We start from the raw sequence: 109,535 nt of genomic DNA on the forward strand, positions 1-109,535 counted from the left end.
CAAATGTGTCACCCTCCCCCGTGTCCCCAGTGGGAGCCCGGCCTTCGGGGTGTCCCCGGGGACCCCAGGGTGACAACAGTCTCCCGGCAACCGCCCACTGCTGCTCCCGGCGGTGTCCCCAGAGTCCTCGGCTGGGGATATCCCTGGGCTCTGCCAGGCATCCTGTCCCCTCGTGTCCTCCGGTGTCCCCAGGCTGTGACGGTGCTCCCAGGACCGGGATATGGATCCCTCGTTCCCCCCGTGTCCCCTCCTGTCTCCTCGCAGTCCCAGGAACTCCTGTCTATCCCGAGGCTGTTGCCCACCCTCTCCCACTCTATCCCTGTGCCCCCCAGGCCCAGAATATGAGTCCTTGTGGTCCCTCGTGTCCTCTTTCCGGGCTCTACCCCTTGCCCGGCGTGTCCCCCTGCCCGGGTTGTTCTCTTGCCCGGGATGTCCCCCTTGCCGGGATGTCCCCTTTCCCGGGACGTCCCCCTTCCCGGGAAGTCTTTTCCAGTCAAGTCCCTCTGCCTGGGATGTCCCCTTTTCCGGGGTGTTCCCCTTTCCAAGCATGTCCCTCTGCCCGGGATGTCCCTCTGCTCGGGGTGTCACCTTTCCCGGGGTGTTCCCCTTCCCGGAATGTCCCGCTGCCGGGCGTGTCCCCTCTTCACGGGTGTCCCCTTGCCTCTGTGACACCGCCGTGGCTTCCTGCTGTCGCCGCCCTCGCCACGCTGTCCCTGCTTCCCGCCCCTCCCGGGGCTGGGATCCCCTGACCGAGGGGACAGGAGGGACACGGGGACAGCCCCGCCGGCCCGGCGCTGAACTGAGTCCTCCGAGCCCGCAGGGGGCGCCACCCGCGCCGGTGCCGCCTCTGGACGGGCGCGCGGGGCGGGGCGGCGCGCGGGCGGCCATGGCGGACACCGAGAAGCTCAACCTCGACTCCATCATCAGCCGCCTCCTGGAGGGTGAGCGGCCTCCGCCGGCCCCCCGCGCCCCGGGATACCCCTCCTCCGCTCGGGGAATCCCCCGGGGCCGGCCCGGGCCGTGCCCCTACCCCGCGGGGGGGTCCCCGGCCTGGGCCTGGCGGGGGCGGGTTAGGCCGCGGTGGTTTGGGGGGGTCAGGGCTGGGAAGTGTTTTGGGGGGGATCCCCATGGGATCTGGGGAGCTGGAGATGAGTCCGGAGGACGTGGAGGATATGGGGGGGATCCCGAAGGGGTCTGTGCCCCGCGGGAGGGGGCTGGAGGACTTGGGGGATCCCCAAAGGGTGTGTACCCCGCGGAGGGGGGGGACTGGAGGGTCTTGGGGTGCCCCGAAGGGTCTGGGGGCTGGAGCTGAGCCTGGAGGGCGTGGAGGATATGGGGAGGGGGGCTGGGGCAGGTAGAGCAGCGGTTTCTGGGGCGCTGCTGGGGTCCCGCAGCACTTTGGGGTCCCTGATCCTGTTCTTTGTGCTGGGACCAGTCCAAGGGTCGCGGCCGGGGAAGAACGTGCAGCTGACGGAGAACGAGATCCGCGGGCTGTGCCTCAAATCCCGGGAGATCTTCCTGAGCCAGCCCATCCTGCTGGAGCTGGAGGCACCCCTCAAGATCTGCGGTGAGGCCCGGAGAGCTGCCGGGCAGCGCTGGGGTGGCGTGGGGGGCTGCGGGGTGCCACTCATAGCCTGTGTCCTCCCCGCAGGCGACATCCACGGGCAGTACTACGACCTGCTGAGGCTCTTCGAGTACGGGGGCTTCCCCCCTGAGAGCAATTACCTGTTTTTGGGGGACTACGTGGACCGGGGCAAGCAGTCGCTGGAGACCATCTGCCTGCTGCTCGCCTACAAGATCAAGTACCCCGAGAACTTCTTCCTGCTGCGGGGCAACCATGAGTGTGCCAGCATCAACCGCATCTATGGCTTCTATGACGAGTGTGAGTGCCCGGGCTGTGCCCCCTAAAACCCCGCTGCCATCCCTGGGCTCCCGGTGTTGTCCCAGTGCTGTCCCACCCTGACCCCACTGGTGAGCTCCTTCCCTCCCTGCCATATGTTCCCCTGTGTCCTCTGCCCTTCTGTGTCCTCCTGCCCACCCCCACACCCCCACGCTGTCCCCAAGGACACCCCCAAGTCCCCTTTGTGCCCTGCAGGCAAGCGACGATACAACATCAAGCTCTGGAAGACCTTCACCGACTGCTTCAATTGTTTGCCCATCGCCGCCATTGTGGATGAGAAGATCTTCTGCTGCCACGGAGGTGGGAATGGCCCTTCCCAGGGATTCGGGAGGGCTGGAGGAGGAGTGGGATCTCCGTGCTGAGCTCTGGGGGTGCCACTTTCCCGCAGGGCTGTCCCCAGACCTGCAGTCGATGGAGCAGATCCGGCGGATCATGCGGCCCACGGATGTCCCGGATCAGGGGCTGCTCTGTGACCTGCTCTGGTCCGACCCCGACAAGGACGTGCAGGGCTGGGGGGAGAACGACCGTGGGGTCTCCTTCACCTTCGGGGCCGAGGTGGTGGCCAAATTCCTGCACAAGCACGACCTGGACCTCATCTGCCGGGCGCACCAGGTACCACCGGGACCCCCCAAATACCGGGGACACCTGGGGGGGGGGGGTTGGGTCTCCAGTGAGTGTCATGTGGTTCCACCCCAACTGTTTCCCTGTTAAGGGTGGTGGGTGCTCCAGGAGTGTGTGGGTTGGAATTCTGGGGGTGTTTGCTCTGGGATTTGGGGATTTACGTCAGCATTTGGGTGTTCACCCCGGGATTTGGGTATTTGCTCCGGGGGGGATGAATAGTCACCCCTGGATGTGCCTGTTCCTCCCAGAGGCTGGATAATCACTCTGGAGGTGGATATTTGCCCTGCGGCAGTGGGTGTTTGTCCCGAGATGTGGCCTCAGGGAAGGGAGGTTCACCCTGGCAGAGGGCGTTGGATATTTGGCCTGGGGGACTGGGAATTGGCCAGGCAAGGTGGATACTGGCCATGGCGGGGGGAGGAGGGGGGGAGTGGATATTTGCCAACTCCGTGCCCCCTCCAGGTGGTGGAGGACGGCTACGAGTTCTTTGCCAAGCGCCAGCTCGTCACCCTCTTCTCGGCCCCCAACTACTGCGGCGAGTTCGACAACGCCGGCGCCATGATGAGCGTGGACGAGACGCTCATGTGCTCCTTCCAGGTGAGCCCAGGCAGGGGGAACACCCCCAATTCCTGCTGGGAGGGCTACAGGGAGTTCTGCCCTCCATGGCAGCAGGGAGCTGGGGTGGCAGCTCACTGATTTCTTTCCCCCTTCCTGCCCCTCCCCCCCAGATTTTGAAGCCGGCCGACAAGAACAAGGGCAAATACGGGCAGTTCAGCGGGCTGAACCCCGCCGGGCGCCCCGTCACCCCTCCCCGGAACTCTGCCAAAGCCAAGAAATGAGCTGGGAGCTGCCTCTGTGCTGCCCACGCCCCCCTGCCCCCGCATCAGGTCGCTTTTCTTTCGACTCGTTTTTTTATTTGTAGGATCCTGCCCCCCCCCCGCCACGCTCCACCAAAGCAAATCCAGGCCCAGGGCAGGGAGTGCCGGGGCGAGGGGGGAGCCCGGAGCCCAGAGCCCAGCCCTGGGGTGGCAGCGGAGGGGGGGGCAGGAGGACTTTTTGAGGAATAAACTTGTAATGGGTCACTGGGGGGTGCCTGTGCTGGTGGTTGGATGGGTGCTGGGGGTGGCAGTGACTCGGGGCTCAGCATTCTCCATCGCTGTCCTCTGCCAGCACCTCCTGGGTGGTGGCCGGGCTGGGCCTTCCCAGTGTCATCACCGAGCCAAAAAACAGGGAGCGAAACTGTGGGGAGAAACAGGGGGGTCAGGAGGAAGCCGTGCCCACCCCCTGCCCCCAGGTACACCCATCCCAAACCTTCTTGTGCGGGGGGGTCCCTGGCACAGCTCCTTCCTCCTCCTCCTCCTCCTCGGGGTCACTCTCGGCTGGCCGGGGGGTGCACAGGGGCAAGCTGGGGCTGGGGGGCCCCCCTGAGCCCCCCTCGCTGGTTTCCATGGCAGCCATGTAGGACTCCAGGTCGTCAGCGAAGTCGTCTGACGGGATGGGCAGGTGGGACACGCTGAGGGGGACAGAGCAGGATCGGGAATGTTCACTCTGGGCCCTGCTGATGGCAGCTGGAGGGCTCATCTGGGACTTACCCGTTGGTCGAAGGGGACTGGGAGTTGCTTTTCAGGTCGGAGAGGGTGGCCAGCACCAGGTGAACCTCTAGCACAGTGTCATCCAGGGTGAAGACCACCGGCCTGGGGACACAGAGGGGCTGAGGGGGTGCCAGGGACAGGGCTGGCATGGGGTGAGGACGTGGTGACCGCTCCTACCTGCCAGGCTCATCAAAGTGGATGGTGAGGGGCAGGTTGGAGGCCTCGGCAAAGCTCAGCAGCGACTGGGGACAAAGGGGAGGGTGAGGGGGACAAAGGGGGGGGGTAGTGACACAGGGCTGTGGAGCTTGGGTGGGGACTCACTCGGAATTCCCTGAGGCAGAAAGTGATGTGGGAGCCCGGGGCCACGGTCACCGACTGGAACTCGTCCTCAGCCAGCCACAGCTCCGTCACCATCGTCTTGCTCGGCTCTGCAGGGGAAAATGGGGTGGGTGGGGGGCTGAAGGGCACCCCAAGGTGGGGAAGGGGCCCCTTAACCCTGCAGGACTCACCTGCCTCATCCTCCACATAGTTCCGCAGGCTGATTTTGCCACCGGGGCCAGTCCCCAGTGTCACCTCAGCCAGCGTCGGGGGAAAGTGGACCACGGCCTCTGCCAGCACCCTGAGGGGCACAGGAAGGGGGCTGAGCACCCCAAACACCCCAAATCCTGCATGGACAGCAGGGGTCCCTCCTTCCATCCACCCTCATCCCGCCCTGCACACGGCAGTGCCACCCCTGTGGTGTCCCCCCTCACCGTGCCGGGGCGCAGAGGCAGCTGGCGCAGCGCTGGGTGTCGAACACAGCCTGGAGCCGCTCGCACTCCTGGAAGGCCAGGTTGTGTGTCTTGGTGACACCTGGCAGGGGGGACAGCAGCTCAGCGGGGCAGGATGCGGTGCCAGCGTGCCACCCCTGGGCCATGTCCCCGCCAGCACTCACCGTACTTGCAGTGGAGCTGCAGGACCAGGCGGCTGGCACGGGGCTTCAGCAGGATGAGGCATTTCCCCACCGACTTCTCCAGTGTGGGCAGTGAGCGGAAGACACCCAGGAAGGACTGTGGGCAGGGGATGGATATGGGGACTGTCACCTGCCTGGGTCCCCCTGGAAGAACGGGGAGCTCTGAGGGGGCCCAGACACTGCACCTTCATGTGGACTTTGCATCGGAAGAGCTCCGTGTCGGGCCCGGCGCTGCCCGGCTCGTACAGTTGGAAGAAGAGGGGCGCGAAGAGGAAGGAGGCGAAGGCGGAGCGGGAGGAGTTGACGGCACGGAGGGACAGCTGGGGACACAGCCACAGTGTTGGCACGGCCTGCAGGGATGGAGGGGGGCACAAGTGCCCCCCAGCTCCTACCCAGCTCCCCCGACGCTGCGTACCCCGTTCTCGGTGGGCTCCAGGTAGAGCTCGTCGCCGATGCGGGACAGCGAGTGCACAGCTCGGCCGAGGACTGGGAAGGAGAGGGTGTGGGGGTGAGGCAGGGCCCCCCGGGCGTGCCGCACCCCCCGAGCCCCCAGGCCTCGCTCACCTTTGACGTTGCCGCCGGCGATGACACATTTCATGGCACCGGCACCGGCAGCGGGCGGGCACGTGGGGGCTTCGCGCCCGCCGCCCCCGGCCCCCGCCCCCTCAGAGAGGCCACGCCCCTTCCCGCAGACCACGCCCCTCACGGAGCCCGCGGGTTAAGCCGCGCCCTCCACTTGGTTCTGGTCGAGCCTCGCCGCCCCCCCCCCCCCCGTCGCCGTTGTTGTTCCCTCCCCGCCCCACCGGTGCCGCCTGTCCCCAGCGGCCCCGCAGTGGTGTCCCGCAGCCCTCCTGCCCCGTCCCTTCCCGGTGGTCCCGGCCTCTTCCCCGCCGCGCCCCGCCGGTGCCTTCCCGGCTTCCCGCGCCCGCCCTCCCAGGCCGCCTCCCCATTGGCCGGGAGCGCCGCTCCGTCCCGCCCCCGCCGCCAGCCGATTGGTCCGCGCTGAGGGGGCGCGTGACGGCACTGCGCGTGGCCTCACGTGACCGGCGGGAGGGGCGGGGCCCCGGCCCCGCGGCTCTCGGGACTGCCCCGCCGGTAAGACCCGCCTCCCGCGTCACGCTATTGGGCAGCGCTCGGAGTGACGTGCGGTTTAGCCAATGGGGCTTCGACGTGCCCCTCAGCGCGGCTCCCGGCGTTCAGCCCCGCACCGGGACCTTCCCGGGCCCTTCCGACCCATCCCGGGGCTCTCCCGGGGCCGTTCCCTGCTTGTGCTTCCCAGGACTCTGACCCTCGCTTCACTCCCGGCAGCGTCCCGGGCGGGGCTGCCCTTCCGCAGCATTGCCTGCTCTTTCCAGTCCCTTCACCCCTTCCCGCATTCCCGGGGCACGGTGCTCCCCAGGAAGGGCTGGAGCTGCTCCGGTGCTTCCCGAGATCCTTGTGTTTTGGGGTTCCCTATCTCCCAGGGGCACAGGGGAAGTCAGATGCTGCAAGTCAATGCACGACGGTTTCTCTCCACGCTGGAGGTGCTGCTGGCTGTGCATCCCATAGAATCATGGAATGGTTGGGGTTGGAAGGGACTTTACAGCTCATCCAGTTCCATCCTCTGCCATAGGCAGAGACGCCTTTCACTAGACCAGGTTGCTCCAAGCACTTCCAAGGATGGATTCTTGGGGGTGTCCTAGGATTCTCCAGCTGGGGTACACTGTAAATTCTGGGCTGCCTGGGTGTATCCGTGGGTTGTCCTTAGAATCCCAGAATGGTTTGGGTTGGAAGAGACCTTAAAGCCCACCCAGTCCCACCCCCCTGTCATGGGCAGGGACATTTCCCACTGGCCCAGTTGCTCCAGTGTGGCCATGAGCACTTCCAGGGATGTGACACGGGCTCAGCCAGCATCCTGTGCTCGCAGCCAGCCTGGAGCAACAGGCTCTGGAGTTGTGGCCTCGAGGGAGCTGGGGGGATGTGGCTGTGAGGAACTCGAGTCGTGCTCACAGCAGGGTCCTCCAGCCGGCTCCCGCCTGCCGCTGGAGCAGCCGCTTCCCAAGTCCCTCCTCCCGGGCTCGGTGGCCGTGGAGCCCGAGCCGAGGGGCCCCGCTGCGGAGCAGGGCTGGCACCTGAGCAGAGGGACGTGGGAAGGGGGGTGCAGAGCCCTTTTTCCATGGCTGCCATCCTCCAGGACATGGTGACAGCCTCTCCTCCTCCTTTCCCTGTCTGGTGTGCTCAGTGCCTTTTATCTGGGATTTCGGACCTGGCGCCCCTCAGCAGTGCATCCTCTCCAGGTACACAAACTCCTGACCTTTGTGGGGGCTCCACGGCCCGAGCCACGTGTACGGGGCTGCGCTGGGATCGCCAGCACGGCGCTCCAGGGACTCCCAGGCCTGCTTTGGCCTGGGCTTGGGCTCCAGACGGATCTGGCTCCTCCACCCCTGGGGTGAGCACTGGCTACTTCCCTTCCTCCCAGGAGGAGGAGGAGGATGGGATTGTGTGCGAGCGTCCGTTCCAGCTCTGGCAGAGCAGCCGGGCTCCTCTGGAGCCGGCGTCCCCAGGAGGGGCTCTGGCCTCGGGGCTCGGCGTTTTATGGGGCTGCGGAGAGGACGCAGCTGGCTGCGGTCGTGACACACACACCTCAGCGGCGGCCAGGGCCAGGCCACCCCTCCCTCTTCCCACCAGCGCCGACCAGGGAATGGGCTGGATACGGGCCGGGAGCTGGAGCCTGGCAGCCCTCGGGGGGCTCCGGCACCCCCAGGCTCAGCTGCACCCGCGCCACCTCTCCCAGGACTCCCCTTGAGGCTGGGGAGCTTCGCCCAGGGATGGCAGGGAAGATGACAGGGGTGTTCCCTCGCACCCGGCGGGCTCAGGGCGGTCTCCCAGCGTCCTTCCCGCTCCTCCGGCTTCCTTCCCGGCACATGGCACGGCGCCCTCGCCCAGGCAGCGGCGCGGGGAGACAGACGGCCACAGCTGGGCTCCTGCTGCCAGCCCGGCAGGAGGGGACACGCCGAGCCGGATGGCTGCTCCGTGCCCCTGCCTGCGCCCCAGGGGTGTCCCCAAGGAGCCGGGCGCTGCCGGAGCCTCCCAGCCCGCGCCTCGCGGGCGGTTTGGGGCTAAAGCCGGGATTTCTGGGTCTGCTCGCCCCCCGTCTCTCCCTCCCCCGGCTGTCGGCCGCAAAGGTCAGCAGTGGGAGGCCGGGCTGGCCCTGGCGCCGGCCGGGGGACCCGCGGCCGCGGGGTGGGACGGAGGTGAGCTCAGCTGCCCGGTGACGTGGCCCCGAGGGCAGGGCGGGCACGGCCTCACCCACGCGGAGCCGCTGCGGGCACCGGGCGAGGAGGAGGAGGAAGAACAGGATGCGGGGATGAGGCTTCCCAACGGCTTGACCTGCCTGTGCCCTGTGCCCGCTTCGTCCTGGGGCTGGGGCTCCGTCCTGGCACCGCTGGCTGGCACGGGGAGAGGGGCTTGGGAAAGCCGGGAGCCGCGTCCGCCGGGCCACGTTTCCCTCCTCCTCCTCTCCTGTCTCAGGTGTTGGCCCAGCGGGAGCCGTGGCAGCTGGAAAACTCCCCAGACCCGACCGCAGCGCTGGGTTTTGGGGAGGGGAGAAGGCAGCGAGGGGCAGCCCTGCCGCCTCGGCAAGCTGGAGACCCCCGGGGACGGGCCGGCGGCTTTTCCCAACTGCTCCAGCGCTGCTGGCGGGATCTGCTGGCTCGGGGGGGAAACCAGATACCCTGTCCCGCAGCTGGGGGGGAGAGGGGGCCGGCCCCACGCCGAGCCGATCCCCCCAGACACTCTGCCGGGGAGCCGGGCCGGGGCTCCGTCCATCCGTGCATCGCTTGGGCAGCTCGGTCCGACACCTCCGGATCCTCAGGGCTGTGGAGTATCCCCCATTCACCCGGGGGACGGGACCCAGAGCCCCCCTCGCCACCCCTGACACGTCTGTTGGGCGCTTCCTCATGGATTCGACACCAAATCCGCACTTCCCAAGCCATAAATCAGCCAGCACCGAGCCCGCGTGTGGTTTATCCCTATGGGGGGTCGCCAAACTGCTGCTAATGACTTCAGCACCCAGTGTCCCGCTGGATTTGGGGAAAGAGGGTCCCGCTGTGCTCCGAGCAGGCCCCCCGTGTCCCGGAGAAAGCCGGGAGGATGCGATCGCAGCCGGGAGGGCTCGGACCTGGCCAGGGCCGGGGTCTGGAGTGGAAGCGAATCCGCCTGTTACCTCCCGGCCCTTCCCGGCGCTCCCAGCGCCTTTGTTTTAAACAAAGCTTTTTTTGGGGGGAGCCAGGACGTTCCCCTCCCCGCCGAGAGAGCCCCCGCGGCAGCACCCACTCATGGATGAGGGCCACGAGGGGAAGGGACGAGGGGCTCTGGCTGTCGGGTCGCCCCCCTCTCCTCCGGCGGTGGCTCCGCTTGGCCCTGGGGGTCTCCCCACGCCCCCCAATCCACCCCACTCGCGCCGGGTGGGCTGCGGGGAACGCCGCGGTCATTGCCAAGGGCCCCGCGGGCGCCGGGACGGGGCTCGTACTAACGGGGGAGGAAAATCGGGAAGAAAGCGGCTCTGGCACCCGGAGGAAAGGGGCTGGGGGGGGTCCCTCCCCGTCCCCGCGTGGACGAGGGGCGCCGGGAGAAGCGAAGCCCTCCCTCGGGGCTGAGGGTCCCCCCGGGGCTGAGCCGCCGCCGCCGCCGATCCGAGGGGCTCCGGTCGTGCCGCCGGGACCCCGCCGCGCTCCCCCCGCTCCGCCGCTCACCTGCCGCCGTCCCGGCGGGGCAGCGCCCGCTGCGCTGCGGGTCCCCAAACCGGGGGGGGTCCGCGGCCCCCGGACCCCCTCTCTCGGCCGGAGGGGAGGGGGCTGGCCGTGCCAGCGAAGAGCCGAGGACCCCCCACCCTCCCCGCCCCGCCGCCACCCTCCCGCACCGGCCGGCCCCATCCCTCCGCCGCTCCTCCCCGCTGCCCCGGGGGGGGAAGGAAGGGGGGGCAGGCTGGCACCCCACGCCCCCCACGCCCCCCCCCCCCCCCCGGGCCCGGCCCCGCCAGAGGAGCCGCTCGGCCGCACCTCGCACCGTCCCCCCCCGTCCTCCCCTCCCCGGACCCCCCCCTCCGTCCCGTCCCCCCCGTCCCCCCCCCCGGGACCGGGCTCTCGGCTCTGTGCGCGGGGAGGAGGAGAGGCGAGAGGGCTCGGAGCGGCAAATGGGAGCCGCAGTCCCGGGCCGGTGTGCGGGACCGCTGCCTGCCCGCCCGGGGATCCCAGAGCACGCACCCAGCGCCCCGGCCCCGCGCCCGTCCCGCATGGAGCTGAGAGCAGGTAGGAGACCCCCCCCGCCGAGCGGCACCGGCCCCGCACCGGCCCCGCACCGGCCCCGCCGCTGCCACTTTAACAAAAGCCGGGCGGGAGCCAGAAGCGCACGGGGGGCGCAGCGAGGGAGAAAGCGGGGGGTCCCCCCCTTCCTACCCCGCCAGCGGCACCCCGGGGGAGCCCCCTCTTCCCTTCCTTCCCCTCCGCCTTCCGCAGCACCGGGGCTCAGCTCCAGCCTCCCCACCTCTGCCCGGTGCCGGGACCCCGGGGATGGGGATGGGGAAAGGGGGGATAAAGCCGGGGCGGGGGGGAGAGGGAGGGAATGAATGGAGCCCGCTCTTGTGTACAATTGCATCAAATACATTCTTGAAAGCAACCTGGTTCTGCTTAACACTTGAATTGGGAAAAAAAAAGAGGAAAGAAGGGAGGCAGCAGCTTGGAGAGGGTGGATGCGAGCTCCAGTTTTTTTTTTTCTTCTTTTTGTTTTTTTTTTATTTTTTTATTTTTTTTATTCCTGCATTCCTGGACCCCAATCAAAAGAGCAAATCAAGGGAGGTGGAAGGGGGGAACGGCGGCGAGCGAGGCAGCCGGAGCGCGGTGCGAACCCTCCACACCCCAAAAACCCACCCAACCCGCCCCGGTTTTTTTCTTTTCTTTTTTTTTTTTTTTTTCCACCTAACACCCGAGCGAGCCCAAACCAAAACAAATAGAGACCGAGGGAAAAAAAAAAAAAAGCCAGAAACCAACCCAAAAAGAAAAAACCACCACCCAACCCTGAGCGCGAGCGAAGCAGCGAGCCAGGGCTGAGGCGAGCGGGCGGGCTCGGGGCGCCGAGCAAGAGCCGAGCCCCCCCAAAATCCCCCTGCACCCCGACTATGCTAAATGTAACCGGGGAGCTCTCAGGTAAGCCAGCGGCGCTGGGCGTGGGGCGGGGGGCTGCCCCAACTCCCCTGCCTGCATCTGCCGGGAGTTTTTTCCCCCTTTCCAAACCGACTGCTGATTTTAATTTGATGTGATTAAAACGTCTGTCTGGCTTTGGGATTGATTTAAGACTTTCCCCTCTCTAGGTTGGGTTGTTGTTCTTTTTTTTTTTTTTTTTTTTTCCCCTCTTTCTCTCGTTCCCTCTTTTCCATGCATGTTTGTGATTACCGGGGAGGGAACCGCCGCTGAGCACGGAGAATTAAACCCCGGGACTGACAGAGGGGAGGAAAAGGAAAGTCGGTGGGATTTATGGGGGGCAGGAAAAGTTAGTTATCCTGCCCAGGGCTGGATTTCGGCGCTTGACACCGAACGCCGCCGCTAGATCAGGCGAGATTCCTGCGGGACACAGCAGCGGGATTTTGGGGTGCTGGGGAGGGGACGGTTTTGTTCCCCCGGCCCCAGCGGCCACCGGCACCCCCGGGGCTGTTGGGGGGCCGGGCCGGCCTGGCGGCACACGGGGATCGGGGAAAATGCTGGAAAACACCCTTAAAAGGTCAAAGTGGGGGCTCCGCCAGGCTCCCCGGGGTCCCGGGCGGCGGGACCGGGGCCGGGGCAGCACGAGGCCGGCGCCGGGTTCGGCTCCAGCTCCCGCGGTGCCGGCGGTGACGCAGGACGGGCAAAGCGGGGCGAGCGCCGGGGAACCGGAAAAGCGAGGCCGGGATCCCCAGCGGCTCCATCGCCCTCCCTCGCCCCTTCCTCTCCCCCTTCCCGCTCCCGCCGAGCCCGGCAGACGTGGCCGAACCGGTGGCACAGCCGGTGCCGAGGCCTGCGGGGACGGGCGGGGAAGGGGACGCCGAGGAGGGGCCGCAGGGCTGCAGCTCGGCCGCCACAACCCCGCTCCCCGTTTTGGGACATCCCCACCCGTGGGCTGCCCAGGTGGTGTCCCTGGCGGGGCTCGGGGGCTCTCGGCATCCGCGGTGTCCCCGTGCCTATTTAGCAGGCGGCGCGAGGGCACGGTGGCGGCCGCACATCTGGGCTGCATTAGGCGCAGGCTCCGCGGGGAAATGCGGAGGGCTCTGCTTACAGGGCCGCGCTGGGGGGAGATTTATGCCCTGCTAAGTGGCACCGAGCCCCATAAATCATCCCCCCCCCGCCCCCTCCCCGAGGAGGCAGCGCTCGTGTCTCTGTGCCACCGTCCCAGCGTCCCGGCAGGCATTCATGGGGAGGCACTTCTGGATGGGGTATCCGGGATATCTGGGAAGCAGCTGGCCCAGCAGTGTTGTGGCTGCGTGTGGCACGTGGCCTGTGGGTGACAGAGGCGTCCCGGGCTTCACCAGGGTGCTGTGGGGACATCAGGGCACGGCTGTGCCCTCCAGATCTGCCGGTCCCACACTGACCCAGCCAGGCAGCGTCCCCGTGGCGGGCGATGCCAGTGGTGGCAGTGGGGCTGGAGGTGCCAGGGTGTGTCACCCACGGCTCTGTGGTGCCACACGGGCTGGCACCGGGGGTCCCCTGCCCTGCTGGAGAGCGGCCAGCCTGGCTCTGTGCCGGTGAACCCCTGGAATGGTGCTGAGGGAGCTGTTGGGCTGCGTGGCTCCGTGACCTGCGCCAGGAGTGGCGGGAAGGGATCGAGGTGCCTCTCGTGGCTCCTGGGTGCGGGGCGTGCGTGCGGGGCAGCGGGGTCTGGTTGGGATTAGGGGCCTGCGCCCCCCTCGCCGGCGGGGGTGTTTCCATTGTGCCGCTGGCTGGAGCTGGAGCCGGATGGGAAATCCAGGCCCAGCTAATTACGGCCTCGCTGGAGTCTCCCGTGCGCGGCCGCATTTATAAACACACGGAGGAGACAGGATGTAAACACTCAGCGCCGCGAGCGCAGGCACAGCCGGGACTGGGGGGACGCAAGGCCACGTGCCCCCCACACCCCCACCCTCTCCTGGCACGGTGGCTTCGCCGTGGGGTGGATGGGATGAGATGGGATAGGATGGGGTGGATGGGATGCAGTAGAATGGGATGGATGGGATGGGGGCCCCACTGTGGTGGCTGTGGGCGCTGTTGGGGAGCAAGGGCACACATATTCTTCCTGTTGGAGCTCAGGGAATGCTGTGTCCATGATATCCGGGTGTGGAACATGAGCATCCTCGTGCCCCCACCGTGCTGGCTGCACAGGGCTGCTGCTATGCCATGGTGTCACCTCCCCAGACACAGTGGGGTTAAATGCCAGCAGTGTGGGGACACAGAGGCGTCTGTCCATGAGCCCTTGAGTGTCACCCACTCCAAGCCCCTCGGAGCTGCCGGCCACATTGGGCTGAGAAATGCCCCGTGGAGGGTTAAGTGGTGCCAGTTGGTGGCCGGGACAGTGGCTGAGGCAGTGGGGACAGGGCTGCTTTGTCCTCAGTACCACAGTCATGCCTGGCCACAGCGAGACCTCCCGTGCTGGCCCCAGGAATGGGGCTGCGGGGTGGGATGGGGCTCTGCTCGCCGCTGGACGCCGGCCCATCAGATAGGGCAGCTCCCGCCGCGGCGTCGGGGGCCGGCTCAGCTCCATCCACTGCCAGGGGCTCCAGGGCCAGGGGGTCTCCCCTTCCCGGCTGCCACCCCCGCCACCAGTTTCGGGAAAGCGTCTCTGGGAGGGCTGCGGTCGCTTGGCCCTCAGTGGCTCTGCCCACAGCATGCCCAGGGAACAGCTCACCGGCTCCGTGGCCGAATTCCCGCCTCGGCCACTGGCCGGGAGGTCTGGCCAGCACTGCTGCCTGTGCCGCCGGCCGGGTGGCAGGCCAGGGGTCCCGGGTGTCACCTCAAAAGGGGGTGAGCCATGTCCCTGTTGCCACGTGTGCGAGGGGCACCACCAGTGTGTCCAGTGTGGGTGTCCCAGGGTGCTGCTGGCAGAGCCAGAGGGTGCCCGCTCCCATGGCCCCCCATCACCCCAGCTCCTCGGGTGTCCCCAGGGCCCAGCGGGTGACCCCGGACAGGCACGCCATGAGCTGCTTACGTGGGCTGGGAGCATCCTGGCCGTTCTCCAGGGCCGGTTTTGAAACCCTCGGGCTCTTCCTCTCCGACGTCACCAGGATCCAGCTGTGCCGGCTGGATCCTCCCTCCTCCAATGTCTGTGCCAGTGGGTGCCCGGCGCCAGCCACTGGGACAGGGGTGGGCAAGGGACAGTGGGGACACCCGCTATGGCTGGGCCATTATCACCCTTCTGCTGTGGTCACCGTCACTGCTGTGCCATGGCCACCGTCACTGCTGTGCCACTGTCATCATCACTGCTGTGCCACAGTCACTGTCACTGCTGTGTCATGGCCACCATCACTGCTGTGCCACAGTCACTGTCACTGCTGTGTCATGGCCACCATCACTGCTGTGCCACAGTCACTGTCACTGCTGTGTCATGGCCACCATCATTACTGTGCCAGTGTTACTGTAACTGCTGTGTCATGGCCACTATCATTACTGTGCCAGTGTCACTGTCACTGCCGTCTCATGTGTGTCATGGTTACTGTCAGTGCTGTGCCAGGGTCACTGTCGTCACTGCGTCATGGTCACCACTACCTAGTGCCATCCATTCTGTGCATCCCACCATTCCTGTCCTTCAGACACTCACCTCCATCATCCTCATCCTCACCCTCATGCCCCGGACACCTGCCCGGGAGCCACCGTGGCTTCATCCCAATCCCACATCCCTGCCATCCCCACCCCCCCCCATCCTGCTCCCTGGCTGTGTTTGGTTTGGCCCTGGTCAGGCCGGGGCGGGTGTAAATCCCGCCTGGAAACCGGAGCCGGCGGCGGGCGAGGGTCCGGCCAAAGCAAACACCGGGAAGGGGGGTGTGTGTGGTGTGAGTCACCGCAGCCCCCCCGCCAGCCCCCCCCGGCCCACGCTCGCACGCACGCAAGGCCGGCCACCCGCTCCACACGCTGGGACGCACCGGAACGCGGGCAAGCGGCGGCACGTGCCCACCGCGGGGCACCGGGTGAGCCGGGGCCAGCCGTGGCTGCCACGCACCAGCACGGGGGGCAGGGGGGCATGTGGAGTCACACGGGGTGTCACAGCACGTTGTGGTGTGTGCACGGCGTGTCACGCGTGGATGGCAGGTAACAGCGTGTCCCCCCCTTCGTGGTCTGTGTGCGCAGGACGTAGCACGCTTGCCTGGCGTGTCCTGTGCGTGCCACATGTGTCACACGCCCGTGTGGTGGGTGACACACCTCTGTGGTGTCTCATGCGTGTGGTGCATCACACACGTGCACGGTGCCACACGTGCACGGTGCCTGTGCGATGCACACACACAAAGCGTATCCCAGGTGTGTCCTGGACGTTTCCCAGGTGTCACCAGTGTCCTGCACACCCCCGGGCCGTGTCCCAGGTGTCACCAGTGTCTTGCACACTCACAGGGCACTCGCATCCCCCACAGCGAGCCTTGCAGTTTGCAGGACACCCACGGCGGTGGGGCTGTTGTGGCCGGAGCCGGGGTGTCCCCCAGGACCTTCGTGCGTCACCGGCGGCCGGTGACGGGGAGCGGTGACGCGCGGGGGCACGGGGGGCTGCCCGCAGCAGGAGCCCCGCGGTGCCGAGCCGTGCCAGCGGCCGGTCTTTCCCGGGAGGCGCTGCCGGGAAGGCCGGCTGTGGCGAGCCGGGGGTGCCAGCTGGCCGGCGTGTCCTGGCCGCGGGCCGTGACCTTTGCACAGCCGCCGGCCGGCGGGCCGCGGTCCCGGGCCGCCCTGACGTCAGGCCGATGACGGGGACCCCGCCGGCGCTTTCCGGTGCCTCCGCAAAGGTCACCCCGCGCCCCGGCCGCTCCTCGGAGCCGCGTCCCACCCCCCACCGCTTCCCCGGTGGCCCCTCGGCGGGGGTCCCCGCTGGGTGCCCGGCCCGCTGCGGCTTTGGCGGTGCCCAAATATATCCCAGGCGTGTGTCCCGGCGGGAATGCCGCGGGCGCGCTGCTCCAGACCATATAAAGGATTGTTGGTGCAGCCGCGGGCGGGAGCGCTCCGAGGGGAGCCGGGGGGTCACCGCGCTGAGGTGGGGGGTCCCTGCTGCTCCAAGGGGGGTGCTGAGGTGAGAGGGCCCCCACCCTCCTCACCTCCGTGCCTCAGTTTCCCCGCGCTCAGACGGGTGACACAGGGATACTCCGCAGGCTCAGCGCTGCACGCACAGAGTTGGAGTGTCCCTGTCAGCCCCCCCTGAGGTGCCGTGTGTCCCCCGCAGGTGACTCTTGGGGGATCTTCACCTTCCTGTGCGCCGCGCTTTGCAACCTGCCGGCGCTGCCGGCGCTGAACTGCTCCGAGGAGCTGGGCGCCGGCCAGTCCATCCAGCAGACCTACGACCTGACCCGCTACCTGGAGCACCAGCTCCGCACCCTCGCCGGCACCTACGTGAGTTCTCATCTACCCCCCGGGATATCCACCCCGTGCCCAGCTGCTCCCACGCCGGAGGTCACGGAAATGCCTCATCGCCCCCGGGGCGCAGGGCGGCTCCCGGGCACCCTCCCCTCGGCCCATGATTCCGTCATGGGCGCGGGCATCCGCCTCTCCCTCCCCGCCGGCGTCGCCGACTCACCCGGAGGTTCCCCGTCCCTGCCCTGACGTGCCCTCGGCGGTGCCGGCACGTTGGGTGCCAAGCGGTGACGGTGGCACTGCCTGGGGTGTGCTGGGCACGTCCGGCCTGGGGACAGCGGGGGCACGGTGGGAAGGGGGACGTGGTAAACGAAGGGAGAGCTGGGATGAGGGGGATGTGTGGGGACAGGGTGGACGTGAAGACCTGACCGCTGGCACCCCCTTCCCTTCCAGCTGAACTACCTGGGTCCCCCCTTCAATGAGCCCGACTTCAACCCTCCGCGGCTGGCGCGGGCCGAGCGGGTGCCCAGCGCCACGGTGGACCTGGACCTGTGGCGGGGCCTGACGGACAACGCCCGCCTGGCCGCCAACTACCGGGCCTACAGCCGCCTGCTCTGCTACCTGCGCGTGCTGGACGGGCAGGTGGGCACGGCCGAGCTGCGCCACCGCCTCGCCCACTTCTGCGCCAGCCTCCAGGGGCTGGTGCTCAGCATCGGCGGCGTCATGTCCTCGCTGGGGTACCCGCTGCCCGCCGGCCCCGCGGCGCCCCCCGCGCCCCCCGGCGTGCCCGCGGCCCCCAATGACTTCCTGAAGAAGATGGATGATTTCTGGCTGCTGAAGGAGCTGCAGACCTGGCTCTGGCGCTCGGCCAAGGACTTCAACCGCCTCAAGAAGAAGGTGCCGCCTGCTGTGGTCACCCTGCGGCTGGAGGCGAGGGGGTTCTGAGCCCACAGTGCCGCCGCAGCCATGCAGGTCCCCTCTTCCACCACCAGTGTGCCTTGAGAAATGGGGCTCCTGACCCCCAAACCACCCCACAACCTCATCATCACCTGGCAGTGCCTTGAAAGATGGGGCTCTTGACCCCAAGCCACCCTGCAACCCCTCCATCATCACCATACTGTGCCTTAAGGAACCGGGCTCCTGACCCCAAGTGCCACCACAGCCACCCTGCGTCCCCTCTCCATCACCAGTGTGCTTTGAGAAATAGGGTTCCTGACCCCCAAGTGCCACCACAGCCACCTCACAATCCCACTTCCATCACCGTGCCTTAAGTGAGGGGCTCCTGACCCCACGTGCCACCCACCACAGCCATGCCACATCCCCTCTGTCACCACACTCTGCTGTAAGGGATGGGTCTCCTGACCCCAAGTGCCACCAAAGCCGCTCCACGTCCCCTCTCCGCCACCAGTGTCTCTTCAAAACTGTGTCTCCTGACCCCAGAGTGCTGCCAAACCCACTCCACATCCTCATCATCACCCGGCTGTGCCTTAAGGGGTGGAGTTCCTGACCCCAAAGTGCTACCACAGTCACCCCACAGCCCCTCTGCCGCCACGTTGTGTCTTAAGGGACAGGTGTCCTGACTTCCAAGTGCCCCGCCAGGGTCTCTCCAGCCTCCAGGGTGCCTGTCCCCCTTCCTAAAATCTCCGGAGTGGGTGCAAACCCTGCCCATCCCAAAAAGGACCAACGCCCTCTGAAGTGTAGGAATAAGCCCCGCCCCAGCCAGCAGCAAGCCCCGCCCCGGAGCAATAGGCTCCGCCCCGGATGGCAATAAGCCCCGCCCACTCGCCTGTGTAGCAAGCCCCGCCTCCTCCTGCAGTGGCCACGCCCTCTTTATCCAAAGCCCCGCCTCCCCCCACGGTTGCCCATGGATGCAGAGGTGGGGCCATGGGGCGCGGCCGGGGCGTGGCCGCTGTCCCGGTGCGTCTATGAGTGTTTATTTATTGGAGATGTTTATTTATTGGGGTATTTATTGCAGAAGATCTATTCTTGTATGAACGAATAAAAGCCTTTCTCCAGCGCCCTGCCCCGCCCGCGCCACACCCCGGTGGGGACCGGAGGGAACGGCTCCAAACCCGGAGCTCCGCGTGGAATTTGGAATGTTTCCCCCTGTGCCATCAGTAGGGACCAGAGGGAACGACTCCAAACCGAGCTCAGTGTGGGAATCGGGGTGTTCCCCTCTCTCACAGGGTGGGGATCCAGACCCCCCCCCCCCCGGGCCCAGGTAACCCCACCCCGAGGACAGGCACCCTCCATCTTGGCACGCCCTCCCCGGGCACTACTTTGGGATGCCCAGGATCATGTAGAAGGTCCCGGGCTGGGGCAGGAAGCCGATGGCTTGCAGGGCGCGCAGCGAGGCCGTGTTGTGGGGCCGCACGGCGCAGTAGACGGGGAAGCCGCGGGCGTGCAGCTCCCGGCCTATGGCGGCCAGCACGACCCCGGTGAGGCCGTGGCCGCGCCAGGCGGGCACCGTGTAGCCGTGGCGCAGGCAGCCCTGCCCGTCCAGCAGGCTCCAGCACACCGGGCGGCCGCGCGGGCCCAGCAGGCAGGCGGAGGGCAGCGTCCTCACCAGCCCCAGGAGGAACGCCCGGCTGCGGGCATTGCCCCCCAGGGCCCACGTGGCGTTGAGCAGCGGGACGTGGGATGGGGACACGGGCGCCAGGCGCAGGCCCGGGGGCATCCTGCAACGGGGCGTGGAGGAGGGGGGCATGCTGAGCCCTGTTCCCAGCCGGGATGGCAGATGGGATGGGATTGGGAACCCTGGTGCCACCCAGAGATGGAATCTGGGGCCCTTGTTTTCCCTAGGGATGGGATTGGGTACACCCCTGTGCCACCCAGGGGTGTGCCCAGTGAACCCACTCAAGTCACCCAGTGATCCCTATCCCACTCCGGGAAGTGCTCAGAAACCCCTGTGCCACCCAGGGGTGTGCTCAGTGATCCTGCTCGTGCCACCCTGTGCCACTCAGGGATATGCTCAGAGACCCCTGTGCCACCAAGGGGTGTGACTATGACCCCCCTGTGCTACCAAGAAATGTGACAGGTCTCCGTGTGCCACCCAGGGACGTGACTGGCCCCTCAGTGCCCATGTCCCCCAGTGCCCCATGTCCCCCAGTGCCCCTCACTCACTGCCTGCGGGGCTGGGGGGGCTCGGGACTAATCAACGCCCGGTGCTGGATCGTCTCCACCTTCAGCCCCCTGGCACTGGCCACCTCCTGTACGGCCTCGTCCAGCCCATCCTGCATCCCTGGAAACCTCTGTCAGCTGGACAGGGGACCCAGACAGTGGGTAGGGGAGCCCTGTGTCCCCCCCAGTACCATCCTTACCCATAATCTGGAAGGCCCGTGCCCGGGTCACCGCCTCAGTGCCCCCCAGCAGTGCCTGCAGGGCTCCCTTGTCCCGGTAAAACACAGCCAGCTGGTTGATGTAGTAGTCCCTGGGGTCCCTGTGCTCCTGGGAGGGACATGGGGCTGAGAGTGGCACCCTGATTCCCAGCCCCCCAGGGTGTGGGGGTGCTGCTGCCAGGACAGGGACACCCGGGGCAGCACCTCTGGGCGCAGGCGGGTCAGGACAATGCCGAAATGGGGCCAGGAGTCCACCAGCACCTCGTGGGAGGCTGGGTTCCCCCTGGCCACCATCATCACAGTCCCCAGGACCTGAAGGACAGGGTCGTTGTCACTGGCAGGGCAGGGGAGAGGGGACAGAGGGGTGCCCAGAGTCCCCAGGGTCCCCTCACCAGCAGGGGAGAGGGGACAGAGGGATCAGCAACACCGACAGGGCAAGGGTGAGGGGACAAAGGGGTCCCCGGAGACTCTGTCACCAGCAGGACAGGGCAGAGGGGACAGAGGGGTCAGAGGGGTCCCTGTCACCGGCAGGCTGGTGGGCAGGCTCTTCCACAGGGTCTCCTCCAGGAGCTGCAGCTGGGCTGGGCACCTCAGGATCTGCATGGCTCTGTGATCGTGGGGCAGGCAGTGACACCGAGGATCCGTGGGGTGCTGGTGGCACTGGGGCAGTGTCCCAGGGTGTCCCAGCTGAGCACCCGTCCCCAGGTGGCCACAGGGCTGGCCCAGTGCCCAGTGCCCAGCAGGATGGACCCTGCCCACTGCCCCTCAAGGCAGGGGGCACTCACTGGCCCGTGACAGCTGGTGTTAACCATTGTCACCGAGTGCCACACAGTCTCCAGACTCCCACTGCAAGGCCCTCTGGGACCCACAGACTCAGGATTGTTGCAGGGTGAGTGCTGGAGGAGCTGGGGACCATGGGGAAAGGGATAGGGACAGGGGCCACGCCTGGTGGTCCTGTCCCCCTGTTATCGAGGGTCTCTCAGCAGGACCATGCAGATCCTGACGCACCCAGCCCAGCTGCAGCGCCTGGAGGGGATCCTGAGGAAGAGCCTGCCCCTTGCCCTGCCGGTGATGGGGCCCCCTGTGTCACCAGGGACCCTTTTGTCACCCTGTCCCCTGCACCTGCCCCCCTCCCCCTAGCTCTGACCCCACATCTGCCCCCATGTCCCCCATATCTAGCCCCCATCCCTGACCCCCATCTGTCCCCTCCTTGTCCCCCACTGCTGACCCCCCCTCTCCCCCAGGTCTTTGGGGCAGTACTGAACATCAACCGGGGCAACCCTGGCCAGTTCGAGGTGCTGGTGGACAAGTGGCCCGAATTCGGTGCTGTGCTGGCCCGGCCCAGCGGAGAGGTAGCCAGCGGGGACACGGGGCACAGCAGAGGGAGGCGGTGGCACGGTGCCCTGGCATGTGGCAGGTGTGCTCAGAGCACCCGTGGGTGCCCCCAGGTGCCGGTGAACGACGGCTACTGGAACACACAGGCAGCGTTTTACCGGGACCTGGGGGCGTACCGGGCGCTGCTGGAGACCCCCGGGTGCCTGCGCTGGGATGTCGCCTTCACCCTCATCGGTGGCCTGGGGAAACCGGGGTGCTGGGGGGCACTGGGCATGCTGTGAGGGGTGCCGGGCAGCACTGGGAACGTGGGACACCGGGGAGAGCTGTTGGAGGCAGGGAGGAACTGGGAGGCACTGGTGGAGGGTATTGGGGATGCTGGGGGACACCGGGGGCAGGTGTTTGGGTGCTGGGGAGCACTGGAGGCATGGCTTGGTGTGCTGGGGTGGGGTTTGATGGGTGATGTCAGTGGGAAGTGTTGGGGTGGGATTTAGGGATGCCGGGGAGCACCGTTGTTGGATTTGGGGGTGCTGGGGTGCACCGGGGAATTGCACTGCTGGGGACCCTGGGAGCAGGGTCTTGGGGGGCACTGGAGTTGGACTTGGAGGTGCTGGGGGCACTGGGGAGTACTGTGGTTGGACTTGGGGGTGCTGGGAGCAGGATTGGGGTACTGGGCACACTGGAAGCAGGGATTTGGGTGCTGGGAATAGAGACTGGGGTTGCAGGTAGCCCCTGGGGACACTGAGGAGGACACTGGGGTCACATAGAGGGGCTGGGGACAGGGATGGTGGGGTGTAGGGGGAGCAGGACCCCCTGACATCCCCATCCCCAGGGCTACAGGATGGGGTGACCACGGTGTCCCAGGACCTGGCGGGGAGGAAGGGCGTGGAGCTGGACATCGTCGAGTACTATTCCTACTGGCACCCTGACCCCAGCACCATGCCGGAGCCCCGGTGAGAGCCCCCCACCCCCGTCCCCACATGAGGACACCCCTGAGCCCCCCATTGACCCCCGCCTCCCCCAGGCCGGCCCCCGGGGTGCGGGTGGGCTCCCTGCAGCCCTCGCACGTGGACCTGCTCAACAACACATGGCCCTACGGGGGGAACGCCCGCAGCCGGCGCTACCTGGCCGAGATTTTGGGGCGCTTCCCGCAAGTGTGCCTGCAGGATGGCAGCGGGGAGCCCGTTGCCTGGGTTCTGACGGATCATTTCGGGACGGGCACCCACAGCTACACCCTGCCTGAGCAGCGGCGGCGTGGCCACATGCAGGTGGCACTGACGGTGGCGGCGCAGCGGGCACAGGCCCGCGGGTTCCCCACGTTCGGGCACACGGCGCTGGGCAACCGGCCCATGCAGCAGCTGCAGGAGCTGCTGGGCAACCAGCGCCTGCCTGGGGTCTGCCGCTACATCCTGCACAATCCCAGCCTGGACAGGGACGGGCCCTGAGGCCCCGCTGTCCCCTCTCCACGCTGGAGAAAAGCCAACCTCAAATTAAAGAGCGGTGTGGAGTCTCTGATGGTTTCTGTGGGGTTTTGTGTCCCCCCAGCACTGACTGTTGCAGCGGTGACACGGCTTGGTGGCTCACGTGTCACCACTGAGGGAAACAGCAGGGTCCCCTGGGAGTCACCCCGTCCCAGGGCACGTGTCCCAGTTATTCTCAGTTTCCCAAGGGAGGGCTGAAAGCCTCAGGCAAATCTGCAGTGGTGGCACCTGCAGTGTCACCCCCTCACCCGGGACGGTGTCACTACAGCTGGGGGTGGCACAGGCACTGGAGGGACAGACAGTGACACACAGCACAGAGTGGGACGGGGCAGAGAGTGACAGTGTCACAGCGTGAGTCATGGTTTGGGGGCTGATGGGGACAGATGGGGGGTGACAGGATCCAGGGTGATGGGCAGTGCTGGGATGAGGGTGACAATGTTGACGGGGACAGGGAGAACCACAGGCGTGACAATGCCGGAGGGTAGTGGGCACAAGTGGGAGGGTGACAGTGCCAGGGGCAATAGGGAACACTGAGATGGAGGTGACAGTGCCCTCGGGGTGACAGAAACTGCCTCGGGGGTGACAGTGCGGGGGGTGGCGAGGACAACTGGGGGGGTGACAGCACCCGGGGACAGCCTGGGGTGTCGAGAGGGGCGGGGGACCGGGACCACCGCCAGGGTGGCAGTGGCCGAGAGTGCCCAGGGGCCGGTTCCCCAGCCCGGCCCCGCCGCTTCCGCCCGGGCACGGGCAGGGGCGGGTCCCTCCCTCCCGCTGGTTCCCGGTAGCGGCGGGTCCCGCCCTGTTCCCGGTAGCGGCGGGGCCGTGCCAGCTCCATGTCGCGCAGGGCCATGGAGCAGCCCCGGCGCATCACCGACTCCTTCCCGCGGCGGCGGCGGCGGGGCCCCGGGCGGCCCCCCGGCAGGCTCAAGGACAAGAAGGACAAGGACAAGGACAAGGACAAGGTGCAGGTGAAGGTGAAGGTGAAGGTGCAGGTGCGGGACTGTCCCCGCGCCCCCTCGCAGCCCCCCCCGGACCCGGCGCTCCTGGAGATGCTGCGGCGCTTCGATCTCTCCTGGGAATACGGACCCTGCACCGGTGAGCACCCCCGGTTCCCCCGGTGACCCCGGGCTCCCCCCGGCCCCGCTGACCCCCGGTATCCCGCAGGGATCACCCGCCTGCAGCGCTGGGAGCGGGCACAAGAGCTGGGGCTGAGCCCCCCCGGCGCCATCCGTGACGCCCTCCTGGAGCACCGGGACAACCCCGATGTCACCTACAGGTGGGTGTGGGGTGGGATGGGGGCACAGGGCATCGTCTCCCGGTGCCCCACGCCCTTCCCGCTGACCCCCGTTGTGCCCCCGCAGCCTCTGGCACGAGTACGAGCTCTGAGGCGCCGCGCCGAGGGAATGGGGGGGAACCATTCCCGACTCTCCCAGACCCTATTCCAGGGACACCGGGCGGATTAAAGCTGGTGTGAGCGAAGGAAGGGGTGCTGTGTGCTGTCTGGGGGGGCACGGGGTGGGGTGAAGCCCTTGGGGTGCAGGGGGAGGGCAGGGAGTTGCACCCCCCCCCCAAAAAAAAGCCAGGCGGGGTGTCCAGTCGCACAGTTTAATGCCACCCAACTGCGACGCAGGGGGAAAAATCAACTCTTGGGTGAAGAAAGGGAGGTGGGATTTTTTTCTCCAGAAATGGGGGGAAAAAATGAAGAATGAGGTATAAAATCAAGTGAAAGTGAGCACAGGGGGGTGAGGCAAGTGGCTGTGGGTTGTGGTGATGTTCTGCAGTGGGGTGGGAAGAGTGACAGCGTCCCGTGGGATTCAGATGTTTATTAGCCCTAATTAGCAGCTTTGCTGTGTGCAGAATCGTAAATAACAGGATATGTCTGTTGATTATTCGGGTTATCAATGACTTAATTCACCAACTTTTTCTGTTGCTTCGTCAATAAAATTAATAGTTTCTATCCCAAGGCTGCAATGGAGCGTCGGAGCTGGCACTAACCTGGGATGGCGTGGGATGGGTGGGGGGCCACCCACAGCTCCCATCCCACTCACACTGCAGGCTCTGGATTGCACTACCCAGACAGATCTTATTCTCTGTTGGAGCTGCAGTCCCTTGGATATCTTTTACAGGGACATAATTCCTCTGCTGGGCACGGGACTGAGGTGTTTAGGTGGACCCCCAAAAAATAACCACTCCACAGCCAGCCAGCCCAGGGTTGTGCCCCCCTGGTGGGAAGAAGGAGGGAGATTCCCATGCTCCTTCCTTGGCAGAGGGTAAGTCCCAAACTGGTGGGTGTCCCAGGAAGGGGGGAAGTGTCTGGGATAGCTCCAGCCACAGGAACAACCCAAGGAGATGGACAGTAGCAGCCTCAGGGGCAGTACCAGCCAGGAATCGCCTTCCCTGGGAGAGGGGTTTAGGTGAGATTTTGGGAAGAAATTCCTCCCTGTGAGGGTCTGAGGCCTTGGCACAGGTTGCCCAGAAAGCCGTGGAAGTGCCCAAGGCCAGGTTGGAAGGGGCTTGAAGCAACCTGGGATAATGGAAGGTGTACTGTGGGTCAGGAGTGACATAACATGAAGGGACACCATGGTGGGAAGGGGGTGACACCACGACAGTGAGTGACGGGGTGTGCCCAGCCTGCCCCTCTGCCACGGCCACAGCGGGCTGCAGACTTTCTGCCCACTTCACTCCTTCGCTGCCGGGCCCCGGGACTGCCCCGTCCCGCTTCCAGCACTAATTTCAGCCCTAATTCCAGCCCAGGCTCCAGTTCGGGCCTAGGCCGCAACGGTTGCCATGGCAACCCGGAAGTTGTGCTGCTCGCGCAAAGGCCGCCGGGAGTTGTCATTCCCTCCGTGCCGCACAACATGGCGCGGCCGGGTCCTTGTGCGCGCCCGCCTCCCGCAGCCCCCAGAGCCTTCACTCTGGTCCCTCCTGACGGCGCCCCACCCTCCACGCGCTCAGGGCCACAGAGCCATCAGGGGGCTGCCATTTCCACACTTTATTGCCGGTGCAGGAGCGGTGTCGGTGTTCTGTGCGTGCGGGGCTGAGGCAGAGGCGCCTCCCACCCCCAGAGCGCGGGCGTGGCGTGGGCGGGGCGTTCCGGCTCGATGGCCCCGGCCCCGGGACAGGCCGCACCCCCTCGTTGCCGTGGCAGCGGGGGGGCCCTGTCCCACCCCCCCAAATCAAGGAGTGGGTTCATCAGTGTGGGCGTTGTCAGGCGCATGGGTGTGGCACTGGGCGTGGTCGTCACTATGGGTGTGGTCACAGAAGGGGGCGGGGCCGCCATCCAGGCTGGCCTGGCGCACCACCCCGCGCGGGCGGGACGAGGGTCGTGGCCTCGGCGAGGGATCCCCCACTTCCTCCGCGGCCTTGAACACCTGAGGGGGGACAGCAGGGTCATCCCATGCCGCTGTCACCCTGCGGCCGCAACCCTCAGCCCACCCAGGCCGCCGCTCACCTCCCCGGCCAGGGGCTCCCCCAGCAGCTCGGGGGGCTCGGGGGTCTCCAGCAGGCTGATGGTCCGCATGACGGCGCACAGGGAGATGCGGGGCCGCCGAGAGGCCCCCAGCAGCCCCCCGCCGGCTGCCTCCTCCTCAGAGGGCTGCGGGGACGCCAGCGGGGAGGACGGCGGGGACAGGATGCTCGTGTCCCTCGCGGTGTCCTCCTCGGCGTGCGGCGTCCGCTCGGCCGCCCGGGGCTCCCACAGGCTGCTGTGCCGGCTGCCACAGACCTGTCAGTCAGCACCTGGCCACGCCCCCCGGCTTGGAGCCACACCCACTAGGCGTGGGGTGGGGTTCCAACAGGCTCCTCCCCCACAAAATTCACCCCTCCCCGAATAGGGCCCCACCCACTCCACACAAAGGGGTGTGGCCACAACAGCCCCACCCTCTTATCACACAGGGGTGTGGTTGGCCCAGGCCCGACCCACTTGGTCCCTCCCACCTGTCCCTATTCACCTGCTCATGCCCACCTGCCCTCACCCGCTTGGCCCCACCCCGTTGTCCCCACCCTGTCCCCACGCACCTGGCGCTCAGGATGCCCTGGTAGAAGTCGAGCTGGCGCATGAAGCCGGGGTTGGGCAGGACGCCGGGCCGGCAGTGCCGGACATGCCGCAGCGCCCGCTCCAGGGACCACCCGAATTCCTTCATGGCATAGGCCAGCACCGTGGCGGCCGAGCGGCTCAGCCCCATCCGGCAGTGCACCAGTGCCCGGCCTCCTGCCGACCTGTGGAACCCTCTGCTGGCACCATGGCACGGGGGACACTTGGGGACACCGTGTCTGCAGGGCTCCCAGTGCCCCCCTGCTGTCCCAGGATCCCCAGGGCTCCCAGCATCCCCCAGCCACCCGGTGTCCCTGGGAACTCTGGTGTCCCCAAGGATCCCACACCCCAGAGCCCCCAAGCGCCCAGTGCACCCCAGCACCTCATTCATCAAGACCCCCTCCCCATGCCCCCCTCTGCCCGGGCCCCACCTCCAGTCCCTGCCCCTCTGTGCCCACGATGTCCCCCCTGGTGTCACCCCCCATGCCCACCAACCGGACACGGGAGAGGAAGAGGAAGGTGTCGTTCCAGTGGGGCAGGAGCTCGGCTGCCTCCTCGTCGTACACCCGCACGTTCATGTACGTGAACAGTGCCGGGAAGAAGTTGTCGATCTCCCGCGCCACGTTCAGGATGTGGGTGACCCTGCGGTGACACGGGTGACACCCCAGTGGCACCCCATGATGATGACCCCATGACAGTGCCACCCCCTGCTCACCTATTCTGCTGCAGCTCCTCCAGGTTGGCCGCGTTCCACTCGGAGCCCTGTGTGGTGACAGCAGTGAGGGGTGGGGACGCTGCCATCTGCCCTGCCTGCCCCGCCCACCCCGCTGCCCACCAGGAAGAGGTGCGGGAAGACGCGGGAAGGCCGATCCATCTGCGCCAGCACCAGCAGCATCTCGTTGTCGATGAAATCCTTGTGCTCGGCCAGGCTGTGCCCCGTGCGCCGCTCCAACTCCTCCCGCACCTGGGCAGCGCCCCGGGTGAGGTCTGGCCCTGCCCGGCCCCACCTGTCCCCAGGACCCCCTGCCCGGTGCCACCCACCTCCTTGGAGGTGACGTTCTCCAGGTCGGCGCTGGCCATCACGTCCCGCAGCAGCGCCCGCACTGCCTGCTCCGACAGCTCTGGCATCGCCGGCCTGGCACCGGCACGGCCTTGTCACTGGTGCCACCTGCCCCACCCAGACCATGCCCTGCCAGAGAGTGGCCGGCAGGCTGTGGGGCGCGGCGGGGGCGCGGCGGGGATCTTACCGGAGGGGCGTGGGCGAGGCCGGGCGCACGGACTCGAGGTCGGCCATGGCCAGCCACTCGTTGAGGCAGCTCTGCTCCGAGCCCAGCACGGCCGCGTAGCCGCCGGCCCAGGCCAGCGCGGGGCCACCGGGGATGTGCCCGCCGCGGGCAGCGTCCTCACAGGCGCGGTGCAGCTCCTGCAGCACGGCCCTGCCGCACAGCACCTGCCACCCCTGCACTGCCAGCGCCACCCCGACAGCTGCGTCTCCTCACCGGCTGTCCCCAGCGTGTGGCTGCTGCCCAGACCCTCCCCAGCTCTATCCCCATGACTGTGCCCGGGTGCCCATGGTGGTGCCCGTGGTGGTGATTGTGGTGATCCCCAAAGCCCCACTGCCCACATCCCTGTGTCCAGCGTGGTGCCCACGTCCCCGTGCCCAGGATGGTGACAGCATCCCCCATGCCCATGGCAGTGCCCAAATCTCCAGTCCCTGACATGGTGCCCACCCCCCTTGTGCTCACCATGCCACCCACAACCCCGTGCCCAGGGTGGTCCCCATGCCCCCCATGCCCCCGGTCACACGCGGGCCTCTCTCACCACATGGTCTGCACAGAGATGGGCTTGAAGATGCGGGTCTGTCCCCCCGATGTCACGCTGAACCCCCTGGGCACCGTGGGGACATACGTGGGTCAGGGCACGCACCCCAACCCCTCTAAGCCCCTCCCTGTCCCAAAATTCCAGCCTGTCCTTACCCGTCGCCATCGAGGAACACTTGGGTATCGCTCCAGAGGGGCAGCACCATGCCCAGGGTGCAGTGGGTGGCCCTGGGGTGGGCAGAGGTCAGGGGGTGCCGATGCCCCCCTGGGCCTCCCCCGTGCCCCGCTCACCCCTCGTGGGCAAAATCCACTCCCAGCAGTGCCGTCTCTGCCTCGGCTCCCTCCTCCTCCGGCCGCACAACCAGCAGGTACCGCACCCGCCGCGGCCGCGCCGACTCCAGCCGCACCGCCTGCAGGAAAGGGGGCATCGGAGGGGGGATCTGTCCCTTGTGCTCCCAGTGCTCCCACTGACCCGGGAGAAGTATCAGGCAGGGCCATTTCCCCTCCTCATTGCATCCTATTCCATCCCGTCTTACCTCCATCTTGTCCTCATCTAACATCCCCATTCCCATTCTATTCCCATCCCACCCTACCATGCCCCCATGTTGTCCATATCCCACTCCCTTTCCTTTCCTCTCTCTGTTCCCATCCCCATTCTGTCCCATCCCAATCCTCTCCTGTCCTGTGCTCTCCCCATCCTGTTCCCACCTTCATCCCATCCCATCCCCATCCCAGCCCATTCTGTCCCATCCTGTCAATTTTCTCTCCCCACCTTGTCCCCATCCATATCCCATCCCTGTTCCTGTCCCCATCCCATCCCCATGTTCCTGGAGGGAGGATCCGTGCCTCACCAGCCGGATGGCGTCCTGGGGGCGCAGCAGCTGCATCATGAGGTGCAGGTGCTGCTCCTGCTGTCCTGGGGCCTGGCTGGGGGGCTCAGTCGGGGGGGGCTCGGCCGGGGGGGGCTCCTCCGCAGGCAGCAGCACCGCAGCCCCCTTGACCATGACGAAGCTCTGCCTGGGGGGCAGGAGGGTCCTGAGCACCCGGAGCACCCCCAGAGTGCTCCCCCAAGGTGGGGGCAACTGTGTCCCCTCCCCAGCCCGGGGCTTCGGAGCCCCCTCTCACCGTCGCTGCAGTTGGCCACGTCTGGGAGCATCTTCCTCCTGCAAATTGGGAGGCAATTCCTGGGGAAAATGTGACCCCAGGGCATGGACCAGACCCCACAAGCTCCCCTCAGCACAGACACCACAGTCCGGTGATCCCCTAACAACACCCATCCCCTCCAAAGAGTGTGGGCCCCATGGTGGGGCATGGGGGCCCTTTGGGGGTCCTGCTGTGGAGATGGATCCTTGGGCACCCCCCTCGGGATGGCGGGGGGGTCCTGCCTCTGTGCCCCCCACCCCTGGCTGGGTGGAAGTGCTGGAAGGGGGGGGCCTGAGCACCCAGAAAAGGCCCAGTGGTTACTGGAGGAAGAGGGGAAGGGGGCACTGGGGGGCACTGGGACAGCGAAGGGACCGGGAGCGCTGGGGAAAGTGGGAGCAACTTGGGAATACCGCCCCCCCCCCTTCACACCCCCATATTCCTCCCTTAACTTCGGGAAAACCTCAGCGGGGAGCACAGGAAACTCCAACACGTGCTGAGGGCAACTCGGCTCCCAGTAAACTCCCAGTAAAGTCCCATCGGAAGCGCCTGGGATAACCCCGCACCGGGAGCGACCAGAGCAACCTTCCCCCCTCCACCTCCGCGCTGGGACGGCCCGGGACAGCGAGACCTTCCGCACCGGGAATCCCCGGGGCTCCGAGACACCCCCGCACAGCCCGCACTCGTCGCGCCGGCATCCCCCAGGGCACCGCGACCCGCAGGAGCTCCGGGATCCCCCCGCGGTCCTTCCCGTACCCCCGCACCGGGAGCCCCCGCGGCTCTGGGACCGCCCGTACTCCCCCGGGAGCCCCTGTGCCAGCCCGCACCGGGATCTCCCGGGGCTCCGGGACCCCCCGCCCGCCCCCCGTGCCGTCCCCGCCGGGATGCCCCGGCCCGGCACCGCACTCACCGCGGGGCCCCCGGCGGAGCCCCCCGCCCGCCGCACCGTCACCAGCGCCATGCCCCGCTGCGCCGCCCCCCCGCACCAGGAAGCGCCTCCGCTGCCCCGCCCGGACGGGAACGGGAACGGGAGCGGGAGCGGGCACGGCCCCGGGCACGGCCTGGCACGGCACGGCCCTCCTCCGCCACGGAAACACGGCAGCCGAGACCCCTAGACCGCCCTCCGTCAGAACGGGACCTCCCCGGTGCCCCGGAACCCCCCGGGACCCACATCGGTGTGGGCAAGGCAGGATTGACACTCCAGCACTTGGGACACCCCCAGTTCCTCTGAAAGTGGGAGCCCTCCGGCACGTGGGACCCTCCCCCAGGTCCCCAGAATGTGTGACGCCCTCCCCAGATCCCCAGAAACTGTGGACCTCCCGAGAGTCACTGGCATCTGGGACACGCCAGGTTTCATCCGGTGGGAATCCCCCAAGCGTCCCCGGCAGGTCACCCCCAAAAACCCCTTGCCACCCCATGGCTCCCCAGCCAAATTCCCCCTCCCTGGGCAGGGGTCTTTTCCCGAGTAATATAAACGAAATAAATCAATCCCTGGGCCAGGAACAGGGGCACAGGGCCAGATTTGGGGCGAGCTGAAGAGAAGCACCCCACCAGTGCCACCCACACGCTTACTGGGTGAGTCCCATCACCTGAGCCCCACCCCACGTGCAGGATCCATCCCTTTTCCCATGCTCCACCCCCGGGACACCCCACTCATCACCCCCCAGGCACAGACAAGCGTGTGTGTGTATATATATATATATATGTATATGTATATGTACAGACATTCGGGGCCCCCCTGCCCCGCACTGCCCCGAAACACGGGGCCTGGGGGTCCCCCAGCAGCCCCCCCCACACTGGAGTGCCTTAAAATAGGGGTCACCCGCATCCCACGGGGATCCCCAGGTCTGTCCTGCCCCCCACAGGGTCACAGTACAACACCAAAGAGGAGGGGGGTCCCTAGGAAGGGGTCCTGGGCATTGGGGTGTCCCTGGAGGGGGAGGGTCCCCAGGTGAGGGTCCCTGTGCTGAGGTTTGGGCCTGGCAGGAGAAGAGCTCTGGATTGGGGGTCCCGGGGGTAGGAGGATCCCTGGATCAAATTCCCCCCTGCGGGGGCTGTGCCCACATCAGGGGGGTCCCCATCACGGCGGGGCCACCCCGGCACCGGCTGCTGCCCAGGCGCTGGGGCGTCCTGGTGTGGGACAGTGCCCACACTGGGGTGTCCCCTGGGCGGGGTGTCCCTATCCCTGCAAGGAGTGTCCCCACGTGGGACATCCGTGTCCCTGCGTGGGGTGACCCCACATGGGACACCCTCGTCCCTGTGTGGGACGTCCCTGTCCCGGCATGGAGCGCCCCGGGGCGCTACTTCTCGGTGAGGGAGAGGCGCAGGATGCGCTGGAGCTCCTCGTCCTCCTCACGCCGCCGCCGCTCCCGCTCCTCCTGCTCCCGCTCCGACAGCGCCATGGCCAAGCGCAGCTGCTCCGCAAAGCTGCCGTACCCGGGGGGGCCCGGGGGGCTCCCGCCGCCTGCTCCTGGGGGACTCCCGGCGGCCGGGGGCTCGGCGCTGGGCCCGGCCTGCAGCAGCATGCTCTCCTGCAGGGCCCTGGCGAGGGGACAGCAGCAGGGCCACACCCTTGTCACAGGAGTCACACCCCCTCTGGCACACCTGTGCCCCACCCCAGGTGGCCACACCTCCTTCACAGCCCCATATTGGACTGGAGAGCCACGCCCTGTCCCACATGCCCCGCCCAGCTGCTAGCCACACCCACACCCGCGGTTAGCCACGCCCATTATGACCACACCCTTTGGGCAGCAAGAAGCCCCTCCCGTGGCCCCACCCTGACACCTTTTAGCCCTGCCCCTCTGACCCCCACGGACCCTGTACCTGCCCCACCCTGACACCTTTAACCCCTGCCCCTCCCAGTCTGGCCCCGCCCAGGTGAGGTGGATGGGGCACCCCGGGCCATGCCCCCACGGATGGGGTTCCGTGGATGGAACCTCACCTTTCCAGCTGCAGGTCCTCGTCGTAGGGCGGCGGCTCCGCGCCGGGGCGGGTGTTGGTCAGCGCCTCCCAGATGGTCACCTGTGGGGTGCGGCCACACGTGAGGGACACGCCCAGGCGCGTGTGGGGAGCGTCCAGGTGAGGGGGTGCGGCCGCACCTGGTCGGTCTCGGTGCCGGCATCCAGCAGGCTCTGCTGGATGGCGAACTGCAGCAGGTCGTCGTCCTCATCCCGCAGGGGCTCGCTGCGCCCCGCGCCCAGCACCGTGTACCCCGCCGGCACCTCGAACACGCCCGCCTCCACCTCGCACGGGAACGGCCACGTTGCTGCGCACGGGGAGCTGTCAGCACCCTTGGGTGTCCCCACGGCACCCCGCATCCATGGCACATTGCGCCCACAGCACCCCACAGCACTCCCACAGCTCCCCATGGCATGCTACAACACCCCACGTCACCCCACTGCATGCCCACCCCACTCCGTATCCATGGAATCCTGGCACTCCCTGGCGCCAGGACCCTGCCAGCCTCACCTCTGGGCCCGGGGGGCTGGGTGCCGGGGGGGTGGGCACCGGGGGGCTCCTGGGGGGCACAGATCCGTACGGAGCCCAGGGGCTGGTCACACCCGCACAGGTTGCTGAAGGTGATGCGGGCGTTGAGCACGTGGAACAGGGGGATCTCTGTGAGTACAGTGGTCAGTTAAGGCCCCATTGAAGCCCTGCCCCAAATTAATCCCACCCCAAACGAAGCTTTCCCTCTCACCGATCTTGACGGGGAAGCCGGGGGGCAGCTTGAGGGTGATGAAGTCACGCAGTTTGGCGAAGTGGGCGTTGGAGATGGCCATGAGGTCGATGATGGGTGTCACCTGCTCCGCCAGCGACAGCGGGTGCTGCTCGCACAGCCACAGCGTCGCCTTGAACCTGCCCGGGCACCACCGTGGGCACGGGACCCAGTGGGGCCACTGGCCACCAGCACCGCCCCAGGGCCCTAGCAACACCCCCGGGGTGTGGACACCCAGTGGCACGGCCCTGAGGACCCTGTCACCACCCCATGGGTGCTGATGTCCAGTGCCACTGTCCTGGGAGTCCATCATCACCTCACTGCCTGGGGCCCGGCACCACCCTTGTGTCACAGCCCCCGGGACGCCATCACCACTCCCAGGGCTCCTGTCACCTGGTGTCCTGTCCCTTGGGATCCCATCTCCACCCCCCGTAATTCCTGACACCCAGTGCCACACCCCCAGGACCCTGTCACCATCCCATAGGTCCTGACCCCGGGGCGGAGGCCTCACCTCTGCACCTTGCTGGACATCTCAATGGGGCGCCCGATGTTGCGGGTCTCCAGGTCGAAGTGGGGGTCAAAGTACTCCTCAGGGGTGATGGCCGTGGGGTTGGTGGGGCTGGCAGCCTGCAGGACAGGTGCCTGTGGGGACACCGGCACCGCTCAGGCCCCCCTGGAGACCCCCAGTTCCCCCAGGGACCCCCTGGGATGGCCACTCACTCCGTTGTGGGTGCCGTGCTGCTGCGCGATGCCCAGGAAGGAGTGGAAGGGTGTCTTGGAGCCTGGAGGGAGGTGCAGGGGTGAGCTGTGGGCAGTGGGGGGGACCCCCAGGGCAGGCACAGGTCACACCCCTCATGGGTGACACCCCGCACGCCTGTCACATGTCACACCCACAGTGTCCCACGCCTGACACGTGTGCCACCCAGGAAGGTGGCACCCAGGAAGGAAGGGTGGCGTGCCCCGGCCGTGTACAGGCCCCCTGACTGGCTGACGGGGCTGTCACCTTTGCTGCGTGACTTGTCCTGATCGGAGAGATGCTCCGTCCTAGTCTTGGTCACCAGCTCGACGTTGCTGGCACTGTACACCTGGTGTGGGGACAACGTCAGCCCTGCCCCACTCCAGGCTGTCCCCAGCACCCCCCCAGCCTCCGTGCTCACCTTGGCCTCGTAGCCGCTGACCACCTCCATCTTCTCTGAACGCCAGCCCCAGATCCCAGACTTGTTCCTGGGGGAGCGGGGAGGCCTCAGGTCACCCTCTTGCACCAGCGTTTCCTTCCCCTCCGCCCGCGCTTCCCCCTCGCGCAGCCCCTTCCCGCTGAGCGCTGCTCTTCCCAGCCCCCTCCCACCTCTCGAAGGCGATATTCCGGGTGTCCAGGTGCGTGGAGACGATGGGCGAGGTGAGCCGGCCGGCCACGTGCTCCTCGGTGGGCTGCATGGCCGCCAGCAGCAGCTCGGGCTCGTGCAGGGCCAGCGCCAGCGTCTCCGTGTACACCACCTGCTTGTCGTGGTCCACCTCCATCACCACGGCCCCTTCGTCTGCGTGGGGACACGGGTGGGGTCAGCGCCCAGGCCCCCATGACACCCCCCGGGCTGGAGGTGGTTTGAAGGAATCGGGTACATGAGGGGGACCCCTCAGGAAGGAAGAATTGGGGTCCCCATGGAGTGGCTATAGAAGATCTGGGGAATTGGGGGTCCCTCGAGGTACATGTAGGGGCTCAGGTGATCCCCTCAGCAAGGGGGAATTGGGGTGTCCATGGAGTCACTACAGAGGATCTGGGGAACAAGGGGTCCCTGGTACATGTAAGGACTGAGGTGTCCCCCTCAGGACGGGGGAACTGAAATCCCAGGGGGGCCCTCTGGGAGATCTGGGAGGTCCTTATGAGAGTATTTATAGTGCAGGGGGCCTGGGGGATCCTCAGGGGAGTCCCTCTAGGGGATATGGGGTCTTTACAGGGGCGCACTTAAGAGTGCAGGGGGTCTGCGGCTCCGCACAGTGACCAGAAGGCTCCCAGGGAATCCAGACAGCTCTTTACAGTGGTGTACTTATGGTGCAGGGAGTCTGGGGTGACTGAAGGGTTCTGGGGGGCCGCGGGGGGGGGGGGGGGGGGGGGTTGGAGCTGACCTTCCCCTTTGAAGATGTAGCTGCGGCGGCCGCGCTGCCATGTCATGTGCTCGAAGCCCAGCAAGGTGGTGTCCACCCGCAGGCTCTCGCCGCGCTTCCACACGCGGTACACGTCACTGGGACACACCTTGGACACCAGGGGCACTGCGGGCACAGGGACCCCTCAGCCCCGCGGCCGGGGGAGCCCCTGGGGATCCCCTTCCCCCGCCCAGCCCGGCCACGCTCACCCCAGCTGGTGAACTCCCACTTCATCTCCACGTAGAAGTCGGACGCCTGGAAGGGATGAGGAGCATGGTGGGGGATGTGTGGGGTGGCTGGGGGCTCCCTGCTGAGGTCACTGGGGAGGAGGGGAGCCTTGAGCGAAGGGATGGGGATCCCTACTGGGGTCCTGGCAGAGTGGGGCGATGTGGGGGGTGTCCGTGGGGAGGTCTGGGGGTTCAGGGTGCAGTTCTGAGGGGCCGTACCCGCCGCAGCTTGCTGAGCAGCTCGGGGATGCCGGCGAGGCGCCGCGTCGCGCGCTGGTAGTCGCGGTACTGGAGCACCAGTTGCACCATCTCGGGGTCCCCCGTGCTCACTGCCTCCTGCAGCACTGGGGACACGGGGCACCGTCAGCCAGGGTCACCCGCACCCCTGGATGGTGTCCCCAAGTCCCCGTGGTGGCCCCGTACCCGTCCATCCGTTGGCGTTCTCCCGGCCCACGTTGGCGTTGTGCCGCAGCAGCACCCGCACCGACTCCAGATGGCCCAGGGACACGGCCAGCTCCAGGGGCGTCCGGCCACGCGGGTCCATCAGCTCCACGTCGTGCTGGAAAGGTGGCGGGGTCACTGTCCCCTCCCCGTGCCACCCCAGTGCCCCCCCTGCACCCCCCGTGCTCCCAAGGCCTGGTGCTCCCAGCCCCCTCTTCTCCCAGGGCTGCTAACCCGATCCCAGAGCTCCCAGTTGCTTCCAGGCCTTTGTTGCTACAGCCCCTTATTATCCCAGTGTCACCAGTCCTTCCAGTGCCACCAGTTCTTCCAGTGCTCCCAGTCCCCTGAGTCCCAGTCTCCCCTGGTACTCCCAGTCCTCACAGTGCTCCCGGTCTTCCTCCAGTGTTCCCAGTCCTCCCAGGTGCTCCCCGTGGTGTCCTCCCCACCCAGTGCTGCCAGCTCCCCACACTCCCAGTCTTCCCAGCCTCCCTCCAGTCCCCCCAGTGCCCTGTGCCCCCAGTTCTCCCAGTCCCCTGTGCCCCCAGTCTCTCCTAGTGCTTCCAGTCCCTCTGCAATGCTCCCAGTCTTCTCCCAGTGCTCCCAGCGCCTGTGTCCCCAGCCTTCCCAAGCGCTCTCAGTCTCCCTCCAGTGCTCCCAGTCCCTCAAGGCTCCCCAGTCCCCGCAGTGCTCCCGGTCCTTCCAGCCCTCCCAGCATCCCCCCCCACCCCCCCCGCGCAGAGCGCTCCCGGTTTCCTCCAGTGCTCCCAGTCCCCCCCCCCCAGCATTCCCAGAGCTCCCAGTCCCCACATCCCCGCGCTGAGGGCCCCGCCGTTCTCCTCCCCATCCCCTCCCGTTCCCGGTGCCGGTGCGTGGGGGGGTGCCCGCTGCCCGGCGCCGCTCCCGGTGCCGCTCCCGGCGCCGTTCCCACCGTCCCCGCGCGCAGGGCGCTGTCCAGCGCCTGGTGCCGGTTGTGCCAGACGAGCCGGTGCAGCGGGAAGGTGTCGGCGGGCCGGGCCATCCCGGCACCATGTCCCCGGGGCCGCCGGGGCGGACGGACCGGGCCGCAGCGCGGGGCCTGCCCGCAATGGCTGCGCGGGGGCGGCGGCGGCGCAGCGCGGCGGCGCGGGGCGGGGCCGCACCGGGCACCGGGAACAGGCAACGGCACCGGGAGCGGCGGATGGCAGCGGGAACAGGGAACGGCATCGCCGCCGGGAGCGGCGCATGGCAGCGGGAACGGGAAAAGGGAACGGGCATCGGCACCGGGCACGGGCACCGGCAAAGGGAACGAGAACGGGGCACCAGGGAGGGGAACAGGAGCCGGACACGGGAATGGCACCGGCACCGGGAACGGGAGTGGGAGCAGGCACTGGGAACGGCACCGGCACCGGGCACCGTGGTTGTGGGCACCGCCACTGCAGCAGAACCGGGAATGGGACTGGAACCGGCACCGGACACAGCCCGGGGCTGCCCCCTCTCCCCCCCTCCCGCTCGGGTTGACGCCAGGGACTCGTTAGCCCCCAGCTGACCCCCGCTACCGGGGGCTGCCGGTGCCCGGGGCTCCCTGACCCGTTCTATGTCATGACATCAGGGGGTACCTGCTGCTCGGAACCATCGTGCACCCAGTCACGGGTTTATCCCAACCCATCCCATCCCCTCCCGGCCCTGCCGCTCCCCAGGAATGCCGGAGCGCCGGCCCGGCTGCGCCGCGCCCCGACGCGCTGCCCGCGGGCTGGGTGCGGGCAGGAGGGGTGGCATCAGCACTGCCTGGTGACAAGGGACAGCCAAGATCATCCCTGGGGACAGCGCAGCAACGGGGGACACGACCCCCGGCACCCCCCGCTGGCCTGGCACCCCCATCCTGTGGGACTTGGGGATGTTCCGGGATGTCCCGAAGTGCTGGTGTGTCCACAGGGGGACATAGAGGAAGCTCCCACACCACAGGAGGTGACAAGGACTCCGTGTCACCCTCGGCGGGCATGGAGACATCTCCCCCCCCCCCTCCTCCCGCCAGTGAGATGGAGCTGGATGATATTTTTCTATCCTTTTATTATAAAAACTCTTTTTTTCTTTTGCATTCTCACATCTCTGCTCATGAAAACCTCACTCACCCAACTGCCCCAGCCCTGCCCGGTGCCCCCCCTATCCCGGTGCCCCCCCAGCCCCGGGAGCAGAGCGACCAGAGACCAATATTTACAGATGCTGCCAGGGACTGGCGGGGCATGGGGCACCCCTGTGCCCACCCCGTGGCTGATTTAGGGGGGGTCCCACCTCCTCCTTCCTCCTCTGGAGGGAGGGCAGGGGGTGCCCTGGGGAGGGGCAGCAGCAAAGCCGGGGGCGCAGGGGACCCGTGGCACAGTATTTACAGGGGGTCCCCCCGGGCACACACTCACTCACACAGAGCCACACACACACACACACACACGAGGGGTTGTCACCCACGGGACGGGCACAGCCGCGCGGGGAGGGGGGGACGCGCCGGCTGGGGGGGTCCCACCGGCCCCCTTTGGCACACGCGGCACTGGGAAGCGGGCGGGAGGGACGGGGGCTGCCTTCATCTGAGCCGGAGAGTTCCTGGAGGACACACCGGGGGCACACCGGGGGCACACCGGGGAGAGGGTGCCGGGCGTCACCGCAGCCACGCCCCCGGGTGACACCGGCACCGAGCGCGTCCCCCCCCGCCCCCCCCCTCCGGGCACACGGAGAGCGGGGGGGACACGCGGGAACCCAACCCAATAAATTAGAGGCGGGGTGGGAAGGGGGAAGGGGGCGCGGGGAGGGATCAGAGCCCGTTGGGGGAGCGCTGGATGAACGGCACTTTGCTGAGCTCCACCACGGGCGAGCGGGGCTTGTTCTGCATGCGGGGCACCCGCTGCAGCAGCTGCTGCGCCTGGCGCTGCGCGTCCCGCAGCTCCTTCCGCCACTGCACCAGCTCGGGGTCGCTCTGCGGGGCAGGGAACCGCGTCAGGAAGGGAGACAGGGCAGGGGATGGGGTGGGCAGGGATTGCCGGGGTGCCAGGGCTGTGGGGCTGCCCCACGTTTTCAGTATCGATGCCTTGGCATGGCTTGAAGGACTAAACGTGCAGGGCCAGTGGCCAGCAAGAGGCGGCTAGTAGGCAGCAGAGAGGATGGCTAGCAGGCAGCAGGAGGTGGCCAGCAGCCAGGGGGTGGCGGGGGGGGGACACTCACGTCGCACTGCAGCACGAACTGCTTGCCCCCGCGGATGCGGAGCAGGATGCACTTGCGCTCCTTCACCTGCGTCTCCTCCACCGAGTCGATCTCCTCCATGGTGAGCAGCGACTGCTGGGGGGACAGGCTCAGCCCGGCCCCCGGCGTCCCCCCAGGGGTCCCTCACCCCTCATCCCACCGGTGCCGTGCCCTCCTTACCGGCGACTCGCCCTCCCCGCGCCACTCCAGGCGGTTGGGGAAGAGGTAGAAGTAGCGGCGCTGCCACTGCGTCAGGAAGGGGTTGCCCAGCTTGGCCATGTAGCCGTGCATGATGCAGTCCTTGCCCATGGCGTACTCTGGCATCACAGGGAGGCGGGATCAGCACCCGGCACGTGGCCGGGGGTGCTTCAGGCTGAGGGTCCCTGGCGCCACTCACCCTCCTCGTGCCCCAGCTGCTTGTTCTTGGCCTTCTTGCGAGCCTCCAGCTTGTCGGTGTCGGCGTTGACGGCATCAAAGACGGTCTCGGTGACCTCCTGCTGCCAGCGCTCCGAGATGGTGAGCGGGAAGTTGCGGTACAGCTCCTGGTCACTCTCCAGCAGCTGGGCAGGGCGGGATGCAGGGGTGAGGGGCTGCAGGACGCCCCACGCCCCCACGCTCGGCCCCTGTGCCCGCTACCTTGATGCCCTTGGTGTCCTCCTCATCGAAGGAGCCGATGTCGAAGGCGTCGGCTGCGTTCACCTCGCCGCGGGGCGGGACGAGGGGCGGCGGGTACTGCGGGCAGCAAGGGGGGTCACAGGGGTGACTGCCCACATTTGTGCCCCTGTCCCTGTCCCCAGCCACGGGCACACACCCCTCACCTTCTGCAGGAACACCATCTGCCAGTCTAGGCCCTTGAAGAAGGGCTCTTCCTTCACCTCCTGCGCTCTGGGGAGGGAGGAGGGCGGGTGACCACGGCCGCAGGGGGGCTGTGCCACACGCCCTGTCTGGTCCCCTGGGGGCCTTGGGGACACTCACCCTCGCCCCATGCAGCCCAGGCGCCGGTTGACGTCCCGCTGCAGCAGCCCCTCGAGCAGGGAGCGCAGCTCCGGGGAGAATGAGTCCGGAAGCTCCACGGCCTGTGGGAGATTCCGTGAGCACACCAGTGAGCGGGGACAGGGACACACACTGACACACAGAGGGGCACAAACATGTGCTCCAGGCTGGCAACAGCTGTCCCTGACCCCCTGTGTGCCCCTCAGGCCAGTGGGTGCCACAGCAGAACAGGGGTGCCTGCGCCTTGCCCACGGCCCCCTCAGTGCCCCCACCCACCATGGTGAGGGTCATCCGGTCGATCTCGTGCTTGTCCTTCGTCTTGTGCTGCCGGAACGGGCTGTGCCTGCAGCGTGGAGGGAGACGGGGCTCAGCAGTGCCCAGCTGCGCCCAGCTGTGTCCAGCTGTGCCCAGCTGAGCCCACACTCACCCCCGGAGCAGCTTGAAGAGCATGCAGCCCAGCGAGAACCAGTCGGCGCTGCTGTCATAGGCCACCCCCTTCTGCAGCACCTCCGGCGCCATGTACCCGTGGGTGCCCCTGGGGAGGGGGCACAGGGGGGTCAGGGGCCGCCCCGGGCGGGGGGGCAGGGCGGGCAGGGGTGTGGGCACACTCACACGCTGGCGTGGGGCTTCTTCTTGGAGAAGTCGCAGGCCAGGCCCAGGTCGGAGATGCGGACGTGGCCGAACTCGTCCAGGAGGATGTTTGCCGGCTGCAGACACAGCGTGTGACACCCTGAGCCCCAGAGTGGCCCGTGGGAACGGGGGTGGCGAGCCTGGGGGGGCTCTGTGGGATTTGGGAGTGTCCGAGTGCCCCCCGAAGTCTCAGGGTGCCCACGGATTTTGCTGTCGGGGCGCCCGTGGGACCTGAGGGTGCCCTCTGGGCTTGGGGAGTGCCCACAGCGTTCGGAGGGCTCCTGCAGCGTCTGTGACACCTGTGGGTGCCCACAGGGTCCCGGAGGGGTTTCTGAAGGCTCGGGGATGTCCTGTGGGTGGGGACGGTCACCTTGAGGTCGCGGTACACCACGAAGCGGCTGTGCATGTGCTCCAGGCCCAGGATGATCTCGGCCGCGTAGAACCTCATCTCCGCCTCCGAGAAGACACCGTGCTGGGACAGGTGATAGTGCAGGTCCCCCCCTGTGGGGACAGGGACCGGCTGTCACCCGGGGCAGCTGTGGGAAGGGGGCTCTGTGCCACGGGGGCCCTCAGGGCCGGGGTCTCACCATTCATGAGGTCGAGGATGAAGCTGAGCTTGTCGGGCGTGTGGAAGGCGTAGGACATGCACACGATGAACGGGCAGTCCTGGCGGGAGACACGGGGTCACCCTCCCTGTCCCCATGCCCTGTCCCCTGTCCCCTGCCCAGCACCCGTGTCCCCTCACCCCGGTGCTGACGAGGGACAACATGATGCGCTCGTTGAGGGCCAGCGTCTCGCCCTGCTTCATCTTGATGCGTTTCTTGTCCAAGCACTTCATGGCGTACCTGGGGGAGGGACATGGAGTCCCTGCAGCCACCATGTCCCCACAGCAGGGCCAGCACCCAGCTCCTGCCCACAGCCGTGGCATCCCTGCCAACCCTGGGTGCCCGCAGCCAGGACAATATTCCCACAACACCCTGGCACAGCAAGGCCACTGTGGACACCCCGGGGACCCCCCAGCACCCCCAGATCCCGGGAGGGTCTCTCCATGTGGGAACGTTCCCGTTACATTTTGCCTGTGTCCGCTTTCCGGCAGCCATAGACCTCCCCGAAGCCGCCGCGGCCGATGATTCGGTGAACGCTGAAGTCGTTCATGGTGAGCTGGAGGGGTGAGGAGGAGACTGGGGTGAGCCTGGACAGCACCCCCCAGCCCCAGTTTTCCCAGGTGAGGGACACAGAGGCTCCCTGGAAGCACATCCCCCTCCCTGGGAGGTGAGGGGCAGGGATTCCTGCTCACATGGATGTTCAGCTCCACGTTCTTCCACTGGCAGAACCGTGTGAACTTGTCACTGCAAGGAAAAACAGAGAGGGCAAGAGTGGAGATCCCGGAGCAACACCACCCTCAAAGACTCCCTGGATTTGCCTGGACACAGGGAGCACCCCCCGGGACACTCGGGAAAGGAAGAGACCCCTCAGTGCCCAGTGTGGGCCCCCTGGTGGCTCTCTGGGCAGGGAGACCCTGGTCCCCAGTGCGAGGGGACATCCCGATCCACACGGGAATTTCCTCCCAACTCACCTCTCAATGAATTTCTGGAAGATGCCCCCACGCAGGTTCTGGCAGATCTCCTCAATGTAGGGCTGGGGAGGACACGGGGCTCAGCGCTGGCTCCCCAGGGCCATCCAGGTCACCCCTATCCCATCACTACCTGGGGTCTCTTCCACCCCTGGGATTTCACATCCCCCCACTGCCACTTCCAGGCTCTCGGGGATGCTGCTGCCACCTCAGTCTCTGGGGACCCCAACACCACCAGCTCTGGGGAGCCCTAGGGTGACATCCAGGGTGCCAAGCACCTCCCTCTGAGGACCCCCTGCTACCTCCAGCCCTAAGTCTTCCACCACCCCATGGCAACCACAAGCAATCCCCCTCACTCCCAACACCCAAGGGACCCGCTCACCATTCCATGGGGTCCCCATTCCTCCTGGAACACCCCCATCCCGTCACCCCCAGCCCCCTCTAAGGATAAACTCTCCGAGTGCCACAGGTGGCAGGGACCCTTCCCTGTCCTAGGTGATGCCCACCTGGAAGAGGTCAGGGGGCACCTGCTTCTTGCTCAGGCGGCTCTGGACGTGCTCCGTGGCGCTCTTGGAGAAGGGCTGTGAGGGGGACAGCACCGTGTCACCTCGGGAAGAAGGGACAGCGGCCAGGCCGGGCTGCACGAGGCAGGAATCCACGGAGGAACCGCCATCCACAGGGCTGGGATGTGGCTCCCAGGACGGAGCCTGCGGGGAGTTTGGAGCTCCCTCTGAGGACACTGTGGGCACACTGGGGACATCCCTCCTGCCCTGCTGCCTCACCCCAGGGCCTGGCACTCACGTGGGAGCAGGCCAGCAGCTCCTTCATGATGTAATGGTCGAAGATGTGGCGGCTCCGGGCAGCTCGCTCCTCTTCCGAGTCCAGCTTCTCGTACTTCTTGATCTGGACAGGGCACAGCTCCAGTGGCACCGGGGCACACAGGATGCTGGGAATCGTGGCCCCTCTGGGTGCCACGTCCCATGGGAGAGCTTATCCCATCCCCTGGGAGAGCATCTCCTGGCTCCCTGGGCACTGTGTCCATGGTGCCCGTGGGCCCTGAAGGTACCAACCCACCCCAGCCCTCCTGGTGAACACGGGGGGCTGTTGCTGGGGTCCCCCGCCTCACCTCCTCATAAAATTCCATCAGGGGCTTGGCCTCCTCGGCCTGGTTGAAGGCAAAATCCCGGAAGAGCAGGTAGCCTGCAGGGACAGAGCCACGGCGTGAGAGGTGACAGCCCCCCAGCCTAGACCAAGGGACACAGGGACATCCCCTGGGCCTGCCCAGCCCTGCTGCCACCCCAGTGCCAGGCTCGGCGAAGGGGAAGTGCCAAGCAGGGACCGGTGAGGACTTGGCAGGGTGACAAGGACACGGCTGGCACATGGAGCATTGCCCTGGGACAGCACGGGGCACTGAGGGGGCTGCTGTGGGGCACAGTGGGGCAGGGGCACGGGCGGGCACACGGAGCAGGGCGGACGTGCCCGGAAACCGCCGGAGCCGGCAGGAGGAAGTGAGAGGCACTTCCTGCCCCGGACGGTTTGCGCTGGCGTGGGGGGAAGTGACAGGGCGGGGGACACAGGGTGGGGAATGTGGCGCAGCCCCCCGGCACCCCTGTCCAGCCTGGCCCCACAGCCCTCCTGCTATTCCCACGGCCACTCTCGCTCTTGTGGTGGCTACCAGTGCAGCCCCCCAGCCCAGCCACGCTTGCCCCTGTGCTTGTGGGTGCTGGCCACAGTGCCCCCCATGTCCCCCACAGCCCCCGTGTCCCCAGCTCACCAATCTTCTGTGTGAAGATCTTGTCAAATGTCACCTCTCCCCGGTCCTCCAGGTACTTCTGCATGACGCTGCGGATGCTGGGGACACACCAGAGGGGCTCAGCCATGCCCCTGACAGACCCCTGCTCCCCACCCCTCCTCTCCTGCTCCTCCCATGTCCCCAAGTCCCGGTGGCACACATGTCCTACCCTCCCGTGTGTCCCCACCCAAGTGTGGCACGTTGCTGGGTGCCAGGACCACAGCGTGTCCTGTGCACTGGGGGCCAAGGGAGGGTGGGGACGAGTGCCCACCCTAAAAAAGCTTCCCAGGTGCCTGGCAGTGAAGGCGCAGGAGGGCACCGGGGTCTGGCGGGGGGAGTGGGGACCGTGACCCTCAGCACACCTGGGTACAGGTGTGTGTGTGTGTGTGGTGTGTGTCCGTCCACACGGGTGTGACACTGCGGGGACAGAGGGGCCACACAGCTGGGTGGGACTGTGTCTGTGTGTCCGGCAGGATGTGTGTGCGTCCGTGTCCATGTGTCCGTGTTTGTGTATCCCTGTGTCAGGCAGGAAATGCGTGTGTGCGCGTCCATGTCCGTGTGTCTGTCTGTGCAACAGGCGTGACGCGTGTGCGTCCATATCCGTGCGTGTCCATATCCGTGTGTGTCCATGTCCCTGTGTCCATGTCCGTGTGTCCGGGCAGGTGTGACCGGCACACACGTGTGCAGGAGGTGTCCGTGACCCGCGGGCGGGTGCGAGCGGTGCCGGGAGGGGGTGCCCGGGGGACCGGCGGTGGCGGTGCCGGGGGCGGACAGACGGACGGACAAGCGGAGGGGCAGCGGCGGGGCCTCACCTGGGCTCGGGCAGGACGATCCTCTTGCTGGCGCGGGCGGCGGGCGCGGCGCGGCTCTTCTCCATGGCCATCAGGTAACTCACGTCCGCCAGCACCGCCTCCAGGTCCGCCATCGTGCCGCGCCGCCGGCCCCGCCGCCGCCGCCGCACCGGCCCCGGCCCGACCCGACCCGCCGGCCCCGGAACCGGAACCGCGCCCGGAAGCGGAACGGGGCCGGAGAGGAGCCGGGCGGAGGAGCGGGAAGCGGCCGGGAGGAGCTCGGCGGCCCCGGGACGCGGGCGGCGGCAGCGCCCGGCAGCGCCCGGAGCGGCGGGAGCGGAGCGCGGAACGGGGCGCGGCCGCACCGGGACGCGGGGCGGGGACAGCGGGGCCGGGCGGGGACAGCGGCGCCGCCACGCCCGCCCGGGAGGGGCCGTGACACCGGCTGTGGCACTGGCGGTGTGTGCGGCACCGGGTGTGTGCGTGTGACACGCTGTGTGTGACACTGGGTGCGACACCGGATGCGAGTGTGCCAGCGGGTGTGTGTGCCAGCGTGGGGGTGTGACACCGTGGGTGTGACGCCGTCTCTGTGTGTGGCGCCGTGGGTGTGACACGGTGTGAGAGACACCACGGGTGTGTGTGACAGTGGCTCTGTGTGTGTGTGACATCGCGTGTGTCATTCCACGCCGCGCAGTGTGCGACCACATGTGCCACGCGTGGCAGCAGGTCTCACCGTGTGTGATCGTGTCACCACGTGTGTGTGACACCGTGCGCGGGCTCCCTGTCCCCGAGGCCAGGAGGGGACACCTGGAGGGGACAGGCAAAGGGTCGGGGCGCTGAGATTCGCTTGGCCTGGTGCCCAGGCGAGGCACGTGGTGGCACTTGGGGACCAGGGCACAGGGAGCGTGACAGTGGCCTCAGCCACCCGTGGAGGGTGATGTCACCTGCCCTGTGTCTCGCCATGCAGATGTCACGGCCCAGCCGCCGCGGGGACCTGGGCCGTGACATCCCCGCAGGGTGGGGGACACTAAATGTCACCCTGGTGGCCCAGGAATCTGCTGGGAGAGGGCAGGTTTCCCAAGGGATGTGGAGGGCAAGGGCCCCACAGGCCTCTGGAGGACCTGGGGCCCTGGCAGGAGGTGATGGGACACGGGGACAGCTGCCGCCACCCGGCAGGAGACAGCGGGGACACCGGGACAGCTGCCACCACCGACGGTGCTCCAGTTTCCTCTCCGGCAGCTGAGACAGCGCCAGTGCTGGGGACAGGGGGGACAGAGGAGGTCCCAGCCCTGGCCTTGTCCCCTCCACTTCCCTCCCAGACAAACGGGCAGAGCTCGCACTCATGGATTTTAGTTGTTGGTTTGTTTTTTTTTTTTCAAATATTTTTTATTCCAAAAATCCACCCCCAAGAAACAATTCTTTCCCTTGGGAGGCTGGGATTTTTCCCTCCCCCCACAACAGCTCGCCCAGCCTGGTGGGAATATGGTATGAGCAAAGAGCCTCTCTGAAAATCCAGGACAGGAGAAGGCTCAGAAAGAAAAAAAAAAACAACAAAACAAAAACAAAACAAAAACCCAAGATACCAAAAAAAAAAAAAAGAGGAAAAACTAAAGAAAACTTAAAATAATTGCCAAGTAGAGCCCTCCCTCTGCCCCAGCCAAGAACCCCCAACCCCAACTGAGAGAGCGCAAGACTTGGTTTGCTTTTACCCTTAATGCTTACATTTAATTTTAAAGCACAAACATCAGAGATGGACTCTAAATCGCCAACAAAAAAATAGATATTTACAATATTTCTCCAGGGAAGGGAGGGAGGGAGGAAGGGAGGGAAGGAGGGATCGAAACGAAACAAAACCACAACCAAACCCTTAAACAAGTGACTTTGCTTGCAGGAGTTGTCTTTAGGGAGCAGGCTGGGTTGGTTTTAAATCACTAAGTGATTTTTATTATATATAATTCTCTTTTTTTCTTCCTTGTGGATTTGCACCACGCCGGGGTGGTGAGGAGGGTCGCACACGCCGGAGTCTCTGCGCCTGGAGAGGGGGGGACACGGCGGGCAGGGGGGTGCCGGCCCCGCGGAGGAGGGACCCCCTCCCCCCCGCCCCTCTCAACCCCAGCTCTGGAAATTTGTTTCTTTCTCGTTGCAAAACTCAAAAGGAATCCAAAGGAAAAAGAAAAGCTTTTAATTCTTCCGACGTCTTTCCCGGGAGCCGCCGCCGAGAGAGGCCGAGGCCGAAGGCTCCTCCTCTCGCCTGGGGGGGAAGGGGGGGGAGTTTCCTGCTCCGAGCCCTCCGGCTCCGCTGCGGCCACACTGCCCCTTGTTCCAGGCACTGCGGGACTGTCCCCTCGTGTCCCCCTGCCGGGGACAGTCCCCGCGGGCCGCCTGTCCTCCCTTATTGCTTCTGAAGCAGCGGGGGGGTGCGGGCTGCCCCCCGGGGACCCCTGCGGGGCTGGGGGCCGGTGGTGGCACGGAGGGGGCACCCCGGATTGTGCTATCTGTTCGCTGCCAGGGAGAGAGCAGGGTGCTGACACCGGGGGGACAGAGAGGGGGAGCTTCCGGGCACAGGCAGGACAGGGAGGGAAATAAAATAGTGACCCAGAAAAAGAAGATTCCAACCTTTTTTCCTTTTTTTTTTTTTCCCGTTTTTTTTTTTTTTGTCGTCTTTTTTTGTTGTTGTTGTTTTTTGTCTTTTTTTGTTGTTTTTTTTTTTTTTTTTAAAGTGCAAAAAGCTCTCTGCTGCCCTAGAGAGAGGTTCTTTGGACCGACCATTCATTGCAAAGGAAAATAGGCAGCGAAAAGGGGGTGGGGAAGGAGTGGACGATGCCAGTTCGGTCCCAGGCCGCGGAGCAGCCCTCGCCCCTCCGGCCCCAGAGTGCTTCATGGTGCCGGGAGCTGGGGAGGAAGAGGAGGCAGCTCCTGTCCCCACCCCGTGCTCACTCACCCCTGGCTGATACTTCCCGAGTCCTCCCTGAGCTCTGGTGTACCTGTGGGTTCTCCCCTGCTCCATCCCCTCGGACAGACGAGTTATCCCCCAGCCCCTGCTCCCGGGACACCCCGGCCACGGGGCTCCTGCCCTGGGCACCCAAAGAACCGCCTGGATGTGTGGGAGGAGAAGGGGGATGGATAGCAGTCCCTGCAGCCAGATGAGGGGGAGGGGAAGGGAAAGGGGGGGAGACCGTAGGAGAGCACCGAGCTGGTGGTGGCACCAAGGGGGACGAGGCGTTCTGGCTCTGCTCCCGCTTCCTTGGAGAGGCCTTGACCCTCAAGCTTTGTGCTACAGGGGAAGTGACAAGTGTTTCAAGGCAAGGAGACGACGGGGTGGAGGGGAAAAGCTGGGGGGAGAGGGTGCCCCATTTCTCTGCGCAGAGGCCTCGGTTACAGCCGCCGCCGCCTCGGGAGTGGCCAGGCCTCCGGGCCGAGGCCCCCTGCCGTGCGCCCATTCCTCCTCTGGTACTGGCCAGCCTGGCGGGACATCTTCCTCGGCAGAAGTCCCGGGGAAGGAGGAGGAGGAAGGACAGTGGAGCGAGGCCAGCGGTGGCCGTGCCTGCCCAGTCAGATGGGAGGCAGCGGCAGGACACGGAGGGCAAGGGGGGGAGGTGGAGGAGCGGCTCTCCGAGAGGGGTGGGATGGGCTCTTTTCCTTCTCCTCAGTCTGCCCCAGGGAGGGTCTCTAGCTGATTTTTTGGATCAGCTTCTCATCGGACAGGCAGTAGAGGCTGTTGATGGACAGGTCCGAGATGAAGTGCTCACAGGCTTTGCGGGTGATCTGTTTGCAGCCCCGCAGGTCGATGAGGGTGACGTTGGAGATGCGGCGCAGGTACAGCAAGGCCTGGTCCGTCAGCTTATTGCAGCCTGCGGGGAGAGCAACAGGGAGCGTGAGGGGGACACCTCCAGCAGCCAGCGCTGGGGTGAGGGATGGGAAATGCAGGAGGCACCTGGAGCAAGGCACCCACCTGCCATGTTGAGCTCGGTGAGGGAGTTGCGTGTGGAAGAGCCCACGGCGGTGAGGAGGTTGGCCGACTGGTCCGTGAGGTGGTTGCAGTGGCTGAGGTCGAGGCGGGAGAGCAGGGGCATATGGCGGATGATCAGGCGCAGCGTGGCGTCCGTGATGTCCAGCCCGGCGAGCCGGAAGTCGATCATGTTGCGGAGTTTGCTGCGATTGTCCTGACCTGCACGTGGAGCGGGAGAAACGGAGTGGCCACACTGCCCTGGGGACCCTTCCCTTGTCCATCCCACTCAGCCCCAGGGCAGCAGCAGCTTACTGGGTTTGTCTGTTGGAGGCGTGAGTAAGTCCCGGATCTGAGGGTCCTTGATTCCTACTGCCCACCGAAGATCGAGGGTCCTGAGAAGGGGGCAGCTGGAGGTACTGAGAGCGCAGACCGCAGACCAGGAACAGCCCGCCAGGATGAGGTCTTTCAGGCCTGGCAGAAGGGAGGCAGGTAACAAGTTAGACGGGTTTAGACAGCTCCGAGGCATCCCAGATCTCCACCATCTTTTTCCAGGCACATGAGGAAGAAGGTCCCCTCCCTGCCTGGGCTGGGCCACTGGCTGGGTGATGGGACCCAGGAACCCAGGAGTTTCCAGGCTTGCAGGGTGTCTCTCCCCATGATCCAGCTCTCAGGAAGCCTCAGAGCAGGCTGGTGGCAGAGGAAGAGACCCCTCCCCAGCCCACGCTCACCTGGCAGCCTGTTGACGAGCCATGTAAGCTGTTTTTTTGAGATATTGGTCCAGCTGAGGTCGAGGCTGACCGGCTGCCTTTTGATGATGCCGCTCAGCGCCTGGGGGGTGATGGACTTGCACCTGCTCAAGTCTATCTTTGTCCACAATCTCTTGTCACAGCACCTGGGGAGAAGGACAAGGCTGAAAGTTGAGTCCCAAGAGTCCCATGGAGTAATAGACAGCCAGCAGGTTACCTGGCTTCCAGAAGGAGCCCAGCCCTGGCGTGGGCCCAGCCAAAGAACAAGGCTGTTCCTCCTGGTTTCCATAGGTTTGCCCAAACATGGGAGGTTGCTGAAGGCGTCTGGCCACCCAGAGCAGCCCTAGCAGGGTTTTGCTGCCACAAAAAAAGACTCCAAGTTGCAGCTGCAGGCCTGCTTGCCCCATCTGGGTGTTTCTCCTGACCTTAGGGATCCTTACTCCCAGCCTGCAGAACACTCCTCTGTGTGTCCCACCCCACAGCCCCAGCAGAGCTCGCTGCTTTGCCAGGAGCAAACTCTTCCTCTCCCACGGGAGTTTGTGGGGAGCCAGGACCCGATGGCAGCTTAGCTGAGCCCCTGAAGGTGCAGGCAAGGGGGCACTCCTCTGCCACACCACCGCCACCAGCTGCTGATCAAAGCAGGGCATCCCTGCTGCTCGGCTGTTAGAAACCTCCCAGTTTCCATTCCCGTCTGTTCCCAAGCCCTCCATGCACAGCTGTCCTGGTGCCAGCATTGTCTTCGGGCCTGCTGCCCCCTGAGGCGCTTCCAGCCAGCAAACCCATCCCGCCTCAGCCTGCCTTCCCTGCCTGCTGGGAGGGGAGGCAGCGCGGGGAGGCCAGGAAGGGCAAGCACCATCAGGGTGGTGGGTGGGGAAAGGGCAGTGGCACCTCGCAAGGACACGGCAGGGGACAGGAAGAAGGCAAAAGGGAACAAGAGAGACGGGTGCACACATGGCAGAGCCACCAGGACTGGCTACAGTGACGCTGCCAGGCTCTGGGGAGAGACGGGAGGGCACCAAGGCGAAATCCTTCCCCGTTCCCTCTGGATGTCCCCCACAGACATGCCCCCAACCCCAGGACGCGTCCCCACACTCACCACTTGTACCAGGTCTTGCACACCCGCATGCACTCGCAAAGCTCCCTGCGGGTGAGGTAGCGGAACACGGACATCCAGACCTCGCGCTGGACGCAGCTCTCCTCGCCCTCCTGCGCCCGGCCCCCACGCCCGTTCAGCCGGGCCGCCCCCCCCTCCTCCGCGTTCTCGTCCTCCTCCTCCTCTTCCTCCTCCTCTTCCTCGGCGGCCGCCTCCTCATCGCCCCCGCTCCGCAGGGGCATCCTGGCGGGCGCGTGGCGCACGACCACGCGCGGCGAGTGCTGCAGGTTGGCCGAGGAGGCCGTGATGGCTTGGAGCTTGGGGACGATCGAAGTGCCGTGGACATCTTTGGTGGGGCGCTGGAGCGTCACGGTGAGGTAGGAGCCGTGCAGCTTGGCCTTCTCCACCTCCGACAGCTCCTTCTTGCCGCTGGGGTTGTTCTCCTTCTCCCGCACCATGGTCCTCTCCGTGGCCTGGAGCCGCAGCAGCTGCCGGCGCTTGAAGCGCTCGTCCCGGCTGGCGCTGTGGTGGTCGCTGGGCCCGGCCCCCGGGGACGAGCGCGTCACCACCCCGCGGGGGGACGCGGGGTCGTGGATCAGCTGCAGCATCGGGGTGGGCGAGTTGGGCGGGGGGGTCAGGGGCTCCTCGCAGCTCCGCAGGGGCCGCAGCACCTTGGCTTGAGCCGTGTCTTCGTCGCTCTCCTCCACCTTCCGCTTCTGCAGGGAAGCGGTGAGGCTGGTTAACGGGAATGGGGCCTGGGGAAGGCTTTTCCCCTCTCCTCTTCCCCAGAGAAACACAACAGTGCTGGCAGGACCTGCACCAGCAGTGCCCAGGTAGAATCACAGAACGGTTTGGGTTAGAACGTAGGGACACCTTCCGCTACCCCAGGTTGCTCCAAGCCCCATCCAACCTGGCCTTGGACACTTCCAGGGACGGGGCATCCACAGCTTCGCTGGGCAACCTGTGCCCCGGCCTCACCACCCTCACAGTAAGTAATTTCCTCCTAACAGCTCATCTAAGTACCTCTGGTCCACCCACACCAGCAACAAACATTTTCCTTCTCCCTTCTCAAAAGGGGTGCCCCTTGAGGTTGGGGGTGGCTTCCACTCTGTGCCTAACAGTCCAGTGTCTCTTACAGTGGAATATCTCAGGATCACATGGCAGCAGGATGTGCCCAGGCCCCCAGGTGCTGCACCCTCATGGTCCTCATTCTCACTGGTCACTGCCCAATTCCAGCCCATGCTGGCTGAACACATCCCTGGCAGGATGCAGTGGGAGGGGTGGAGGACGCAGATCCTGCCTCGCCACAGCACAGCTCCTTACCTGGCCCTTCTCTGCGTCGTCACCCTGGTAGCACTTGGGGCACTCCCAGCAGTTGGGGAGCTCATCGTTCAGCAGCCCTTCCCCATCCATCTGCAACGAGAGGAGGGGGTCAGCAGCAGCCCAGCCCCACAGCAGAGCCCCCCTTTGCCCAGCACGTGCCCTGCTCACCTGCAGACAGCCGGGGTGAACGATCTCATTGCAGATACAGCACTCCATGAGCTTCTTCTCAAAGTCCTGCGAGTCCTCGTTCTGATCCACCTCCCCGCAAAGTGCACACGTGACCGAGTGAGGCAGCCTGGGCTACAAGGGAAAGCAGGGCTGAAACCAGGGCGAGGTGGGACAGCCTTCCCCCTTTCCTTCCCTTCTACCTGAACTGTGGAGAAGCAACCAGCTATCCCCCAGGAATCCAACTTGGACTCACCGCCAAGCACTGCCGGAGGACGCAGGACTGCTTCATGCGGCCGGGCCCGCCGAACTTCTTCATGTCCCTGCAGTAGTGGCACATGCCACACTCGCCCTGCATGCAGGCCTTGCATTTCCGGCACCGCACCCGCCTCCGCCGGGCGCCTGACACGATGGGAGACACCGTGGACCTGACGGGAGTCGGGCGCGGCGTTGGCTTCATGGTGTGCGGCTTGGTGATGGGGATGGTGGGCAGGCGCACCCGCAGCCGGGCCTGGAGCTTTAGCTGCCAACAGGGAGAGAGGGAATGGGCTGAGGGGAGGGAAGTGCTGCGTTCTACTGGGATCTGGAAGGCTCTGATCCCCGGATCTGGCACTGATTTTGGATAACGTGCCTGAGAACAGCTCTGCTCCCTCAGCGGCTCTGCAGCCAACGCGCCTGGATCGGTGCTGACCTGGCAGCTCTGGAGCACACTTCCTAACCCCTCACACCACCCCACACCAAGAGCTCCTCTTCTTCCCCCCATCCCCAGTCAGGGCTCAAATGGGTCTGAAAAAGGCTGCTGAGTCCCAAAAGTGTTGTGGTGCTCCAACAACAGCCACCCTTTCCTTCTGAGGCAAGGTCCACCATGGCTGTCCTCTCTGTGTCACCTTGCCAGCTGCACCAGGGGACAGAATCCAGCTCAGGCCACTCTTTCCCAAGCTCGAGGCACACTGGGAACACCCACACCCTCTTTGTTTACAGTGCAGGTAGGACAGCACAGCTCTCCAGCTGTCACCCTGCATCCCATCAGCCATCACAGGAAATCTGCTGGCTGCAGCATCCTCCTGGGATTGGCCGTGCTGGGATGCGTACCGCAGCGATGGGTTTGGGGAAGGGCAGGCTCCCAAAAACCCCAGCACAAGGCTAGGGATGTGCCAAGCCTCGGAGTGCTGCACCCAAAGCATGCAGACATCCCCACATCACTTCTCCCAGAAAAGCTGCCCACGATGCTTGTGCTGCACAAGGATCACGCTGGATCCCCTGGGCAGGGCAGGCGAGCAGAGACGGGCACCTCCAAAGGGCAATCCGAGAGGCTCATTTGTCTCCAGACTCCCAAATGGGATGTTACCCATCCTTCCCAGTGTGATGGGGTCCTGCTCTTCCCATAGCCTGCCTGTGAGCCCATCTCCTGGCAGGAAGGAAGCAGTGACCTCTGGGAGCCATCCTGGCAGGCCACAGGAAGGCAGCCTGTGGAGGGGAAGTCCGGCTGCTCTGTGCCTCCATCTGCCCAGCCAGCTCAGCCTGGGCTGCAGCCCAGCTGTGCGCCCTGGGCTATGAGCACAGCTGGACAGGGAAGAGCAGGGATGCATGGAAAGGTCCCACTGCTGAACAGCTGGCTGCTATCCACAGGCAGAGACTCCCAGGAGAGAGCCGCCTTGCTTGGGGTTCCAAAACCCAATCCTACAGCATGGGGACAGCGACACAAGGGACACGTTCACCTCACAGTGAGGGGCTGTTGACCACCAACCCCACACCTCACCCACGTCTGCCACAGCGAGACCTTCCCTGACATGCAACATTCCTCAGGCCATCCAGGCCTCCCTTATCAATCCAGAGACCTGCTGGGAGAGCAGGATCGCCCCTTCCTCCCACAACAAGGGTCCATGCTCTCCAAGGGCAACCAAAGGGCTGGAGAATACTGAGCAGCTGGCACTGATCCGGTTACCACCCATCAGCTGAGCTGGGATAACCAGCACGGTGGGAGACCTCCGGGTTTGCCCGCGGTGCCGTGGAGGTGGCTGCACCCTGTGTCCCACCCTGGCACTGCTCCCGAGGCGAGTATGGAACTGGTGCCACCACACCCCAGGCCTGGGAAACAACTCAACACGTGACACCCATCTGGGTCCCCTCCTCGCAGCTCCTACCTTATCTCTCTTGGGCCACTGGACGATGGGGACGCCTGTAAGTGCCAGTTTAGGGTCGCTGTTTGCGTATTCTTCCAACAGCAGCTAATGGAGAGAGAGGAGGGGGGAAACAGAGCAGAGAGACAAAAAGCACAGGTGTGAGCAGAGGGAAACACAGCTCCCGCCAGTGAGGCAGGCTCCGACCAGATGCCAAGGCCAGCATGCTTCAAAGGCGGCTGGGAAGGAGCCCTCCTCTCCCCACACCCGCCAGCAACCATCCCTCCTCCCCACATGAGACAGACAAGCTCTGTCGAGTCGATCTGCACCAGTGCTTTCATCAACTGCATTTCAGCCCCGAGGCCCTGCGCTGGGCGCTGGTAGAAGGGGAGAGCACCAAGATTCAGCAGTCTGCGGGGATTTTGGGGGGAGGATTCACCAGCATTGCCCCCCCAGCTGCACTCCGGGCACGGGGCAGCCTAGAGGGTGCAGCAGCAGGAGCAGGATGTGGTGCCCCAGCACCCCCTCCGTGGCCTGGCACAAGCTGCCGGTAGCCGAGAGCTGCTCCCCCGCACTGCCTCGGGGTTTGGCTTTGACTTTGAGGGAGAGATCCCTTGGCACCGACCGGACTGGCACGGACTGGCACGCTGCCCTCAGGCGCGACAGCCCCTCGCTCCCGGTGCATGGGGCTCCCACGCTCACCCTGGTCCTTTCAGCCCCCTCCAGCGCAACCCCCTCCCCACATCCACTCCCCACCGAATTTGCCGGTTGCAAAGGTGCTTTATTTACTTGACGTTGCCATGGTTACGCAGGCAGGAGCCTCCTGCCGGCATCCCGGCGGGCGGTGCTTCCCGCTGCCAGGCAGGGCCAGGGGCAAGGGGTGCCCGGAGTGCCCCCCGCCCAGTTTTCCGGGCGTCTGGGGAGACAGGAAGCCGCAGCCTCCCCTGGGCTCCCCGGCAGCGCAGCGTGCCGCCTTCAGACCTTCCGCCTCCCCACGAGCACACGCCGAGGGAAAGGTCAGGGCTCGGAGCTCCCACACGGACATCCGTGGGACTGCAGCGTCCCCCTGCCCGTGGCACCGGGGACGGGGCGGGGGTGGCAGCGGCTCAGGCACGCTCCCCGCCAGCGAGCCGAGGGACTGCGGGGGCTCCCGGGTCCTGCGGCTGCATCTGGCTCGGAGCCGGGGTGGGCGACAGTCCCCTGGTCCCCTGTGCCCCGTGGCGCTGTGGCCGGGGGGACGCGGCGGAGGGGACCCTGCGAGCACGCGGCTGGAGCGCCCCGGCAGCGGTGCCGGCGAGCGCGCCCCGGGGACGGGGAAGGGAGAGGTGAGCCCAAGCACCGGCCAGGGACCCCTCCAGGGAGGCACGGGTCCCCCCGCGGTTCCCTCCCACCCCGTCCCGGACTGGAGCGTCCCCGCGTCCCCTCCCCACGCCACGAGCATTGCCAGCTGCCTGACCTTGCGCCTCTGGAGCTGCCGAGACTCTGGGGTGAAGTTTGCCGAGCCCTCTTTGTTTCGGTGCCCGCACTGCGAGTGCTGGGGCTCCCTCCCCTCTCCCCGGACACCTCCGGGGGCTGGCTCAGACCCCGGCCGGACCCCCGGTGTTCGGGGACATGGCTGGGGGAGCAGCTGCGCCCCCCACCCCGAGCGCCCCCGGCTCCTCCCCGCCCCCGGCAGCCGCACCGGCGGCCGCGTGCTCCTCCCGAGCCCTTGGGCAGCGGCGGCGGCAGCTTCCTGAGCCGGAGACAATGCTGCTGCGTCACCCACATGCGGTTCCCAGCAATGCTTTGCAACGGGAAGATGGCAGAAGAGAAAAAGGGAGCGAGGGAGCGGAGGGCAGAGCCGCGCTGCTGCAGCGCCGGGAGGGGCCGGGACGGCGGGGATTGGCGCAGGGTCCGGGCGGCGCTGCCCACCGGCCTCCCCGGGATCCCTCCCTCCCCTCCGCCGCCGCAATCCGAGAAGCCGGGGCCGGGCTCCCCGGGGCCGGGCAGAGCGTGGCCGAGAGCCCTTACCCCGTCCCGCTCAGGCCCAGCCTCCTCGGCGCCTTTCTTTTGTCTGCTCCGAGGCGGATTTGGGATCTGGGAGACCCCGCTGGAGGGAGCGGGGCTTTGGAATGTAGGCAAGGGTCATCCCCCTTGCAGCTCCCTCCAGAGTCTGCACCCCCCACCCTCCCGAGCTGGAGGGACAAACATCCCGCCAGCCAAGTTTGGGAGCAGCCACATTCCCAAAGGCACCGGGGACCGAACCGCTAGAGGGGGACAGATCCATACCGGGCGATCAAGGTGTCCCCAAGCAGCCCCAGCCCCCCGAGACGCCCCCCAGCTACACACCGCAATTAAAATGGAGGAAACTCCTGAAATAAAGCCAAACAGCACAGAGGAGCAGCGGCTGCTCCCACTACGGATGCACCCAAAGCATCTGCAGGCAACTACAGCTCTGTGTTCCCAGGAAGCCAGTCGCATGCCGACCTGGCTCGGGACTGTCACCCGGGACTGTCACCAACTGTGCCACCAGGGACACCCTCGGGCCCCTGGCACGGGCTCTCTGCGACCCACAGGCAGGAGCGTGACCAGTGCTGCCATCCCACCATGGGAGACCTTCCCGGCACAGCTCACAGGCCACCCCGAACTTCCTCACCCATCCCTGAAGATACAATCCCCATATTCCACACCAAATTCTCTCTGCCCATTGCCCAGTCAGGTATGTGAGCAATGCCACACCAGAGGTTTTGAAAGGAGGTCCTGGGCACAGGATCAGCACTTCTGGGAGAGCCTTCTCCTGTTTCTACAATCCTTGGTGCTCCAACAGCTCCATGCAGAGCCCAGATATAACCTGTTTATGCCAGGTCATGGGGGTCTGGCTTTAGACCTGCTGTCAGCTGCCTCATCACCATCCTCCTCCTGTCAAATCCAGTCATGGAAACCAGCACACCACAGAGGGGTTGGAAGGGATGGATGGAAGCAGTCAAAAGACAAAAGGACCTCTCAGAAATCCCCTCTTTGTCATTGATCCTTCCAATGACCCCCACCATGCTCAGGATTTTCAGACAACTCCTGCCACAGAGCTGGAAGCACAACACGGTCACATCCAAAGGGCCCCATCCAAAGTGTCGTGTCCTGCCACGTGACGCTCCAGGCTGAACTCGTGACAGGATACATATTTCTCCACGTGACCCAACAGACAGACACCCTGAAATCCTGATCACCACACAAGAGGCTGGGGGAAAAGGCAGCATTTTCCTGCTCCTGGTGTGCCTGGGGACACTGGATAGCAGAGGGTGGCACTGGATGAGCAGATCAAGGTGGTGGCGTTTTCTCATCCGCAAGTCTGGACGAGAAAATGCCACGTCCTGACCATGGGGAGCACAGACCAAAGTAGGGCTTTCCCAGCTCCATCATGGACTTTACCTGTGACACAAGGACAACAGCACCTGCTGCAGCTGGATGGCCCCAGTGGAAAGTTGTAGCTAGAAATGTCTTAGTGATTCCCAGGCTTTATGAGCCAACCTCTACTGGCCACTTCCATCACCTCCTATGGAAAATAGGTTTTAAAAGTAGAGGTTTGCTGTGGTTGGACAAACTTGTCCCACTTTCTCCAGCCACTACAGGCTGGTGACTAAGGATCTTCATGCCTTGAGGATGCCAGTCCTGAGGGACAGAATGCTGCAGCTCAGGATACTTCTGAACCTCCAAGGACAGCCAGCTTTAAGGAGCAAATCCTTAGGGAAGTTGTCTGGGACCACAAGGGCTGTCACCCACAGCTCATCTGCGAGGTGCAATTGGACACAGTGGGGGGTGAGTCACACCAAAACCACAGGCACACCTTTACTACCTTCAGTACATTAACAAATTCTTTGATCAGGTCTCAAAGTCCAACTGAACACCAACAACCTTCGAAACGTCTGACGCCAGCCTGCTTCTGTCAGTCCCGAGGTGAAACACAGAGCCCACAGCTCAGGTTCCTCCAGAGCATCATGCAGGACTCAGAAACACACATGACACATTCTTGAAGGTCACAGCACACACAGGACACCCAAAAAGCCACAGGAAACCAGAAATGCAGCCCCTAACAGCACCTAGACTCTTCCAGCCAAGACCCTGGGACCCCAGAGCTGCGCCCTCTGCTCCAAACACAGCAGAGCTCTGGATTTACCCCAACACCCCACAAAAAACACCCAGGGAACAGCATTTGGAAATAAAAACAATGGCAAAGACAAGGACACACACATGGCTGTGTCTGAATGGCAGCTTTGGTACAGGCAAGCAGCTGTGCAGATCACCAACAGCAAGGAGGGGAGCAGAAGGTAACCTTTTAGGGACTAGAATGAATTTCTGGGGAATAGAGTGAAGCTGACATTCTCACTTCAGTGCTGAAGCAGCTAAAACACCAAAGCTCATTGGGTCAGCTCAACAGATGAAGGGAAATAAAACCTCAGCAGCCCAAAAATAACTGACTCTCATAACTCCAGGTCACACCCTGGGCAAACAACTCAAAGGAACAAAGCCAAATCCACCTGGGGCAAGGAAAAGGCTCCAACTGTCACAAAGTCCACAGCCAAAACTGGAAGTGAACGGCATCAGCAAAGAGCACTCCTGCCACTGACAGCCATGAGGGACCCAGCCAGGGCCCAGACACCCTCCTCCTTTCCCAACCCCAAATCCCAGGGCTGTCCCTCAGGTGTAACATCAGCCTCAAGCAGAGGAAGAGGAGGACACCAATCCTGCCCCAGGACAGGGGCAGGGTGAGGACAAAGCCCAGTTTCCCCACGGGAAGTGCCTTGCACTCGCTCGGGCCTACCTTGACGTCAGCGATGAGGGCATCCTCGTCCTCGATGCCGGTGGGAACGCACTTCTTGTGCAGAGGGAGCGACTCCAGCTTGTCCACGAGGCAGCGCAGCCCCTCCAGCTCAAACTGGGTCAGGTGCACCTTCCTGCTCTTGCGGGGGCTGCCCCCGCTCGGGTCCCAGGCCTGGCCATTTTGGGAGCCCCGGCTAGAGTCGGAAGAGTCTATGGATGGGGTCTTCTTGAGCCCCGGCAGGCTGCTCCGGCAGCTCCTGCCCAGTTCGTCATAGTCCACATTGGCACCGTTGGCGATGGGGCTGGTGAGAATGGACCTCCTGGTCACGGGGCGCCGGGATTCCTTCCCTGCTGCGTCCTCATCATCCTCCTCCTCCTCCTCCTCTTCCATGTTCACCGAGTCCGAGGAGCTCAGCTCCATATCTGCCACAATGGAGAAACAGGGAGAGCAATCACAGGAGGTGTTCAGTGTGTAGGGGGACCCCCCAGTCACCAGAGATGCTGGAGCAACAGATATGTGTGAGGTGAAAGGAAGAGAGAAGCTGGAAAAGAACAGCTAAAAGCCCTTCCCATTCCTGGTTTGTTTGTGGGAATGCAAGGCGCCAGATACAGAAAAATGTCCCAGAGGAAGAAACAGCAAATGCCCTCGACTGAACTTCATGGAATTGGGTCGGAAGGGACCTTAAAAGGCCATCCAGTCCAACCCCAGAGCCATGGGCCTGGATATCTTTCATGACATCATGTTGCTCAAAGAAAGCCCTGTCCAACCTCATTTTGCTTTGGAGGGGCTTGGGATCCCCAGCTGAGGGCTCAGGACCTTGATGTTGCCTTCACAATGTGAGAAAGAGGATGTGGACTCACTCACAACCATGAGGTTGCTAAGCCCTTGCAAGTAACTTTGTCAGCCCTTTAAACTCCGTGTGCAGAAGGCCCTGGCCAGCCAGAGAGAATTCCTGCCCACAGCACTGTGGTGGACACTGCAACTTCCCCCGACCTCTTCTGTGCACGGCTTTGAACTGGTGGTGTGCTGGTTTCACAGATGTGAGGAACCTGGGCTGCTGCAGGGCCAGAGGAGAAAGCAGAAGTCTGGCTGGTTGTGACTTCATACTCAAAAAAAACCCACAGAGCCCTCCCCTGCCTGCCACACTGCTGAGCCAGCGCCCCAGGAGGAGGGTGGAAGAAGCCACTTGGATCGGGGTGAGGAAGCACTAAGGGCTGGACTTACCCATGCTGAGGGATTCCTTCTGGAAGTCCTTGGTCAGGTGGGAGCGGCTGGTGATGCAGTACACGTAGCGCTCCAGCACGTACCAACACATCTCGTAATAGAAGGGATAACGAAACTTATTTGGGACCTGCAAAAACAGGCAAGAGGATCTGTCAGGCCTCCTTCCCTGCTGCTGCTGCTCTCAGATGCCACACCAGGTCTGGCCCAGTGTCCAGCATGGCTCTCCCACAGGTCCTCACCCGTGTGCGGTCCTCGATGCTGTAGATCCGGAGCTGCATAGGGATGTTGAAGCTGTGTAAGAAGTTGCCCCCAAAAACCAGCGTGTCCATGGGAGTATACACAGCGTGGATCCAACCTTGAGAGAGAAAGTAGAGTTGGAAGAATCCTTCTGATTCACCTTGCATAGCTTTTTGTCACCCTGCTGTCATCCTAGATTGTTTCCTAATTGTGTTAGGCCTAAGAACACCAGCACCAAGGGAAACAGTCTTCCAAAGTCTGTTCCAACACTCAAAACAGCATCAAAATAACTCAAGTTCCAGCCCTTATCTCCAAGGCTAAGCAATCCAGCCAAGTCCAACATCTGGGGAATTCCAGCATGGGTTTCCTTAAGGCAAAGCCACTCAGTTCAAAAGAGGTGTCAGTTGTGATAACAGGACTCAAATGAGTGAGTTGTGCAATCCCTGGTGTTTTCTGTTCCTGGTCCTGCTGTAAGCCACAGCTCTGAAGTGGTGTCACAAGACACCCAGGAAGCTGAGGAGCTGCCTTGGGCCAGCCTGTCCTCAACCTACACTGTTCCATGTGTCAACATGACAGGATCTGGGAAAGCCTCCTTTAATAACTAATCAAATGTGATGTGAGCCAGCCACAGCTTTCCTAACATGGGCTGGATCCACAGTGCCATCACAGGCATGTTTTGGGAGGTGGCAAGCGAGAGGACAGAGCCACATCACATCTCCCTCCCTCAGTGACTCACGAAGGAGCTAAACCCTGCCCGTGTTGCCAGAGTTTCAGTGCTGCCACAACCCTGGCCAAGGCCAGGATGCCCCTGCCCACCCTAGGCGTACCTGAGGGGATGACAAATGTGTAGCCCTGCTTGAGCTCGATGCGCTGGCACTCTGACACTCTGTCCCCAAGGAAAATGTCTCCCTGCTTCCCTGAGAGAAGCCAGTTTTCATAGAGCTCCAGGTTCTGGGGTGTGGGAGGGATCAGCCAGAAGATCTGCAAATGAAGACAACATGCTTATGTAAGTCATCACATAATGAACAGCGATGGCTTCTTCCCAACATCTGAATCTCTTCCTCTCCCTGAGAATGTCCAAGGAAAATGACTTGGGCAGCTGCCCCCCTTGAGAGGACAAGCAAGGCCTTTCCCAGCCTAACACTGAGTGCTATGGGTAGCCTAAGCTTGGGATGCTTTTTAGGGTATGACGGACATCAGTGTCAAGAGATACAGAGCCCAGGAAAGCCACCAGAGTGACAAGGGGATTTACCTGAGTTACATTTACCATGTTAGAGCTACACCCGAACTATGGATTGGCACCTGTCTGGCTCCATGCAAAAAGGGTGGAAAGCCTTCAGTTTGCTGTCTGGGACCTGCATCCTCAAGGATTTATACAGAAACAGACCAACAGCCACTCTCCTAAAGCACCTGTAGCTGTCCCAATAGGGACTGTCCTACCTTTCCCCCTCGGTGGATGTGGTACCACACAGAAGTGCCACCAAAGTCCACGTGGAAATCTGTGTAACAGCCCTTGACACTCATCAGACAGTATCTGGTGGAAAACAACAGGAGGAGAAGGTGAAAATGAGTGGTGATTCACGTTTCGGAGCAGACATGGAACATTCCAAGGGAATGGGCCCCCCAAACCCAGGCCAATGGCTCAGAGCAGTGCCACAAGCTACACAACCCCCCTTCCACACAGCTAAAGGGGACTGAATAACTGACTGCAGTGGCTTTACAAGTGCCACCCAGCAAAATAAACAGGGACATTGTTCTTCCCCCTTCCCCCTGGTACAAACTGCTGCTCCCTTGGGCAGTTTTCCTGCAAGAGATTGTTTGCTGCCTGCCACAGCTCAGGAAGTCACTTACTTCTGCACCTTTGGATACTGCATCTCCAGGATGGCATTGGTAGACTCTGTCTGACTTTCCTTCAGGTGCCTGGGCCACATGTTATCAACCCAGTCAATCAAATCCACCTACAGCAGAGAGGTGGGAGACGTGAGCAGAGAAAAAAAGTGGCACGGTAAAGCCTTTTGCTCTCCCCAGGCTGGCAAATCCCTTTTTGCTCCTTCCCCACACCCAGAAAATTTCCCAGTGCCACTGGGGCAGTCCCACACATGAAATACTTATAACCAGATTGTTCTGACGCCAGCACTGGGCTTCCATAAATAAATATGCCAGACAGCATCTCCTAGGCTGGGATTCAACTCCCTAAGCTTCAGGAGAGCCAGAGATGCCCAGGTTCCCTCTGCAGTCAACAGAGAGAAGTGACTGGCCCTACGCAGCTGCCACTTCCCCTCTGCTGACTGCAGAGGGAGTTCAGGATGTTCATCCCATCCATCCCACCTCCGACAGCTCGTTTTCCCACCACAAAACAGCCTCCTGCCCCTCTTCCAGCACACCTCCTCTAGTCTTGGCCTCCTCTGCCCTCAGAGATTTCAGCACCTTCCATCAGGAACTCTCCCTGCCACACTGTGCAGAGTTCAGACTTCCATGTTTCTAATTGCTGACAGCCAATGAACAGGCCATCTCTCTGCAGAGTGACATGCCAGGGACTTGGCCATGGTCACCACAGCCTGACTGGGAGATCAGCTCCAGCAGCTTCCAGACTGACATTCCTGCTGAGCCCACATGTAGTTGCAGGCAGCCCCTCTTTTACCACATCCCAATGCCAGGCTGCACCTCGCCTCCAGAGCTCCAGGGAAAGCAGATCCCTGCAGAAGGAGGAGCCCTGCTCACCGTAGCAGGTCTCTGCACCAGGTTCTCCAGTTTGGTGTGGCTGAACTCCAGGCTGATGACGTTGTAGAGTTTCTCGCGCTCCTCCTCCGGCGTTTCGTAGTAGCGCGCCCACTGCGCCATGGACATCTCGATATCCCGCTGCGTGTTCACATCCATCACATCCACCATCCGTCGGCTCCCTGCCACGACAGCCACGTCACTGCAACTGTCCCTGGGCACCATGGGCTCCAGGAGGTGAGATCCTCAAGGACCCCAACCACCCAAGCAAGTGCAGGGTGGCTCTGGACACTTACCCACACACAGCCGCACATCGTTCACGCTGAAGTCCGGATCCGGCATCCTGTGGGACAAACATCTGGCTAAAATACCATCAAGTGCTTGTGGCTGCACACCCTGTGACCCAGGAATTGGCACCCTGAAGATTCATCTCTGCTGCTTTGTTGTTGGAGAAGGCCGTGGAATGGGAACTCTGGGGGCACAGGACTGGGGTGAAACACTAGGACAAACTTCTGGCTTAGGAAGCTGACTTGGGAATAGGATGTACCATCTCCAAAGCTGTTGTACAGCAACTTCTGGCAAAGGAGCCAGCAGGCCTTGAACTAAGCAATCCCAGCTCTCATTTTAAAGGCTGCTCGTGTGAGTTATCCCAGTCCAAAGGCATGGCCGGAGCAGGACACGCAGTATATTCCACTGACACAGCAGAACCACTCCAATGTTTGTACTGGCACCCTTCTCTGTACAAACACTGCTGTCACAGGCAGAGCAGGCTGGCAGCTGTTCGAGCAGCTCTTGACCCAGAGAAGTAACCAAAAGCTCAGGAGAAATCCAGTTTCAGCCATACTGTAATGCCCAGTATCAAATCTCTGCCCTCCCAAGTCACCCAGCAGTTAAAACTGAGCCTGGCACGACTTCCAACCCAATTCACCCCAGCACAGAACACCCTGCACTGGATGAGATGTCACCCATCCATTCACAGCCAGCTGAGGGGGTTCGGAGCAGTGCTGCTGGTACCGGCTCTGAAAGTTTGTGAGGGGTCATTTACTCCTCTAATCTCTGTATGAACCCCAAAAAACCACTGAACCCAGTTTACACTTAAGAGCTGCAAACCTCAGTGGATGTACTGTAGCAAGAGAACAGTTTAGAAGTTCAGAAAATCAGGTTGGAATTCTGGAAAATGCCAGAAATACTACAAATTGTTAGACTCTCTGGCAATAGATGCCTATGTTACTAAGAAAGAAACCCAGCCAGATGTTGCATCAGAGCTGCACTGGGACTTTTCAGATATTTGGTGGAATTCTGATCACCTACAGCCAATTCAGTCCTCTCATTTTTCAGTCCAAACAGACTAGGAAGAACGGGATAACCGAGCTGGAAGATATTTCTCTCTGCTCGCTGCACATAAAGAACAGCATGGACACGACACAGTCAAACAAGCTTGGCAGAGCCAGGATCAGATCCCACACAGTGTGGAGAGATGAAGGAACTGGGCCAGAGTCACCCACCACTCCATGCTCCGAGCACTTACTTTATCCCCAGGCCGTCCGAGCTCCTGAAGATAAGTGGGTCCCTCAGGCCACCCCGCTGGATGTACTCAACTGTGAAGTCTGGTGTGGGGAGACAAGAAGAGGGAAGGTTTAGGAGAAACTCCATCAGAGGATTATAGACACACTGAGGTTAAAAAGGATCTCTGGAGATCTCTAGTCCAACCCTGCTCCTCACTTTTCTACTCCTTCAGAAATCCTGGAACTCCTTTGCAGCAGTTCTGAGAGGCAGCACAGTGTGTGCTCCTGGCAAGCCTCAGACAGTTCCCCTAAGGAGGGGGGAGTTTGCTCCAACGGGCTGCTCCTGACAGGTGAACAGCCTGGATTCTGGTGTTCACTTCCCTAGGAAGCTCAGAGCCAAGCAAGAGATGCCTTGAAGAAGCACTCCTCCCTCCCGCTAAATCCTCATGAGGGGCTGTGCGATGAAAAGCCATCCCACAGAGCCGTGTGCGTGGTGAAAGGAAGGGGAGACATCCCACACAGCCCCTGAATTAAGGATCTGGTAGACATGTGGCTGCAATTACAGGTGCTGACCCAGGCAAACCCTCCCATCCCTGGCTGCCACGTGTCCCAGCAAGCTGCAGACCGGCTCCGTGCTCTCTGGAGCGAGCAGCTTCCATGCCATTCCCCACATGTGCTCCCTGGGACCACCAGTCCCAAGACAAACCTTTGCCTTCCATGAAGACCACGAAGGTGGAGTTGAACTTGTTGGTGGACAGCTTTTCCTCGAGGTCAAACGTCCTCTTCCCTTCAATCTCATCATCGGAGATGCCGTCGTCCTCGTAACGCCGCCTCATCGTGCCACGCTGAGGGGAGAACAACAGGAAGGGAAGAGTTATGGACCAGGAAGGGAAGTTATGGACCAGGAAGGGAACAACCAGAGCCTCATCCCAACCTAGCACAGCGCAGCCACGGCCTCTAGGGCAGCCTAGGTCTGTCCTGAACCCAAAACACACCACTGAAACATCAGCTTTGCCCCTCCTCCATCCAGATTTCTGCTAATTGGCCTGTATGGGAGACATAATCACTCCTAATGAATTCCAACACGGAAATACAGGAGGAGGGGAGGGAGGAAGGGAGAGAGTTTAGTGTAACTGAGACAAAGAACAAAGAATCAGCTACCCACTTTTACAACTGCATCAGTATTTTGCTGCACTGGAGGTAAAGGCACTTGTGAATTTAAATCTCTGCCAGAATACCAGTGATAAAATAAGGATTCTCAAGTTTGGCTGTGCCTGTACAAAAAAGGTGATTTATTCCCTTGTCTGTGTGGGGAGGAATAGCAGAGGGGAAGAAACACTTTTCTAAGAGGGTCTCGTAAGCACATCTGTACAGGGATTCCTGACAGACATCCTCTTCTGGCATTGCTGGATCTGGAAGAAATTACTGTCCCCAGCTGTTGGCCACCTGGCCAGAGAGCAGAGCCCTGCGTGGGAATGCTCCTTAAATCCCCTCAGATAAAAGGCAAACTGCTCTGAATTAGCCAAGCTGCCTTCCCCTAATTAGGGATGTTCCCGTTATCAAGCGTGCACACCAACTGCTGGGCCAGCAGACAGCCAGGGACAGGATGGGGCAGGAGATGACACAGCTGCTGGCACCTGCCTGGGGCAGTGTCACATCCCCAGCAACACCACCAGAACCAGCCTGTGATGACCTCACTGGAGAAAGAGGAATGACTCCCTCATACAGAAGCACTGCTTTAAATAAAATTTTAAAATTAATTAGATGAACCAGTGCAGGAGCACGTAGGGACACACACACACAAAAAAGGCTTTTCCCCCACCCCCTCCAACACTTAATTTTAACTCCCAGTTTCAAGCAGGCTGATGGATGCTCAAGGAGTTCCCCTGCCATAAAGACAGAGTCACTCACCTATTGTTAACAGCTCATTGACTGTGCTCAGCTTTCCAACCCCCTTCCCAAAAACCTGAACGACAGGGATACAAACACCTCATCAGCCAGGCAGGAACAATCAGCTGCTCCTGAATGGGGCACTTTCAGGAAGAGTCCTCAGGATCCCGAGGCAAGGGTCTGTCCAATGGCCCGGACATTAAACAATCTGGAAAAGGGCTGCCGTCCTTTGTCTTAAGCCATCCACTAAAGATGAGTGGGCATTCCCCGTTTTTAACAATACAAAACCTCACTTTACTTACAGCTTTTTACAGAGATATTTGTATAAAGGCAGGAAAATGCATTTAAAAAACACAGACCTATGGGAGTGGCAGCAACAGAAGCACCCATTCCTTGGGAACACTTGGAATTTCACACTGCTAGGGCTGGGCTGCACACACCAAAAACTGGAACTCCCAAATGCTCCCTCCGCCTTTAAACTGAGACTGGCTCTTCCAAGGGGATGCATCAGAACTTTAGGTTAGTGATGTAGAGGTATTATGACTGTGTTATAATGGATGATTAGCCCACCTTATGAAGCACTTTTCCTTAAAAATCACGGAATCCATGAAGCCTGTGTGGTACTCAGCTTTAAAATGAGGGCAGAGAGCAGAGAGGGCTCTGCCCTGTGCAGGATTTAGGGACAACGAGCCAACCTCATGCTCAGCTTTTCCTGAAGAACTCAGCATTTTGGGGAAAGGCACATTTCATGCTATTCCTTACTAAACCACACCAGGGAAGTTCAAGGCACACCTATGCCAGGCAAGGATGTGAATCACCCTCCAGCGTGACCAACGTTTCACTTTTCCCAATGGGAGGCAAGTCCAGGGCTACAGATCCCAGCAGGCAGCTCCCTGTCATTAATCAGAGGATGTGCACAACGAAGAGGAGGATTCGGCAGTCCATGCTCTCACCTGCTTTGGGATCTGCTGGGTGGTGGCTCACTGCAACACCAGGCTGCTTTTTGACCTGTTCCTTTACTCCAGACACTCACTTTTAGGGGGAAAAGCAGCTCTTTTGCCTTTGCTGGATTCAAAACCTCATCTTTTGGGGGGAAATTCTGGCTAGGCATGGAAATTCTGGCAAAAAGAGGCTATGTCCAAACCAATCCCTTAATAGCTTATATTCGACTCCCTTGGCTACACTTAACTAGGAGCAAGGGTTACTGCACTGGGCTGGAACTCAGGTGAGCCCCATTTGAGGAGGAACCTCGCGATATGTGGCAGCTCCAGCCACAGACACGATGACCAGGCATTGTCTGTCCTTCTGGAAGTGGCACCAAGCCAGGCTCTGGATTGTGTAGAGCAGCTCATTCAACAGAAATGTGACCACGTGGCCGGGCTTGATCCGGATCCTCCTGGTGCCATGGGTGGATGCTGGAGATGCACTGTGGGATCAGGGAACTGTTCAGACTCTTTTCCCAGGTCTCCTTCACAGCACAGCCTCCAAAGCAAACAGGTTGGAACCTTCCACCCAAACCACTCCACGATAAGGCAGCCACACCACAGAAGTGCAAACACCAGGAAACAGGCAGGAACACCTTCAACTTGAATCCCTTTGCAATGAGGAAACAGGGATGCAAAACACAGAAGGAAGGGGATTGTGTCCTCCAGCAAAGCAAATTCCAAAGTCTATTGCTCCTGTCATCGGCAAAGCATCAGCCACAAACCCTCTCCAGCTCTCAGGCGGATCAGCTTCGCCTGTTCCCGTGGGCAGGGAAGAGTCTGGCCTCCTCATTGGCCCAGCATGGAGGAGAGTGGGATCCCAGCCGTGGCTGAGGACCCAAAAGCACAATGCAAGCAGCTCCCATCCCATCAGACCCAGCCGGGGCCACACTGCTTTCATGCCATTGTTGTCTTGGCAGGGTGGGGAAAAACAATATTTCAGGGCCCCAGAGCAGGCAGGAGGAAGGAAAGGCTTCTGTGCTTCCAGGCATACGTTATGGGAGAGGCAGCATCTGTGGGAGCTTTCCCCTCCTGGAGTCTGCAGCTTCCTCACAGCACAGTGACACAAACCACAGACCCCATGTCCCCAGACTGGGTCTCTGTATGAGGACAGATGTGCTCGGTGGGTGCTCCAAGACCCCCTTTCTTCTGTGATGGGCTACACAGGGAATTGCTGCCTGGATAGATAATTGGTTACAGGTGACACCTGCAAAGCCATGACGGGCTAACACCAACCTCACCTGCCTGTTATTACACACACAGAGCTGTGCAAATCCTTCTGACAGCACCAAGTCTGACCTCTTCCTGGGAAGAGCCGCCTACCTTTGTCCCACAGCCTGTGCCAGGGATGGGGCTTGGCTGAGTACGCCTTCCCAGGACTTTCCTACACAGAACACCAGCAACTCACAGTCGTGGACTCTTAGATTAGAACTGCTGCTTCCTGGGAGTGACTCCACTATTTGGGAGCCCTTCCAGTATCAACCAGTTCAGCCAGGGACACGCAGCTTCCCAAAAGGAGATCAGCAGATGTCCCCAAAACCTCCACCTGTGACAATGTTCCGGGTGAAGTTCAGCTCCAGTGAAGCAAGGGACAGAGTCAGGCACATTACATTATCTGTCAGACAACCTCAGCATTAAGCAGCAATATTTAAATATCACTTTGGTTTCCCAGCTTTCTCTTAGGATTCAGGCATTTTTCATCCTGCTGAGAGTTTTACTAAGGAAGAACTGACAAGTGGTCCAAAGCCTTTCTCTCAGTGTCAGGCAGGGTCAAGATAAAGGCAGTTTATTCATCCTCCAAGACCAGGCAGCCAGCAATTCCCACCTAAGATAGCTGTCCTTCACCATTCCTTTCTGACCCTCCTGGGTACCATTCAATTAATGGAGGAAATAGGAAGCATGAATATTAATCCTGCTGACAGCTATCCCTTCTATTCTGATCCTTTCACTTGCAGTCTCCTTTGCCCAAGAATTCCAGGAAAAGCACCTCATGAAACTCCACAGCGGCACTCTCCAAAACCCTTCCTTGGAAACATCTTTCCATCAGCAAGCGCTGCCTCCATGGAGCACAGCTCCCCTCTAACAGCAAAGGAGCTGACAGTCAGCTGAAGAGAGCCAGAAAACTCCTCTCCTGTGAGGTTTTTTCAGGGAAGAACGAGTACAAGGTCACATTTGAAAAAAAGAACAAGCCGTCCTTTCGCTGAAAGAGCCTCATGTATTTAGAGAGTGAAACCAACACACACCACAGTATTTTAGTCACTTCCTGTCCTGTCTGCTGCCATCCCCTCCCTCAGCTCCATCTCCCAGTCGCCAGGAACCTCTTCCTGCTGTGCCACAGCTCCTTCCCCCTAGGAGACCAGAGCACCCCCCTTGCTTTTCCTCTCCCTGTGCTTGCTGTTTTTCCAGAGCAGCTTGCCCGTGTGAAGCCTCCCACAACCTTCCTTTATTCCTTTGACATGAAGAATGCATTTCCCATTTCCAATCCCAAACTCCCCTTGTTGCAGGTTTTAACTTCTCCCTGGCTCCCAGCATATCCATAGAACAGTGGGACTTAGCAGTGCATTTCTTCCTCACCCCCACCCCTTTGCAGGTTTACTCTGCTGAAAAGCACCCAAATTGGTAATAAATCGACCAGCTCAACCCTCCTCAGTTAAGGAATTTAACTTCTCACATATTTTTACAGCAAACAACTGTGGCTCTTGTCTAGATAAATCCAGACCTGCAACATTCAAATCTCTTGATGGGTGTCCTGATCTCAAGCGAGTACCTGAGGCAAGTCCAGAATTCTGCCTCTGAGACCTTGTGCTGAGAATCCCCAGCAATTCTAGCAGTGGGAAAGGGCTCCATTTCTCCAGGAAGGCACAAGGCAGCCTGACAGGAAGATGGACAAGCAGGGAAGCAGCAAGGCTGTGATCAGACAGACCCAGGGCACAGCAGGTGCCAGTGCAGGGAAGATCCTCCCTTGCCAGTGTTTCCAGATAGAGTGTGAAGAACCAAGGCACCAAGATTATGACACCCAATCAGCAGCCTGCCAGGTCACTGCTTATCTTAAGCACAAGAGCTTTTCCTTTCTATATCCCCCTCTTCTCCAAGCCTGCACCTCCCACTTCGGCTCCTGGGCTGGGCTCTAAGCTCTGGAGCACAAGCACAGCACAGAGGCAGCAGGTTCCTGCCCTCTGCTCCTCTCCCACCTTCAGTCCTGGACTTCCTGCTCCCCCAAATATGGGAGGCACCGTATTTGAACCACAGGATCTGAAGAACAGGCACAAACCCCTCAAGAGATCCAGGACAAGAGGAACCACCGAGTTTAACTCAGGTTTAATGGCCCTCACCACCTCCCATTTCTCTCAAAACCCGGAGTGCGGAATGGGCGTATCCCAGGTGGCACATCCCTGGATGAAGACAGACTCAAAGCACCAGGCTGAGGAGCAAACAGGATCTACACAAAACTGGAGCCTTTCCAGGCTTCTCAGCTCCAGGAGGGATTCCTATCACGAGCAAGGCTGGCAGCATTTCAGAATGACCGGGGAGAATGCTTTGGTTTGCACTTTTGGGTTACAAAATTGAACGTACATGAGGAGTAATTGGGGAATTGGAGCAAGGCAAGTGGGGAGGGAGCATGGAGGGGCAAGGAAAGCTCCACAGCTGCTCCCAAACCACACACTGACCAGCCACAGCAGCGAAACCACGAGGCAGAGGAACATGCTAGATCAGATCACAGATGGGCAGCTCTGGCAGCAGTCCCAAAAAGGAAGTGCTGCTCCTACAAAGGGATACGGCTCCTCACTCCAGTCACCTGCAGCCTCTGTCACTCACAGCCACTGTCCCAACGGGCTTTGATGGCACTGCTAGCCCCCAGACTGCCCATTCCCACCACCAGCCATGGCATGGGGACAAATCATGCCTGGATTCCATGAAAGCCTGAAGGAGCTCTTGAAGGACCATCAAACCCTCCACGCCACTTCAAGGCTGAACACTGACCCTCAGTGCTAAAAGCCATCCTTTGACATTCAGCCTTCTTATTTCTGGAACAGACTGAGAGAGCCCCTTGAACCACATCCCACCCTTTCCCAGTCAGAAGAAATCCAAGGAAAAAACCCTGCATGGAGCCCCTTTCCCTGCCAGGTGTGCCCAGCACGTGCCCTATGCAGTCAGGTAGGTGAGCAGTACCAGCTCTGCTCCTCCTTTTGCTTTGTGCAGGAAGGCAACAGAATCTCCCCAAAATGGACCAAACTGCTCCAAAAAAGGCTGGCTTGAAATTTATACACATTTAATCCATATTCCGACCACTGAGCCCACACAGACCAGGAGGCAGAGACCCAGGACAAGGGACAGAGAGCCATAAGCACTCAGAGGTGCAGCTGATCCAGCAGTAGCAGGTCAGCCCTGAGTGACTTCATTCCTTGCTGGGGATCTCTCTGTCCCCAGCACAGTGAGGGATCACAGGACTAGCTTGGATGTTTTTATCAGGGAAGTGCTCACCCTCCAAATTTCCCAGTGTCCCAAACCAGCTCAGCCAAAACCTGTTGCCAGTTCCATCCCATCACCCAGCCTGAGAGAAGCTGGACCACAGGAGTACTGGGATAACAAAAACACAGGAAGCTCTGAGGTTTGTACTGCAATTCCTGCTCAGCTGACACTGTTTTTTAAAGGGAACAGCAGCAGGCTGGCTGCATTGCAGGCTATAGGGCTGGGGATGCTCAGGGAGAGGGAAAACAACCCAGGGCCATTGGGAAGAACGTGGACAATGTGGGAATCCAGCTACTAGGAAGGATGTTTCCTCTGAACTCTGTGCTGTTACACTATCCCTGCACACATTCCCTCCCCCTCGGCTCCATAAGGAGCCCAGCACTCGTCCCTTCCTTACTCCAAATGGGGCAAAGGGGCTCAGTGACACATGGAAATATTTATGCACAGCAAATTAAAGACACTGAGGCAGCCTGACCTTAAAGGAGCATGCACTGCCAGCCCTCTCCTTTCCACTTCCAGCTGCCTCAGCTCGCTCCCAACATTACAGCTCCCAGGAGCCACGGGTACGTGGAAGAACAAGGAGGACTTTCCTCAAGCGGTATTTTCTCCCAAACTCTGTCAGGATTGTGCACTCAGCTCCCAACCCTGAGGACCAGCAGGAAAAAAGCCCACAGAGCCTTTTCCTTGACCTAAAAGGGTGTGTGGGGGCAGCTTTATTAAAACTCTTCAGTGTACAGAGCAATGGCTAAAACATGGAAAATCCACTACCCTGCAAGTCTGAGCAGATCTCAGCCCAAAAACTCCTCTGGTTCAAGTTCCTGGAACTTCCAGAGGGATTCAGAATCCCTGGACAGCCAGCTCGTGCTGTTTACTCCCAGTGCTGTTGCTACAGCAACAGAGATGCACAAGCATGGACACAGGAACAGGACAGAATCCCTGTCCAACAGCTCCATCTCCTCTTCCCTCACCATGGATTCACAGGATACACTTTGTCACCAGGTTTACCTGACCCACCTCAAGTGGCAGAAAGCAACACCCACAGCCAACTACGAATATTCCCCACCTGGTTCCCAAGAACAGGGAAAGGAGGTGAACAGGGAGCATCAGCAGCACAGGGAGTTCAGGCCACTGTGGAAAGGGAAGAACAACACCAAAGTTCCTCACAGCCCCCTAAAGGCTCAGCCATCATTTCCTCCTCTGGAATCAGCAACACTCTTCCCTCAGCAGCAGCACCAGAGACCTCACCCTGAAGAGAATTTCTTTCCCTCAAACATGTTTAGGGGACAAGATTAGGGCAGCACCTTGTTTCTCCCCCTTCTGAGCATATCACCACTTTCCCACATGTGCCCTTTCTCCCCCAAACCCACACAGGGACCTGTAAATCCCTGTCTGGGTGGCTCCTGACATAACTAAAAAGGCACTGGGGGCACAGGGACTGCTCTCCTGACTTGTCAGTGTCACCTCCAGCTGGGATAACCCTGTGAAAACTTATTCCTGGTTATGACAACATCATAAATGCAGCCTGCAGAGATTGTTTGGTAACTCACAGGTAACTTCCAAGTGCTCCTGTGGTGTTTGGCTCCTTGCTTAGTCAGCACTGCAGCTTCCAGGACACACTCAGGGCACAACCAGGCTTGGGACAGGAAGAATCCAGCAGATATTTACCTCTGCATCCCTCTCTGCTGAGAGGGAACAGCATCCAGTTGGTTTCAGGGACGTATTCTCCCAGGGACCAGCACAGTCATGCATCTGGCAGGATCTAAACGCTCACAGGGATTTCTAAAGCTTTCCAAGAATAGCCTTCAGTTGCTGCTAGATTCCACCAAAGCCCTGCCCAGACCAAATCTGAACAGCCCCTGAATTATTTAGAGCTCAATCATTACACCTGGGTCATTTGGAATGACTCATTTGTAGTGCCTCCAGTTTGAGGCATGTGGGAGAGATTAATAACCCCCCTTGCCTGGGCCCTGTCTAGACTGGGCAGCTGAGGTGTGTCCAGCAGACCAGGGACATTTGGCCAGGCTGGGTTTCACACAGGGCACAGAGGAACTCTAGGAAGGAGCTTGGCTTGACAGGAATTGCCAGTGTCACATTTCAAACGTGGGGAAGAGGGAGCAGGTGAAGTAAAACCACCCAAATTCTAACCCAGTGCCTGGGGCTCATCCTATGCTCAATGTCTGTGGGGAGCAACACAGGCAGGGTCACCCCAGCACACTCATGAGTCCCAAATCAGTGGGAGCAGCCCTGGGAAAGCCAGTATCCAGCAGGACTGGCCTCTGTCACCCCCCAATGTCTGGGAGTGACAAACACCAGCAGCCAAAAGGGATCATTACCTGGCAGTGAGCAGCTTTACAGCACAAACAAGGAATTGGGCTGAACCTGATGGGATTGCCCCTTGCATCCCAGTGTTGGGATAGTACGAAACATTCAAGATGGAGCAATATAGAGAAGGCAGGAAGCTGCATCCTCCTCCTTCCTATCTTACCTGACACAAGCAGCCCACAGCCTGCTCTGCCTGCCTTCCCTCTCTCAGCTTTGAGGCCATTTATCCCTCAATCTATCCTTATGCTGTGAGAAAAACCAACACAAGTGTCCTGTCAACATGTGTGGGCCTTCCTGGCCCCACGACTTGTGTCCTGCACTGACATCACCCCATCCATCCTGCAGAAAGGACACAAACAAGTTGGGAACCACAAGATTCCAGCTGCTCCGACTCCAGGCACTGGCCAGAGCCAGCAGTGCTATCCCTCGGGCATGGGCTGAGCTGGGATCGCTCCACAGCATGCAGGGCTGCAAGAGAAACCTTGTCCTGCACACTCCCCAGGCTTCATCCCCCAGCTGATGGCTCCACGTGCTGCAAAGCCCATCTGAACTCTCCCAGGGGATAGCACGGACACCGACATGTAAGGGCAGGTTTGGTAACTGCTGTTTACGGGAGAGGCCTCAGCTTCTGGCTGGTGGGGACAGGCAGAGCCTCCTCTCAAATTTCACACAAGGATCTGACCAGAGGGCAGGGCAGTGATAAGGCAGGATATGGACTGTCTCATGCCATGGGACAGAGCACTTCATTCCCTGGCTCCCCTCTCACCTCCCAAATTCTCCAGCACCCACAGCACTTTGCAGCAGCTAAGTCTCCTGCTCCACAAGCCCATTTCCCTTCATGGGTGTCACAACCCCTTTCACAGCCAAAATAAGGGTGACACTGCACCCAGCCAGGATGGTCACTCGGGGCCAACACCTCAACACCTCCAGCAGGAGCTGTGGCTCAGCCCACAGAGCACCCACGGCCCCCAGGGAGGGTGAGGCTCCTCCTCGGGCTCTCTCCAGCAGCAGAGCCAGTTTAAGAGGTTCCTACCCCACCCTGTCTCCCCATCTCAGACTTCCAGCCCCATCAGGTTTGCACACTACCCCAGCACACACAACAACTGGGATTAGATGCCTCCCCCCTGCCAACTTCCATCCAGGGCATGATCCACAATTCCCTGAAGCAGTGTTCACCTCAGGGCCATCAACTCCTGAAGCACTGAGGGAGGGAGAAAACCTCTTCAACCAGCTCTGCCACCCCGGCAATCCTAACTGGGAACCACACCCTGAGATACAGACTGCTGGAAAAACCGTGATGGACAGGATTTGTCCTTCAGATAATGGCATTCCCCTGCTGTGCTCCCAAGCCATTCCAAAGTGATCCAGCACTGCTGCCCTTCATTTCTCACCCTGAACATTGCCACTGCAAGCACACGGCAGCACTCTGGTAATGTGCTAATCCCAGCTTGTAATTCACAGGGCCTTACTAGTCTCAGTTCACAGCACGGGCCTTCCAAAATGAGCCCTGGAGCAGGCAGAAGGTGAGATTTCCTCACACTTCCAGCACCTAGGAATACACCTGCAGAAGAGCAAGGCAGCCTCTGTGAGCACCAGGCTGATGGATCCTTTTCTCCAGAGCCTTTAAGGAGTCCAGGCTCCTCATGGGGAGCCCAACAGCCTGATGTGACATGGGCAGGGTGCAACCACCCAGTGACAGCCAGCAAAGATTTCCAAGTCTCAGAGAGGGACCGAGGCATTGTTAGTGCCAGGGCTGGACTGTCACTCAGGCTCAGGACACAATAGAGCATTTCAGCTCCTCGGTTAAGGGCCTGCAAAACACGCAACTCCAGCTTGAAATGCTGGCACCTCAGCCCAAGCCCCAAGAACTGCCTCGTTAGGGAGCTGGGCAGAACAACACTCAGACAGAATTAGCAGGAGACTACTCCACAGTGCCTGCAAGTCCCATCTCCACTGCTCCCAGTCTCTGAGTGAGGAACACAGATATCCCATGTGTCCTCTCCACGCTCACACAGCGTCACCCACGGCCCATGTGAGCCTCCCAGAGCTCACCGGGAAACAGCCTCTCCCACAGACTGCCTTGGATGGGTGCAAGACATCCTCCCAGTGATATTCCTGAGTCCAGAGCAACTCACCCAGGCCTGTGTTATCCTGGGAGTCAGAGATGCAGAGCCTGAACTAGGAAGCAAATACAGTTAGGGCAGTGCAACCCACCTAATTAAAGTGTCACTGTGCCCCCCAGGCATGGGTGAACTGGCAGAGAATTCCTGCAGGAGCATGACTACACGCGAAGCACAGGTAAATTTCTCCTCCAAACCCAGATCTTCCACCAACACTAACACAAATTCATTCAAAAAGCTGACACATATCAGATTTTTGTTGAACTAAAGAAAGGCAACGTTACTGCAAACTAAATAAAAAACCGCAGAACACTCCAGATTTCCTCTATGTCCCGATGGAAACCAGTCAGGAAAAAGATGCTGTTGGTGTTATTACCTGACACACCAGAAAACAAACTTCCTCTGCCATCTCAGATGGTACCATCAAACCACACAATTAATTCAGCTCCTTCACCACCATAAACCATTCTGGTTCAGGTTGCTTGGCTGGTAGGACTACTATCACACCTGGATTTTTTTTTTTTTTAATACATTTATTTTTTTGCTATTTGAGCCCAAATGACAAACCAGAAACACAGCTGACAGCAGCAGGAACATGCTGTACCACCAGCTCCCTGCTTCCCTACCTGGAACTTTTCATTCAGGCCTACTAAACCAGCTCCCAAGTCCAAGGTATATGTGGGATATTCGAATAAGCCAAATCACGTTTTACAGAAGAAAAATAATCGTCTTTTAAGGGTCCTTCAGCGAGGGGGCATCACTGACACAGCAGGAGCACATAATGAGCTGGAAGTTTCCAGGAAAAGCATAGCAGGAGGTAGAAGTTAAGCCTCACCCACCACACAGGGGTCATGCCTCCTCCTCTGGGCCCCAGGCCAGCACAGACAACACGCACACACGAGGCCACACAAGTCCAGGTGAGCCTCATGCTGCTGCCCATGTGCCTTCCCAAACCCCTTAAGCACGGAGCTCATCAGCCTGCAGGCATTTATCCAGCTTAGCACATTCTGCTGGAGCCCAGCCCACCTGCAGCAGGACACCAACTCCTCCTGATTTTTATTTGAGACGATAAGTGTTTTTGAACTGGCACGTTCCTGGCTGATAGTCCCCTCCACCTGCCATGTCTTTATCCAGATGTTTTGGGTTAGTCCTGGATCACTCCCCAGTCAAACCAGCACCTTGAGCTGCATCCCACACAGCTGTGGGAATAAATGTGCCAGGATGAGGGAGGAGGTGGGACTGCTGCTGATGCCAAATTAAAACATCCACCAAAGCACTTGGGAACTCCCCAGCACCGATCGTCTTGAGGGCAAAGCTTAATGCCAAGAACCACACAGCCTCACACCAAACAATTCCAGAGAATTAAAGGATAAGGATTTACCTTTATGGGCAGCACCTGGAAGGTGAGGGTACAGGTACTGCTGTGAGTCAGAGAGGGACTCCACCACAGAGCTGCCACTTGCCCTCCCTGGGGGTTTGCAACTGCCTCAAAACAGCATGAGAGACACAGCAGCTTCCCTCCTTCCCTGGGATCTCCAGGAGTACCATCTCAGACTCTCCGAGTAGCTGCTCCCGAGCCGTTCCCAGTTACAGCCCAGTTCCCAGACCATGGCATTCATGCAGTCTCAGTGAACAGCAGCACACACACCAGAGCTCCTGACAGGGCTTGACTGGGACCTGACTGCTGGAACAGCTCCCTCCGAAAGAAAACACCAGGAAGAGACACAGGCACAGGAAAACTGGAGCTTGAATCTGGAGTTGGTTCTCTCAGGCTTCACAGCCACTCAAATCAAGAATGGTAACACACAGTGTTCCAGCTCCTCTGCTTGTCACAGACACACAGAAAAAACCTGTCGTGACAGAAACGACACTGACACCAGTTCCATGTTCTTATCCCAGAGCTCCTTATCCAGCCTCAGTCTCCAACCCCCCATTCCAGAGCTCAGCAGCCAAATTCCCTTCATTAGGACAAACCTGGTGACACAAAAGGACCCACAAAGCCACCTAAGCCAAGCCCACACCTCCAGGTAGGCTGCAGCCATCCACCACCAGCCTGTTTGGGTTGTTTAATCCTGCTGCCAGGAAAAGCTTTTCCCTTCTCCAGCTGCAACAGAACCAAGACTGGAATAGGATTGATTCAGGGCCACTACTGACCAGTCTTTGGCTGTAACGGATCCGTTCTTCCTCGGGCTCCATCTCCGACTCCTCCGAAGAGAGCGAGAAGGACACGCCAGGACTGCTGTCGTCGTCCTCTTCCTCCTTGGAAGCCAGAGGGAAACAGTGAAGCAGGGCATGGGGACACGGGACACCCACACCCCTCACTTCCCTTCTCCTTTTGGGGCTGACCCCACCCCGCTCTGGGGGCTGAGAGAACCCAGGGGATGAACCCACCGCAACTTTTACAGCTCCTATTCTAATTTAGAATGAATTAGTGAGGCTAAATGACTTCACCAGCTGTTCTGTAACACAACAGGAGCTACAGGGCTCCCACCTTTGCTCCACACCAGCACCAGCAGCTCCACTGGCCCACAGCAGAATAAAAACCAGGGAAGGTGCTGTAAAATCCTGGCTTCCCCAAAATTAAGCACCGGAGAGCCAACTCCTCCAAACAACAAAATCACTGTCCTTGGGATATCCTGTACCGTGGCACCTGGGAGAAACTGCACTGGTACAGGACATCTCCCATGATCATGGAAGGCTTATTGGATCTCTCCTACATACACAACCCAAGTAGGGAAGCACTCAGGCATCTAACTCCTGGCTGGAGAAGGCCTAAATGCTGAGATCTCCAAATGTGCCACCTTGTGACACCGCACACCAACCTGGGAAAACCTCCCAGGGCGTCAGATGGCACCTACACTTTTTTTTTTTTTTTAAAGGGACAGAAACCAACCAAAGCCTGGGTATGGCACGGCTCTTAACCCCCAGGACTATGCCTAAACCAGACCTTCGGGGAGGAGAATCGGGGAATGGGAGCGGGGAAGGGGATCCGCCACCCCTTGTAGTGTTACAGAACCGCTACGACCACGTAGGGAGAACTCGCTCCATCCTGCTCCTCCCCGACCCCCGGCTTTGACAGCAGAGCATTCCCAGTCCCGACAGCACCTTCCCCACCCCTGCCTCCCTTGGAACCACGGCACCAGGACTCCCGGCTCGGCCGAGGGAGGCAGTTTCCCCACACTTGCTGAACTCTGTTTATAAACAACCGGACAACCGGAGCGCAGCGCGCCCGCTCCGCCGCGGGGCGCGGGGGCCACCCCCGGCCGGCCGGGCCACCCCAGCCCGCCCCCGCCGGGGCAGGACGGGAGGCGGGAGGGAGGGAGGGTCCCCGGGGAGCTGTCAGCCGGCACTCGCCGCCCCCTCCCCAACTTCCCGACGCGGCCTCCCGGGGCCCGGCAAGGGGAGACCCGCCCGCGCCCGCTCCCGCCCGGCCGCGCTCCGGCGCCCCGCACGAACTCGGGGGTCGCCGGTGACCCCCGCGGTGCTCACCAGGTCTCTCCTGCGCCTTTGTCCTCTTCTACCGCCGGCACGGGGGGGTGGGGGAACAGAAGAGACGGAGGAGGAGAAATCCCCCCGGTCAGCAGCAATCGCGCCCAGGGCCCGCCGCCCTCCCGGCCCCGCCGCTCCCGGCGCGGGCAGCGGGCGCTGACAGCCCCGCCAGCCGCCCCCCGCCGCCGCGGCCCGCGTCCCCCCGCCGCCGCCGCCGCCTCCACCGCCACCGCACCCCCCCCGCCGCCGGGTGCCGGGGCTCCGCCGGCGCCGCCCGCCCCGTCCCGCCCGCGCGGTGCCCCCCCAGCGCCGCCGCCCCCCGGCCGGGACGCGGTTCCCCCTCCTCACACAGGAGCCGCCGCCGCCATTTTGAACCCGTCAGAGCCTCACATACACACCGACGCCGCGCGCACGCGCCGCACGCACGGGACCCCCCCCCTCCCCTCCACCCGCACGCCGCGCGTGCGCCGCCCGGTCCCGCCCGGTCCCGCCCGGTCCAGCCCCGGCCCGCCCCGCGCGCGCGCGGCTCGGGGCGGCCACGCCCCCTCCCGTACGGGCAACGCCCCCTCACGTAACCACGCCCCCACCGCGTGGCCACGCCCCTGCCGGGGGAGGGCTGGAGAGGGGGAGCCCCGGCGGGATTTTGGGGGGGGTTCGTGGGGTCCCTCGGTGTCCCCGCGGGCTTCCGGGCTGCCCGCACGGCTGTGCACGCCTGTGTGGGGGTCTGAATGCAGAGAGACGGGCACGTAGCTACATGCACCTACATATCTACATACAGCTCCTCAGTTACGTGCTCTAGGTGTTAACAGCATAGCTATAAACTATATATAGTCATATAGATAGCTATAACCTAACTATATGCAGTGATATATATAATAAACGTATTGATATGGATGGTTATAGATCAACTATATAGTTACATATACGTTATATATATTAAAAATATATTAAAACATGTAAAATATATATAACTATACATACGGTTATAAACGGTACCCCTACAGACCTGTACGTGCAGCACACACCTGGACACACCTGGACACACACTCACAGACACCCCAACCCAAAATCAGCAGGTCACCCCATCCCGGTGGCCTCCCATCCACCCCAGGCCCCTGGCGGGACGCCCTGTCCCCAGCGCCCACCTCATGTCCCCAACACCCACCCGTGTCCCCGACGCCCACCCGGAGTCCCTGACGCCCCCAGGCCGTGCAGGGGCTGCTGCTGCCCCAGGGACCGTGCCACACTGAGTGTTGTGTCACTTTAATGGCAGAAGATCAGCCCGCGGTCACCCCGTGCCACCCCCCGGCGCTGGCCTGCCAGCGGGAAGGGGAGCCCCCAAATCAGTTCTCTGCTTCCAGAGCCCGGCTGGCAGAGGATCCATGGTGGGACAGGATGCTGGGACCCCTGGTGGGAAGGGGACAGGACTCTGGGATCCAGGCGCGACAGTTTCTTCATGCCAGGGATGCTTTCCTGCTGTCACCCCGCGGTGACCAGCGGTGCCAGCCCGGGTCAGGAGGGTGGCAGCGGTGTTCTGGTGGCAGAGGTGGAGGCATGGCAGCAGCCGCGGTGCGGTCGGAGCTTGGGGACAGCGGGGGATCCCGGGGGAGGGCTGTGCCGAGACAGAGGGCTCAGAGGAGCACACAGACCCTCCTGGGTCTCTCCTTGCGCTGCCTCCGGCGGGCAGCGCTAATGGCGGCGTTGCAAGCAGTCACGAAGATGTTCCCGACGTTATCCTGATACCTGGCCGAGCATTCCATGTAGGACACGGCACGGACCTGCCGGGCCATGGCCTCTCCCTGAGGGGACACGCAGAGTCAGACCCTGCTGGGGACTCCGGCAGTCGCACTGCCCCGTGCTGGCGGCCACCGCCGTCCCGTCCCATCCCGTCCCGTCCCGTCCCGCTGGGAGGTGACACCCACCTGCTGCCGGGACACGGGCTCCATCCGTCCGTCCTTCAGCTTCTGCAGCAGCTCCTGGTCCTGCCGCAGGTCCGTCTTACAGCCCACCAGCAGCACCGGGACCCCCTTGCAGAAGTGGTTCACCTCCGGGTACCACTGTGAGGGGACATGTCACCCAGGGATGGGCACGTGTCACCCAGGGATGGGGATGGGGGTAGGCTGCACCCCCCCAGGGTGCGTTACCTTCGTTAGGATGTTGGCAAAGCTGTTGGAGTCGGTGACATCAAAGCACATGAGGACAACGCCGGCATCCGAGTAGGACAGAGGGCGCAGCCTGTCATAGTCTTCCTGTCCTGCCGGGCGCAGAAGGAAACCATTACACACCTGGGACCATGAGGGTGACATCCGTGGGGGTGGCTGTGGGTTAACAACCCCCCCTTCCACGGTCGTGGCATGGGGACACCCCTCCAAGGCATGACCACGGGTGTGGGACACCCCAAAACCCCCGGGTGGGAGCACGGGGGGCACAACTGCCTGCCCTGTCCCCTTCTGTCCCACCTGCTGTGTCCCACAGGTGGATCTTCACGGGCTTGCCGGCAACCTGGAGGGACGCTGTGTACTTCTCGAACACGGTGGGGACATAGACCTGGCAGGGGACAGGGAGGGTGTCACACAGGTCACACAGGCAGTGGTGGGGGGCAGCGATGGAGGGGACCCCAGTGGGGACAGAACAGGGCACAGGGAGGGAAGCAGGGAGTGGGAAATGGTGGTGCCTCCCTGGGACAGTGGGGTGGGAATGATCGTTCTCCCCTATCCCGGGGCACTACGGAGCCTCACGGATGCCCGTGGGGATTCAGGACAGGGGTTCCGGGGTCTCTGTGGCTGCTCCCCTTCCCTGCACTACCCGAGTCCCCTGTGTGCCCTTGCTGAGGGACAAACCCTGCTCCCCACCCCGTTACCCACCCAAGAGAGGCAGAGGTGCCACAGACCCCCAGGCTGGGCCACCCTCTGCCCCCCTGCCCCCCAGTCTCCATGTCCCGCTTCAAGCGGCCCCGCTGCTGCCACCCACCGTGTCCGTCCCATCACGCGTCCAGGACACCGTTCCCTCACGGGGACTGTCACCCACCCACCGGGGGACAGGGATCCCGGTACCTTGGGGAAGTCCCCTCTGGCGAAGGCCATCAGCAGTGATGTCTTCCCGCAGCCGCCATCCCCCACGATGACAGCCTTGACCTCGGTTTCGGGGGCTCCTGGGCTCTGCCCCCCGCGCTCCGGCTGCATGGGGGTGTCCAGTGGGGCCACGGAGCCTGTGTGGCCTCGGCGGGGACAGGGATGGGGACAGCGGGGCGGGAAGCACCCGCCCGGTCCAGGGTGCGGCTGTCACCCGCCCGCCGGGCCCGCCCGCGGCGGGGCTGGGGCCGCGGTGGTGACAGCGGCCGGGCCACACGTACGGCTGTCCTGGCACACAGGTGACCTTCTCCCGGCAGGTCCTCGCGGTGCACAAGCGTCACACTGCCACCTGCATGTCCTGCCTGCCTGGCGCTCCCTCGCACGCACGCCTGCCCGCTGCCTCCGGCACGTTCATCCCCATCCCACTCCCCACTCCCCATCCCAATCCCACTCATGCACTTCCCGTGCAGATCCCCCTGCACAGCTCACCCCCTACCCCCTGGGGTGGGACCCCTGTGCCCTCCCGGACACCCCATTCCCGCCCCCGAGGCTGGGATTTATTGCCCTGAGCATCCGCGGGAGGCAAAGTCCAGGGGTGGAGGAAGGCACGGGGGAGATGACTCACCGCCCTGGCCCCGCTGTCACTGCCACCCCTGCTGTCACACCCGAGCTGTGCCATGCTGAGCCCTGCCCCGCCAGGAATCTCTGTCCCTGGCGCCCAGTTCAGCAGGACCTGGCTGAGGGGGCAGCCACCACCCCCCTGTCTTTTCCTAGTGATCCCAACGCCAGGTGGGACAGGCTGTGACACCCTGCTTTGCTCGGGGACATGCCATCCCAGCACTGATGTCCCCCATGCCCCTGTTTGGATGTCCTCAAGACCCTCTCCCCTCCAGTCAGTGCCCTCTTCTGCCACCCCAAAACTTTGGTGGGGTGAACAGGTGCTTCTGGTGTAGGGGTGCAGGGATGGATGTGGGGTCGTGCGTGCTGTCCCCTGCCATCCCCTCATCTGCCACCAGCTTCTCCAGGCTCTCTCAATGGCTACCAGCCCCCAGACCAGCTGGAGTGAATCCAAAGTGATGATGGCTCAGGCACCAAATCCCAAATTCTCCCCTAGGCCTGGTGCAGGGTGAAGTCGGAGGAGAGGGATTCTCATGCCGGGAGGCTGGCAGGCAAATGCACGCAGTAATGAACAATCTCAGAAGGATGCCAGCATCGTCGCAATATGGGGAGAGGAGGCTGGAGCACCATCAAACAATTAGGAAGGTGGTAATTACCAGTCTAATGAGATATCAGGTTGAATCCTAAAAGCACCAAGATTCTTTCGGAGTGAGATGCAACTGCTGCAGCGTCCGTCCTCTGGGGTATTCGCTCGGACAAAACATTTCCTTTCCCGAAAGACCAACAGAATTTTGACAGAAGAGGCAGCCTGTGTGCAACTGCCCAGTGCTCTCAGCGCCTGACCTGTGATTGTGCAGAAATGCCCCAGAAAGCAGCTTTACTTGGGGACAAATAGGCCGCTCTGGAGCTTCCGAGGACGTGGAGACCCCAATTTTTCTCATCGGAGGAGATCGTGGCGAGGAGCACCAGAGGGAAGGAGCGTTCCCTGCTCGGACACACCTACAGGTTGGCCCCAAGGAAAGGTAGGGGGTTGGGACCAGAGCCCAGCCCTGGGCACTGCTTGTGTCTCCCTGGATTTCCCCAAAGCCCCTCTCATGGCTCCCATGGTTGTCCTCAATTGGGATGACTGGATTGATCCAACCCTCCCTCCGCCCTCACCTCACCCCCTGTGCCCAGCCCTGGCACCCCTGTGCCCAGCCCTGGCCCCCCTGTGCCCAGCCCTGCTGTGCCACCTCACCAGGCCCCCTCTCCCCATCACATCCCCTGGGGTCCCACTAACTCCCCTCTGCTCTGACCACAGCTGGGGATCACATCCCACCTTCCACCATGGAGCTGAATCAGACGGCCCCACCTCCCTCATCTCCCGTGATGGACACTGAAGGAGACGATCCCTGTGGGATCAATGTCACCGATGTGGCCATAGGAGCTGTCACGCTGCTCGTCTGCCTCTGTGGGCTGGCTGGGAACGGGGCTGTGCTCTGGCTCCTCGGATTCCACATCCGCAGGAACCCCATCACTGTCTACATCCTGAACCTGGCTGTCGCTGACTTCACCTTCCTCCTCTTCATGGTCCCCTCCTCCCTGCTCTACCTGCTGGAGGATGTGTCCTGCTTCACTGTTGTGTCCCTGAAGTACCTGAGGTCCCTTTTTCTGCTGTCCCTGTTCTCCTACAACATGGGGCTGTACCTGCTGACAGCCATCAGCCTCGAGAGGTGTGGTTCGATTCTCTTCCCCCTCTGGTACCGCTGCCACCGTCCTGAGCGCCAGTCAGGGGTGGTGTGTGTCCTGCTCTGGGCACTCTCCATTGCTGTCATGGTCATGGTGACCTCCCTGTGCCTGTCACACGAGCACGAGCACTGCCGGGTGTCTCTCATCTCCATGTACGCTCTCAGCTTCCTCATCTTTGCTCCACCCATGGTCATCTCCAACGTGATCCTCTTCATCAAGGTCCTGTGTGGCTCCAAGAGACGTCAGCCTAAGAGGCTCTACATCGTTATTTTCCTCACTGTCCTCTTCTTCCTCATCTTTGGAGTGCCCCTCAGCCTCTGGAATTTCCTGCAGCAGCTTGGTTACATTGCTGTGTCCTCCCAGGTTGTTTTCCTGCTCGCCTGCATCAACAGCAGCATCAACCCCTTCGTCTACTTCCTGGTGGGGAGCTGCTGGAGGCGCTGCTCTGTTGTGTCCCTCCAGGTCGCCTTCCGGAGGGTCTTTGAGGAGACAGGGATCACCACAATCTCCAGCTGAGAGGCCACTGTGGTCCCACTGGCCGTGCTGCCCACGCCAGCTTCGTGCTCAGCTGCCCACCCTTGCTCCCAGCCAGGCCTGCAGGTCACCTTCCGACAGCTGTGTGTCAAGATGCATCCCATAGCTTTTCCCATCCCTTTTCTCATCCCACTGATCCATGTTGTTGTGTCTATCCCTGTCCCTATCCCTATCCCTATCCCTATCCCTATCCCTATCCCTATCCCTATCCCTATCCCTATCCCTATCCCTATCCCTATCCTTATCCTACAGCCCTATCCCCATCCCCATCCCTATCCCCATCCCCGTTCCTATCCCTATCCCTATCCCTATCCCTATCCCTATCCCTATCCCTATCCCATCCGCATTCCCACTCCAGTCCTATCCCCAACCCATCCTCATCTCGGCTCCCCTTCCCTATTTCCTGCACCTATCCCATCCCCATGCTGCTCCCCATCCCCATCTCCACCCCATTCTCCATCCCGTCCCGTCCCGTCCCGTCCCCTCCCATCCCATCCCGTCCCATCCCGTCTCATGCCATGCCATGCCATGCCATGCCATGCCATGCCATGCCATGCCATGCCATGCCATGCCATGCCATGCCATGCCATGCCATCCCATCCCATCCCATCCCATCCCATCCCGCAGGTTTCCCGCCCCGCGTTCGCTCCCGGGCTCCGAGCGCTGTCCGTCGGGCTCTGCTGCCCTCCAGTGGGGATGTTTGGGATCGCCGGCATCCAGACCCCTCTCGACCCGCTCCAGACTCTTCCTGACCCCTCTGACATCCCAGATCCCCCCGACAGCCCCGCTCCTGCCCCGCTCCAGCCGGGAGCCCCGGCAGTGTCTCCACATTGTCTCCCCGGCAATTCCCTCTCTTCCTCCCTAATAAACGCTGATGGATCCATCGTGCTGTCACCTCTTGTCCCTCTCCAAGGGAGGCGGGGGTGGGGGGGGAGGGCGGGAACACCGCGGGTGAAGCTCTGGAGGTGGGGGGATCTCCCAGAGGAACAGTCCCCGAAAACCATAAGAGGCGGTCCGGGGTGAGAAGCCCATGGGGAGAGATTGTAGGAGCAGGCCTGGGGATGGGAGGGCTGGGAAGGACGGCAGGAGGGTGGGCTGCACGGGGGAGTGGGATGGGAGGTTGTGGGGCGGGTTTGGGACGTGGTGGGGCCTGTGGGAAAGTGTTGGACATAGTGGGAGGGTGTGGGATGTGGTGGGACTGGAGGAAAGGTGTGGGATGTGGTGGGACTGGTGACCGCAGCAAAGCCGCAGGGAGGCGGGTGATGCCCCGTGGAGCCCCTGGTGACAGTCGCAGGTGTCACCGTGCTCCTGGAAGGGTGTGCCTGTGCTGAGGAACACGGCCTCCCCCTCCGCTGGCAGCTGCACCGTCTGAGCCTGCTGAGGGAGAGGCCAAAGGCAGGGCAGAGGAAGAATTTCTGAAGGAGTCCTTTGCACCTGCCTGACAACATTAGCATTAAAAGATATCTGGGGACGTCTTTGCCGTGGCACTCCCGGAGCAGCCGGGGCCGTGCTGAGCCCCTGGGCCATCCTGCCCGTGCCGCCTGTGCCGGTGCCAGCCCAGCTCCGGGCACTCGGGATCACGGGTGCTCCGGGCAGCACCAGCCGTGGCCGTGTCCCCTCCCTCCACCCACATTCCCAGCTGGCAGCAGGAGCCAGAGGAAGTCAGGGAGCGCTGGCAGAGGGAGCCAAGGCAGCTCAGGTTTCACGGAGCTGTTTATTGATATCAAACTGCAGGGGGATGCAGGAACCACGGCAGGGGGATTTTAGGGATCACAGCCTTTGGGGGAATAGTGCTCTAGGACCTGTGAGGGAGGAGGAAATCCATGCTCCAATGTGCTCCCTGCAGATCTTACTTCCCACATCGCCCTTGGCACTGCCCCTGCTCCTTTCTCCTGCGGGATTACACCACACCAGGGAGGCTGATCCCGTGGATATTTATTGATCTGGTGGCTCAAGGAATCTGTCAGTCACTGTCTCAGGGTCCTTTAGCAGCACAGGGGAAGGTATCAACAGGCTCGGATCACCGAGTCCATGACAGCATCATAACTGTGGGCAGTGTTCTCTTCTGGCTCCTGAAAGACCCTCTGGAGGGAGAGCTGGAGGGTCCTCACGGAGCAGGGGCTCCAGCACCTCCCCACCAAGAAGTAGATGAAGGGGTTGATGGTGCTGTGGATGCAGGCAAGCAGGAAAACAACCTGGGAGGACACACTGGTGTAACCGAGCTGCTGCAGGAAATTCCAGAGGCTGAGGGGAAGAGCAAAGAGGAAGAAGAAGAGCACAGCGAGGAGGATAACGATGTCAAGTCTCTTGGGTTGCTGCTGGGAGCCACACTTGACCTTAATGAAGAGAATTGTGCTGGAAATGACCATGGCTGGGGCGAAGAGGAAGAAGTTGAGCGCGTACATGGAGATGAGAGACACCTGGCAGTGCTCGGGCTCCTGTGACAGGCACAGGTAAGCCACAGTGACAATGAAAGTGACAGAGAGGGCCCAGAGCAGGGCACACACCACCCATGCCAGGCCCTGGGGACAGTGGCAGCGGTACCAGAGGGGGCAGAGGATGGACGTGCACCTCTCGATGCTGATGGCTGTCAGCAGGTACAGCCCCACGTTGTAGGAGAAGAGGGACAGCAGGAAAAGTGCCCTCTGGAACATCAGGGGCGTGAAAGTGAAGCAGGACACATCCTCCAGGAGGTAGAGCAGGGTGGAGGGGACCGTGAAATGGAGAAAGGTGAAGTTGGCAAAGGCCAGGTTGATGATGTAAAAGGTGGTGGCATTCCTGTGGAGAAGGCAGAGCACAGCCCCATTCCCAGCCAGCCCACAGAGGCTGATGAGCAGTGTCACACTGTCTATGGCCACATCGGTGACATCTATCTCACACAGATCGGCTTCTTCCGTGGGTGAGGCAGAAGGTGGGAACACGGAGCTCACCTCCATGGATGGACGCTGGGCAGGCGCTGGGATGTGGCCTCGGCTGTGGTCAGAGTGGATGGGCAGTCAGTGCTTGGAGAATCCAGGGATGGACCAAGCGGCTCCTCAGCAGCTCCCTGCAGCGGGAAGGGTTCGGTGGAGAGAAGTGAGATGTGCAGGGGAGGAGGGTGGTGGGAATGGTGGGGTGGGAGAGGGAGGGGGGAGGGTTGGGCTGTTCAGCAGGAGATGAGGAAGGGAACCTCAGGGCAGAGGATGGAGGAGTTGGGGAGGGCACTGCAGTCACCAGGAGAGGGCGGCAGGAACAGAGCAGCTGCAGGAGGAGAGGAAGGTGGGGCAGGGAGGAAGGAGAACATTGCACTGACCTGTTCAGTGTGGGGCAGCAGCAGGCACAGGGGCTCTGTCCCGATCAGCGGCTCCTCCTGGCACCCCTTGCTCCTTTGGGATCCGTATCCTAAAGCTACAGAGAAGACAACCACACCCTGAATGGGGCCCTGAGTGAGGCCTTACACTGCTCGCTGATGAAGAAAAGATAAAGTAACAACTCAGGGCTGGGGACATTCAATGAGCACAGGCTTAACACCTTCAAGGTGAAGACCACAGCCCCAGGGCTATCAGCTGCCAGGCTCTAACAGACCCTCCACCAAAGGGTGGGGGGAGGAGAGGCTTTGGGTACCTTGGAAAAGCCTCTGGTCAGAGGCTCAGTGACTCCCCATCCTCCACTGTGCAGAGCCCAGCTGAGGGGCCCTCACCGGGGGGCTGGGCAGGAACCACAGCAAAAGAGGTAACATGTCCCATCACAGGGGCCCCTCTCAAAGGGGTCCCCAGACCCTGCACCAGAGCACCGGAGATGATGCAGCAGACCCTCAGTGTTGTAAGGGACAGTGTCAAGCCAGCCCCTGCAAGGGAGACACGTGGCTCAAAGTGTGCATTACCCATTAGTCATTCTGTACTCTTTGCCATGTGGTGTGGTGGCACGTGGCTGCATGGCCATGGTGGCAGTGAGGGACCCTCACCAGCAGCAGACCAGATGGAAGAGAGCAACGAGACATCATTGGGACCCTTGGATGGCTGATATGCTTCCGCCTAACCCCTGTCACCTCTCCCTGTCCCCCCAGACCCCCATGCACACTCCTTTTTCTCTTTCTTTCTTTTCTCTTTCCTTCTCTTTGCCTCTCTACTATTAAATAAATACATCCATTTCTTGGCATCAACATTTAATCTCGTTTGGTTTTAATCTCGTTTCTGGGAATGCTTTGAACCTTCTAAGTTCTTTCCAGTTTATGCACAGACACTTAGCTTTCTTTGCTTTTCTGGGTTTAAACCACATCGTAACACACACACACACACACACACACACACACACACACACAGAACAAGGAGAGGTCCTCCTGTGTGTCCTGCACAGGTAAAGAATTCCTGCTTCGTCCTGCTTCACATTGTGTTAGATTATTCCGGCCCATTTGGGTATTAAGATACAGACAGGATGCAGAGGAAAAGAGGGGGGATCTGGGGAGGGCACTGCGGTCACCAGGAGAGGGTGGCAGGAACAGAGCAGCTGCAGGAGGAGAGGAAGGTGGGGCAGGGAGGAAGGAGAACATTGCACTGACCTGTTCAGTGTGGGGCAGCAGCAGGCACAGGGGCTCTGTCCCGATCAGCGGCGCTTCCTGGCACCCCTTGCTCCTTTGGGATCCGTATCCTAAAGCGGCTCCTCCCAGGTCAGGAACACGAAGGAGAAAGTGCCCAGATGACCAGGAGGTGCCCACTGCTGTCCCACCAGCTCCTCTCCGTGCCCTGTCCTCGTGTTGCTTCCCAAGGCTGGGTGGAGTTACGGGAGAGTCAGAAATTGTGACTTTGGCTACGTCAGAGCTCCACTTCTACGGAGTTATTTGTCCTGATTTTTTTGGCTAAGGAGGTTGCTTTTGCCAGAAGCTCTGCGTGGAGAATTTTGCAATTGCCTCCTAATTTCCTCCTGGTTAGAAACACTCCTCCCCTGCAGAACGTCCCATTCCCTAACTGCCTTCCCTCTCCCAATAGGCTTATACCGTTCCTCGTTTCTTTTCCCTAAGGGGTCATGTTCCCTGCAGCATCACTGGATTGCTGGCTGTGCTGCTACAGTGCTGCTGAGGCAGCTGTCTGCTTCAGTACAGAAATTCCTATTCTGGGAAGAGCTCCGGGATCTTTGCCAAAACCTCCTGTCATACGTTCGCAACATAGTCCCGGAAGGGATGTCCTTGCTGAGGGGTGCTTACAGCTTCCTCTGGGACCTGATAGAACCTATCAGCTGGCCAGTTTGAATATGGACAATTCTTTAAGCCACTTATAGTTGTGACCGCCTCTGTGATCCACACTTAAGAATAGACAGACTCCCCACCCAGGCTCTCTCCCGTTTCTGGTGCTGGCACAGGTGGCTGCAGGCCCCGTGTGGGGGCCAGTGGGCCCGGCCAGGCCCTGCTTGGGCCAGGCCAGGCCGGGCCACGGCCATCCTGGAGCCAATGGCCCTGTTCCAGCCATGGAACCCCCCCCACTGCCTTGCCGTGGGCAGCCGGAGCAGCTCGGCTCTCCCCCCTCTCCACTGTGATAAGAAAAATTCAACATTCCAGCTGCAAAGCTGCAAGGCCGAGGTGAGATTAACCCTTTTATTGCTGTGAAGAGCTGAAAACCTGAGGGAAGAGAGAGAGGAGATGCTTAAAGCTGAAATTCTGTCGTAAATCTGTAATATATCAGAGTATCCCATTGTAATTTCATGAAGATATGGGGGGGTGGAGCGTTCAACTCATAAGCAATAGGCAGATGCTGACGCAGCTGTAATTTCATGAGAAGTTTGGACATGGAGAGATGGAAGCGATGAGGACTTTTGCTCCAAACGGGAAAGGAGAAAACCTCAATTCCTTGAGATGCTCCCAGAGATAGTCCTAACAATGAAGATGAGGAGGACCCTTTGCTCCCAGGGAAGGAGAAGGGCCTCTATTTTTTGTTTCTGAACAGCTCAACCTTAAAATTGTACCCCAAAAAACTTCAAGAGTGGACCCTCGAAAGCAGTTGTGGGAAAAGCTGCAAGTCGGGGGGGAAGGGACTCACATCGTGGGCAGAGAGACTCCTCTTCCTAAATGGACTGAACAATATTTGGAAGTGGGTGGCTGTCTCGGTGTGATACTGTTTTCATAGCACGAGCAAGAAGAGACTTCTCTTTCTAAATGGACTGAACAAGGTTATTATGGAAGTGGTAACAGACTGAACATCTTAAGGGTTGTCTTTACATTGTCAGTGGGAGAAGGGAGGAAGGTGGGGGGAGGAGGAGAGTTCTGAAGGTGGTATAATTTTTTTTTTTCTTCTTTTAGGTCTGTTAATAAACTTCTTTATATTCTTTCAAGTTTGGTGCCTGCTTTGCATTTCTTCTAATTCTTATCTCACAGAAGATAAACAGTAATGAGTATTTTGGGCCAAACCACTACACTAAATTGGTGTTTCCGCCCGGTTACAAACCCAACCCGCTACACCTCCCCTGGAGCCAAGGAAGCACAGCTGAGCTGTGCTATCTATCCTATCCTATCCTATCCTATCCTATCCTATCCTATCCTATCCTATCCTATCCTATCCTATCCTATCCTATCCTTATCCCCGCTCCCCGCTCCCCATCCCCACCCCGCTCTCCCATGCTCACCCCATCCCACCGCATCCCGCAGCTTTCCCAGACGGCGGTCGCTCCCCGCTCCGAGCGCGGCCTGTCGGACTCTGCTGCCCTCCCGTGGGAACATTTGGGATCGCCGGCATCCAGACCCTCTCCTGACCCTCTCCTGACCCCCTCCGACACCCCAGACCACCCCCGGGCCACATTTCCCTCCCCGACAGCCCCGCTCCTGCCCCGCTCCACCCGGGACCCCGGCAGTGTCCGCTCTCCTCCTGGCTGTGGAGTTCTAGGAGCCGGGAGGGAGGAAGAAAGCCCAGCTCCTGTGTGCTCCCCTCAGAGCATCCCTCCCGCATGGCCCTGCTCCCTTCTCCTGCAGGATTACACCGCGGGACTGTTCCAAACGAGTGGCCGAGTGTAGTGGTTTAGTTCAAAATCCATTACTTACTTCTTTTCCTTCCGTGAGATAAGAATTAGGAGAGAGCATAGCAGGCACAAAACTTTAAAGAATATAAAGAAGTTTATTAACAGACCTAAAAGAGGGGGGGGGAAAAGAAGTCAGACTAAAACTTCAGAACACTTCTCCTCCCCCACCTCTCCTCTCTTTTTCCCACGTACAACGTAAAACGACAACCCTTGGGATTTCCAGTCAGTTTACCACCTCTGTAATAATCTCTTTCTTCAGTTCACTTAGGGAGAGGAGTCTCTCTTGCTCATGCTGTGGAGACATCTCCACAAGAAACAGCTCTCCCGTGGCTTCAGTGTCACAGCGAGACAGCCGCCCGGGTTGGTTCTCTGCTCACATGTGAGAGTCCCTTCCCCCGACCTACAGCTTTCCCCACAACTGTTTCTGAGGCTCCAATCTGGAACCAATGGGGTACCATTTTAAGGACGAGCTGTTCAGAAGCAAAGGTTCTCTTCACCTGTCTCTGGGAGCATCTTCATCTCCGGGGACAGAGGTCTTCTTTGTGGAGAGAAACAATGGACTCTACACGATTCAATGTGAATCAGGCAGAAGCCATTTTATGATGAATTACTGTCCCTAATATACAATTCTTGCATTCCCTACATGCTATCGTGCATATTTATCATTGGTTAAGGCCTATTTTCACATGCTGCTTTATGCTTTATGATTGGCTCTTGTCTCTGTGTCACATTGTCCACCGTGTATGTCACAACTGTCCTTCGGTTTGCATTTTCTCATCCTTATCTTCCTTTGCTTGTTCCTCATTTGCTGCTTGTTCCTTTCCAGTGCTGCTTGTTCCTTTCTCACAACCTCCCCATGGACTTTTTCCCCTGTGTACGTGCTCAAGTCCTTCTGTCTTACATGCTCTGGGTTTTCCAATTTTATGGCTGGTTCATGATATGTCCATTTTCTAGTAAAAACATGGTTTCCACACTTCTTCTTCCCTGGGAGCAAGGGTCTTCATCACTTTCATCTCTCTCTGTTCAAGCTTCTCACCAGATCACAGCCACTTCAACATTTGCTTATTTCAGTCCAGGTACTTTTGCCCATGATTGGGGTTTGTTCGTTCTTAAATGTGGATCACAGAGGTGTGTCAAGCTTCTTAAGTGGCTTAACAGAGTTGCCAATATTCAAACTAGCCAGTTGATTGGTTCTGTCGGGTCTAGAGCAAGCTGTAAGCACCTCTTTACAAAAGAATCACTTCCATGGCTGATGGAGCCCTCCTTAACTAAAAACCTGAACTGTGCTAAACCATGACACTGAGATCGCTGAAAAAAACAGCGAAAAGGGGATCAATAAAAGCCACATTTAATATTGACAACATGATGGAGTTCATTGGCCAGGTTCACTCTAGCACTGACCAGAGACACCAAAGAAAAACAGCCCTACAAATGAAATCCTGCCAATGAAACCAGAGCTATGACACGTGTATGGACACAGACACAGAGTCAGTGCAAGGTCCCTGTGAAAAATTCCCCTCGGACGCAGTGCAGTGCTCACTCCAGGTGCCTTTGCAGCTCCTCACTGGGGGAAGAGTTGAGCCTTGAGGAGTGGGGGGGATGGGCCCAGGATCCATCGGTGTTCAAGGGTCCTCTGAGTGCAGCAAATGGGAGAGTTCCCAGCTTAGGGAACTCACAGAAACCCTCAGCCACTGTGCTGGGATCCTTCAGCAGAGCAGTGGGAGGGATCAGCAGGCTCAGACCACTGTGTCCATGGCAGCAGCGTTTCTGCTGGGAGTGTTGTCCTTTGGCTCCACAAAGACCCTCTGGATGCAGTCCCTGAGGGGACTCCAGCAGCGCCTCCTGCAGCTCCCCACCGAGAAGTAGATGAAGGGTTTGATGGTGCTGTGGATGCAGACCAGCAGCAAAACGACCTGGGAGGATGCAGTGATGTAACCGAGCTGCTGCAGGAAATTGCAGATGCTGAGTGGGAGAATGAAGAGCGCAATGAGGAAGATAACGATGTCAAGCCACTGGGGTTGCTGCTGCTGGGAGCCACACTTGGCCTTAATGAAGAGGATTGTGCTGGAAATGACCACAGGTGCAGCAAAGAGGAAGAGGTTGAGGGTGCACATGGAGATGACTGCCCCCCAGCAGTGCTCGTGCTTGTATGACTGGCACAGGGAAGTCACTGTGGGATGACAGTGTAGAAGAAGGCCCACTGCAGGGCTCTCATTATCACCCACAACGTGTACTGGGGAAGGTGGCAGTGGTAGCAGAGTTGGTAGTGGGTGGACCTGCGCCTCTTGGTGTTGATGGACATCAGCAGGTACAGCCCCATGTGGTAGGAGACCATTGACAGCTGGAAAAGGAAGTTCGAGTACACATGGGGTATGATAGGAGAGCAGGACACGTCCTCCAGCAGGAAGAGCAGGGTGGAAGGGATCATGAAGAAGAGGAAGAAAAAGTCATCAAAGGCCTGGTTGAAGATGTAGTCAGTGATGGGTTTCAAGTGCAGGAGCCACAGGACAGCCCCATTCCCAACCAGCCCACAGAGGCCAATGAGTGGCATGACACTGTGTATGGCCACGTTGGTGACATCTATCTCACATGGATCATCTCCTTCGGTGGGTGAGGCGGGAGGTGCGGACACGGAGCTCAGCTCCATGGATGGACGCTGGGCAGGCGCTGGGATGTGGCCCCGGCTGTGCTCAGAGTGGATGGGCAGTCAGTGCTTGGAGAATCCAGGGATGGACCAAGCGGCTCCTCAGCAGCTCCCTGCAGCGGGAAGGGTTCGGTGGAGAGAAGTGAGATGTGCAGGGGAGGAGGGTGGTGGGAATGGTGGGGTGGGAGAGGGAGGTGGGAGGGTTGGGCCGTTTGGGTGGGGATTGATAAAGAACATCGAGAATAAACATTTTCAGCTCTCCTGAAGTTGCCAAAAGCCTAACTGGGGAAAAAGATAAAAGTCTGTGAAAGTGTGCACACAGGATGATAAACGTGGCTGGAGGCAGTGCAGGAACAGATCAGGAGGCCTGCAGTGGTTCCGGGGCAGTTCTGTAACAAGAAGCAACAGGGCATGACCAAAGGAAAAGTTCAAGGCGAGGTCACCTTTAATATGTCAGCACTCAGTGAATAGCTGCACCAGAGACCCCTCCTGATGAACCTCCAGGATCATGAAAGGACTCCCAGGAGGAGGTGGATGCATGGAAATGAGTCCTAGGAAAGTGATGTTTATGTATGAGACAAGAAAAAAGTTTTAATAGCTGTGTGTGTTTCTAGTGGACAAAACCCCTGCTGTAAAGTCTCCCCCCACACACAGAACAAAGAGAGATCCTCCTGTGTGTCCTGAGCAGGTAAAGAATTCCTGCTTCCTCCTGCTTCCCATTGCGTTAGAAAGCTTATTCAGGCTGATTTAAGTATCCCATCCCCATCCCATCCCATCCCATCCCATCCCATCCCATCCCATCCCATCCCATCCCATCCCATCCCATCCCATCCCATCCCATCCCATCCCATCCCATCCCATCCCATCCCATCCCATCCCATCCCATCCCGCAGGTTTCCCCCCTGGCAGCCTCTCCCCACCTTGAAGCGCTGCCCGTCGGGCTCTGCTGCTCTCCAGCGCGGACATTTGGGATCGGCAGCATCCAGAGATTCCTGACCCCTCCTGAGCCCTCGCACACGCCCAGACCCCCCCGGGGCCGCCTTCCCCCCGACAGCCCCGCTCCTGCCCCGCTCCAGCCGGGACCAGGCCCATCTTTGCCGTGGCACTCCCGGAGCAGCCGGGGCCGTGCTGAGCCCCTGGGCCATCCTGCCCGTGCCGCCTGTGCCGGTGCCAGCCCAGCTCCGGGCACTCGGGATCACGGGTGCTCCGGGCAGCACCAGCCGTGGCCGTGTCCCCTCCCTCCACCCACACTCCCGGCTGGCAGCGGGAGCCAGAGGAAGCCGGGGAGCGCTGTCAGAGGGAGCCAAGGCAGCTCAGGTTTCACGCAGCTATTTTATTGATATCAGACTGCAGAGGAATGCAGGAGACATGCCACAGGCATTTTTGGGATCACAGCCCTGTGAGGAAGGATCCTTTTGGGGAACAGTGTCCTAGGAACCTTGAGGGAGGAGGAAAGCCATGCTCCAATGTGCTCCCTGCAGATCTTCCCTCCCAAATCACCTGTGGCACTGCCCCTGCTTCCTGCTCCCTGGTCCCTGCTCCCTACTCCTGCAGGAATACAGTGCGGGAGGGTGATCCTGTGGATATTTATTGATCAGTTTGCTCAAGAAAAACCTCAGTCACTGTCCCAAGGTCCTTCAGAAGTGCAGGGGAAGGGATCAACAGGCTCAGACCTCCATGTCCCTGGTGGTATCTTTGCTGGTGGGAGTGATGTCTTTCCGCTCCTCAAAGACCCTCTGGAGCGAGAGCCGGAGAGACCCCAAGGAGCAGGGCTTCCAGCACCTCCCCACCAGGAAGTAGATTAATGGTTTGATGGTGCTGGTGATGCAGGCGAGCAGGAAAAAAACCTGGGAGGACACACCGGTGTAACCGAGCTGCTGCAGGATATTCCAGAGGTTGAGGAAGAGAATGAAGAGCACAATGATGAAGATAACTGTGTCACGCTTCTTGGGTTGCTGCTGCTGGGAGCCACGCTTGGCTTTAATGATGTCGATTGTGCGGGTGATGACCACGGGTGCAGCAAAGAGGAGCAGGGTGACGGCGAACATGGAGGTGAGAGCCACCCGGCAGTGCTCCTGCTCGTGTGAGGGGCACAGGAATGTCACTGTGGGAATGGCAGTGATGACAGCAAAGGCGACCCAATACACAGCACTGTCCACCACCCACAGCAGGCGCAGGGGAGGGTGACAGTGCAAGAAGAGCAGGCAGAGCTTGTGCGTGTCCGGTATGACGGTGATGCGCGTCAGCCGGAACAGCCCCCAGTAGTAGGACATCATGGACAACTGGAAAAGGAAGCTCACGTACACCTGGGGCATGATAGGAGAGCAGGACACGTCCTCCAGCAGGAAGAGCAGGGAGGAGGGGAGTGCGAAGAGAAGGAAGAGGAAGTCAGCGACAGCCAGGTCAAAGATGCGGGCGACAGGGCCTTGCAGTGTGAGGAGGCAGAGCACAACCCCGTTCCCGGCCACCCCACAGAGGCAGATGAGCAGCATGACACTGTGTATGGCCACGTTGGTGACATCTGTCTCACATGGATCATCTCCTTCGGTGGGTGAGGCAGAAGGTGGGAACACGGAGCTCAGCTCCATGGATGGACGCTGGGCAGGCGCTGGGATGTGGCCCCGGCTGTGCTCAGAGTGGATGGGCAGTCAGTGCTTGGAGAATCCAGGGATGGACCAAGCGGCTCCTCAGCAGCTCCCTGCAGCGGGAAGGGTTTGGTGGAGAGAAGTGAGATGTGCAGGGGAGGAGGGTGGTGGGAATGGTGGGGTGGGAGAGGGAGGGGGGAGGGTTGGGCTGTGCAGCAGGAGACTGACAAATATCATCGATAATAAACACTTTCAGTTCCCCGATGTTGCTGAAAGACAAACCAGCCAAAAGGATAAAAGGATGTGAAAGTGTGCACACAGGATGATAAACGTGGCTGGAGGCAGTGCAGGAACAGATCAGGAGGCCTGCAGTGGTTCTGGGGCAGTTCTGTAACAAGAAGCAACAGTGCCTGGCCAAAGGGAAAGTTCAAAGCGAGGTCACCTTTAATATGGCAGCACTCAATGAATATGAGCAACAGAGACCCCTCCTGATGAACCTCCAGGACCATGAAAGGACTCCCAGGAGGAGGTGGAAACATGGAAATTAATTCTAAGAAAGTGATGTTTATGTATCTGATAAGAAACACGCTTTAATGGCATTGTATGTTTATAATGGATAAACCCCCTGCATTAAAGTCTCACCACACTGTCAGAGACTGAAATATTATAGTTTATGACTTAAACATTTTCATGAAGGACTTTTAAAATTGCATTACAAAAGCTGTAGAGAAGACAACCACATCCTGAATGGGGCCCTGAGGCCTGACACCGCTTGCTGATGAAGAAAAGATAAAGTAACAACTCAGGGCTGGGGACATTCAATGAGCACAGGCTTAACACCTTCAAGGTGAAGACCACAGCCCCAGGGCGATCAGCTGCCAGGCTCTAACAGACCCTCCACCAAAGGGTGGGGGGAGGAGAGGCTTTGGGTACCTTGGAAAAGCCTCTGGTCAGAGGCTCAGTGACTCCCCATCCTCCACTGTGCAGAGCCCAGCTGAGGGGCCCTCACCGGGGGGCTGGGCAGGAACCACAGCAAAAGAGGTAACATGTCCCATCACAGGGGCCCCCCTCAAAGGGGTCCCCAGACCCTGCACCAGAGCACCGGAGATGATGCAGCAGACCCTCAGTGTTGTAAGGGACAGTGTCAAGCCAGCCCCTGCAAGGGAGACACGTGGCTCAAAGTGTGCATTACCCATTAGTCATTCTGTACTCTTTGCCATGTGGTGTGGTGGCACGTGGCTGCATGGCCATGGTGGCAGTGAGGGACCCTCACCAGCAGCAGACCAGATGGAAGAGAGCAACGAGACATCATTGGGACCCTTGGATGGCTGATATGCTTCCACCTAACCCCTGTCACCTCTCCCTGTCCCCCCAGACCCCCATGCACACTCCTTTTTCTCTTTCTTTCTTTTCTCTTTCCTTCTCTTTGCCTCTCTACTATTAAATAAATACATCCATTTCTTGGCATCAACATTTAATCTCGTTTGGTTTTAATCTTGTTTCTGGGAATGCTTTGAACCTTCTAAGTTCTTTCCAGTTTATGCACAGACACTTAGCTTTCTTTGCTTTTCTGGGTTTAAACCACATCGTAACACACACACACACACACACACACACACACACACACACACAACAAGGAGAGGTCCTCCTGTGTGTCCTGCACAGGTAAAGAATTCCTGCTTCGTCCTGCTTCACATTGTGTTAGATTATTCCGGCCCATTTGGGTATTAAGATACAGACAGGATGCGCAGGAAAAGAGGGGGGATCTGGGGAGGGCACTGCGGTCACCGGGAGAGGGTGGCAGGCACAGAGCAGCTGCAGGAGGAGAGGAAGGTGGGGCAGGGAGGAAGGAGAACATTGCACTGACCTGTTCAGTGTGGGGCAGCAGCAGGCACAGGGGCTCTGTCCCGATCAGCGGCGCTTCCTGGCACCCCTTGCTCCTTTGGGATCCACATCCTAAAGCGGCTCCTCCCAGGTCAGGAACACGAAGGAGAAAATGCCCAGATCACCAGGAGGTGCCCACTGCTGTCCCACCAGCTCCTCTCCGTGCCCTGTCCTCGTGTTGCTTCCCAAGGCTCGGTGCAGTCACAGGAGAGTCGGAAACTGTATCTTTGGCTACGTCAGAGCTCCACTTCCTCTGAGTTACTTGTCATGGGGATTTCGGGTTTTGCCCACTAAGGAAATGACTTTTGCCAGAAGCTCTGCGTGGAGAATTTTGTGATTGCCTCCTAATTTCCTCCTGGTTAGAAACACTCCTTCCCTGCAGAATGTCCCATTCCCTGACTGCCTTCCCTCTCCCAACAGGCTTCTACCATTCCTCGTTTCACTTCCTTGAGGGGTCATGGCCACTCCAGCAGCACTGGAATGCTGGCAGTGCTGGGCTGTGCTGGTGAGGCAGCTGTCTGCTTCTCAGAAGCAACTCCCATTCCGGGAGGAGCTCCAGGATCATTGCCCAAACCGCCCCTGGACCCAAGGAAGCACGGCTGAGCTGTGCTATCTATCCTATCCCATCCCCATCCTCATCCCCGCTCCCCATCCCCACCCCGCTCTCCATGCTCACCCCATCCCACCGCATCCCGCAGCTTTCCCAGACGGCGGTCGCTCCCCGCTCCGAGCGCGGCCTGTCGGGCTCTGCTGCCCTCCAGTGGGAATATTTGGGATCGCCGCCATCCAGACCCCCTCCAACCCCTTCTGACCCCCTCCTGACCCCTCCAAAACACCTTTCCTCCCCCACAGCCGTGCTCCACCCGGCATCCCGGCAGTGTCTCTGCTTCTCCTGGCTGTGGCATTCTAGGACCCAGGGAGAAGGATGAAAGCCCAGCTCCCTTGTGCTCCGTAGGAGCACACAGGATGTTAAATGTGGCTGGAGGCAGTGCAGGAGCAGATCTGGACGCCTGCAGTGGTTCTGGGGCAGGTCTGTAACAAGAAGCAACAGTGCATGGCCAAAGGAAAAGTTCAAGGCGAGGTCACCTTTAATATGGCAGCACTCAGTGAATACGAGCACCAGAGACCCCTCCTGATGAACCTCCAGGATCATGAAAGGACTCCCAGGAGGAGGTGGATGCATGGAAATGAGTCCTAGGAAAGTGATGCTTACGTATGAGATAAGAACAAAGTTTTAATAGCTGTGTGTGTTTATAATGGATAAAACCCCTGCTGTAAAGCCTCCCCACACACACAGAACAAAGAGAGATCCTCCTGTGTGCCCTGCACAGGTAAAGAATTCCTGCTTCCTCCTGTTCCCATAGTGTCAGGGAAGTTTTTTCTGGCCCCTTTTGGTATCACTTCCCATCTCAATTTCCACCTCTCATCCCCATCCCCATCCCCATCCCCATCCCCATCCCCATCCCATCCCATCCCATCCCATCCCATCCCCATCCCATCCCACCCCGCAGGTTTCCCCCCTGGCAGCCTCTCTCCACCTTGAAGCGCTGCCCGTCGGGCTCTGCTGCTCTCCAGCGCGGACATTTGGGATCGGCAGCATCCAGAGCCTTCCTGACCCCTCCTGACCCCTCGCACACGCCCAGACCCCCCCGGGGCCGCCTTCCCCCCGACAGCCCCGCTCCTGCCCCGCTCCAGCCGGGACCAGGCCCATCTTTGCCGTGGCACTCCCGGAGCAGCCGGGGCCGTGCTGAGCCCCTGGGCCATCCTGCCCGTGCCGCCTGTGCCGGTGCCAGCCCAGCTCCGGGCACTCGGGATCACGGGTGCTCCGGGCAGCACCAGCCGTGGCCGTGTCCCCTCCCTCCACCCACATTCCCGGCTGGCAGCAGGAGCCAGAGGAAGCCAGGGAGCGCTGTCAGAGGGAGCCAAGGCAGCTCAGGTTTCACGGAGCTGTTTATTGATATCAAACTGCAGGGGGATGCAGGAACCACGGCACGGGGATTTTAGGAATCACAGCTGTGTGGGGCACGAACCCTTTGGGGGAATAGTGCTCTAGGACCTGTGAGGGAGAAGGAAACCATGCTCCAATGTGCTCCCTGCAGATCTTCCCTCCCACATGCCCCTGCTGCAGGATTACACCGCGGGAAGATGAACCTGTGGATATTTGTTAATCAATCAGGCGGCTCGAGGAAAGCCTCAGCCCCTGTCCCGCGGTCCTTCAGCACTGCAGGGGAAGGGATCAACAGGCTCAGACTGCCATGCCCATGGCAGCATCATTGCTGCGGGCAGTGGTTTCTTCTGGCTCCCCCAAGACCCTGTGGAGGGAGAGCTTGGGAGACCCCACGGAGCGGTGCCTGCAGCACCTCCCCACCAAGTAGTAGATAAAGGGTTTGATGCTGGTGTGGATGGAGACAAACAGGGGAAGAGCCGGGGGGTAGATACTGTAGTGGAACAGAAGCAGAAAACTGCAGATGCCAGCGGGGAGACTGAAGAGCACCATGAGGAAGACAATGATGTCGAGCCTCTCAGGTGGCCGCTGGTGGCAGGCACGCATGACTGTAATGAAGAGGTATATGCTGGAAATGACCACGGAGGAAGCAAAGAGGAGAAGGTTTAGGATGACCAGGACGATGAGAGTCACAATGAAGCGTTGTGCATTGTCTGATATGAACAGGGAAGTCAGCGTGGGAATGACAGTGGTGGAGATGGCCCAGAGCATGGCACTCACCACCTTCGACTGGTGCTGGGGACGGTGGCAGCGGCAGCAGAGCGGGCAGAGGATGGACCTGCACCTGCTGAAGCTGATGGCTGTCATCAGGTACAGCCCCAGGATGTAGGAGAACAGCAGCGGCAGGAAAAGCAAAATCAGGTACTGCCAGGGCACGATAATGGAGCAGAACACGTCCTCCACCAGGAGGATCAGGGTGGAGGTGATGATGAGGAGGAGGCAGGCGAAGTCAGTGATTGCCAGGTGGAAGATGTAGACAGTGATGGCCTTGCTGTGGATGGAGGGTCCGAGGAGGCAGAAGACGGCCGCGTTCCCAGCCAGTCCACAGAGGCTGATGAGCAGCGTGACACTGTGTATGGCCAGGTTGATCGCACACGGACCGGGTCCCTTGGTGGAGAACAACTCCATGGATGGACGCTGGGCAGGCGCTGGGATGTGGCCTCGGCTGTGCTCAGAGTGGATGGGCAGTCAGTGCTTGGAGAATCCAGGGATGGACCAAGCGGCTCCTCAGCAGCTCCCTGCAGCAGGAAGGGTTCGGTGGAGAGAAGTGAGATGTGCAGGGGAGGAGGGCAGTGGGAATGGTGGGGTGGGAGAGGGACGGGGGAGGGTTGGGCTGTTCAGCAGGAGATGAGGAAGGGAAGCTCAGGGCAGAGGATGGAGGAGTTGGGGAGGGCACTGCAGTCACCAGGAGAGGGCGGCAGGAACAGAGCAGCTGCAGGAGGAGAGGAAGGTGGGGCAGGGAGGAAGGAGAACATTGCACTGACCTGTTCAGTGTGGGGCAGCAGCAGGCACAGGGGCTCTGTCCCGATCAGCGGCGCTTCCTGGCACCCCTTGCTCCTTTTCGATCCGTATCCTAAAGCAGCTCCTTCCAGCTCAGGAACACGAAGAAGAACATTTATCTCCTGTCCTGGTGCTGCTCCCCAAGACTCTGTGGAGTCACGGGGGAATCAGAAATTGCATCTTTGGCTACGTCAGAGCTCCACTTCCTTGGAGTTACTTATCCTGATTTTTTTCTTTCTTTTCTTTTCTTTTTTTTTTTTTCTTTGCCAAAAAGGAATTGGCTTTTATCAAAAGCTCCAAATGAAGAATTTTGCTAATGGCTCTTCATTTCCTCCTGATTAGAAACACTCCTTCCCAGGAGAATGTCCCATTGCCCTCCCTCTGCCAACAGGTTTCTACCATTCCTCATTTCTCTTCCCTGAGGGTTCATCACCCCTCCAGCAGCAGAGGGATGCTGGTGGCACTGCAGTGCTGGTGGTGCTGGCAGTGCTGGTGAAGCAGCTGGGTGCTTCTCAGAAGAAGCTCCCATTCTGGGAAGAGCATCAGAATCATTGCCAACACCTCCCCTGGGCCAAAGGAGCACACCTGAGACAAGAATTCCCATTTTCCACTGTAATGCAGGCTCACACAGCCCAAGGGAAGAACAGCAATCAGCTGCTTGCAGCCAGGTTATCAGCACTGAGAGCCCACCTTAATTACTGCCAATACCCTTAATGATTCAATGAGAGCACAGATTTGGGGGTGCTGTGATCCCCTTTGCAGCCCTTCAGCAGAGCTCATCCTGCTTCTCCTCACTCTTGGGAGCACTTGTGGTTGTTTTTACCTGACCCCACCCCTCTGGGTACCATGTGCCAGGGCCTCTCCAGCCTCACAGGGAAGGATTTCTCCCTCATATTCAATCTGAACCCACCCTCTTGCAGTGGGCAGCCATTTCCCCTTGTTGTCCTGTCACTCCAGGCCCTTGTCCAAAGTCCCTCTGCACCTCTCCTGGAGCCCCTTTAGCTCATGGATCATCAAGTGTTTGCCCTTGGAAGGATTGGCATGGTGAGGGGTTGTGAGATTCCATAGCTGGGGGCACAAATGGGGTGTCAGCAAGGAGGAGAGGTGACAGCTCTGGTCCCAGGGTCCCCATCCACAGCAGCTTCCAGCAGGAGCATCCCAGCTCCCAGGCACATGTCAGCCTGGGTAGGAATCCCCTCACTGCCTTAGGAAGGGCTCTGCTATGAGAGAGGAACCTGCCCTCCTCAGACAAGGCAGGGGCTTTAGAGTGGGAAAAAAGAAGGAAAGGAGCCATTTTGGACACTGTTCACCAGGGACAGGCTCTGCAGCAAAGCCCAGATATTCTTCATTCACCACATTCTGGGGTCAGAGTTCCCACATTGGGATGAAACAAAAGCAATAAATGCCAATTTCATGTGGGGGTGGTACCAAAATGGCAAAGATCAGCACAGCCTGGATTGTGGCTGGAGCTGCTGTGCAGAGTCGCTGTTCAGCTCCTCCTGAGGCTGGCCAGGTTCAGGATGGAGGTGCTGAAGGGCTTCCTTGGACATGGATGCTGGGCAACCAGAGGACGGCCCCGTTGTGCAGGACAGCAGCACAACCCCCTAATTTCTGTGCAATCCAATGCTCCAAGCTCCTGGTGACGTCAATTTCCATATTTCCAGCGGGTTTTGGTCACAGGCTCCCTTCTCCTGCAGGAAGAAACCACCCCAGGGAGGGTGACCCCGTGGATATTTATTGATCAGTAGGAATCCCTCAGCCACTGTCCCGGGGTCCTTCAGCAGCACAGTGTCACCATGTCCCTGCTGTCATCATTGCTGCTGGAAGTGTTTTCTTCAAAAGTCCCCTCAAGGACCTTCCTTAGGGAACCCATGGAGCAGGGCCTCTTGTACATCCCTACCAAGAAGTAGATGAAAGGTTTGATGGTGCTGTGGATGCAGGCAAGCAGGAAAACAACCTGGGAGGAGACATCCGTGTAATTGAGCTGCTGCAGGATATTGCAGACACTGAGGGGGAGAGTGAAGAGCACAACGAGGACGATAACGATGTGGAACCTCTTGGGTTTCTGCTGCTGGGAGCCACACTTGGCTTTAATGAAGTTGATTGTGCTGGAAATGACCACAGGTGCAGCACAGCTGAGCTGCTCCCTATCCCATCCCGTCCCCATCCCTTCCTCATCTGTGCTCTCCATCCCCATCCTATCCCATCCCCATCCCCATCCCCATCCCATCCCATCCCATCCCATCCCATCCCACCCCGCAGGTTTCCCGCCCGGCAGCCTCTCCCCACCTTGAAGCGCTGCCCGTCGGGCTCTGCTGCTCTCCAGCGCGGACATTTGGGATCGGCAGCATCCAGAGCCTTCCTGAGCCCTCCTGACCCCTCGCACACGCCCAGACCCCCCCGGGGCCGCCTTCCCCCCGACAGCCCCGCTCCTGCCCCGCTCCAGCCGGGACCAGGCCCATCTTTGCCGTGGCACTCCCGGAGCAGCCGGGGCCGTGCTGAGCCCCTGGGCCATCCTGCCCGTGCCGCCTGTGCCGGTGCCAGCCCAGCTCCGGGCACTCGGGATCACGGGTGCTCCGGGCAGGTGAATGTGGCCTGGGAACAGCTCTGTGGCCAAGTGAGCAGCAGAGGAACAGAAGGATGCTCTTCCCCGGCACAGCTGCTGCTTTGTGCTCTGGGGCAGCGCTGCCGCTGCTGGGCTTCCTCGGGGAAAACAGCTCCTTTAGGATGGGCTTTGCTGCAAAGGTTTCCCTGAGCTGGGTGTCTGCAGGAGGCGTCGGGATACCAGTGCCAGGAGTTTTCCATGGTTTCCAGGCTCTTGGGCACAGCACGTTGCAGGCAATTTGCCAGCGTGAGCCAGAGCAAAATGGGTGCCATTGGACTCTGCAAGTGCAGTTCAGGCAGATGTTGATCTTTTAACTTTTCCACGGCAGGTGCGAATTCTTGGGCATTTGGGAGTCTGCCTTGACTTGCAGGGATTGAAGGGTTTAGGTGTGGAATTGTTTGGCCAGCTTGCTCCAAGGCATGGTGTAGTTCTGGAAGTGCCCCACAGCTCCCAGGACCGAGGGGCTGCTGGCTGGGTGCTGGTTCTGCTCTGCCCTGGGAACTGGGAGCCCCTGGGAGGGCCGGGGGTGACACCTGGACATGGGCTGGGGAAGCCTGGAATTGTATCGCAGCACTTTTCTATGCAGCTCTATGGGCCGGTGTGTGCTGAACGAAGCGGCTCTTCAGCACAATAAGTTCAGCAGTTTGGAAAAACCATGGAATATCTCCGAGTTAATGATGGGAGAGGGTTGGGGCTGCTCCCTGATAACGTGCAGGGCTTGGGGTGGGAAACGAACATGGGGAGAGGAGTGGGGGCTGCTCCTCGCTCTCGGGGCGCCGCGGGCGCTGCGCAGCCTTCCCCTTTTACTTCCCAATTCCTCCTTTTGTGCCTCCTTTTCCCTTGGGGATGCGCCCGGGCCGCATTCCAGCGGCCGCCATGGCAACAGCGCGTGGGGGCGATGGGGTGGGCGGGGTTTGCCGCGTGATTGACGGGGCGAATGGCCAATGGGAACGCGGGGCGGGCTCGGGGCTGGCCAATGGGGAGGCGTGGCGGGGCTGCGCGCGGCCAGTTGGAATCGGCGGGAGCGGTTGGGGCGGGCGGGCATGGACGGGCCCGGGCGGTGAGCGAGGAGCGGGAGATCGGGATGGGGAACGGGATGGGGAACGGGGAACGGGGAACGGGATGGGGAACGGGGAACGGGATGGGGGAGGGGGAGAACGGGATGGGGAGCGGGGGAACGGGTGGGGAACGGGGAACGGGATGGGGGAGGGGGAGAACGGGATGGGGAGCGGGGGAACGGGATGGGGGAGCGAGGGAACGGGATGAGGAATGGGAGAACGGGATGGGGGAGCGGCATCGGGGGTGCCCCGTCCCCGGAGCTGTGCGGATGCCGCGGCCGTGGGGGTGGCAGAGCCTCCGCCCACCCCGGGCGCTTCCCACCCTCTGCGATCCCGGCCTGAGCCGGGCTCTTCCCTGCAGGGATTACGAGGCTCAGATCCGGCATTTCCGAGGGCCCGAGCCGCGGGAGCCGTGGGACGGCTGAGCACGGCCCTGGCTCGGGGTGCCCCATCCCTGCCCCGCTGTTGCCCCGTCCCTGCCCCATCCCTGCCCCGCTGTTGCCCCGTCCCTGGCTCGGAGCTGACTCCGGAATGGTTTGCAGGTCCCTGCAGTGGGCAGGGGAATGTCTCCCGCTCCAAGAGAAGCAGAGCCGCTGGCCCGGGCTCCTGGAGGAGCTGCTGAAGGTGTTCATGGGCGACAAGAGGTACAATGAATTGCTGCCAGGCAGCCCAGGATTGTTCCCAAACGTCATCCCCTGGCTCTGTAAGTTGGTAAGGTCTTGTTCTCCCCAAGCCCATATCCAGAGCCCCGTGCTGGGAATAAAGTAATTCCTGGCTTTCCAATACTAAAAATGCAGCACCAGAGTAGGGTTCTGTTAACCTGATGATTTAGGGGATATTGGCAAAAATTGATGGTGGGCCAGGTTGGACTGAGCTTCTAACACTCCCTGGATTCACGGGATCGGGGATTCCAGCGTGCACCACACAGGTTTTTTCGGGGAAATCCCTTGATCCCCAAATCCGTATGAGTTCAAAGCAAAAAGCCCTGGGAGCTGAAGACAACAGGATGTTTTTTGGGAATGTTCAAGTATTCGGTGTGTCCTAAATGTTGGCTTTGAATTAATGCAGATGGTCCAGGATTGTGTGTTCAGAGTTTAGGCATGGCCAGGTCTGGATTTGCATTTGTGGGCACTGAGTGTTCCTTGTGTCAGTTTAGGTCTGGATTGGTGGGAATTGTCAGAGAAAAGAGAAGGGAATTGAAATGCAGAGCTCTGTTCTTGGAGAAAGGATCAGGATGGGAGAAAAGAGGGTGTGGAACTGCTGGGAGCTCCTGGAGTGAGGGAAAGGATGCAAGAGGTAGAAACAAAAGCTGTGGAACAAAGCCCAAAAAAGGGGACAGGGCAGAGCGGTCACCTCGGGGGGGTAAAGAGGGAAAGAATCCCTGCTCCAGGAATGCAGCAGGGGCCAGGAGAGGATCATTTTCCATCCACTGCTCTCAGTGGGATTCTAATAAGGAAGGTCCAAGGGAATGATTCGTTTGTTCTTAGGTTTGGAATGAAAGGTGCCCTTCCAGAGGGGAATATTCACCTGTTAAAATTCTGTTGGATACAGGAAAAGAGGGAGGAAGCAGCTGGGGAATGAACAGGTGGATTTTTGGTGGATACAGACAAAGGCATGGGCAGGGGCACTTAGGTAAAATACACTTCCTGGGTAGCACCAGGAAAAGCTCCAGCTGCCCATTTTCCCAAGCTCTGACATTCCAGAGGAGTAAGCAGTGGTCAGCACATCAATTTCTCTATTCCTTGGATGCCCAGTGCTTTTGGGAAGAGGTGACAACAAATCCAGGGATGGAATTCCTGATAGTGAGGCCCAGGTTTTGATATCCTTCCAGCACCCGAACGCAACAGAGGGAATCCTGGAGGAGGAGGTGGAAAACGCTGTCGCTCCGTTGGTGGAATTCCTGGGAAATGGAAAGCAGCAGAAGCAGCAAGAACAGAGTT

At 61.1% G+C, this 109,535-nt stretch overlaps 16 protein-coding genes across 24 annotated transcripts; 5 read left to right on the plus strand and 11 right to left on the minus strand.

Annotated features, from left to right (window-relative positions):
- The first annotated feature begins 861 nt into the window (after positions 1–861).
- On the plus strand, positions 862–3,600 carry PPP1CA (protein phosphatase 1 catalytic subunit alpha). Its single transcript, XM_069016321.1, has 7 exons — positions 862–941; positions 1,436–1,567; positions 1,652–1,882; positions 2,096–2,200; positions 2,289–2,512; positions 2,981–3,115; positions 3,247–3,600. Exons 1-7 carry the CDS (start codon positions 887–889, stop codon positions 3,355–3,357), a joined length of 993 nt encoding a protein of 330 aa, XP_068872422.1. The 5' UTR covers positions 862–886; the 3' UTR covers positions 3,358–3,600.
- Positions 3,601–3,658: 58 nt separating this feature from the next.
- Positions 3,659–5,791, minus strand: RAD9A (RAD9 checkpoint clamp component A). The gene is made up of 11 exons (XM_069016320.1): positions 5,627–5,791; positions 5,478–5,548; positions 5,248–5,382; positions 5,045–5,159; positions 4,863–4,962; positions 4,620–4,729; positions 4,432–4,538; positions 4,288–4,352; positions 4,111–4,212; positions 3,830–4,031; positions 3,659–3,757 (listed from the first exon to the last, which is right to left on the minus strand). The coding sequence occupies exons 1-11, from the start codon at positions 5,658–5,660 to the stop codon at positions 3,659–3,661; spliced, it is 1,140 nt and encodes a 379-aa protein (XP_068872421.1). The 5' UTR covers positions 5,661–5,791.
- A 4,528-nt stretch (positions 5,792–10,319) lies between these two features.
- Positions 10,320–17,529, plus strand: CLCF1 (cardiotrophin like cytokine factor 1). 2 transcript variants are annotated; one of them, XM_069018789.1, is made up of 3 exons: positions 10,320–10,350; positions 16,457–16,623; positions 17,038–17,529. In XM_069018789.1, exons 1-3 carry the CDS (start codon positions 10,335–10,337, stop codon positions 17,527–17,529), a joined length of 675 nt encoding a protein of 224 aa, XP_068874890.1. In that variant the 5' UTR covers positions 10,320–10,334. The 2 variants fall into 2 exon arrangements, with proteins under 2 accessions (XP_068874890.1, XP_068874891.1); XM_069018790.1 differs by lacking the exon at positions 10,320–10,350 and adding an exon at positions 11,161–11,244.
- Positions 17,530–18,790: 1,261 nt separating this feature from the next.
- LOC138112106 (glycine N-acyltransferase-like protein 3) lies at positions 18,791–20,629 on the minus strand. The gene is made up of 5 exons (XM_069018788.1): positions 20,448–20,629; positions 20,127–20,234; positions 19,905–20,031; positions 19,708–19,825; positions 18,791–19,262 (listed from the first exon to the last, which is right to left on the minus strand). Exons 1-5 carry the CDS (start codon positions 20,523–20,525, stop codon positions 18,860–18,862), a joined length of 834 nt encoding a protein of 277 aa, XP_068874889.1. The 5' UTR covers positions 20,526–20,629; the 3' UTR covers positions 18,791–18,859.
- A 90-nt stretch (positions 20,630–20,719) lies between these two features.
- Positions 20,720–22,766, plus strand: LOC138112109 (glycine N-acyltransferase-like protein 3). 2 transcript variants are annotated; one of them, XM_069018793.1, is made up of 6 exons: positions 20,720–20,811; positions 20,906–20,990; positions 21,167–21,274; positions 21,371–21,491; positions 22,087–22,207; positions 22,279–22,766. In XM_069018793.1, the coding sequence occupies exons 2-6, from the start codon at positions 20,913–20,915 to the stop codon at positions 22,697–22,699; spliced, it is 849 nt and encodes a 282-aa protein (XP_068874894.1). In that variant the 5' UTR covers positions 20,720–20,811; positions 20,906–20,912; the 3' UTR covers positions 22,700–22,766. The 2 variants fall into 2 exon arrangements, with proteins under 2 accessions (XP_068874894.1, XP_068874892.1); XM_069018791.1 differs by having other exon boundaries at positions 20,909–20,990.
- A 701-nt stretch (positions 22,767–23,467) lies between these two features.
- Positions 23,468–24,692, plus strand: POLD4 (DNA polymerase delta 4, accessory subunit). Its single transcript, XM_069018794.1, has 3 exons — positions 23,468–23,830; positions 23,900–24,011; positions 24,097–24,692. The coding sequence occupies exons 1-3, from the start codon at positions 23,569–23,571 to the stop codon at positions 24,119–24,121; spliced, it is 399 nt and encodes a 132-aa protein (XP_068874895.1). The 5' UTR covers positions 23,468–23,568; the 3' UTR covers positions 24,122–24,692.
- Positions 24,693–25,660: 968 nt separating this feature from the next.
- On the minus strand, positions 25,661–30,721 carry SSH3 (slingshot protein phosphatase 3). 3 transcript variants are annotated; one of them, XM_069016323.1, is made up of 14 exons: positions 30,639–30,700; positions 29,714–29,772; positions 29,440–29,605; positions 28,880–28,998; positions 28,745–28,816; positions 28,590–28,655; positions 28,016–28,204; positions 27,810–27,903; positions 27,604–27,732; positions 27,484–27,530; positions 27,264–27,410; positions 26,753–26,953; positions 26,187–26,448; positions 25,661–26,106 (listed from the first exon to the last, which is right to left on the minus strand). In XM_069016323.1, exons 1-14 carry the CDS (start codon positions 30,687–30,689, stop codon positions 25,912–25,914), a joined length of 1,797 nt encoding a protein of 598 aa, XP_068872424.1. In that variant the 5' UTR covers positions 30,690–30,700; the 3' UTR covers positions 25,661–25,911. The 3 variants fall into 3 exon arrangements, with proteins under 3 accessions (XP_068872424.1, XP_068872423.1, XP_068872425.1); XM_069016324.1 differs by having other exon boundaries at positions 25,662–26,106; positions 29,714–29,751; positions 30,639–30,721; XM_069016322.1 differs by lacking the exon at positions 30,639–30,700 and having other exon boundaries at positions 29,714–30,408.
- Positions 30,722–31,425: 704 nt separating this feature from the next.
- Positions 31,426–37,339, minus strand: ANKRD13D (ankyrin repeat domain 13D). Of its 2 annotated transcripts, none has more exons than XM_069016329.1 (15): positions 37,179–37,339; positions 36,233–36,368; positions 36,029–36,153; positions 35,792–35,837; positions 35,565–35,708; positions 34,789–34,978; positions 34,601–34,667; positions 34,447–34,528; positions 34,164–34,225; positions 33,955–34,085; positions 33,426–33,583; positions 33,255–33,343; positions 32,827–33,018; positions 32,670–32,749; positions 31,426–32,269 (listed from the first exon to the last, which is right to left on the minus strand). In XM_069016329.1, exons 1-15 carry the CDS (start codon positions 37,266–37,268, stop codon positions 32,029–32,031), a joined length of 1,833 nt encoding a protein of 610 aa, XP_068872430.1. In that variant the 5' UTR covers positions 37,269–37,339; the 3' UTR covers positions 31,426–32,028. The 2 variants fall into 2 exon arrangements, with proteins under 2 accessions (XP_068872430.1, XP_068872429.1); XM_069016328.1 differs by having other exon boundaries at positions 32,827–32,993; positions 33,197–33,343.
- Positions 37,340–38,294: 955 nt separating this feature from the next.
- Positions 38,295–45,596, minus strand: GRK2 (G protein-coupled receptor kinase 2). 2 transcript variants are annotated; one of them, XM_069016327.1, is made up of 21 exons: positions 45,255–45,596; positions 44,425–44,501; positions 43,777–43,850; positions 43,452–43,553; positions 43,157–43,231; positions 42,654–42,715; positions 42,375–42,426; positions 42,147–42,238; positions 41,823–41,922; positions 41,665–41,743; positions 41,448–41,578; positions 41,060–41,154; positions 40,875–40,982; positions 40,724–40,790; positions 40,430–40,530; positions 40,273–40,339; positions 40,091–40,186; positions 39,852–40,014; positions 39,635–39,771; positions 39,437–39,547; positions 38,295–39,191 (listed from the first exon to the last, which is right to left on the minus strand). In XM_069016327.1, the coding sequence occupies exons 1-21, from the start codon at positions 45,365–45,367 to the stop codon at positions 39,030–39,032; spliced, it is 2,064 nt and encodes a 687-aa protein (XP_068872428.1). In that variant the 5' UTR covers positions 45,368–45,596; the 3' UTR covers positions 38,295–39,029. The 2 variants fall into 2 exon arrangements, with proteins under 2 accessions (XP_068872428.1, XP_068872427.1); XM_069016326.1 differs by having other exon boundaries at positions 39,437–39,550; positions 45,255–45,595.
- A 63-nt stretch (positions 45,597–45,659) lies between these two features.
- Positions 45,660–80,815, minus strand: KDM2A (lysine demethylase 2A). The gene is made up of 22 exons (XM_069016331.1): positions 80,731–80,815; positions 80,383–80,410; positions 79,048–79,152; positions 65,815–65,953; positions 65,132–65,210; positions 63,900–63,946; positions 63,607–63,785; positions 62,737–62,843; positions 62,326–62,419; positions 61,713–61,866; positions 60,888–61,003; positions 60,649–60,775; positions 59,425–59,846; positions 54,654–54,737; positions 52,766–53,032; positions 52,513–52,644; positions 52,345–52,434; positions 51,025–51,737; positions 49,911–50,074; positions 49,495–49,653; positions 49,186–49,401; positions 45,660–49,084 (listed from the first exon to the last, which is right to left on the minus strand). Exons 1-22 carry the CDS (start codon positions 80,748–80,750, stop codon positions 48,903–48,905), a joined length of 3,624 nt encoding a protein of 1,207 aa, XP_068872432.1. The 5' UTR covers positions 80,751–80,815; the 3' UTR covers positions 45,660–48,902.
- A 799-nt stretch (positions 80,816–81,614) lies between these two features.
- Positions 81,615–83,839, minus strand: RHOD (ras homolog family member D). The gene is made up of 5 exons (XM_069016333.1): positions 83,436–83,839; positions 82,842–82,929; positions 82,527–82,636; positions 82,305–82,439; positions 81,615–82,181 (listed from the first exon to the last, which is right to left on the minus strand). The coding sequence occupies exons 1-5, from the start codon at positions 83,562–83,564 to the stop codon at positions 82,014–82,016; spliced, it is 630 nt and encodes a 209-aa protein (XP_068872434.1). The 5' UTR covers positions 83,565–83,839; the 3' UTR covers positions 81,615–82,013.
- A 1,558-nt stretch (positions 83,840–85,397) lies between these two features.
- LOC138112111 (mas-related G-protein coupled receptor member H-like) lies at positions 85,398–86,315 on the plus strand. Its single transcript, XM_069018795.1, has one exon. The coding sequence runs from the start codon at positions 85,398–85,400 to the stop codon at positions 86,313–86,315; it is 918 nt and encodes a 305-aa protein (XP_068874896.1).
- A 1,727-nt stretch (positions 86,316–88,042) lies between these two features.
- Positions 88,043–91,452, minus strand: GPR152 (G protein-coupled receptor 152). Its single transcript, XM_069016332.1, has 3 exons — positions 90,871–91,452; positions 89,626–89,720; positions 88,043–89,379 (listed from the first exon to the last, which is right to left on the minus strand). Exon 3 carries the CDS (start codon positions 89,267–89,269, stop codon positions 88,340–88,342), a length of 930 nt encoding a protein of 309 aa, XP_068872433.1. The 5' UTR covers positions 89,270–89,379; positions 89,626–89,720; positions 90,871–91,452; the 3' UTR covers positions 88,043–88,339.
- Positions 91,453–93,420: 1,968 nt separating this feature from the next.
- LOC138111112 (mas-related G-protein coupled receptor member H-like) lies at positions 93,421–96,119 on the minus strand. The gene is given in 2 exon segments (XM_069016337.1): positions 93,421–95,490; positions 95,493–96,119. Coding segments are annotated over 2 exon segments (909 nt in total). The 5' UTR covers positions 95,962–96,119; the 3' UTR covers positions 93,421–95,050.
- A 1,152-nt stretch (positions 96,120–97,271) lies between these two features.
- LOC138111111 (mas-related G-protein coupled receptor member H-like) lies at positions 97,272–101,174 on the minus strand. Of its 3 annotated transcripts, none has more exons than XM_069016335.1 (3): positions 101,104–101,174; positions 100,411–100,744; positions 97,272–98,656 (listed from the first exon to the last, which is right to left on the minus strand). In XM_069016335.1, exon 3 carries the CDS (start codon positions 98,544–98,546, stop codon positions 97,626–97,628), a length of 921 nt encoding a protein of 306 aa, XP_068872436.1. In that variant the 5' UTR covers positions 98,547–98,656; positions 100,411–100,744; positions 101,104–101,174; the 3' UTR covers positions 97,272–97,625. The 3 variants fall into 3 exon arrangements, with proteins under 3 accessions (XP_068872436.1, XP_068872437.1, XP_068872435.1); XM_069016336.1 differs by having other exon boundaries at positions 100,411–100,717; positions 101,104–101,119; XM_069016334.1 differs by lacking the exon at positions 101,104–101,174 and having other exon boundaries at positions 100,411–100,939.
- A 1,208-nt stretch (positions 101,175–102,382) lies between these two features.
- LOC138112112 (mas-related G-protein coupled receptor member H-like) lies at positions 102,383–105,123 on the minus strand. Its single transcript, XM_069018796.1, has 2 exons — positions 103,917–105,123; positions 102,383–103,670 (listed from the first exon to the last, which is right to left on the minus strand). Exon 2 carries the CDS (start codon positions 103,558–103,560, stop codon positions 102,673–102,675), a length of 888 nt encoding a protein of 295 aa, XP_068874897.1. The 5' UTR covers positions 103,561–103,670; positions 103,917–105,123; the 3' UTR covers positions 102,383–102,672.
- Between the last annotated feature and the right edge of the window lie 4,412 nt (positions 105,124–109,535).

Source organism: Aphelocoma coerulescens, chromosome 5 (genome assembly GCF_041296385.1).
Source record: "Aphelocoma coerulescens isolate FSJ_1873_10779 chromosome 5, UR_Acoe_1.0, whole genome shotgun sequence".
NCBI lineage: Eukaryota > Metazoa > Chordata > Aves > Passeriformes > Corvidae > Aphelocoma > Aphelocoma coerulescens.

What these genes read in the sequence shown, in the direction of transcription:
- POLD4 (XM_069018794.1), top strand. Translation starts at nt 23,569, where the DNA reads ATGTCGCGCAGGGCCATGGAGCAGCCCCGGCGCATCACCGACTCCTTC. An exon ending in GGAATACGGACCCTGCACCG is followed by an intron (nt 23,831 to 23,899) that starts GTGAGCACCCCC and finishes GGTATCCCGCAG; the next exon opens with GGATCACCCGCCTGCAGCGC. An exon ending in AACCCCGATGTCACCTACAG is followed by an intron (nt 24,012 to 24,096) that starts GTGGGTGTGGGG and finishes GTGCCCCCGCAG; the next exon opens with CCTCTGGCACGAGTACGAGC.
- ANKRD13D (XM_069016328.1), bottom strand. Translation starts at nt 37,268, where the DNA reads ATGGCCCGGCCCGCCGACACCTTCCCGCTGCACCGGCTCGTCTGGCAC. An exon ending in AGCACGGCACCCACAACGGA is followed by an intron (nt 34,086 to 34,163) that starts GTGAGTGGCCAT and finishes GTGTCCCCACAG; the next exon opens with GCACCTGTCCTGCAGGCTGC. An exon ending in CGGCTTCCCCGTCAAGATCG is followed by an intron (nt 33,344 to 33,425) that starts GTGAGAGGGAAA and finishes CTGTACTCACAG; the next exon opens with AGATCCCCCTGTTCCACGTG.
- CLCF1 (XM_069018790.1), top strand. Translation starts at nt 11,217, where the DNA reads ATGCTAAATGTAACCGGGGAGCTCTCAG. An exon ending in TGTAACCGGGGAGCTCTCAG is followed by an intron (nt 11,245 to 16,456) that starts GTAAGCCAGCGG and finishes TGTCCCCCGCAG; the next exon opens with GTGACTCTTGGGGGATCTTC. An exon ending in GCACCCTCGCCGGCACCTAC is followed by an intron (nt 16,624 to 17,037) that starts GTGAGTTCTCAT and finishes CTTCCCTTCCAG; the next exon opens with CTGAACTACCTGGGTCCCCC.
- LOC138112111 (XM_069018795.1), top strand. Translation starts at nt 85,398, where the DNA reads ATGGAGCTGAATCAGACGGCCCCACCTCCCTCATCTCCCGTGATGGAC.
- LOC138111111 (XM_069016335.1), bottom strand. Translation starts at nt 98,546, where the DNA reads ATGGAGCTGAGCTCCGTGTTCCCACCTTCTGCCTCACCCACCGAAGGA.
- PPP1CA (XM_069016321.1), top strand. Translation starts at nt 887, where the DNA reads ATGGCGGACACCGAGAAGCTCAACCTCGACTCCATCATCAGCCGCCTC. An exon ending in GGCACCCCTCAAGATCTGCG is followed by an intron (nt 1,568 to 1,651) that starts GTGAGGCCCGGA and finishes TCCTCCCCGCAG; the next exon opens with GCGACATCCACGGGCAGTAC. An exon ending in CTATGGCTTCTATGACGAGT is followed by an intron (nt 1,883 to 2,095) that starts GTGAGTGCCCGG and finishes TGTGCCCTGCAG; the next exon opens with GCAAGCGACGATACAACATC.
- LOC138112106 (XM_069018788.1), bottom strand. Translation starts at nt 20,525, where the DNA reads ATGCAGATCCTGAGGTGCCCAGCCCAGCTGCAGCTCCTGGAGGAGACC. An exon ending in TGACCCGCCTGCGCCCAGAG is followed by an intron (nt 20,032 to 20,126) that starts GTGCTGCCCCGG and finishes TGTCCCTCCCAG; the next exon opens with GAGCACAGGGACCCCAGGGA. An exon ending in CCCCCCCAGCCCCGCAGGCA is followed by an intron (nt 19,263 to 19,707) that starts GTGAGTGAGGGG and finishes GCCCCGTTGCAG; the next exon opens with GATGCCCCCGGGCCTGCGCC.
- GPR152 (XM_069016332.1), bottom strand. Translation starts at nt 89,269, where the DNA reads ATGGAGGTGAGCTCCGTGTTCCCACCTTCTGCCTCACCCACGGAAGAA.
- LOC138112109 (XM_069018793.1), top strand. Translation starts at nt 20,913, where the DNA reads ATGCAGATCCTGACGCACCCAGCCCAGCTGCAGCGCCTGGAGGGGATC. An exon ending in GCCTGCCCCTTGCCCTGCCG is followed by an intron (nt 20,991 to 21,166) that starts GTGATGGGGCCC and finishes CCTCTCCCCCAG; the next exon opens with GTCTTTGGGGCAGTACTGAA. An exon ending in TGGCCCGGCCCAGCGGAGAG is followed by an intron (nt 21,275 to 21,370) that starts GTAGCCAGCGGG and finishes GGGTGCCCCCAG; the next exon opens with GTGCCGGTGAACGACGGCTA.
- RAD9A (XM_069016320.1), bottom strand. Translation starts at nt 5,660, where the DNA reads ATGAAATGTGTCATCGCCGGCGGCAACGTCAAAG. An exon ending in TGGAGCCCACCGAGAACGGG is followed by an intron (nt 5,383 to 5,477) that starts GTACGCAGCGTC and finishes CTGTGTCCCCAG; the next exon opens with CTGTCCCTCCGTGCCGTCAA. An exon ending in GATGCAAAGTCCACATGAAG is followed by an intron (nt 5,160 to 5,247) that starts GTGCAGTGTCTG and finishes CCCTGCCCACAG; the next exon opens with TCCTTCCTGGGTGTCTTCCG.
- LOC138112112 (XM_069018796.1), bottom strand. Translation starts at nt 103,560, where the DNA reads ATGGAGTTGTTCTCCACCAAGGGACCCGGTCCGTGTGCGATCAACCTG.
- RHOD (XM_069016333.1), bottom strand. Translation starts at nt 83,564, where the DNA reads ATGCAGCCGGAGCGCGGGGGGCAGAGCCCAGGAGCCCCCGAAACCGAG. An exon ending in CCAGAGGGGACTTCCCCAAG is followed by an intron (nt 82,930 to 83,435) that starts GTACCGGGATCC and finishes GTCCCCTGCCAG; the next exon opens with GTCTATGTCCCCACCGTGTT. An exon ending in CCACCTGTGGGACACAGCAG is followed by an intron (nt 82,637 to 82,841) that starts GTGGGACAGAAG and finishes TGCGCCCGGCAG; the next exon opens with GACAGGAAGACTATGACAGG.
- KDM2A (XM_069016331.1), bottom strand. Translation starts at nt 80,750, where the DNA reads ATGGCGGCGGCGGCTCCTGT. An exon ending in CACATTTGTCATCCCCTCAG is followed by an intron (nt 61,004 to 61,712) that starts GTACGCCTAGGG and finishes TTCTCTCTCAAG; the next exon opens with GTTGGATCCACGCTGTGTAT. An exon ending in TTCACCCCGGCTGTCTGCAG is followed by an intron (nt 52,435 to 52,512) that starts GTGAGCAGGGCA and finishes CTCTCGTTGCAG; the next exon opens with ATGGATGGGGAAGGGCTGCT.
- SSH3 (XM_069016322.1), bottom strand. Translation starts at nt 29,865, where the DNA reads ATGGGTGTTGTTAGGGGATCACCGGACTGTGGTGTCTGTGCTGAGGGG. An exon ending in ATCTCTGTGCAGACCATGTG is followed by an intron (nt 28,205 to 28,589) that starts GTGAGAGAGGCC and finishes GCTGTGCGGCAG; the next exon opens with GGCCGTGCTGCAGGAGCTGC. An exon ending in CAGGGCATCCTGAGCGCCAG is followed by an intron (nt 26,449 to 26,752) that starts GTGCGTGGGGAC and finishes GGTCTGTGGCAG; the next exon opens with CCGGCACAGCAGCCTGTGGG.
- GRK2 (XM_069016326.1), bottom strand. Translation starts at nt 45,367, where the DNA reads ATGGCGGACCTGGAGGCGGTGCTGGCGGACGTGAGTTACCTGATGGCC. An exon ending in AGCTGCTGGCCTGCTCCCAC is followed by an intron (nt 43,232 to 43,451) that starts GTGAGTGCCAGG and finishes TCCCCCTCACAG; the next exon opens with CCCTTCTCCAAGAGCGCCAC. An exon ending in TTCCAGAAATTCATTGAGAG is followed by an intron (nt 42,427 to 42,653) that starts GTGAGTTGGGAG and finishes TTTTCCTTGCAG; the next exon opens with TGACAAGTTCACACGGTTCT.